The sequence below is a fragment of the Eubalaena glacialis genome, chromosome 5, assembly GCF_028564815.1.
Source record: "Eubalaena glacialis isolate mEubGla1 chromosome 5, mEubGla1.1.hap2.+ XY, whole genome shotgun sequence".
Classification (NCBI taxonomy): Eukaryota; Metazoa; Chordata; class Mammalia; order Artiodactyla; family Balaenidae; genus Eubalaena; species Eubalaena glacialis.
Genome location: NC_083720.1, coordinates 41507191 through 41651369, shown reverse-complemented (window position 1 = coordinate 41651369; position 144179 = coordinate 41507191). Strand labels below are relative to the sequence as shown.

General features: G+C 36.5%; 1 protein-coding gene across 1 annotated transcript; it reads left to right on the top strand.

The window, feature by feature from the left end:
• Nucleotides 1-25018: 25018 nt before the first annotated feature.
• Nucleotides 25019-118339, top strand: RAB28 (RAB28, member RAS oncogene family). The gene is made up of 7 exons (XM_061191245.1): nt 25019-25301; nt 30150-30246; nt 35378-35466; nt 46656-46785; nt 101379-101482; nt 106216-106293; nt 117392-118339. The coding sequence occupies exons 1-7, from the start codon at nt 25227-25229 to the stop codon at nt 117482-117484; spliced, it is 666 nt and encodes a 221-aa protein (XP_061047228.1). The 5' UTR covers nt 25019-25226; the 3' UTR covers nt 117485-118339.
• The last annotated feature ends 25840 nt before the right edge of the window (nt 118340-144179 follow it).

The window sequence follows — 144179 nt, the reverse complement described above, 5'->3', positions numbered from 1 at the left end:
ATTCCTGATAAACAGAATCCCTGAACATAATAAAACAGTGGTTGTTTTACACCCCTAGTTTGTGGTGATTTGTTATGCTGTGACAATAATTGGAATAGTGGGTCATAACTCATTAATGGTTTGTAAGATGAATTTAGTGGGGCACTAAAATTGAACTAAAAATTAAAATTTTTGTATTCTATATCTTGACATTTTTATTTAAAAATATAAACAACATAAATTTGCTATTAAAAGTGATCATTTTGTCACTGTGATTTGGAAGGCTGTGTTCGAAAGATATAGTTATTCAAATGCAATAGCCAGCAGAAAGATGTGCAGAGAAATCCACAAACTCAAGGATAAATGTGTGAAAGAGAACTTCTGACAGTGGAAAAAAGGGAAAGAAAAGTAAGTGTTTGTTATGGGAACAAACCCATAACTCTAGTTTGCATGGCCAGCTAGAGGATAAGAGGAATGATTTCTTTTTTCTTGTCAAAATTTTTATTGAAGTATAGTTGATTTACAGTATTGTATAAGTTTAGGTGTACAGCACAGTGATTCAGTTATACACACACACACACACACACACACACACTTCAGATTCTTTTCCTTTATAGGTTATTACATGATACTGAGTATAGTTCCCTGTGCTATACAGTAGGTCCTTGTTGGTTATCTATTTTTTACATAGTAGTGTGTATACATAGTCCTAGCCTCCTAATTTATCCCTTCCCCCACCCCCTTTCCCCTTTGGTAACCATAAATTTATTTTCTGTGTCTGTGAGTGAAGAGGACTGCTTTCTTGATAGACTACAAATATGAATACTGGCAAAAAGCGACAGTTTAGCACAGGTGTTAGAAAGGACTCTGACAGTAGACTGGGCGTCGTTTTTTTTTTTTTTTTTTTTAATTTTATTTATTTATTTATTTATTTTTGGCTGTGTTGGGTCTTCGTTTCTGTGCGAGGGCTTTCTCTAGTTGCGGCAAGCGGGGGCCACTCTTCACCGCGGTGCGCGGGCCTCTCAGTATCGCGGCCTCTCTTGTTGCGGAGCACAGGCTCCAGACGCGCAGGCTCAGTAATTGTGGCGCATGGGCTTAGTTGCTCCGCGGCGTGTGGGACCTTCCCAGACCAGGGCTCGAACCCGTGTGCCCTGCGTTGGCAGGCAGATTCTCAACCACTGCGCCACCAGGGAAGCCCTGGGCTTCGTTTTAATCTCTCCTCCACTATTTACATCTGGGTAACCCTAGATAAATTATATCATGAATCTAAAATTCAGTATTTTCGTCTTTAAAATGGCAATTATGATAGTACCTACTTCACAGAGTTGTTAAGAAATTACATAAGTTACTGTGCATTGCCTAGCAAAGGGTCTAGTCCATATAATGAGCTCAAGTAGATAAATAAGAAGTAGAAAACTCAATACATTAGCTTGGTTCTAAATAACTGAGGAAAGTTAGTTGGTATGGTGGGCAGAATTCTAAGATGGTCCTCAAGAACCCTACCCCTGATGGATACAGCCTGTATGTGACTACGATGGGAAAGTCACTCCCATGACTAGGTTAGGTTATGTGGCACAGATGACTTAAAGAATAGGAGATTATCGTGGGTAGGTCTGACCTAATCAGGTGAACCCTGACAAGGGCTCTTCCTAAAGCAAGAAATTTGAAGCAAGACGGATTTGATGCAGGGAAAGTTCTTGGTTGCTGGCTTTGGAGTGGAGGGAACCAAACAAGAAGGAATGCAGATGGGCTCTGGGAACTAACAACTTATCTGTGATTATATCAATGCCAGATAATGACAGTGTTGTTTCTTCATTTCTGATCGTTATAATTACTTCTTTTTCTTGAGTTATGGTGATAGCTAGGTTTGCCAGTACATCAATAAATAATATCAATGATAGTAGGAATCTTCTTCCCAAGCTCATATGGAAACTTTGAATTATTTAACACAAAGTGTAATATTTGCTATAGGCTTTCTGTAAATTTCTTTATCAAAATAAGGGAGTTCTTTTCTATTTCCAGTTTGTTAAAATGATTTTTTTAAATCAGGAAAGAATGTTGGATTCTATTGAATTATAATCTCTTCCTTTATCTACTGAGATGGTCATAATTATTATCCTTTAATCCTTAAATGTAGTGTATTACATTATTTAATTTTATAGTGTCAAACCAGCCTTGAATTCCTTGAATAAGCCCTACTTCATCATGACTTTAGACCATTTTACTCCATTTATGCCTTCCTCTTCCAGACCTATTTGCTATTATTGTCGTGTTTTTTAGTTCTACCCTTTTAAACACTATAGGATATTATTATTATTGTTATTAGTTTATAAACTCAGTGTTCCTTTGTTTACCCACATATTGATCACTTTCTTTGTTCTTCTTACATATTAATCCATATGGAATCATTTTCCTGCCTAAAGTGAATCCTTTAAAATTTTCTTTAGAGTGGCTCTAATGGTGGTAAATCATTTTTGTTAGCTTAATTTATCTCCTTCTTTGTACAATATTATTTCTGTGTATAGAAATCTAGCCTGACAGTTATTTTCTTGTAGGACATTGAAGAACCCAATTGCTAGTCTTTTGACTTCCACTATGGCTGTTGAGAAGTCAAGGGTCACTCTTTCAATGATAACCTAATTTTAAGACACTCTCTTTGCCTTCAAACTTCTGCATTTCCACAGGGTGTATCTGGATGTGGATTTATTTTTATTTAACTTGTTTGAGATTCGTTGCAATTCTTTTTTTTTTTTTTTTTTTTTTTTTAAATTTATTTATTTTTGGCTGCATTGGGTCTTCGTTGCTGCACGCAGGCTTTCTCTAGTTGCGGCGAGCAGGGGCCACTCTTCGTTGCGGTGCGCGGGCTTCTCATTGCAGTGGCTTCTCTTGTTGCGGAGCACGGGCTCTAGGCTCACGGGCTTCAGTAGTTGTGGCTCGCGGGCCCTAGAGCGCAGGCTCAGTAGTTGTGGCGCACGGGCTTAGTTGCTCCGCGGCATGTGGGATCTTCCTGGACCAGGGCTCGAACCCATGTCCCCTGCATTGGCAGGCAGATTCTTAACCACTGCGCCACCAGGGAAGCCCCTCGTTGCAATTCTTGAAGCAGTGGATGAGTGTCTTTCAAAAGTTTTTTGGAAAACTCTCACCCCTTACCAGTAAAAACATTGCACCTGCCCTGTTTTCTCTTTCATTGTGTTCTGGAGCTCAGATTAGATATTTGATAAACCATTTCACTTTATCCTATGTTTTTCAATGTTTAATTTATAATTTTCATCTTTTTTCTTTCTGTGCTGCATTCTGGATGCTGTCATCTGGACTATCTTATTCACAAATTCTTTTTTCAATTGTGTGAAATATGTTTGTTGTGTTTTTAATGTCAATTATTTTAATTTTCATGTTAAGCAATATTACTTGATTTCTTAGTGTCTGCTATGTTATTTTTAATAAATTCCTCTTCCCTGCAAAAATATTCAAGTTTTCAGACTTGCCTTTTATTTCTTTAAACATAGTAAGCATAATTTTTCATAATTTGTGTTAATAATTTCATTATATTAATTATTTTAGGTCTGTTTATGCTGTTATTTCAGCTGATTGTCATTTACAGTACCTTATTTCCTTGTGTTCTGAGTTACCTTTGTGAACTGCTCATTTTTTCATGGAAAATTAGTTGTGGGGATGCTTTGTAGCATAGGATAAGGGTGGCCTTCCTCCAGGGATGATTTGTTTTTGTTTCTTCCATGTGCCTAGGAGCACTAAGATTGCAGACTCATTTTAAACTAAATTCATAGTTTGAATTTTATCAATTATATAAGTTGTGTATGTTTTCCCTCATAGCTTGCCCTTTAACTTTGTTTACAGTTTTTTTAATTGAACTATAGTTTGGGGTTTTTTTTTAATCTTAAGGGGAGCATTACATTTTTTTGGTAATTTTGTTTTTATTCCTTAAGAGCCTCTTTCCTACTCCAAGTCATATGTTCTATATTTTCATCTAAAATATTACAAAGTTTTGATTTTCATAACTGTAAATTATTATTTATAGTATAATATAGAAAATTTATTTTTTTTAAAATGAATATCCAGTAGTCCAAGCACGATTTACTAAATAGTTCATCCTCTCCTCTCTGATTTGAAATACTATGTTTCCATGTATGTATGAGTCTGTTTCTGGGCTCTCCATTCTATTGCAGTAGTGCCTTTACCTCTACAATGTCTGCATGCCTCATTCTTCTTTTTCAAAATTCCTTGGAAATTTAGGATTATCTTGTCAAGTACCACATTAAAACCTGTTTGAAAATTAATTGAAATTGGGTAGTATTTATGTAGACTTGGAGCTATTTTACAGTAATAACTTTAAAAAATATTGTCTTTCATCTATGAACATAGCATATATATCTTCATTTATTTCTTTGAGATGTGTTATAATTTTCTCAACAAAATTTTTGAACATCTTCTATGTCTCATTACCTTATCATTTTTTGTGATTGTGAATGGTGTCTTTTTTTTTCTTTATAATTTCTAGTTGATTTAGCTGGTTTAGAAATATCATTTTTTTGTGTGTTAATTTTGTAACCAGCAATCTTAATGAACTCTTTTTAGTACTATGAGTTTATTAGAAGATTTACTTGGCTTTTCTATGCAGTAGATCATGTCATCTACAAAGATAGTTTTGTATTTACTTTTTAATATTTATTAAGATAGAAAGTGATAAAAACCCTCATCAAAGTGGGTACCGAGGGAACATATTTCAACATAATAAAGGCTTTGTGACAAACCCATAACTAACATCATACTCAATGGTGAAAAGCTGAAAGCCTTTTCTCTAAATTCAGGAAAAAGATGAGGATGCCCACTCTCACCACTTCTATTTAACATCATATTGGAAGTCCTAGCCACAGGAATCAGAAAAGAAAAAGAAATAAAAGGCATCCAAATTGGAAGAGAAGAAGTAAAACTGTCACTATCTGCAGATGACATGATACTTTAAATCAAAAACCCTAAAGTCTCTACCCAAAAACTATTAGAACTAATAAATGAATTCAGCAAAGTTGCAGAATACAGGATTAATATACAGAAATCTCGTGCTTTTCTATACACTATCAGAAAGAGAAAGTAAAAAAAAAAAAAAACCATTTAAAATTACATCTAGGGCTTCCCTGGTGGCACAGTGGTTGAGAATCTGCCTGCTAATGCAGGGGACACGGGTTTGAGCCCTGGTCTGGGAAGATCCCACATGCCGCAGAGCAACTAGGCCCGTGAGCCACAACTACTGAGCCTGCGCGTCTGGAGCCTGTGCTCTGCAACAAGAGAGGCCGCGATAGTGAGAGGCCCGCGCACTGCGATGAAGAGTGGCCCCCACTTGCCACAACTAGAGAAAGCCCTCGCACAGAAACGAAGACTCAACACAGCCAAAAATAAATAAATTAATTAATTAATTAAAAAAAAAACTGTAAGGTTCCATTAAAAAAAAAATTACATCTAAAAGAATGAAATACCTAGGAATAAACTTAACCAAGGGTGTGAAAGAACTATACTCTGAAAACTATAAAACATTGATGAAGGAAATTGAAGGTGATACAAAGAAATGGAAAGATACCTTGTGCTCTTGGATTGGAAGAATTAATATTGTTAAAATGGCCATACTGCCCAAAGCAATCTATAGATTTAATGCAACCCCTATCAAAGTACTCATAACATTTTTCACAGAACTGGAACAAATAATCCTAAAGTTCATATGGAACCACAAAATACCTCGAACTGCCAAAACAATCTTGAGAAAAAAGAACAAAGCTGGAAGTATCATGTTCCCAAACTTCAGACTATACTACAAAGTTACAGTTATCAAAACAGCATTGTACTGGCATAAAAACAGACATATAGACCAGTGGAACAGAACAGAGAGCCCAGAAATAAACCCACACACCTATAGTCATTTAATCTAAGACAAATGTGGCAAGAATATACAGTGGAGAAAAGACAGTCTCTTCAAAAAATGGTACTGGGAAAACCGGACTGCTACATGTAAAACAACGAGATTAGAACATTTCCTCACACCATACACAAAATAAACTCAAAGTGGATTAAAGACTTAAATGTAAGACCTGAAACCACAAAACTCCTATAAGGGAACATAGGCAAAACATTCTTTGACATAAATCATAGCAATATTTTTCTGGATCTGTCTCCTAAGGCAAAAGAAATAAAAGCAAAAATAACAGATGAGACCTAATTAAAAGCTCTTGCACAGCAAAGGAAACCAATGACAAAGTGAAAAGACAACCTTTAGAATGGGAGAAAGTATTTGCAAAGGATATAACCTATTGGGGTTAATATTCCAAAATATATAAAGAGCTCATACAACTCAATATCCAAAAAAAACCCAACCAATCAAAAATGAGTAGAAGACCTGTATAGACATTTTTCCAAAGAAGACATATGGATGGCTAACAAGCACATGAAAAGATGCTCAACAATGCAATTATCAGAGAAATACAAATCAAAACAACAGTAAAATATCACCGCACATCTGTCAGAATGGCTATCATCAAAAAGTCTACAAATAAATGTTGGAGAGGATGTGGAGAAAAGGGAACCCTTGTGCACTGTTGGTGGGAATGTAAATTGGTGCAGCCACCATGGAAAACAGTATGGAGCTTCCTCAAAAAACTAAAAATAGAACTACCATATGATCCAGCAATACCACTCCTGAGTATATATCCAGAAAAAAATGAAAACACTAATTTGAAAAAGATCTATAATACACAAGATACGGAAGCAACCCAAGTGCCCATCAACAGACAAATGGATAAAGAAGTTGTGGTATATGTATACAATGTAATATTACTCAGCCCTACAAAGAATAAAGTCCTGCCATTGCTGGTAGCATGGATGAACCTAGAGAATGCTTAGTGAAATAAGTCAGACAGAGAAAGACAAATACTATATGATATCATTATATATGGAATTTGAAAAATAATACAAATGAAATATATGCAAAACAGAAACAGACTCATAGATATAGGAAACAAACTAGTGGTTACCAAAGGGGAGAGAGAAAGGGGCAGGAACAAATAGGGGTTACGGGATTAAGAGATACAAACTACTATGTATAAAATAGATTAGCAGCAAGGATATATTGTACAGCACAGGGAATTATAGCCATTATCTTGTAATAACTTTTAATGGAGTACAATCTGTTAAAATACGGAATCACAATGCTGTATACCTGAAACTAATATAATATTATAAATCAACTACACTTCAATAAAAATGCTTTAATGTTTAGTGTAATGTTTATTGAAAGGTTTGAGAGTAATTTTGTATCAGATTAAGGAAGTTCCCTTCTACTCCTCATTTTCTAAGAGGGATTGTTTTCTTTTTTCTAAATCATAAATGAATATGGACTCGTTGAATGTGCTTTTGTTCTCTGTAATTTTGAAAAAGTTAAATTATTTTGTCTTTTCAAGACCTGAAGTCATTTATGCCCATAGTTTCATTTCTATCTACTGCTTTAACTTTCTGATTCGCCATGATTTGTATCTTGAATTCTATTTTATACTTTATTCAATCTTATATGTACATAGTAGAGGAAATTACCTCAAATCAAAAGTTTTAATTAATTTATTTTTAATTTTTTGGCTGCGTTGGGTCTTCGTTGCCGTGTGCGGGCTTTCTCTAGTTGGGCGAGCGGGGGCTACTCTTCATTGCGGTGCGCGGGCTTCTCATTGCAGTGGCTTCTCTTGTTGGGGAGCATGGGCTCTAGGCGTGTGGGCTTCAGTAGTTGCAGCACACGGGCGTGTGGGCTTCAGTAGTTGCAGCACACGGGCTCAGTAGTTGTGGTGCACAGGCTTATTTGCTCCGTGGCATGTGGGATCTTCCCGGACCAGGGCTCGAACCTGCGTCCCCTGCACTGGCAGGCAGATTCTCAACCACTGCACCACCAGGGAAGTCCCCAAAAGCTTTTAGAAGTATTTTAACTAGGAGTCTGATTGCTAGGTGTAGTGAGTTGAATGGTGGCCTCTAAAAAGATATGTCCACGTCCTAACCTGTGAATGTAACCTTATTTGAAAAGGTGTCTTTACACATGTAATTACGTTAAGGATCTCAAGACAAGATCATCCTAGATTATCTAGGTGAGCTCTCAATCCAATGACAATAGTCCTTCTAAGAGACATACAGAGGTCTTCTTCTTCTCCTCCAAGAAATGCATAGAGCTACCAGAAGCTAGAAGAAGCAGGGAAGGATTCTTCACTAGCGTCTTCAGAAAGAGTGTGGCTCTATGGACAACCTGATTTTGGACTTCTGACCTCCAGAACGGTGAGACAATACATTTCTGTTGGGGCAATTTTTTATGATACCCCTAGAAAATTAATACCGTTCTGGTTATTAAATCTTTTTCTATTTTATATGTTGCAAACGTCTTCTACGAGCCTGTCTCTTGTCTTTTAGTGGAATATGGGTGATCATCATCTTTTTTCACACATTGAGTTTCATTGTCTTCCAAAATGTCTCTGAGTTTTTTCCAGAAAGATTTGAAGAGTTTTTTCTGAAATTAAGGTAAAGGTGGAGTCATAGTAGTGGTGTGGAAAAGTATGTTTCTTATTAAAGGCACTGACAGTAGGGAAATTAACATTGTCTCTTGGCAAAAACACAAATCAGCTTCGTAGCTGATTGATATAACATTATTGACAAGTGTTAAAAGTGATGAAAGTGATGAAAGACTGTACTTTCACATGGTACACGTGGACACCTTTTTTTTTTTAATAAATTTATTTTATTTATTTCTTTTTGGCTGCGTTGGGTCTTCGTTGCTGCGCATGGGCTTTCTCTAGTTGTGGCGAGCGGGGGTTATTCTTCGTTGCGGTGCGCAGGCTTCTCATAGCGGTGGCTTCTCTTGTTGCAGAGCACGGGCTCTAGGCGTGCGGGCTTCAGTAGTTGTGGCACTTGGGCTCAGTAGTTGTGGCAACTAAGCACGGGCTTAGTTGCTCTGCGGCATGTGGTATCATCCCGGACCAGGGCTTGAACCCGTGTTCCCTACATTGGCAGGCGGATTCTTAACCACTATGCCACCAAGGAAGCCCATGGACAACGTTTTTATTATCCTAGAAGAATCAGAGAGGGAAAATAAATCTGTAAGAGTTAAAAGTAGCTGAAGTCTACAAATTTAGCATGTGCTCAGGTGAAAAATTCTGTGTGCATTCATGTGTGTGTGTTGTAAAGTGCCATTATTTACAGTATTCAAGAGGTAGCCTTTTGTAATTTCCTGTTTATTTTTCTTAGTCTGAGATATAACTTTTTTTCAATAAATATTTCCCTTTAGAATGACTTAAATATATCAGACAGATAATATGGTGCCACTATTAATACATGACTATTCAGTAGCTCAGAAATTAAGTGCATTATATATAAATAGAAAATTATTTTCAAGACTTCTAGGATGGTCCTACATTGTCATTACTCTCTGAAAGCATGGATCTTCCCCCACCTTGGGTCACCAGTAGAAGACCTTCACGTGGATTCCCATCAATAAGTATTTTTCTCATTGACTAAAAAAATTGATATTTTGGGTGGGAGCTTTGGAGAGGAGAAGCTGGAGTCTCTTAGCTTAGCGTATCAGAGACAGGTATGGTCCCATCAAGTACTTCAGCTTGACCTGAACTACTGGAGTTCAGCTTCAACATAATTACAGCACAGCAAGGAGTCCCTTCTGGAAACCAGCTGCTTGATCAGGGATTCATTTATCAGGAGGATTATGACTCCAAACATTTTTCTAAACTGTTGTGGCCATTTAAAAAGGAAAAAAAAAAGAGGAGTCTGGGGAACTAATTAGGAAGGAGTGGCTCCCCTCCGAGTCTTGACCTTAACCCCACTGAGAAAGTATGGAATTTACTTTACCTAAGTAAGGAAAGAACATAAATAGTTGGCAAAAATGCTCTGTGGTATGAGTTCCAGCAAGTCATGAATTGGCCTGTTAACAGACAGGGAGAGAAAGAGGAAACAAAACACAAGAGAAACTCCAAAAACTTTAAAAGTAACAATTAAATGTATCATTGTAACACATTATTATTTTGTACTTTCCTGATTACAAGAAAATAAACCAACATGAGTCTGTGATTAGTATATAAAATGTAACATGAAAAAAATGTTTTTGGTCTTTGTCAGGTTATGAAGTGTTACCACAATGAGTCTGGGTATCACTTTCTATTATTCCATTTAGTAGATTGTGTTTTCTCTATCTGCATTTTAATGTCTTTCATTAGTTTTGGAAAATCCTCAGGCTTAACCTTGTAGAATATTGTTTCTTCCACATTACTTGCTCCTCTTTCTCCAACTCTAGTTGTGTTACACCTTCTTATCTTATTTTCCATGTTTCTTAAACCCTCTTTCATTTAAAAAAAAATCTGATATATTTTTTGTTACATTCTGGGTAATGTCATTATTTCTATCTTCCAGTTACTGAGCTGTTTCAAATGTACTACTTAATCCATTCACTAAGAGTTTCATTTCAGTGATTGTAACTTTCACTTCTTAAAGTTCCATTAAAAAAAAAAAGTGCAATTTCTTGAAAGTCTTTAGTTTTATGTTGGGAGGACTTTAAATAGTTTGCAAAACTGCTAGAAGCAGAAATTTAGCCTCTTTTCAAGTCTGTCTCTGCTGTATTAAGTAAACTGTAGGATAAATGAAGATATAATAGCTAGGAAGTTCAAATGAACAAAAACAAGTACTTGTACCTCCTTGTATAGTCTACAGAGTTCTTTAAAATACTGGCACTTAATTTGATCTTCATAGTACTCTTGTGAGGTGCTTACTCTTATTTACATTGCTGAAGCTAAGAGACTTAACCGAGGCCTCCAAGCTAGTAATAAGTAGAGCTGAAATTAAACTCATGTTTTATGACTCATTTTATTCCATACTTTTCCAGTATATATTCTTAAACAATTTTTATGTTTATGCCATGGAGTAATAGAGTGTTGGGTAATTAGGGAAAGGTGTACTTTGTTCCATTATATCATAATTAAACTTTCTTTGAAAAAAGCTACTTAGGTTCAGCCCAAGATAACTCAAAATGTTTCCTGAGTAGGAGACAATGGATTTTCAGAATAACTTTTTTCCTGCCTTATTTTTTTCATTTCCATGTTTCCTTACTTTTTCTTTCTATATTTCTACCCCCGTTTTTAGGGTCTTATGTTCTGTAAAGCAATTAATAAATTGCAGTTTATAATAATTTAAGATCTACTACTTTTTAGTTTGTTGGATCACTATGACGATGAAATTAGATCATGTATATTCACGTTCCTCATAAAGTGTCTGGTTCCCAATGGGCACTCAAAAAAAGAGGAATTCTTTTAAATGCAAAGATAGCATAAATACTAATCCAATGAAGTCATAATTCCACTTTGTATCCCTCACAACCTGTATCAGTCAGGGTTCTGCAGAGAAACAGAACCATTAGCGTGTGTGTGTGTGTGTGTGTGTGTGTACGTGCGCATGTGCACGTGTGTGTGGAGAGAGAGACAGAGGGAGATTGACTTTATAGAATTGGTCCATGTGATTGTGGAAGACTGGCACGTCTGAAATTTTTAAGGTAGGCCAGCAGGCTGGAAACTCAGGCAGGATTTCTCTGTTGCAGTCTTGAGGTAGAGTCTCTGCACCAGGAAACCTCAGTGTTTCAAAATTAACCATCATACAGCATGTAGTATTAATCCATGGCTTTTCACATTCAGGGACTATATCAAATGTTTTTATTGAATTCAGTTATATTTTTAGAAAAATATTTCTCACATATCACACCAAAGTTTAATTTATCCATATTTAGTCAGAAAGCTTACTCTCTGTTTACTCACCTTCCAAAAAAGATATTTTTAAAATATTAGCATCACTGGTTTAACTGTATAGCTTGCCATGGTGACTTTGTTTTATAGGCAAAACTCATTTGAATATTTATATTCTAATGTGCTTATTTGATATCAAAATGAGACACTTTAATAATAGGCTCTAACATAGATTTGTTGTTGTACTAAGCATTGTATGCATACATATATTATTGATAAGCTTTATAACAACCCTATGAAGAAAGTATATTACTATAATCTCTATTTTATAGATGAGGAAACTGAAACTCATAGAATTTAAATTACTTTTTCAAGGTCATAAACATGACTACAAATAAAAATCAGATCTCTTTGAATCTAGGCCAGTGCTTTAACCACTCTGCTTGCATAGCTCTTAATGTTCTTATGATACCAATTTATTTTAGTTATAATGACAAAAGCACTGAGAAAACTTTAAATACATTCTGAATCAAAACATTTGTGTACCAATAGATTGGACTCTCCATATACGTAAGGAGAAATGTAAGTCTTTTTCATATGAACTTTGTATAATGAAGATTTAAGTGTTGAAAATCAGCTTAACTGCTTTTCAGATTTCGTTCTCTCCTGGAATTTTTTAAAGTAGAGTTTCTGAAATAATGTTTTATACAACATTAGTTCTATATGATATCAGTAAAATATTACTTTGGTCAAATAAGTTTGGGAAATTTTGAGTTAAAAAAGTCCAAAGAGAGTGCTTATTGCAATATTTCTCAGAGTATGTTATGCTCAAGTGCATTGTCACTTTCCAAAAGTGGGGTAGCTATAGCTGTTTCCAAACTTTATTTGAACAGCAGTTCATGGGACTAGTGTCCCAAAGAACTTGCTTTTGGGAAATGCTATCCCAAAGTTAAGATAATATTTTATAATATCATCTTACTTGTCTGAATGTCTGAAACCTAATTTTCAAAACATAGATAAACCGGAAACCCAGATGATCCAGCTAAGGGGCCATCACAGGTAAAGCAGTTATGCTATAGAGGAGAGCTGTGTAAAACAAGGTTTCTGAAGGGGTCAAAGTAAAGGATAGTATGTCTTGGAGAACATTTGTACCACCGCCAATCCATGGAATCTGGAAATGCAGAGTTTCCTTAAAACTCACTGAGTTCTCTATGCTAGTTCTTGATGGTCAGGGAAATTCACATCCCCAAAGCTTCCACAATCAAGTTTCAAATAATATTTTGCATTTATACCATAACTTCTAATTTTTCAAAACATTTTCACATGTATTACCTTATTTAACCATGCCAGACTCACTGGTAAGTTGTGATAGGTCTGGTTTTCACAGCTGTGGAGGTGATTTGAGAACTCTCCTGCTTTACAAATTTTGGGTTTTGTCTGGAGCTATGCTTTAGGAATCAATGAAGCACATCCCCAAGCAATGAGGCAGAACTGTGGACAGCTGGGAAATTGAAGCTCACACACCAGCCTGGGGTTCTTTTACAAACAAGAATTTTTTTTTTTCTTTTCAAACAAAGGCTCTTAGATGATTATGAAACTAACAGGTTTTCTAAATTAGTGGAATCTTCCTATTACACAATAAAGTTCTCATCTGCTCACTGTGAAAAGGACTGTAGGTAACTATTTAGTCTTTTGCTGTTATTCATGTATTTTTTCATGTTTTTTTTTTTCTGATTACAACACACATTCATGTGCACTGTAAAAAATTCTTAAAATACAGGGACTTCCCTGGTGGCGCAGTGGTTAAGAATCTGCCTGCCAATGCAGGGCACGGGTTCAAGCCCTGGTCCGGGAAGATGCCACATGCTGCAGAGCAACTAAGCCCGTGAGCCACACTACTGAGCCTGCGCTTTAGAGCCTGCAAGCCACAACTACTGAGCCTGCCTGTCACAACTACTGAAGCCCACGTGCCTAGAGCCCGTGCACCGCAACAAAGAGTAGCCCCCGCTCACCGCAACTAGAGAAAGACCGCACGCAGCAACGAAGACCCGATGCAGCCAAAAATAAATGAATGAATAAATAAATTTATTTTAAAAATTCATAAAATACAGAAGTATATAACATGCAAAGTGATAGTTCTCTATAATCTTGCTACTATTAATGGCTATAAATAACTTGGCTTATATTCTTCTAGATTTAATTTTACTATGCATTTACTATCAACCACATATGTGTATATTTATAATTTTAATTTAAGAATAACATATAGAAAATTGCACTAATTTTAAGGTTATACCTTAGTGAAGTATAAGAAAGTGGACAAACTCATATCTCCACCAGATAAGAAAGTGGACAAAGTCATATTTCCACCAGCCAAGTAAAAAAAAAATAGAGTGATTCCAGTACTCTGAAAGCTTCCCTTGTGCCCTGGTCTTCATCATTACCCACTTCTTGCTCCCCAGAGGTAACCATTGTTTTGACTTCTAATACCATAGGTTTTTTTTGTTTTTCAACTTTATATAAATGGAATCATGGAGGATGTACTCATTCATGTCTGAATTCTTTCATTCTACATTGTATTGATTAGACTTCTTCCATATTGTAACATGTAGCAATTTATTCAGTTTCATTGCTGCATGATACCCCATTGTGTGAATATACCACAGTTCAATGGTTGATGAATATTTGCATATGTTCCAGTTTTAGAGTATTATAAATAATGATGCTATGAACATTCTTGTGCATGTCTTTGTATGCCTCTTGCTTGGATAGATACTAAGAAATGAAATTATTGGACTATAGGACATATATATATCCAACTTTAGTAGATGATACCAAACAGGTTGCTGAAGGGGTTACAGAAATTTATACTCCGACCAACAGTGCATGGAATGTTAATGGCTCCACATCTTCGACACCTGGGCAATGTCAGTCTTTGTAATTTTATAGCCATTCTGGTGAGGGTGTAGTGGTAGCTCATTGTGGTTTTCCTTGGCATTTACCTGATTATTATTTCTTTCCCACTGTCTTTGTGCCCTTCCTTCCAGATATTATCTTCTGATTCATTTTCTGCCTTATTATTTCTCTCTTCAACTGTGTCTAACCTGCTATTAAACTTACTCATTGGGATAATTTCCGTTATTATGTTGCTAATTTCCACTTGGTTCTCTTTTACATTTTCAACTTCTTGACCAAATTCTCAGTCTTGTCGTATAAACCCTTACATATACCAGCTATTTAACGACCATGTTTTATATCTCCATTATCTGGATCTCTGTGGGTTACTTCTATTGTTCACAATTTCTCTTGATTTTCAGTCACCAAGTCTCGCTGCTCATATACCAAGTTTCTGATTGAGTGCTAGATATTGATGATGAAAAACTGTAGAGATAATTTGATACTCCTGCAGAGAGAATAGAGATTTGTTTCCGGTAGTTCACCCAGGAGCACTAGCAACCCAGATCATCTTAGTTCAATGAGGAATTGAGGTAGCACAAAAATTGCCTTCAATTTCTGTGGAGGTGATGAATTTCCAGTTCACCCGCCCTAAGTCCTAAGATGTAGCTTTTCAGGAACTTCTTAACCCAAAGAATGGGGGTTGGTTTATAAAGGTTCCTCCTTTGTAATGTGCCTTGACCTTCATTGTTTGCCCTTTCTTCTCCCAGCTCTATGAGACTGTGAAAAGTGCTACTTATCCTGTCTCTCAACTCTGCTCTTGAACCAGCAGATACCTCCTGGGGAGAGTGGTCCTCAACACTGGCTTCTGATCTCTGGGCTTCCTTCCTCTTAGCCCTATAATTACTCATGTCATAATTTGGTAATTCTCTGATCATTTCAAATAGATTAAAAAATACTATGTGTAGCTTTTCTAGTTTTCCTCATCTAATCTATCTTTTGTGGAAGCTTATATGATCCTAATGGTGCTTTTTGCCACATGAATGTTTAAAATTTTATGTACACATATTATAAGTATTTAATTTTTTGACTGAGCTTCATGCCGTGCTTACATGAGTCATTTCCACTCCAGGCTATAAATATTTACCTATTTTTTTTCTAGTTTGTTATGGCTTCAAAAATGTTTTAATTTCATGTGGAATTCACTTTGGAGTAAGGGATGAGGTAGACTTTAGTTTTAAAAATTAGCACCATGAGCATCACCGTGTTTTCCCCACTGATTAGAAATAAACTTCCCCCCTTACTATCCGCTTAATTTCTTGATACATTGGAGTATTTCTAAACTTTTCTGTTGAAGGAATCCAGCTATTTATTCCAGTACCTATTCTACATAATTTTAATTATGATAGTTTAATAATATTTTAAAAATCTGGAAGTTCTAACCTCTTTCCAATACTTAAAAATTAGGCAGTTACCACTTATTTTTCGTCTAGATTTAGCTTTGGACTGAATTGTGTACAAAATCTGTTTTAGTCAGCTTGCACTGACATAACAAAATACTGTGGACTGGGCGGCTTAAACAACAGAAATTTATTTTCTCACCATTTTGGAGGCTAGAAGTCCTAGATCAAGATTTAGCAGGGTCAGTTTCTGGTGAGGGCTTTTTTTCTGCCTTGCAGATGGCTGCCTTCTTGCTATGTTCTTACATGGCCTTTTCACAGTATGTGTACGTGTAAAGAGAGAGCGCTTTCTCTCTCTCTCTTCTTGTAAGGCCACCAGTTCTGTAGGATTAGGACTCACCCTTATGATCTCATTTAACCTTAATTATCTCCTGAAAGCCCTGTCTCCAGATACAGTCACATTGGGGGGTAAAGGCTTCAACATATGAATTTGGGGGAGGGAGATACAATTCATATGTTGAAGACTTAATCCCCAATGTGACGTTCTTCTCCTAGTCCATCCACATTCTTATTCCCATCTTGAGGTTACCATTAACTAGAATTTTAGGTTTACTATTATCTTTTTGGATAATTTTTGCTATATATGTTCATACATGGATGTATATACATTTAGTTTTGAGCTCTTGTTCTAGAGCTTTATAAATATGGTATCATGCTCTATGTAATCTTTTACAATTAGCTTTTTTCACTCCATATTATATTTCTAAGGTTAATCCAGGTAGCTGTAATTCATTTTTCCCTGCTGCATAATATCTCCATATGTGAATATTCCAAAATCTATTCATTTTGCTGTTGAAGGACCTTTGGATGATTTCTCAAATGAAATGAGCTTATGAAAATTCTTGTACATTTCTTCTGGTGCATTTATGTATGGGATTTTTCAGGGAATATATCTAGGAGTAGAATTGCTAGACCCCAGGTTAGGGAGATCTTTAACTTTACAAAATAATGACAAATTGTTTTCTAAAGTGGTTCCATGTACTCTCCACAAGAAACGTATGAGTTCCTGTTGGTCCACATCCTCCTCAACAATTGGTGTTGTGTTGGTTGTAAAAGTTTTGTCTTTAAGCTCCAAACCCACCTTCTGTACCGACTTAACTAGTACTCTGAAAACGACATTGCTTTTTTTCTAGCTTGCTTCCTTTTAGTTTTTGCTAATGGCAAGGGGCACTAGAGGGAGTTTGGAAAGTAGGAAGAGACAGAAGGGGCTTTCTTTTCTGTTTGTGTGATATTTTCCAATCGATGTTCTTCCAACAATGGCATTTCACCTCAGTAGCAGAAGTTGGTTATAAGGGTGGTTATTTCCAGTTTCCAGCTTTTTTCTACATTCCTAGAATCAGCCTCATTGTACTCACTTAGAGGCACCAAAAGCAGTGGGACAGTTTTCTCTCCTCAGAAGTGAGTTCCAGCTCTGTGTAGCCCCTCTACTGATCTTCAGAAGCACAGCCAGTAGCAGCTAGTGGAGCTCCTTCCTCAGAATTTTGACTCTTAGTTCCTTGAGTCCTTCCTCTACATTCCTGAAGGACAACAGCAGTGAGGCAAAAGTCTGAATCCCACCTCCTCAGGCCTTCTCCTTCAAGCTTTAATGTTAGGGTATCCCCTAACTTCTTCCCTTGGTTCTTCAGTGTTAGGGGTAGTAACTGCTTCCTATGGTAACTAACTTTGTGTTACTGCAGTGTTCCCTTTCTGCTTTTTATTTTTATTTTTATTTTTTTTTCAGGCTTTTAATACCATAGAACCAATTCCCTATGTTAAATTCTCTCTGATGACATAACTATGTGGTTTCTATTTTCTTGGCTGATAAAGATATTGTTGGACTTCTTAATTTTTGCTAATGTACTGGATATAAAATGGTATCTCATTAAGCTCTTTTTGTGTGTGTTTCTCCAGTTATATTAAGAAGGTTGAACTTTTTTTGGATAAGTTTACTGAACATACATGTTTCTTTTTCTGTGAAATGCCTTTCATGTTGTTTGTTCATTTTTCTATTGGATTTTTTCTTATTGATTTGTACTTCTCTGTATATTCAGAATATCAATTGGTTGTACATTTTATGTATTGAAAAAATCTCCTAGTTTGTGACTTACACTTTCACTTTCTTTATGGTATCTTTTGATGGGGGAGTTTTTTATTTTAATGTGAATTCCTTTATATTATTCTTTATTGTTAATTATTTGGGTCTTGTTCAAGAAATCCTCTATCCCAAGATAAGAAAGATAGCCACCTCAAATTATTTAACTTCTGTTTTTCACATTTAGATTCTTAATTCCACTGGAATTGTGTGTGTGTGTGTGTGTGTGATGAAATGTAGGAATTCCAATTTCAATTCTTTTCATATATGCTTTCCAACTATCTCCCCTTTTTATCTACTGTCATATATAATCTGTCATAGATCAAAGTTCCAAGTATGTGAGAGCCTATTTCATGGCTCTCCATTTTGTTATAATGGTCAGTTTGTCTATTCCTGAAACAATAAATACACTACATCTTAATTATTATAACTTTATGTGATGTCTTAATATCTGGTAAAGCAAGTTTTTTGTTCTTTTTCTAGAATATCTTTGCAATCTTGGATCTTTGCCTTCCAGATGCATCATTTCAAATTCCATGAAAAATTTTATTGGAACTGCATTGTCTCTGTAGATCATTTGGTAGAACTAATATATTTACAATATTGTATTTCTATGCATAGACATGCGATAGCTCTTCATGTATTTAGTATTTATTTAATTTCTTTCAATGTTTTGTAATTTCTTTCCATACAATATTTTAAGATGAATTCCTAGGTACTGCATGATACAGTTGCAATTGTAATTAGTATCTTTTAGAAAAATTATATTGTTTATTGATGATCTTTTCATTTCTTGCCCCTTCCCTTAATTTTCCTCACGTGTTTATTCTTTCAGATAAAATTTAACATTGTCTGTCAATGAAAAAAAGTTAGGGAGGTTTTGATTGAAAGTGAGTTTAATCTGTTTGTGTGGAACTGACATCTTTATAATGCTGAACAGAACACTACGTGAAAACTGAAGTTTCAGTAGAGACCACTAGATACAATAGGTGAAACACTCCATGAGCAAATCAACAAATGTAGATGTTAAAAATGTATATCCAAAAGTCAGCTTCATGATTATTAAATGCTCCAATCATCTCAAGACTATAAAATGTAGACAGAAGACTTTGTGTGTGTGAGGAGAGTGCTATTTGTGAACTGTGATTTCCTTTGGAGGAGGGGTGCTAAAGGGCATTATTCATAACATCCCCAAACCTGAAACAATCTCAATGTCCATCAGCAGCAGAGTAGATAACTAAGTTGTGGTTAATTCATATGATGGAATAGTGTACAGCAATGAAAAAGTACAAACTACTGCTATATATAATAACATGGATGACTCTCACAGACATAATATTTAGTGAAAAGAGCCACATACCAAAGAGTACATATTGTATGGAGTCTATTTCTATAAAGTTCAAAAACAGGTAAAACTAATTTATAGTGCTAGAGGTCACAGTTGTAGTTACCTTTGAGGAGGTAATGACTTGAGAGGTGGCACAAGGGAGCTTGCTGGATTCTGAATTGTTCTATATCTTGATCTAGGTCATGGTTACACACACACACACGTATATATGTGTGTGTATATATATATATATATATATATAAAATCAAGGGAGAAGAGAATTTCAGGAAGCGAGGCTTATTTTTGTCCTCCAGGAGTTTAATAAATCAATAAATTTTGGGGCTCATTTCTATATTCTTCTTAGGTTTTCAGCAGAAATACAGCAATATCAAGTGTACAAGCTGGGAACATGACCATTATTTTCCCTTACTCAATATTTTTTTTCTTTTTTGTTTTTTTCTTTTTCATTGAGGTGACATTGGTTTATAACATTATACAAGTTACATGTGTACATTATATTTTGACTTCTATATATACTACAGCGTGTTCACCACTAAAAATTTAGTTTCCATCCCTTACCATACACTTGATCCCCTTTAACCATTTCACCCTCCCCCTCCCCACCACCCCCCTCGCCCTGCCCCTTCCCATCTGGTAATCACCACTCTGTTCTCTGTATTTACGTGTTTGCTTTTGTTTGGTTTGTTCATTTATTTTGTTTTGTTTGTTTCTCATATTCCACATATGAGTGAAATCATATGGTATTTGTCTTTTTCCATCTGACTTATTTCACTTAGTGTAATACCCTTAAGGTCCATTCATGTTGTCAAAAATGGAGAGATTTCATCTTTTTTTAATGACTGAGTAATATTCCACTTGTGACATTTATCTCACATCATCTTCTTTATCGGTTCATCCATTGATGCGATGAACACAGGAGTGCATATATCTTTTCTTAGTGTTTTTGTTTTTTGCATTTTGCATTTTGCAGCAGAATTGCTGCGTGGGGGGTGGTGGTGGTGGTGGGATGAATTGGGAGATTGGGATTGGCATATATACACTAATATGTATAAAATAGATAACTAATAAGAACCTGCTGTATAAAAAAATAAAATTAAATTAAAAAAAAAAAGATTAAAAAAAAATACCCAGAACTGGGTACTTCTAGTCTTAATTTTTTGAGGAATCTCCAAACTGTTTTTCATAGTGGCCGCACCAATTTACATTTCCATCAAAAATGTATGAGGGGGACTTCCCTGGTGGCGCAGTGGTTGAGAGTCTGCCTGCAAATGCAGGGGACACGGGTTCGAGCCCTGGTCTGGGAGGATCCTGTGTGCCGCGGAGCAACTAGGCCCGTGAGCCACAACTACTGAGCCTGCGCTTTAGAGCCCACGTGCCACAACTGCTGAAGCCCGTGCGCCTAGAGCCCCGGCTCTGCAGCAGGAGAAGCCACCGCAGTGAGAGGCCCACGCACTGCAACGAAGAGTAGCCCCCACTCACTGCAACTAGAGAAAGCCCATGCACAGCAACGAACACCCAACAACGAAGACCCAATGCAGCCAAAAAACCCAAAAAGTTAACAACAAAACTATTACCGAAAAAAGTTTGAGGGTTTTCTTTTCTCCACATCCTTAACAACACCTTTTTTGATAATAGCCATTCTAACAGGTGTGAGGTGATATCTCATTGTGGTTTTGATTTGCATTTCCCTAATAATTAGTGATCTTAATCATATTTTATCTTTATTTCCAAATCCATATTTACTTAGAATTTTAGTCCTAAGCTCTGAATCTTCAAAATTATGAAATATTGGAAAAAAGTGAAAGAAAACTGATGGATGACTATTGGATTTGTTGAGATGATAGCAGAGATCCATGGTTTTTTAAATCAGTTTACTTGCTGATCCACTTAGTATTTTCTCATATTCATTAGTGATGAATAAAAATGTTTGGATATTTTTACTCTTTATCCCAACCATTGGCTGTTTTAGTACCTTTTTTACCTGAATCTGACATTTTCCTGTTGATTTATTAAATTTTTATGTTCCTCCTTGTGTTAGTTTCCTGTGGTCATTGTAATAAATGACCATAACCTTGGTGGTTAAGACAACATAAATTTATTCTCTCACAGTTTTGGAGGCTGGAAGCCCTAAATCAGTGTTCACTGGACTGAAGTCAAGGTGTTGTCAGGCCTGCACTCTCTCTGGAAGCTCCAGGGAGAGAATTAATTCCCAGCCTCTTCCAGCTGCTGGTGGTTGCCAGCATTCCTTGGCATGTGGCTCCATCACTCAAGTCTCTGCTTCTGTGGTCACACTGCCTTCTCTTTTCCTGTCTGGTCAAACAGAAAACAGGGACTGGGACCTGATATCTTTAGTCTACTATACCTCCCCACCAAATTGCAAGTTCCATGGGAGCAGAGCCCTTGTATGGGTGTGCTCATTGCTCAGAAGAGTTGGGAGCAAGAATGCCTGGCACACAGTAGGCATTCACTTAGTATTTGTCAAATCAATCATTAATTATAGGGAATCAATTTGAAGACCTTCCTTTAGAGTCGGGAATTTCTGTTTTATTCCAGAAGTCACATCCAATACCATTAGTTGGAATTTTTAGTGAAAGACTTCAGCTCATTTCAGAAAGAATATTCTAATAATGAGGCCTATCTGTCCATAGTCCAAGTTACTTCATGAGGGAATAAACTCCTTGAATCAGAATATATTCCAACAAAGTTTGTTTTGTCACCTGTTAGGGATACTAGAAAAGATATTTTAAAGTTAGGTGGGAAGGCGGTTTTACAGATAGCAGACAGGTTTATCAGACAGGTGTAACTAATCTTACTTCTTTCGATCTAAAGAACCCCAATTTTTTTTGGAAATTTCCAGAATTCTTATCTAACTTTTTTTTTTTCCCCCCGCATCTCGCAGCTTGTGGGATCTTAATTCCCCGACCAGGGATTGAACCCGGACTCTCGGCAGTGAGAATGCGAAGTCCTAACCACTGGACTGCCAGAGAATTCCTTCTAAGCACTTTGTTAAGGTATTAGCTTTAAGACCACTGAAAAAGATTCCCATTTCTCTTTAATTTATATATATATATATATATATATATATACACACACACATATATATATGGCTCCTAGTCTTCAAATCTAATTTTCAACCTGGAATCTTGTGATAGATGTGAAAATATGGTCATTAAAAGAATGCAATTGGCTTTTTGTTTCATGTAGCAATACTGTCTCAGGGATGAATCCATATCCAAATAAATGATGTCTCTCCATCAAAGCCGTTGTCCAGGAAATTGGTGATTACAAAATGCAAAGTTTGAAACCACACATGAAAGTCACTTAAATGACCTTAACTAAACCTAGTTTTTAGCCAAATATTTGTGCCAGTTGGGATGTTTTTGTCTGCAAGTAATGGAATACATCACTAAAGTACCTTAGATTTATTCCCCATAACAAGAAGCCTGGAGGTAGGGCGTTGAAGGCTGTAGCTGCTCCAAGAATTATGTCCTCACCCAAATAATCACAGCAAAGGAAGGAAGGGGGAGAGCCTTCCTTCTGAGTCTCTTTTATTCTTTCTTTTCTTCTTTTTTTAAATCAGAGAGGAAAATCTTTCCCAGATGTCTCCCAAAGGACATCCTCTTCTGTCTCATTGGTCAAACTGGGTCACATAACCATTTCCATTAAGAGTGGAAAAGCCAATTGCTGCCACATTAACTGACCTCGTGGACAAGAAGGGGTTAAATCTGTCCTCATTAGAAACAGATTCCTCAACTGTAACATTTACAATGGACTTTGTAAAGCTCTTTCACTTAACTTTTTCTTCTAATTCTCATTAACACATCCAGTGATGTAGAAAGTTGTTGTTGTTGTTGGTGGTGGTGGGGAGTAGGGAAAGAACTGGGAACTGGAAGAACTGGAAACAACTGGGTGTCAACTATTGTGGATAACCTTGTCTACAGATGAAGGGACTGAAGCTCTGCATAGGAACCCTGTTTAAGATAACCTGGGTAGAAAGCAGTGATGCTCCAATATGGACCATGTCTAATGGTGACGATGAGGGTGCTTATTATATGCCAGGCATTGTGCTATGTTACTTTACAGTGATTACTTCATTTAATTCTCAACCCTATGAAGGAGGTAGTGCCTCTATTTGATAGATAAGGAAATTGTGGCTCAAGGTCACACATCTAATAAGCGCAGGTCTGTGATTAGAACTTCAGTGCTGCTGCCAGGGATGGGTACTTCTTTAAACTGTACTGCTTTCCCATTTGAATTCCCATATTCTGCTTTCCCATTTGAATTCCCATATTCTTTCCAGGACTACTGCCTCTGAGCTAAGCTTTTTGTGACTTAAGCTTCCTTATCTGTAAAATGAGATAATTCTGCCTACTTTATAGGGTTCCCATGAGGAGTGAACGTGAATCCACGAAAAGTAATTAACAAGGAGACAAATATAGTAGGCCGGCATTAATATTGTGGAATTTATCTCATTATACTGAAATTTCCAATTATGTCTTTTACCTATGCTACTAGACTGAGATCATCCATCCAGGACAGCATTTCCCAAACTTTTGGGGCTCAAGGCCCCCTCTACACTCTTAAGAATTATTGTGTACCCCAAATAGTTTTTGTTTATGTAAGTTGTAGCTCTCATTACTGCATTGAAATGAATACTGAGAAATGTTTGCTCCCTTAGCTGTCAGAGTGATATACACATCATGCATCCTCTGGAAAACTTCTACGTACACTTGTGAGCGCATGAACGTGAGAAAGGAAAAAATAAATGAATTATTAGGAAAATACCTTTGACTTTATCGGGACCCTCAGGGTTCCCTGGATCACACTTTCAGAACTGCTGCTCTAGCTTAAGTGCTTCGTGAATGATCAGATTCCGCTGTTTGGACGAGGAAACCCAAGGTCTGAGGAGGAAACAAGGCAGCACCAGAGCTACGTTCCACGCCTCGCGCCGCCCGGCAGCCTCGCTGCGCAGCAGCTACGTCCTTAGCAACCGCCCCCTCCTCCACCACGCCGCCGCTCTTCCCGGGGCGCGAACCCCGGCGCCCACACTGCTCCACAGGCCCCTCCCCTGCGCGCTCCGCCTGGCAACCGGCATCCCCGGCGCCCTGAGGCAGGCCCTGCCCCGCCGCCTCTCCTCTGTGTCCTGGCTTCCATGGCAACCGCGGCGCGCGGCCATGGCGTCACCCCACCCTCCCTCCTCGTCGGGCTAAACCATTCGCTTCAGGAACCTTCACAGGGGGAGATGGAAACAAGGGAATTTAATAGAACGTCTGCGCGCTACTCTGCCCCCGTTTTTCTACCTAGCTTAAGTTATACACATCCTTTTTTTCTCTTGCCAACTGTCCCTGCGAGTGTGACGCCGTGTCTCGCCTGCTCGGTTCGAACGCCTCCTCTTCCCAGGCCTGCGGATGGGTCGGCCCGCCAGGAAGGCTAGCGGTCGGCGCGGGTTGGCATAGATGCGGGGAAGCGCGCCCGACGTCGCGCTCAGGGGGCGGGGCCGCGCGCAGTGGGAGGGGAGGTGGGCAAGATGGCTCCCGCCGAGTGATTCTGCCCGGATACCTTCGGCGGCCGCTGAGACACCGGGACGGGGGGTGCTGCCCCCACTGCCGCCCTTCTTCTTCTCCCCCGCCCCCAGAGACCCCCTCCTTCCCTTCCTCCTTCTACCTCGGTGGGGAGGGAGGGGAGGTGGGCCTGGTTCCTGGGACACCATGTCGGACTCTGAGGAGGAGAGCCAGGACCGGCAACTGAAAATCGTCGTGCTGGGGGACGGCACCTCCGGGAAGGTCAGTCCTCGAGCGGGCCCGCCGTGCCAGGCCTGCAGGAACCCCAGCGCGGCCCTGGCGCCCCCCAGCCTCCTCCCCGCCCCTCGGCGTCGCCTTATGTCCCCAGGCCCCGGGGCGTCTGGGCTTGGGCCCGCGAGGTCGTGGCCTGGGGTTCGACACTAATAGGCGCTTGGTGAAGTCCGTCGAGAGCTGTCCAGCTCCTCTTAAATTAAAAAAAAAAAAAAAAAAAAAAGTCATTGCCTAACCCCTGCCTGGATCGCGAACTCCTACTTCTTCAAGACACGAGCCAGTATCGCCTCCCTGGGAAGCTTTCCAGCTTCTCGCCTCTTGAGGACTGGCAAGGATCTGCCAAGGCATCTTACCTCTTTTTACTTTAGTCCAGGTCACACTTTGCTCCTTTCCCCCCGTTTACCGTTTCTGATGGCTCCACTGTACTGGGAGCTCGCAAGAACTTGACGCTGGAATCAGATTCCCTGGGTGAGAGGATTGGGGCTCCATCACTTACTGGTCAGATCATTGGAGGGCAAATTGCTATCCTGTTTGTACTTCATCTGTAAGATGGGTATATTGATAGGGGTCTCCTCGAAGGGTGAAGTGTGCAAATCCACATTAAATATGAAAATCTACATAAAGCTTTCATAACATGGTGTGCACTCAGTAAACGTTAATTGCTGTTTTAGAGCATCGTATCTGTTCATCTCTGTTCCCAGCACAGCACCTGTCAACACAAACATTCATTCAACAAATATCTATTGAACTCCTATTCTGGGCTGGATGCTGAGGGCAGAGCTGCTAGCATGACAGAGGGGATCATTGCCTTAAAGTCTGTCTTTCAGTGATAGTTGGTTGAATGAATGAGAGTGAGTGTGTGAGAGTATCTGGCAGCCAGTCCCCTTACCTCGTAGGCAGAGGTCTTTAACCCAGGGTTGTGGAGCTCCTGAGATGGAGTAAACATTGCCCGGTGCTTGCTCTTTGGAGATGGTCCATAAGATCTTAAAGGGTTCTTGATCCACGCCCCCAAATAAGGTGAAGAGCCTCTGCCCGGCCAACCTTCACACCTGTCGCTCCTATCAATGGCGCCAACACTGTTTCTGGGAATATTGTTAGAGTTTGTCTCCTTTCTTCTTCCATCCGCTTTCCCAACTAGAGGCTTCAGAAACGCTCGTTATTATTGTTACCAGTTTCCCGTTTTCGGCTTCACGTTTTCGTGTTCCTGGTGTAGTTTGGACCCTGGTTCCTATGGTGACGACTGCTCGATACATCTTCCCTGGCGGTTGGCACTGCACAGCTGCTCCTGTCTTTCGTTCTGAGATTTGAGTTCCTAGGGCCCTAGGGAAAGGTGTCATTCATATGCAGGATTTGGAGGATTCTTGTTAATTTCTTTCTTGCCATCCCTGATATTTTGTTATTGATTTTTATTATTGAGGAAAAACAACTTAATATGCTTTGATTACTTTTAAACATTTTGAGGAAGAAAAGAACTTGGGATCACTTTTCTTTATAAAGTATTAATTATATGACTTTTTGTACACTTGTAACCACTTTTTGAATGGATGAGTTGTTTTAAATGAATCAGCATTGTTTCTAACACCCTTATTCAGTAAAAATTTTAAGTTCTATTTTTATAGTTTTTTCATCATTCGTATTTTCTTTTGAATGTCTTCTAATTTTTCATTTCCTAAATTTTATGGTCAACTCATAACTGAATTTATTTCCTGTTTAAAACTATAATGACTGTCTATAACACTAATACACTTATAAAAAGACACAAAAATTGTCCATTATCCTACATTCTATCGTAATTCTTTAAATTTTTGTTAATTTTTTTCCCAGTATTCATCCATTATAATACATGTATTTCTCTGTTGAAATTTGTTCATAATTTCTATCTAGGTTTTTCATCTAGCCTGTCATACATTTTCCTCTTGTTACTAATTTAGTGTGAATAATTATGATTTTTCATCTCTGTCAAAAATTTTATCTAGTGTACAACAAAGCATATGTTTTTCCTTCTATATTATTGAATTAGGATTATCATTCTGCTTCAAAGGATAACAGTGATACTGTTTATGGCGTTCTGATTTAGTCTTTGTCATCTTGACTAATCTATTTTAAAATTGTAAAGATTTTTTTCTGCCAGAAATTTCTGGATACCAGCATCAGAAATCTAACCTTTTTTCATTATTCATATATCAGCTTTTGTTTTTTTCCATACCCTATTGAGTTTTCAGATTATTGCCATATTATTGGCAGCTACCAACATTCCCATTCTATTTCTTTTATTGTCCTTTTCTATTATGAATTCAGCCTCTCTTTCATTCTTACTTGTAGCCTGATTTAACTCCTGGCCATTTTTTCTGGTATCAGTTTTTCTTGCTAGTTCTAACTCAGGGCATTTTTATACACCCTTACAAAAGCAAGAGAATATTGAGATGACCACTAACAGTTTATTCAAGAGAAATTTAGCTCCTCCTGCTATTAAGACGTGTTTCTATTTCTTTCCTGTTTTGAGTCATACTTAGGATTTTATTATATACTTCTTAAGGTTTTTTTTGAGGCAAAATATTCTTTTATGGTGTCTTTTCAGTATTAGTAAATGTAGTATGGTTAAAAATTGTTAGCAAAAGTTCACCAAACAAAAAAACTATAAAGAATCAGAAAAAAAAGTTACAGATATGAAAGATGGTTGTTCTCTTCATAATTGTTTAAAAAGGGTATTTATACAATGACTTCTGAGAAATTATTGAATGAGAAAGATAGCGTAATATCTAGATAATTGAAGAGGATGTGCCTCCTTCCCACTGATTCAGTTGATTCTCTGTTTAATTTTTATCGTGAGATGTCTGGAGATGGTATAAGAACCCATTTTAATATTCTTTGTTCACAATGACCTATACTTTTGACAGATTGTACTCTATTCCAATTGAAAATTCTAGCTTTATGTTTGCCTCAAAAGTGTGAGGCTTTCAAATTCTAGAAGTCCGATTTTTAGGAAAAGAAACACTAAGCTGAAGTTACATGTGCCATGAGTTTCTCTTAGACTTATAAAAGTGTTTCAGCCATCCATATATTAAACATTTTGAAATATCTGTAATAGTATAAGTAGTGTTAATTATTTTTCTCTAGAGCTCTGAGCCTCTTCACAGATGATTTTGTGCTCTAAGTTAAATAAGCTCAATGGCATAAACAAGGCTAAATGAAAAAAGATTTAAAAAGGAATGCTTACTTTTTTTTTTCTAATCTCTTAGTTTTTATATTATCAAGGAAGCCAAATGAATTTTCATTTTGGTGTAGTGAGTTTATTTCTCGGAGTCTAGCAGAACATCTTTCTTATGGTGCTCAATAAATATTTGACCAAATATTTTAGTGGTTTCTTACAAATGCTGAGTATTTAAATATTAAAAGAATTGGAGTTAGTGTGTGCAAATTGCCATTTATATGAAAAATATGGTTCTTATGTCAAAGGAATTTTAGGTCTTTTTGTTTAAAGGAATTGAAGTTTGGCCAAGTTTTCTTTTGCACTACTGTACTTATGTTGTAATTAATTATAGTAAGCGATCTTGGAAATTTTATCTTAGTTTTCATTATTTAGGAGTTGACATCTAATTTTAACTTTTAAAATAAGAAAGAGCTATTTTTCCTTAACTTTAGGAATATGTCTTGAAGAGCATAAAAGCTTCATGAAACTCCCTTTCTCTTCTTTTTGGGGACGTTTACAAATAAATAAATAATGCATTTAAAATGTTTAAGAAGCTTTTGAGTTATTGAGTTATTTCAGTTGTTACTAGATTATTCTTTTGCTTTGGTAAGAAATGGTACTCTAAAGAAACTCTAGAGTTTTGAATGTAACTTAGAGTTGTTATTTAAAAAATGTAGATATATATTTGTTCTGGTTATAGTATTCTTTTGACTTTTAAGCTTTATGGTTCTTGGATGGAATATATTTATTTTTGGCTGCTTAATATTAATCTTAAAAATATCAACTTCTTAATTTAAAAGATAAATATTATCAGTCATTTTATAGAATCATTTTCATTTAACATTTTAAAAAAATAAATTTATTTATTTATTTATATTTTATTTTTGGCTGTGTTGGGTCTTTGTTGTGGTGCGGTGGCTTCTCTTGTTGCGGAGCACGGACTCTAGGCACGTGGGCTCAGTAGTTGTGGCACGCAGGCTCTAGAGAGCAGGCTCAGTAGTTGTGGTGCACGGGCTTAGTTGCTCCATGGCATGTGGGATCTTCCCGGACCAGGGCTCGAACCCGTGTCCCCTGCACTGGCAGGCGGATTCCCAACCACTGCGCCACCAGGGAAGTACAGCATTTTTAATGTAGAGAAAAATTAGACATGTTTCTTGGGGGGAAAAAAGAAAAGAAATTCTATAAACAGGCTTTCCTCTCCTTAATTAGTTCTACTTCTTATTGGCTGAGGGCACAAACTACTCAGATGTTTAACCTCAGAAATGAAACATCTCTGAAAGTTGTATTGAACTGATATATAGGGACATATAAGATTCAGATCTTTGATCATGTTGTTTTAGTTTTCTCTGTTGATAATTCTCAAATTCTAATTTCCAGCGAGGAGTAGGGAGCTTGGCAATCAGGGGATTTAAAGAGATTTAGCCGATTAGTCTGTTGTTGCCACTGATTGCTGGTTGGCAAGTGAAATTTACCTGGTGGAATGTTAAGTTCCTCTTCCCCTTGTAACTGATTAGTACTGCTTAAAGTTGCTTGATGGATTAATGGGAGTATAAATATTAAGATTACTTAATAAGATTTAGTAGTGATTTTATGTTTACATTTCTAAAACAAAGACATTAATTTTGATATTCTGTGCATCAATTTTTTAGACCTCCTTAGCTACGTGTTTTGCTCAAGAAACTTTTGGGAAACAGTACAAACAAACTATAGGACTGGATTTCTTTTTGAGAAGAATAATGTTGCCAGGTAAGAGACTAAAACGTCTTAACATAGAAAATTGTCCATATCTGACAATAAGAGACATAAGCAGAAATGTGTAAAATAAATTTTGGGGCTGTTTGTATGTGAAAATATATGTAATCAGTAAATCTATCTTAGGGAGGTTAACTTTCATCAGCATCTACCATGAAGACATACTGTCCATGTGTGTAAGGAAAAAGTTTATATCCTCCCCACTCTCCCACTGTTTTTGACCACTGCACATTTTTTGAGGATAAACAATAGTTGCTTATAAAATTCTAAAGTTAAAAACGAAATCAAATGCCATATAATTATCAACAGGTATTGTATGAACTAAATGTGAGAAGACTGGAAAGGATTATTTTTTTAAATATTATTTTGATTAACCTCTGCTTCAGTTTTTTGTTTGAGAGAAAGTTGGAACAGAAGTATAATGTAGCTATGGAACTTCTGTGCTCTAATATGTGAATGCTGTTTTATGCAAGGCAGCATGAAATTGCTGGCATTTAATAGACCACTAAAATTTAGGGTCCCTAGGCACTCATAAAAATACAGTTTGAGCATTCAAGATGTTTCAGTTCACCATGCAAAGAAACTATTTAGATGCCAGTTGCAGCACATTTTGTGGGAAATACAGGGAAATAATAACAAAAAAAGAGTGGTTTCTGTTTTAAGTTAGTTTCTGAACAATTGGGGCTTTAAAATGCTCTGTCTATTCACTTGTGCTTATATTATATGTTTAAAGTATTTTATTAAAAGCAGTTTATCTTGATTGACTTCATAAACTAGTCCATCTTTCTCCTCTCTGAGGAAACACATTTGAATAAAAACAGTTGCAAGTGTAGTGTCAGATTCACATACTGGAACGTGAGTGATATAGTGGGAAGCGGTTTAATAAATTATAATATTTTTGAAATACGTTAACCTCTCAAATACTCCATCTATCAGACAACTCTCTATGACTGTTTTAGAACAGCTAATAAAAACTCTTGGTAATTGAAGGTATTCTGTATACCTCACTAGTAATATACTCTCTTATATTTTGTGATGGTTGGTATTCGGCTACCAATGAAAAATAAATTAGAAGATATAGCTTAAGAAAAGAATTCCAATTTGCCATTACTAAGTTATTATTCAGAAAGAGGTTTAATGAGAAACGTGTATTTTGTTTCATTTGTATTTTCTTTTAATGTATTCAAAACTGAAAATCTCATTTTTATTATTCTCACTCTTATGGATAGATTAATACTGCTTTCAGAATATTTACAGCAGTCACTAGTAGAATACATGTACAAATCACATAATATACATACTGAAAACTTATTTTGCAACAGTTTTTTCAGAGATGCCAGTTGTACACAGAGAGCCTCAAAGTGTATTTAATTACTGACTGTTTTGTTTTCGATGCTAATTAGCAAAAGCACTAACTTTCTATATTATTAATATTGTTTAATTTTTCTGATTTTTCAGTTCAAAGACTTAAATAAAGGAGCAAGCACCTACTCAAACATTAGAAACATTTTAAGACTGGTTTTAGACATTTTATATATGTAATATATATGATGATTTCTGATTTTTTGCACAGTACTACCGATTGTTAAATTTTGATGACTTTGTAAAAAATATTTGGTATTTTTGAAATCCAAATTTATAATATGATATTTTAGAGTTAGAAAGTACTTAGGTTAAAAATGACATTAGGAAATATATACTCTTAATGAATATATATTTTAATTTTCCTGATTAAGGTTTTATTTTGATGGGCAGAGTTCCAGAAAAAAATCTTTTTTTATAAAACGGCAGTTGGTTTTATTCTATTTAATGGACTCAAAATTGTGGTAGAAGTTACAGTAAGAAAAAATTGTTTTAATGTAACTTGGTTTTATATTAATAGGTACATTAAGAAATGAGGTTAATAAATTAAAAGGTTTATAGTATACCCTTTATATACTTTAACTTTAATTTTAATTCACTGTGTCCAAGGATTAATATTTGTATCATTTGCTAAAACATTACAGGCAGCATTAATTGAATTTATGGTACAGCAGCATAGGAGGCAAATCTAATATTTGTTAGTATTCTAGTAAGTCTTCTGTCCATTCAGATTGTTAGAGGTGTAATACCTCCTGTTCATCTATTGACATTCTCTTCATGCAAGTTTTCAAGGTCATTACTCTGCAAATACTCATCCATGTTAGTATATTTCATGATCTGGTATGCTGTATAGTCTGGATGCAACCACTGTGCAGATTTTACTGCTTAAAATAGTGTATCTGTTAGTCAGAGATTCTGCTGATAGAGCTTCTTAAGAGCCTTAGTCAAAATACTTTCAGGAAGCTTGTGGGTACAGTCAGTAAACAGCGTTCTACTGTGAAAAGGATTTCTAAGTCTTTAGTACAAGAAGTGGGCAGACTTGTGTTTTTAGTTCCATCTTGACTATGCAGCACTTTAAGTAAGGTTAACCAAGGCACCAAGTGTACTTTTACAAGGTCACTGTTGAATCCTCTTGGTGGCTTTGATTCATACCAAAAGCAACTTACCTGTATTTTGTCACCTCATTTATTTATTTTTTTCCCTAGTTAAATGTCATTGCTTACAGAAGAGCAGGAATTTTCTAGTATTTTGCATTTGGGATTAGATTGCTGACAGTTTCCTCCTTAACATTCTTTATTAGTTAGAAATTTATATTAGATGGATTCTTGGTTTTAAAAAATTTTTCAATGTTGATTATTTGAAAATTCTTATATAGCTTTATAGGCATGTCATTTTGAAAATATACTGGAAGCCTTCATATGTTTTTGCTTACAAAAACTAAAAGGAATATTAATTTGAATTCTATATTATTTTGTTTCCCAAATAGGGAACTCCCATTTATTTTTATTTTTATGTGTTAATAAGCCTAAAATTCAAATGTGGAAGTTAAAAATACTTTTCTAGATACATGAAATAACTATGAAGTTAATATCATTTGTTGAAGCTATAACGATAGCAAAAGTTTGTTTATTTTTTGGCTAGCATTGTGTATTAGTGGGTTATTAGTATTGCATAGCTATTTTTATCTGAGGCACTAGAATATGTGTATTAAAGAAAAACAAGCCAAGAACAACAAACAGTGTTTATTTGGAAAAGTATGGATTTAAAAAATATCCTCAACACACAAATATAAACCTCTCAGGTGGGAGATAGTTATAAACGATTTAGAGTCAGTCTTGAAATGATGTAGTCAGAATTTGAAAACATGTAATGAAGATCATGTTTCTAAAGTTACAGATAGGCTAGGATCTAAATATCATAACTAAATATCAGAACTTAAAGGAAAAAAGCTTCATATTTCTTGATATGAAGTTAAGTGATAGGATTTATTGAACTTGAAGAAAATGGGATTAAATGCCCTTTATTAAGAGTTGCCTAAAATCTTACTTAAAAAAGTTAATATTGTTGAGTACTGTTTTTTGAAGTAAACAAATAACTAAAGAATTTTGAGAGTAAAATGAACAGAGTACTGCCTGTTTATCTAGGGGCTTCTGAAACTATTTGATATACTTATAGTGTCGACTAGCCCTTTCTCACCTGCTTAATTTGAGACAGCATTGTAGAAGAATGAATTTTGAGTATCGAAAAATTTAGATTTTTAAGATATTGGGTTTACACAAGTTGTTGGGTAAGTCTTAGTGTGTGACATTTTGGTTTTTTTATTCATAGACCTTTAAGAACATTTCTGTCATTACTCTGTGAGCGTTGAAAGTGTGTATATTTGGGAATGATGACGGGTGATGAACTTTAGTAGCTCTCATTAATGCTAATGAAAGTTGCTCATGTAAATCCTCTGCAGGTTGGCAGATGGAACAGACCTACATCCAAATAATGGAAAGATTGTAATACAGACCCAACAAGACTTAGAGTTAAGGGTAAAACTTGGCTGGTTAATCCAGTGTCGTCCTTTCTTTTCAGTTGCAACATTGAATGGTGTGACTAACATTCTCCAGTTTTAGTGTTTTGCACTGGCATAAAAATTCATATCTATATAATCCTTTTCTGGTTTGTATTTGAAGTGAGACTAGTTTCTTAGTGTCTAAGTTTTTGAGTTTTCCTGATTTGCAAATCATTCAGAAAGATACATTTTTGGTGTGGGAGCTCATTTTGAAGGTACTAGTTGAGATTTTGTCTACCTTTGGAGAAAGCTGCATAATTTTATTAGGAGAAATAGTTTGAAATGTTAAACTGTAAAGCATATCGAACTTGATCTTTAAATTTTGTAATTGCATTGATAATAGAGAATAACTTATAATTTTTTTAACAAGTAAATATTTGGCAAAATGGACAAAAGAATTTTAAAGATTGCCCTTTAGTATTTTAGAATGCTTTTATAATGTTTATATGGGGAAGAGATTTGTTAGACTATTTTATGAGGGCTTTGAAGCACGTATTATAATTTGTTTCAGTGGAACGCTTTGAACAGATATAAATGCATCATAATATTTAGTGATATACTGGGTATGTAACCTACATCAGTTCTGAAGAGGGCTGTCAAAATGTTTATATTTTATAGGTTAAATTTCAAAACATATAATTTTAAGATTATGTTCACTATTGTATACAGTAGCTGACATTCAAATTTAAAAATTCATTGAAGTTGGAACTGTGGGACCATTTTTGTAGTCTATTAGTAATCTGTGAGTTTTAGAACCTATGGAGTTTAGAACTTACAGGAAAATTCATTATGTGCAATAAGGTACATTAGTATATAAAGTTCACTTTTAATTTTTAAATTATATGTCTTACTCCACACATAAGTGCTTTATTGTTTTATGCTCTGTTTAAGAAAAAAAATTCTTTAAGGTTAAAGAAGTTTGTGAATTAAAGCTTTCTTTATTTTCTTTTGTTTTGAAGGTGATTATAAATGTGGTTTCATGGAAATGGGGTAAAGTGTAAATCTAAATTTCCCACTGTTATCTCTTTTGACAACATTATTTCACAATTCCAAATATGTGACCATGTGAACGTGCAGAATAAAAGACAAATTAGGTTCAGAGTTTATCACTGTGACTTAATGTTCTGTGAAACTGTATTCAATTGTTATATTGTTCCTTAACTTTTTTTGTATTCTTATTTTTATATTCATTGTTTTATATTCTAGGAAACTTGAATGTTACTCTTCAAGTTTGGGACATAGGAGGGCAGACAATAGGAGGCAAGATGTTGGATAAATATATCTATGGAGCACAGGTATGAAACGAATTGTATGATTATTCCAGTACTGAAGATACTGTCCTTACAAACACACAAGCAGGTACACACACACATACATGCTCTTTCTACCTTGATTTTTATCTGGTATGTAGGGAGACTGATTTTACATTTGTGCTAATCCTTTGATTTCATCCTCCCCCAAAATCATGTTTGGAATGATTTGGGTCAGGGAACTGGATGACTCTAATAGCTTTCATATGCTACTTATATTACTAATACTATTGTCAGCAGTTGAATACATGCAGTGATAAATGATATTTTGATATTTAGTAACTGATTTGGTTCTGTGGACTACTTACAGAATACATAAATTGAATGATAAATATTAGAGAGGAAAATTTAATTTCATTTTTAGTTGCAAGGACAAAAAGCATACATATATGCCTATATATTTTTGTGCCGTGAATTAGTCTATTAAATATTTATAGTTCTTCAGATTTAACAAATATATCAATATATTGTATCAGAAAACTAAATATGACTAATTATATATATGAAGCACATACAGCATTTTAACATGATAGTCATGTGTGGTGTCTTTTCAGAAGAAAATCTGTGTAGAGTAAGAAAAACCACTTGAATGATTATATAACAAAAATTCTTCGGTACATTAGCTTATATAGACATAATTTATAAGTTTTAAAATTAAATTATACAAATAGAAAATATGCATAGTAGTAATTAATGTACTTAACAAATTAATTATTGACATGCTGTTTATTTTTGCTTTTTCTTCTACTTTGAGTTAGTGTGTATCTTTCATATGATCATGAGGTATTGGGGGGATAATATGCATAATCCTCATTTAGTTTTTTATTGGAGTTCGATATTTTAAGTCGAGAATCATAACTTGGTTATGTGGAGCTGGGTTGCTCATAAGAAATGAATCTAGAAGATGAAGACAGAATATTAAGCACTCTGCTGTATGAAGTTTGATACTTAACAAATACCATTGCCTTAATTTTGGATGGAAAATAGATTCTGAATTATAAAATATTCAGAGAAGGATGAGGCTCATATGGTTCTTAATCACGTATAAAGGCCCTAGGGTTTTGTTTTTTGCGTTATCGATATATAGATTTGGCTCTGAGACCCTTCTTTGCCTCTTCTTCTACGTTGTTCTTTTGTCTCCTGGAAAATATTTCTGCTCACTTAACATTTTCACTTGTGACCATATGACTTAATATTTTATGACTGTTCGTTTTTCTCTTAAAAAATATGTCTCAGATTTTTGTGTCTGGCTTTTTCATTGTTGTGTGTTTCTGTTTTAAACTGATTATGTTTAAAGTAGATATTAAGCTAAAGAGAAATTGCTGGACAGAGATTTGTGGGAAGCCACAGTCCTTGTTTCATTCACCTAGTTGGTAAAATGGGATTTGAAAATAACAATCTCTTTCCTCTTTGCTCCATTGAAATCTATCTTCATGGACACATATTGGATTTTAAAAAAATGAAAACTAGATTAGTCAAGCTTCTAATGATATTTGAGTCTGAATGTCAAATAGAATAGCTTTTTATGGTTTATAGATATACCTAAAGTTAGTGGAGAACGGGAAGTTTTTATGCATTTCAGAGTAAATAATAATATAACATTCAATTAATACATTTTTTTCACTTAAAAATTAGGGGAATGTAATGTTTATGGGTTAGACTCTTAATTTTACCTTACTTCAAATCATTAAAAAATTTTATTATTTTATTTATAGAAAATTTAAATTTATTAATATTATAAAATTATTATATAAAAATTAATGTTGATATGACATTCACATAATATAAAATTAACAATTTTTAAAGTATATGACCAGTGGTATATAGTACATTCACAGTGTTGTGTGACCATCCCCTCAAATCATTTCTTTACAGTGTATGTTTTATGCTATTACATAGCTGCTTAAAGTCAGCAGACATTAATGGGCAAATTTGTAGAAATTTAAAAAATTTCCATCATTTTTGAGGATACTTGAGTTTAGTGAAATGTCTGTGTTCTTTTCTAATGTACTTCACATCTTGGGAGAAAGAATGTCACATGAGATTTCTATTTCGAAGGTACATGTTGATTTTTTTCTGTTTTGACAGTGTCTTACATTGTTTATACTTTACAATCTCTGTAAATCATATACCCTGTTTTATTAAAAAGCAATGTAATAAAGTGTTTGTAGGAATTTCATGAACATTTTCATGAAATCGCCCCAGGAAAGTAGGAATTTTGAGATGATAAAATGAGTTGTCATAAATTTTCTCTGCTTTCCAGAGATTCTAAATTAAATGCTATGTAAAATATAATTAAGTAAATTTGCCAGTAGTTTCTTTTGTTAAAATACATGTAAATTTTTTACCCAGGCCAGAGAAGCTCAGACTACAGTTCACTAACATAAATTGGGAGAAACGTTACTTTTAAAAAAACAATGCTTTCATAAACATTTTAATAGCATTTAATAATTTTATATAATTACATAACTTTTCTTCAAGGTAGATCCATACTGTTTCTAGAGTTGTTGTAGATGCTGTACATTGCCCATCTCATGAATACTTTGGATTTTTGTGCACATGCTACATGACAGAAATCTTTCAGAAAGGTTTTGACAAGCTGTTTTGAGGACATCAGTATAATGTCTTATTTAGGATTTTGTTTTAGGTTCTCTAACTTATGTAATGTGTATGGAAAGAATTATCTTACACGTATCTGGGCTGTTAAGCTCTGTGAATCCATTTTTCTAAAGCATTTCTTATCCAGGAAGAAGCTTATTTGTAGGCTGGAATTAACTTAGATTCAGATAAAACTGATTATTTTACCCTCTTCACTTTTTCCCCACCAGTAGCATTAAATTTTAGTGATAGTGTATTGAATAGTGTTGGTTGAAACAAAATTGAATAGACACCGAAGAAAGAATTAGTGAGGTATTTTGTCAAAAACTAGTTCTAAGAATTGAAGTATGTCCCAGTTAAATTCCCAGATTTTAAATTAACTTAAAATTTTCTAGGAGTCTTCAGAAAGATGTTATAGGCTATTTTTCATAGTGGTTACAAGCAAACACACAGTACATAGTGTTTAGTGCCCTGTAACCTGTGGCTAACAGAGGCTAATAACAAACCTCAGAGAAGGACTGGATGTTTCATTTTTGTAGCTCTTTCCGTCCTGGAATCTAAGTGGTTTGCAAACACTGCCCTACTGAGTATAAACTCAATGAAGTGTACTCATTTGTGAGGTAGAACATAACTACTATTGTGTACCAGTGCCCCACACAGATGAGCCACCCTGTTAACCACCAACAAAAGGATATGGTGCCAGTATGACAACTGGGGAGAGAGCATATCTCAAAGTTGGACTCCCTGAGACTCTCTGCTGTCTTTTACCATGAATTTTTTAGTTGGATATTTGTCAACTTATAACTTATTATATTTACAGACCTCTCTTGCATTAGTGTTCCTTCTTACAGGTAGTACTTATACAGCAAAGTACAGTATATGTTGTTACGACTATTGTATAATCTATATGATTTAATTCATTTCTATATATAATTAAAAACTAAAGTAGATTATTTGTTGTACAAATCAGGGAGAAAAAAATACCTGTATTTTGGAAATGGGTAACTTTCACTAAATTGTATGTACTGTATCTGTTAAATTTTAGAACTAAATTCTGAAATTCCTTATAATACTGTTAAGTGTTGCCACAGTGTTTGTTCCTTCAAGACTGCTGTCAGTTATTCCTTTGAAAATGGTATCCATTTGGTTTACTGACTCATCATGCTTACTAGATATGGTGATAAGTGAAATAGATGAAAACAAAGTACTATATAATATTATGTAATATTTACTAAAAGTCTTAAGGTTTGTAAAGAGAAGGGGTGGTAATATCTTTTGGCAATTGCGGGGGCGGTGAGGAAAGTGAAGTTAAGGCATAGAAGATGGAGGAAATTTTTGTGAAGAATTCGAAGATGTAGAAGGATTTATTAAACTTGAAGTCTCATTTCCAAAAGTCATGGCAGAAAGATTTAGAAAGAGGAGCAGGTGGAGGGTAAATTAGGAAGAGGAAGCACAGGAAAGTATGGGGATGAAGACATAGCAGAAGGATAAATGGTGGATAGGTGATAAAAGAGGGTATCAGGGACATGAGATATGGTGGTGGGTTTAGATGGCCACAAGATTGCCAAGAAACAGTTATTTCCAGCAGTTCCCCGTAGATTCTTCTTAGACTTGAGTTGTTGCCAAGATGTGTTGCATTTCCAAGGGAGTTGTACTTTCTGATAGTTTTTTGAAAGGAATCAGAAGAGAACTAGATTGATTGATGGGGTGAGAGACTCAGGGCTTTGAGGGTACTTATATTATAGGCTCCCAAAGAGATGAGTACTTAGAGGTCTGGCTTTGGTGTGCTGAAGCTGGTGGGTAGAGGCCCTGGGAGTCTGTGGCAGCTTGTATGAGTTTTGGTAGTTTGTGTGTTTCAAAGAAGTGGTTCATTTCACCTGTGTTTTCAAATTTTGGGCTATGGAGTTGTTCATATTATTCCTTCATTATTTTTTTAATGTCTGTGGGAACCAGTAGTCATGACCCCTCGTTAATTTGTGCCTTCTCTTTCTTTATCTTTCTGTCTCTCTGACTCTGTCTCTGTCTTTCTTTTTGGTTAATCTGGCTAGAGGTTACCAACTTTTGGTTTTTATTAATTTTCTCTGTTGTTTTCCTCTTTCCAGTTTCATTGATCTCTGCTCTAATTTTTATTATTACTATTTTTTCTGCTTGCACTAAGTTTAAATTGCTCTTCTTCTTCAGTTTTCTAAAGTGGAAGCTTAGATTTTTGATGTTTCTTCTCTTCTGATATATACATTCAGTGCTCTACATTTTCCTCGAAGTACTGTTTTTGCTGTATCTTCAAGTTTTGATAGGTTGTATTTTATTTAAGATATTTTAAACTTCTCTTGAGGCTTCTTTTTCGACCCAGGTGTTATTTAGAAGTATTTTGTTTAATTTCAAAATATTTTGAGTTTTTCCAGCTCTTTCTATTATTCTAATAATTCCATTGTAATCTAAGAACATGCTTGGTATGATTTCTATTCTTATAAATTTGTCAAGGTGTGTTTTATGGTCCAGAATGTAGTCTGTCTGGTGAATGTTTCATATGAGATTGAGAAGAGGGTACATTTTAATGTTGTTGGATGGACTGTTTTATAAATGTCAATTAGATGAAGCTGATTGTTACTGCTGTTCAGGTCAACTTACTGATTTTCTGCTTGCTTGATATATCAATTAATGGAAAAGGGGTGTTGAAATCTCTAACTATGTTAGTGGATCTGTGGATTTTGAATTCCTTACAGTTCTATCAGTTTTGGGCTCCATATTTTGATACTCTGTTATTAAGTGTATATACACAAAGGATTGTTATGTTTTCTTGGAGAATTAACCCCTTTACTATTATGCCAATCCTTATACCTCATTATTTCCCTTATTCTGAAGTCTGCTTTGTCTGAAATTAATATAGCTACTCCAGCTTTCTTTTCACTTCTTTTAGCATGGTATTTCTTTATCCCTTAACTTTTAACCTGTGTCTTTATATTTAAAGCGTGTTTCCTGTAGGCAACATATAGTTGAGTCTTGGTTTTTCATCTACTCTGACAATGTTTTTTAATTGGTGTATTTGGACCATTCACATTTAAGTGATTATTGATACAGTTGGATTCATATCTTTCATGTTTGTTTTCTGATCCTTGTGCTTGCTTCCCTCCCTCCCCCTCCTTTTCTCTTTCTTTCTTTTCTGGTTTTATTTGAGCATTTTATCTCTTAGTCTGTCAATTATACTAAAACTTTGTTTTTTAAGCAATTGCCCTAGAGTTTGCAGTATACATCTTATACTAATCGAAGTCCACCTTCATATGATACTACATTGCTTCCTGTGTAGTTCATAAAATATTTCATAAAAGAATATTCTCAGTTCATCCCTCCTGTCCCTGATGGCATCACTGTCATTCATTTCTCTTTTCCATATGCTATAATCACTCAATACCTTGTTACTGTTATTAAATATTTATATTTTAGGTTAATTAAGAATAAGAAAAGTTAATGATTTTCTTTTACCTTTTCTTGTTCCTTCTCTGATATGCTTCCTTTCTTTATGTAGAACTGAGTTTCTGACCTGTATCATTTCCTTCTTCTTGAAGAACTTCTTTTAACGTTTCTTCCAGAGAAGGTCTTCTGGCTGTGAATTCCCTCAGTTTTTGTTTATCTGAGAAAGTCTTTATTCCTCCTTACTTAGAAAAGGATTTTTTATGTCTAGAATTTTAGATTGGTCCTTTTTTTCAACACCTTAAAAATTTCACTCCATTCTTTTCTTAATTGCTTGGTTTCTGATGAGAAATTCTCTATAATTCTTATCCTTGTTGGTCTATAGATAGAGTATTCCCTCCCTCCCCTTGGCTTCCACCCCCTACCTTTTCTCAAGATTTTCTCTTTGTGTTTTGTTTTATGGAGTTTAAGTATATGATGCCTAGGTGTAGATGTTTTGGTATTTATCCTACTTGATGTTCTCTGAGATTCCTGGATCTGTGGATGGTGTCTTTAATTAATTTTGGCAATTTCTTGGCCATTATTACTTCAAATATTTCTTAAGTTCCATTTTCTCTTCTCCTTCTGGTATTCCAGTTCCATGTGTCATATACATTCAGAATTGTCCCATAGTTCTTTGATATTCTATTTTATTCATTCTTTTTTCTCTTTACATTTCAGTTTTGAAAGTTTCTATTATCTTATCCTAAAGCTGGCTGTTTCTTTCTTAGGTTGTGTCCAGTCTACTGATGAGCTCATCAATGGCCTTATTTCTGTTATAGTATTTTTGATATCTAGCATTTCCTTTTTATTATTCATTAATGTTTCCATCTCTTTGTGTATATTACCCACCGTTCTTTCATGTTTTCTACCTTTTCCATTAGAATCTTTAAAATGTTAATTACATTTATTTTAAATTCCTGTTCTGATCATTCCAAAATCTGTCTCAATTTTGAATCTGATTCTAATGTTTGCTTTTTCTCTTCAAACTTCCTTCTAGTGTGCCTTTTAATTTTGTGTTGAAAACTAGACATGATGTATCGAGTAATAAGAACTCAAATAAATAGGCTTTTAGTGTGAGGTTTTATGTTAATTTGACCAGGAGTTGGTCTGTGTTTAATGTTTGCTGAATCTTTAGATGGCAGAGCCATCAAATTCCTCTAATGTCCTTGTGTTTTTCCTCCCCTGTCTTTTTGGGCATCTCAAAGAACTCTTCCTTTGTTGGAGTTTGTGTCTTGCAGCTCTTTCAAATGTAATCTACTATTATACTGGAGCCCTATTGGTGTGTGTTAAAGTGTGGAAGAGGGGAAACATTCTATACTCTTATGATTAAGTCACAGCCTTGTGTGACTTAAGCATCTGTTTCCCTGGGCTGTGACCTTCATAGATATTTCTTAGCTTTTCTCATTTAGGTGAGACAGGATGACTAGAAGGGGCGGGAGTTGGAAAATGCCATTCTCTCATGTGGTAGAAGACTCTGAGCTTTTTTCCTGGAGAGGATGCCATTTTACAGATAATGCTCTGGGCATATTTTACAATGGTTACTTTCTCTCTTCTCATGCCAGAACCATGAGGGGATTTTTCTTGACTCTTCACCATGAGGATCTTGTGGGGTTCCTAGAGGTAAAACACATGAAAGTATGGGGGTATCCCAAAGACTGTGTCCCCCAGGAGTTTCTCATCCTCAAGCTAGCCCACACTCAGCCTCCAACAATTCATCAAAATTACCATTTAAATGTTTCTACTATTTACTGGCTCTAGTGGCTTTTGTTCCAGGTAAGCAGATTTTGGCTGTGACTCTCTGGATTCACCCATCACTCTGATTTCAGGGTGGCAATTTGCCCTGCAAATTCAGCTCTCTGTTGTGTCCAAGAAAAGTCATGGATTTTCAGTTTGTCCAGCTTTTTTCTTATTGTAAGAACAGTGATGACTTCCAAGCTCTTTACATGTCTGAGCTGAAACTGAAAGTCCTAGAACTTCTTTTCTATGTTAATGTCTTTGGTTTTCTCATTTCTCCTTCTCAGTTTTTAACCACATGGGTGTTGGTCAAAACTGGTACAAAATTGTCATATTAGGAGCAAAGATAAAAATCATAATTTTTGCATTAAATGGTATTGAGAAATGGATATATGAGCCGATAGATGTTTGGGTTGGTAGATAGTTAGATTAATGAAAAGGTGTTTATCCTTCTATCTTTCTTGTGAGTCCTGGACAATTCATAGGTATTGCTGACTGAAGAATATTGGGATATATTGGTTTAGATGAGAAATTGGCAAACTTCCTTGAAAAGCCAGATAGAAAATATTTCAGGTTTTGCAGGTCAGACTGTCTCTGCTGCAGCTACTCAACTCTGCCATTATAGTGCAAAAGCAGCCATTGATAATACTTAAGTGAGTGTGACTATGTTTCAATAAAAGTTTATTTACAAATATAGGCTATGAGCTGGATTTGACCTGGGGGCCATAGTTTACCAACTCCTGGTCTAGATCAGTGATAGTTAATTTTTATTCTATAGCTCTGGTCTAGTACTGATTATCAAGAGATGCTGGCCATGTTTTATTTGCATATATTCTATTATGTTCAGATATTGAGCCATGTTGCGATGAATATTTTAATATATTAGTTAGAAGGGTTCTAAAAATTTTAAGGTTTAAGAGGCACCATAGGTCAAGGCTCAGTTTATGAGAGTGAAAACAGTCTCACATTTGCCCTGAAAATGTGATTCATATTCATTCAGAATAATAATAAAAAAGTTCCCAGTAAGTGTGTAGTTTGTTGGTTTTAAATTGTCTACTTTTATTACTTTACATAATCAGTTAGGCATGACAGGTATTATGAAGGTGGATGACAGAAGCATTGCCCAAGATCAATAGATGGTAGGGCCAGGACTACAATCCAAAGGCAATCTGACTTCTAGGGCAGAGCTCTTTCAACATAATATATTGTATCACTCATGTCAACTGGAGGTGGAGTCAATAGATTGAATATTAGCTTTGTTCAGAGGCTAATTCTGGGGCATTATTCTTAATAAGAAAAGTAGGATGTTCATTATTTCAAATAATTCTGTGCTGGGCATTATTTCAAAGCATTTGGGAAGGCAGAAATAGATTTATAAGTTACTAAAATAAATCAGACAAACAATTTTGCATAAAAATTATGGAATAATTAAGTTGAAAGGGATATAGAGTGTTTAATTCAATGATCTAACTTTAGAGGCAAATAACTTGAGACCCAGAGAAGCTAAGTGACTTGGGGGCCAGTGTAGTTTAATAAAAGAGCATGCAATATGTGTAAATTAAGCCATCATGCTGTATACCTTAAACTTGTACAGTGATGCATGTCAACTATTTCTTAATAAAACTGGAAAAAAAGAGCATCGTACTGGAAGTTCATAATAGTAGTGAGCTAGAGCCACATTGGGAGAGTCAGTTGTTAAATTTTCAGGAATTTTTGTGAGCCGGTTATTGAGTATATTCATGATTAAAAATATATAAAAACTCATAAATTATATTAAAAACAAAGATTTATATGATCAAAATGCATCACTTACTGATTATTTTACTGTATATTTCTGTTGTCTACGTTCTTGAGGTTATTTATATCTAGTGTATCTGTATGGTGGAAGTGCTGTGTAGTGGTGTCCTACCCAACTCTGTTCAGTGAAGTGACATTGATAGCTTTAAAATGACCACAGGGGAGTATTTACACTACAGAAATTGGCAGATGCTATAAATAACACTCTCTCATCCCTTCCCCACTGCTGCCATGCCTCAAGCTGGTTAATTAATATTTACCAGCATAACATTGGCCATGACTTGTGTGTTATATACTTGTCTGCTTACGTGCCTGGCTTTGCTGCAAGACTGTGAGTTCCTTGAGGTTGGAATTTATATCCCTGGTACCCAGCACAATGCTTAGCATATAGTTGGCAGACAAATTTTTGTAGACTGAATGGGTGGACTTTATATTCATTCAGTCCTCGATTCAAATCCTGGCTCCATGTGACTTTGTGTTTATTAGTAAAATGAGGATAATAATACCAGTCTTGCATGATTTTTGTGAGGATTAATGAAAAGATCCAGATATCTGTCTGGTACATAGTAGGTGTAAAAAAGTAGTCAACATTTATGATTATAACTTAAGAAGAAGGAGACATAAATGCCATTAGGGTCCAGACTTAAATATGCAGAGAGCTTTGTATTAAGTATTTGACCACAAATTGGATGAGAATCAAGAATGTGGCAGTGTTATTTTTGTGAGTGTACATACTTCTTCTCCTTCCCACACAAAATAATGGGATATATTAAAAGGAATATGATATATAAGAGGCAGGAAGCAATCCCTCTGTTGTATTTGGCTTTGTTCAGGCTCTTATTACAGTATCATGTCCAGTTTTACATTGCTCATTTTAAAGAGGATGTCAAAAAACTATATGTAGCATGTCCTGGGAAGAACCAACAACTATGATTAAAGGGATAGAAAATAGGTCCTTTGAGGCAAGTTTAAGGAATTGAGTTTGTTTATTCTGGAAAGGAGATGGTGAAGGAGTTACTTAACTATCTTCAAGTACATGAAGGGTTATTATAAGGAGGACACTCTCATGTTGTTCTCCAAATGCACACAGGACCGAAAGAGGAAATTGACTTATTTCATTTAAAGAAAATTGTGTTAAACACTGAAATTGACTGTCAGGGGATGTCATGGAATCTCAATTTTTGAAAATATTTAAAAAGAGCAGCAGCAGATGGTTATTTATTGAAAGGTTTAAATGTTTGACCTCATGAAAGTGACAGGCAGAATTGTAGACCTTGAAGCTTTTTTCACCTCTATGATATGATTTTCTTATATTTTATTGAAACTTACCAAGCATATCCCAGATATCTCATTGGAAAACCACTTACAGTTTGATAAAATTATTCTTTAGCTTGCATTGTATCTTAATTGCTGGATTTATCTTGAATGAAGACATTCAGTATTATCTGTCTGCTAACACCTAAATTGAAGTCAGATACAAACAGTCCACGTTTGTACTTGTCTACTCTATTCAACATATCTATTACTTAACAGTGTTCAGTATTAATATTTTTAAAGTAGCATATTATAAATATTCTGTAACTCTTTTGCGACAGGGAATCCTCTTGGTATATGATATTACAAATTATCAAAGCTTTGAGAATTTAGAAGATTGGTATTCTGTGGTGAAGAAAGTGAGTGAGGAGTCTGAAACTCAGCCACTGGTTGCCTTGGTGGGCAATAAAAGTAAGTTATTAATGTTTATTTATATATAGTAAACTTTATTTGTCTATCCTGTAGTTTTTATTCCTAAAAAAAATTGATGTTTGGAAACATAAATAGATACTGTTTTCCTGGAGTGAGCAAGTTGAGGAGAAAATTCCTGAAGATGTGTACAGTCTTTTCAATAACAGTTTGATGCTTGATCTATCGTAACTGCTCTGCCGCTTTGGCCAATTCCTTGTTAAGGTAAGTTCTGTTCTGCAGTGTGTGTGTGTTTTGGCTTCCTGTTGTCTAAGGAAGCAGAGTGGACTATTAAGAACAGCAACACAGCTGCAGATTTTATGATATTACACTGCAGCTTCAGCTCTGCCCCAGAGATTTTGAGAGATACATTTCATTAAATGATACCCTGTTCTAGGGAAGGAAGCAGTGTCTGCATGGAATTTTGTGTGCATTGTTCCTTGCTCTCATCGCTCATAAACTTCCTTTTCTAAATTTTTGAGGTTTGTTCTTAAATATAGATTTTTTTTTTTTGAGAAAGAGTATATTGGGAGAGGAGTGGTGCTTGGTAAAAATGATGGATAAGTAATTTTTGAGATCTGTCTCTTGGGCTATGATATACAGCATATAAAAATTATAAGACTGAATTCAGTACAGGATTATTATTTGGTTCATAGTCCTGCAATGCATTTATCCTGGTAAAGGGGACCTTAATAAGAGTTTTCAAATATATAAGATATGGTATTACCTAATCTTCTACAACTTATTTGAGGTCAGAAAAAGAGAAAATGAATTTAAATTATACCATGGAGGATTCAGGTCAGGAACTGTTCCCTGACTATAAGCTTTGTTAAATCAATACCCAAGTATACTACCAAGAGAATTATCTTCTCCAAAAGTCTTTAAAAATACAGTGCATTTTTTTTGTCTATAATTGTTTAGGAAATAGTACTTCCTGAAGGACCAAACCACAATTTCTTCATTATGTGGTTTTGCACACTTAGATGAACATTTAATAAATCCAAGCCTTACTTTAAAACCATTACAAAACAGGTGTGAATATCATTTCTCTGAAGAGTTAAAAATATAAATTTTATAATACTTTCTAGAAAACAGTATCACATATCACAAAATGGATGGCTTGGGTAAAAGAAACATTTTTTTTTTAAAGCTTTAGTTAAATTTTGCTCATCTATTTTTTAGATCTAATTGAGTGAATCAGATGCTTTTCAATTCATTGAAATCCCCCTTTATAAATCATAAGTTTTGATGAGCTTAGGTTCTGTTTCTGAGTGCAGCTTTTCATTTTAGGAGATCATTTGTTAGTCATTCGTCATGTCACCAAAGCATTGGTTTATATTATAGTTAAATTTGTGCTTTATTGGAGGTTTCCCGTCACCTTTTGGGAAATTATAAAGTAAGGGAGTGATGGGGGTTGGGATTTGTTTTCATTTCTTTCAGGATATAATCTAACTACATCTGGAGTAATGGTGTAGTGGTGCACAATTATATACATTATGTTATGTGTTTATGCTATCCTGTGAGGCCTCCGCCATTGGTCACTGTCTAAGACAGGATGTCAGACTAGATGGGCTATTGGACTGTGCTGGTGATGCCATTCCTGGGTTTCAAAAATAAACATTTATATAATTATATGAATTTATGCAAAAAACTGTTACAGTGTTATGTTTGAGATTTAACTGCATGAAAGTCAAAAGAATTTTTTCACTTTTGGTTTAGCTCTAACCCCTTTCTTGTATTTATAATACTCTCTTTCAGAATGCGATCATATAATAGAGTATGCAGTCACACAGAATGTTACATGTGTAAAATTAAGTGATTAGAGACAAACATTTTCCTGGATATTATTTACTGCTATCTGTCACCAGCCCAGTTTCATATGATCAATATGATCATGTAGTGAATGATCTTACAATTTGTGTTTACAAGTTGATGTTACATTATAGTAGTATGCACTCATTTTCTTTTTTGGGGGATATAATTATATTAAAAAGCAAAGACTTTTTTTTTTGAGCAACACCAAACTAATTAAGGAGATTTTATTAAGAGTTTCTATATCAAGGGCCTCATGAAACATTGGAACGTTTTCCAAGTCAAGGAAGCAGCTCCCAGATTCAGAGAATGTTCCAGATGGCAAGGCTTTCACAGTTGTTTCATCTGACTTTTTTCATTCATCAGATGAGTGTTATATTTGTTCAATCTGTTGTTTTCTTTTTTTCCTCTTTTTCTGCTTTCTCTTGAGTTAATTGATCATTTATTATTACATTTTATTTCACTTATTAACTTATACATATTATATATTTATATGTTATATTTTTAGTTGTTTCCTTAAGATGTTCACTATACATCCTTAATTAGTCTACCTTCAAATGATAGTATGTCTCTTCATGTGTAGTATAAGGAGCTTAAACATTAGTGTTTAATTCCCTCCCGCCCCAATCCTTTGTGTTATTATTGTCAGATATATTTTTACATATTCTATAAATAATTTTTGCTTTAAACAGTCATTTAGCTTTTAAGAGCAATTAAAAATAAGAAAAAAGGTACATTTTATTTTACATTTACTTATTACATTGCCAGCACTCTTTATTTATCTGTTTAGATCCAAGAGTCTGTTTGATAGCAGATTCTGTTTGAAGAACTTCCTTTAACATTTCTTTTAGAGTAGATCTATTGACAATGAATTTCCTCAGTTAAAAGCAAAGACTTTAGATACTAGTTAAAGGCAAAGCAAAAGAAGCATGATGGGAAGACGTTTGAATTATTATGATCATTATCTACACAGTCATCGTCTGCCTAAATGTGCTTTTAAAAATTCGTTATTCTGTCCTATTATTTGCTTGAATAGAAAGCATATGTTGAAAAGAAGTATGTGTAGGCTATGAAAATATTGGCAGCAGTAGCCAACTTTTAGCCAAAGTTTAGCAAAAGGATGGGATACAGAGAAAATTTCCATACAGAGAGTGTGTGTGTGTGTGTGAATTTGTTCCATAGTAAGAGCTTATAATTAGTAAGTTATAAAATCATGTGCTTTTTATTAAAATATGGTAAACTCTCAGAAATTTGGGCTGAGGATTGAGAATAGTTTTAGGTAAAGATGAATTACAGGTTTATTTTTGTAAAAATTGCATTTTATTATGGTTTAACTAGTGTCGGTTAATGATATAGCCAGCAGAGGAAGGGACTTGCTTTAATGAAATAGAATTGATAATTAGTAAGTTAATTATTTCAGTATATAATACTTAAAAGTATATAATATATTTGACCCTTGAACAACACAGGGGTTAGGGGCATAGTTCCTTCCTGCAGTCAAAAATCCACGTTTAACTTATAGTCAGCCCTCTGTAAACTCTGTTCCTCCTTATTCACGGTTCTGCATCCATGGATTGAACCAACTTCGGATCATGTAGTACTGTAGTATTTACTATTGAAAAAAAAATCTGCATGTAAGTGGACCTGCACAGTTCAAACCAGTGTTGTTCAAGGGTCAACTGTACTTAAAACAAATTAATTAATTTTATTTTATATTCAATTCTAAAAGGTTATAAAACAGTAGTGTTATTTCTTTGTACCGTTTAAGATTTTAAATGAAGTATTGAGTCGTGGTTAAGATCAGAGGGTTTTAAGTTTAGACAGACTTTGCTTACAAGCCCAGTTTCTTCACTTATCAGCAGTGTAACATCAGACAAGTTACTTTATGTCTTTAAGTCTCAATTTCTTCATCTGGAAATAAGGATAATGGTTTCTGTCAGATAAAGTCGGTTTAAGGGTTAAATGAGCTATTACATAAAAACACTTAGAACACACTTCCTGTACACTGTAAGTGCTCAATAACTATTAGTTATTATTATTAATCATAATAGCCTTTTAAAAGCATGGACTATAGCTTCAGTTAGAAAGATCACAAGTTACAAATTAGTACAGCTGACATAGATATTTTACAAAAGTAGCCTGAAGAAAATGGTTCCTAGAGAATTCCTTTGTCACCATCTTATTCCTTGTTTTTTACCATGATAGTTCTCATGCTGTGTGTTGGGTAGGGCAGTTCATTCAGCAAACATTCTCGAGTGCTAGCAATGTGTATTCAGCTAGCCATTGTTAATTCGTGCAAAGGTTGAACCACAGAGAGTGCTTAAGGAGTGATTGGGACCTACTAATCTGGGTCTTAATTTTATTCTTTTTCTCTACCATCTTCAAGTTTTCTAGGAATTTGACTTTCTTTTGCTTTGTCTGGTTGTTGGGATTAATAAATAAAATTATGTTCAAATTTCCATGGAAGGCCCTACTTTTCCCTAGTGAGGTAAAAAGATATTCCTGGTAGTAACTTTCAAAATGGGAAAGAGGGAGGACTTCCCTGGTGGCGCAGTGGTTAAGAATCCGCCTGCCAATGCAGGGGACACGGGTTCGAGCCCTGGTCCGGGAAGATCCCACATGCCGCGGAGCAGCTAAGCCCGTGTTCCACAACTACTGAGCCTGCGCTCTAGAGCCTGTGAGCCACAACTACTGAGCCCGCCTGCCACAGCTACTGAAGCCCATGCACCTAGAGCCCATGCTCCACAACAAAGAGAAGCCACCGCAATGAGAAGCCTGCGCACCACAACGAAGAGTAGCCCCCGCTCACCGCAACTAGAGAAAGCCTGTGCGCAGCAACAAAGACCCAATGCGGCCAAAAAATTAAAAATAAATAAATAAATAAATAAATTTATTAAAAAAAAATGGGAAAGGGGTAAGTCATCTACTTATTCTGTGTGTTTTGTGGAAGTTCCATTGGAGTTTGATGATGTCTGTGGCTCCAAGTACAGTGCGTTGTCTGATCGGCTATGAATATAGCCACATAAGCACCTGGAAACAATTATATTACCATCTAAGGCAACTTCTGCACCAGGCTTAATACCTGATTTCCTGGCCTTGAAGGTCTTGCTCTCCCAGCATCGGGGCACTCTCACTTGATCAGAGCCTGCACTGCAGAACCTAGGGATTTTCGATATATGACCACTTATTACAGGCTTATTACAGGTGGACCTGACCATGGCCCAACACACAATCATCAACTCTCATGTGAACTATGGCACTAGCTTCCTAACTCTTCCTCCTGCTCTTAGCTTTGATCTCCTAAATCCAGTTCCCAAATGGCAAATCATACTGTATGACTTCTCTCCTTAAAACCCTCTAGTGCTTTCTCATCACACTAGAATGAAATCCAAACTCCTTATCCAATTTCATCAAGCACAGGGTTATCTGGCTCCTACCTACATCTCAGACCTAATTTTCTACTAAATGCTCCCTTGTCCACTATATGTGTAAGGCACATTTGTCTTGGCTGGCTCCATTTTGTCATTTGGATCTCATCTTAAATGTCATCTCCTCAGAGTTGCCTTCTTTGACCACTCAAATCTAAATGAGTCATCAAGTCCCTTTTTGTCAGGACGTTCTGTTTCAGTTATTTGCGTAGTCTCATTGTCATCTGATATCATTTCTTGTTTGTTTCTTGTCTGTCTAAGCTCTGTGAAAGCTAGGGACCTCATCACTTAGAACAATGAATGAATGAATGAATACCAAATGAATGAATAAAAGCCTTTTCAGGAAGACTCTGTTGAAATTAAGAGTGTATATGCCCTGGGATATGTTATTCAGGGAAAATGGTTTTCTTAATAAGGAAAAATACATAGTAGGTAACAGGGAGCTTATTAGATGGCCTTCAGGCCCAACTGGCCTAGTGAATTCCACTCTGGTGAATAATGTCAGAGTTTCTTAAGAAACACATTGAAGTTATATTATGCTGGATCATGTTAGAGATAAAATGTCATAGATTTTACATCATGATTTTAGGTTAAATAAATCTAAAAAAAATTAAGAATTGTGCTTCATTTTCTTGTGACTTTTACATACTTGTAGAAACTTACACTTTCAACTTTTTATTTACAAATTTTAAATTTTTGTGTTTAATTTAAAAATCAGAGTCTACATTCAAATACACTTTTGGTTTTTCTTTTAATGTTTCAGGCAAAGTTCAAATTAAAATGAAATGAACACTCAGGAATATTAATTTTTTAAAGATTAATTTTATATTCAATCCATGTTTTATAACCACATGGCATTTTAATTTGTCATTTTGTTATTTTCTATCTTTAAGCTGTTATGTTTTCCTACTATCTGATCCATCACCTAGTTTCTCCCCTGACTAGCTAACATTCTCAGTTGGATAGATTGTAAACAGAAATTAACAGGGTTGCATAGGAGCTGCCCTCTTCCTGATTTATAGCTTCTTAGTTAGTGGAGGGGTGGTGGTTATCAGTAACTTGTATTGGGAGTAGGAATTATCATGCTCCAGTATAGAGTGGATGGATGAATGATTTCTGCTCTTAAAGATATTAAACAGATCCTTTCCCAAATAAAGACTAATAACTCAGATTTTTAAACAATCTTCATGACAGATGAGGGCATAGAGAAGAGTGCATCAACACTAATTAACAATGTTGAGTGTATATTCTTCTTAACAGTGATTGATTGTTCTTGGAGTACTATCTCTGCCCAGGAAGTGATGTTTTACACTGTGAGGTTCAAAGGTTACATTTTAATGTACCCTGTAAGTTGTGTTCCCTGAACTCCATGGAAATGTATTAGTAAAACAAGTAAATTTTAAGTTGAAAATTTTACTGTTGCTCTCAGTAAAGTTATCACAAGGCTTTTAAAGACTATTCTTTATTCTTAGTAATAGATGAGTATAAGAGATGGCTTTATGTCCAACTTTAAGAACTTCATGGGAATTTACATGAAAGTACTTGCCTATACTGCGACTCTTTTGAGTTTTCAAAAATTCTTATTGTATCTGGAGAGTGGAAATGTGAAACTATGAAGTAAGTAACATTTACTTTGATTCCTGTTTTGAAGGATTCATATCAACTTCTATAAAATTTATCATCTACAATATTTTAACAAAGTGAACAAGTGAGTCATTATTACCAGTTTGTTTAAAAGAGTTTACAATTTATAAAGCATAAACAAAAACTCTTTTGAGGATTTGAAAAGTTCATTCTGTTTATACAGTCTAAATTATAACATTCTGCCCCTTACCCATTTACTTTAATATGGTTCTTTTTGTTCTGGTGATAGTAATCCCAAAAGTATCAGATCCAAGTGTCTTTTTCAGATGGACCTAATGTTTCTGTTGCTTCATTTTTTTTTTTTTCTTTTTGCTCTTTCCTCTCTTTACATGTAAATTTGTCAAATAGAGCTATGATTATTTACATACAGGAGGATGCTGGTAGCATCTTATTCTGATACTGATAGCATCAGTGTTCTGTATACTGAGTGAGAGAGTATTTTAATACATACACTTACAGCTGTTCTCTTATGTGGTATTTCACACTCCTACTGTACTTTAAGAACACTTTGATAGTATTTCAAGTTTAATTGGTTGAGTAGTTTTATCAAATTAAACGCATAAGCTTGCATTCACACTGGTGTTGTGACTGATAAATTGGGGAAGAAAATGTCAAATAAATGCTTTTTCATAATACTAATCAGAAACCATTTTTCACCTGACAGTTGTTGCAGTGATGTTATTATGTCATTTCATAGTTACTTTTTTTTAGTTGGCCTACTTTAAACCATTTTGACAGTATTACAGTTTACTTAGCTTGAGAAGTTTAAGGATTTTGTGGTTTTGTTTTGTTTGGGGGAATTGTGTAAGCATTTTGGTCATAGCAATCTGTTTATATGATTTCTGTCTGTCTCATTGTCATGATAGAGAAAGTTTATTAAATGCTAAAGAAAGCATAATCCACCTGTTGTTTCTTTTATGATGACTCTCTGATTTTAAATTTTAGAAGAAATTAATTATTAAATATTAAATTAATACTAAATAAAATATTAAAAAAGAATACAGCTATAAAAACTTTTTGTGAAAAGATTTGAGATTTTTATTAATGTAATTTAAGCCCCTTTAATGATTTATTTTACTTTATATTTGCTGTGATTGTTTAATAAATCCAATATAGATTAAAAGAACACTAGAGTGGGGATCAGAAAACTTTGTCCTGCTACTGTCATTTTATCTAGCTACATTACCTTGGCAATTTATTTAATCACTTAAGATGATCCTCATGTATAAAATGAGGGGATTGTACTAGGCAATCATGAGCACCTTCTATTCCTAAAATATGATGACCCAAACTATGTTTAGTTGTAAGTCTGATTAATTGAACATATTTGTTGCCATACAATTTTAAGAGAGTTTAACTTTTCATGTGATTGAAATCCTGTCTTCTTATCTTTGCAGAGATGATTTCTTAGGCTCATTTTATCATTCAGTTATTAGATTATTAAGTATCCATTTTCTATATACATGAATAGGTGCATATACCTAATAACAATAAATATAACCAAGATTTATGGAATTCTTAGTATTTGCCAGGCACATCCTGGAAACATGACCAACTTTCAAGTGCTTTTTGGGGCTCTAAAAATAGCATTTCTTCTTTTTCTTTGAAGTATAGTTGATTTACAATATTATTTTAGTTTAGGGTAAACAACATCATGATTCAATAGTTTTATAGATTATACTCCATTTAAAGTTATAAAGTATTGGCTATATTCCCTGTGCTGTACAGTATATCCTTGTAGCTTATTTCTTTTATACATAGTAGTTTGTACCTCTTAAGCCCCTACCCTATCTTGCCCCTCTTCCCTTCCTTCTCTCTACTGGTAGTGACTAGTTGGATCTCTATAATGTTCTGAAAAAGTCACCTTTTTTAGAGCAGAGTTTTTAATTTTATTTTTTTACCGTTTGGAATTATGTAGGTGTTCTGTAACTAAAGCTCCATGAAGGCAGAGACTGTCTACCTTGTTCACTGCTGTGTCTCTACTATCAAGCTCAGTCCCTGGCACACACAAAATGCTCAATAAATACTCAAAATGCTCAATAAATACTTATGAATGACTAGAAAATTATTAATTCTCTACCTTAGTAAAAGATGGAACTATGGAAATTTTGAGATGATAAAGAGAAAATAATACTGTTTTTTTTCCTAGCTTTTATAAAACTCTGAGGCTAGGTTTTTCATCTGGAAGAGGCATATAATAACAGCCTCACTTGGTGCTTATGAGTTAATACTACATAAGATCATGCAAAATGCCTCTTACATTACACACATAGTTCTTTTGAAAACTAAACTCTTAGCCCTCATCGCTTAATTTTCATTCAAAATTTTAATTTTAAAAAGATGAGAAGTGGTATTTTCCCTTATGGATATTTATTTTATAGTGTGTTCTAGCACCTTAATATCTTTAATATAGAGACAGTATAGAGTAGTGGTCAAGGACACAGACTTCTAAGTAAGACCACTTAGGTTCAGATATGGGCTCACTTATTTAAATGTGTGACCATGGTAAGGTACTCACCCTCTTTGTACCTTAGTTTTGTCATCTGTAGAATGGAAATAACAATAGCACCTACCTTATAAGGAGGTCGTTATAAAAATTAAATATATATAAAGCTCCTAAAACCATGCCTGGTATATGTAGGTGCTATATGTGTTAGTTGTTACTATTGTATTTCCCACTCTTTCTCCAAATCTTCTCTTCTAGTTATGGGTAATGGGAGGAGGTATTGCTAAGTCTCATATTTTTTTAATTTAAGGATTTAAAAATCAAAAACATTAAAAATTTTGTGAAATGTCTTTGAAATACATAAAAAATGATTAAAATTTTGGTTATAATTATTGTTTTGAAGCCACCCTTCACTTGTAGTTTAGAAGGATATTTTTCTGAAAAAATATTTAAATTCAGTTAATGGAGGTGATATAATTTTGATATTCAATCTGAATGGTGAAAGCTGGTGTACAGTTGCCATGAATTTTTATCTCAAGTTTATTTTGCTTTGTAGACATGTGTCTAATAAAAAAAAAGATGCTGCATAAACCATCGTTGGAGTTTGAATGTACTTCTGTTTTTGGTTGAGGTATAAATGTTATTTCTGGCTGTGTCCTTCATACTTAGCTCTTCTTACAACAAATGGAAAGGCCTTAATTGTACCTAAGGGAATAGTTAATCCACAGTGGACATATGGTGGACAAAAGCCGAGTCTAGTAAATGAAATAAAATTATAAATGGTAAAGATTTGAGTGCTTACAAAGTCTGGCAGCTATAAAAGATAGTATATTGTTTGAGATTAGCAAATTTTCTCTGAAGCATGATAGTAATAATTCTTTTCTTGGTGTGTTTTTGTTGTATATTTATATGTAAATTCGACTGAAAGATGCTGAAAGATACATACTCTCAACTTATGTATAAAGCATATTTTTCTTTTTTTTATTGTTCATTAAGCTTTGTGATGTGACTTTGACGTCAATAATAAAGGCTGATGATATCACATTTTTGGAAAGTTACTGCTCTTTTGATTGGAGACAGTTAATTAGCATTAACCCAGAACAGCTCTTGGGCTTTATGGATTTGAGCATTATATGTGGTTGCACTGCTCCAGCAAAAGGTTAAGTATTAATGGAAAATGGTCACAGCCCTTTTACTTAAAGAAAACATGTTACTTGTAAGTTTTCTTTTGATTTTACTTTTACAGTTACATTGAATGTCTTCATTCATTTAGCCATCCATAAAGCAAATATTGTTTCACATGCGGTGGATAATAAGTCTTTTTAGGACTACTTGTGTGGCATGTCACAGATCATTAACTGCAAGTAACCACCTGACTTGAGGGAAGCCTGGAAGCATCATTATAGTGAAATAAGCTTTTATTTAGGTATCACTGCAGCACATTGATTTATTGAAATGTCACCAGTTGCTACTGTGAAAATATATTCTCATTATCATTCAGGGAATGGTAAAGATTAACCACTGTATACTGTAAAAGATATATATTGCTAACAGTGGAAAAAATAAGAATAAATATTATGGTCTGTATTTTTCTAATAATTAAAGAATTAATTAGATGATTAATTAGGCTAAATTAGGTAATTCTTGTAGGATGTTTTCAAATCTATGTGTGATTCTATACATGTGTTAAAGGCATGTTCTCAGTTCTTTCTCATTTGAAATACCTTAAAATTAAGCAGCATAGAAAGATAATAGCAAACTTAATATAACTATTATATTTAAGACAGTCAATCCATAAAGTAATAAGTTCTTTCTGTGAGCACATGGCTGCTTCCTAGGCACATATATCATGAATCCAGCCTTCAGGAAACTTGTCTTTTTGTGGAAGTAAGATTAACATAATGGACAAAAAGTACAAAAGAAAAACAACATATAGTTTAGCACTACTGTATCAATGAGAGGGAAAGGATTAAGAGGAATGTAGACCTCAAACTGAGTTTTTGCAAAACTGGTAGGGTTTGGATACATCATGTTATAGGTAAGTCTTGAGCCAGTTCAAGGGTATCTCTGCATTTGGAATTTAATGTTGGCTTTAAAAATTTTTTTTTTAATTTATTTTTTGTTGGAATATAGTTGATGTACATTGTTGTGTTAGTTTCAGGTGTATAGCAAAGTGAATCAGTTTTACATATATCCACTTTTTTTAAGATTCTTTTCCCATATAGGTCATTACAGGGATTGAGTAGAGTTCCCTGTGCTACACAGTAGCTCCTTATTAGTTATCTATTTTATATATAGTAGTGTGTATATGTCAATCCCAATCTCCCAATTTATCCCTACCCTCCTTTCCCCCCTGGTAACCGTAGGTTTGTTTTTTACATCTGTGACTCTATTTCTGTTTTGTAAATAAGTTCATTTGTCCCATTTTTTTTGGATTCCACATATAAGTGATATCATATGATAGTTGTCTTTCTCTGTCTGCCTTCACTCAGTGTGACAATCTCTAGGTCCATCTGTGTTGCTGCAAATGGCATTATTTTGCTCTTTTTTTATGGCTGAGTAATATTCCATAGTATATATGTACCACATGTTTATCCATTCCTCTGTCGATGGACATGTAGGTTGCTTCCATGTCTCGGCTATTGTAAATAGTGCTGCAATGAAAATTGGGGTGCATGTATCTTTTCAAATTATGGTTTTCTCCAGATGTATGCCCAGGAATGGGATTGCTAGATCATATGGTAGTTCTATTTTTAGTTTTTAAGGAACTTCCGTACTGTTCTCCATAGTGGCTGTATCAATTTACATTCCCACCAACAGTATAGGAGGGTTCCCTTTTCTCCACACCATCTCCAGCATTTGTTGTTTAGATTTTTTGATGATGCATTGCTCTAATAATTAGTGATGTTGAGCATCTTTTCATGTGCTTTTAGGCCAACTGTGTATCTTTTTTGGAGACCTCCTAGAGTAATGAAAATAAAAACAAAAATAAACGGGACCTAATTAAACTTAAAAGCGTTTGCACAGCAAAGGAAATCATAAACAAAACTAAAAGACAACCCACAGAATGGGAGGAAATATTTGCAAACGAAGTGACCAACAAGGGATTAATCTCCAAAAAGAGCTCATGCAGTTCAGTATCAAAAAACAAACAACCCAATCAGAAAATGGGCGGAAGGAGCAATCCCACTACTGAGGATATAACCTGAGAAAACCATAACTCAAAAAGATACATGTACCACAATGTTCATTTCAGCTCTGTTTACAATAGCCAGAACATGGAAGCAACCTAAATGTCCATCGACAGATGAATGGATAAAGAAGATGTGGCACATATATACAATGGAATATTACTCAAACATAAAAAGGAACGAAATTGAGTTATTTGTAATGAGGTGGATGGACCTAGAGTCTGTCATACAGAGTGAAGTAAGTCAGAAAGAGAAAAACAAATACCGTATGTTAACGCATATGTATGGAATCTAAACAAATGGTACTGATGAACCTGGTGGCAGGGTAGGAATAGAGACACAGACATAGAGAACAGATTTGAGGACATGGGGGAAAGGGGAAGCTGGGACGAAGTGAGAGAGGAGCATTGACATATATACACTACCAAATGTAAAATGGATGGCTAGTGGGAAGCTGCTGCATAGCACAGGGAGATCAGCTCGATGCTTTGTGACAACCTAGAGGGGTGGGATACGGAGGGTGGGAGGGAGGCTCGGGAGGGAGGCTCAAGAGGGAGGGGATATGGGGATGTATGTATACATGTAGCTGATTCACTTTGTTGTACAGTGGAAACTAACACAACATTGTAATGCAATTATACTCCAATAAAGATGTAAAAAAGAAAAAAAAGAAAAAAAGAAAATGGGCAGAAGATCTGAATGTTGGCTTTTTTACCGAAAAAAAATCTCCTAAGAACTCATTTTAGAGTTTCTTAAAATATGAGTTCCACTTCCATATTTTGGTGTTTGTTTCCATGCTAGGAGGATCTAAATAACAAAAAATATTAGAGCCTGTATTAGTTTGCCAGGGCTGCCATAACAAAGTACCTCAAACCGGGTGGTTTAAACAACAGAAATTTATTTTCTAACAATTCTAGAGGCTAGAAGTCTGAGATCAAGGTGTCTGCAGGGTTGATTTGTAGATGACTGTCTTCTCCCTTTATCTTCACATGGTCTTTCCTTCATGCATGTCTATGTACGAATCTCCTCTTTTAAGGACCGCAGGCATGCTGGATTAGGGCCCATCCATATGACCTCAATTTTACCTTAATTACTTCTTTAAAGGCCCTATATTGAAATAAAGTCACATTCTGAGGGTCTGGGGGTTAGAACTTCAACATATGAATTTGAGGGAGGGCAGGGTTGACATAGTTCAGCCCAAAGCAGAGCCATTATGGTTTCATATGTTAGAAGTAAATCTCAAAGAATCATAGAAGTTGAAGCTAGAATAATACAGAAATCTTCTGATTTTATTATTTTATTTACAAATGAGGAAACCAAAATAAGAGCTCTTTTGAAAATGTTATGGAAATCAATGGACGTTAAATTTGTAGACCACCTTTGAATATTTAATATATGAAACTGTGGATTAGTCAGATTATTTGAATAACTTTTTGTTTGTTATCAGAATCAAATGCACATACTATGCAAATTATTGGAAGAATGCTTCTAAAAGCAAATGGTGCCCTCCTCCTTTTTGTTCTGTTCCGGTACTTCTAAAATTATAATGGAAGCCAAAGGAAGGGAAAGTGAGTTGATTTACAGAAATAGAATATCACATATGACTTTTAGAACCACGTAGGCATACGTTGAAGATACTGTGGGTTCAGGTCCAGACTACCGTAGTAAAGCGAATATCACAACAAAGTGAGTCACACAAATTTTTTGGTTTCCCAGGGCATAATGTTATATTTACACTATACTGTAGTCTGTTAAGTAGCATTATGTCTAAAAAAACAACGTACATACCTTAATTAAAAATACTTTATTGCTAAAAAAATACTAATCATCATCTGAGCCTTTAGCAAGTTGTCGTCTTTTTGCTGGTGTAGGGCCTTGCCTCATTGTTGATGGCTGCTAAATGATCAGGGTGGTAATTGCCGAAGGTTGGGCTGGCTGTGGCAATTTCTTAAAATAAGACAATGAAGTTTGCCTCATTGATTGATTCTTCCCTTCACAAACGCTTTCTCTTCTGCATGCAATGCTGTTTGATAGCATTTTATCCACAGTAGAACTTCTTTCCTCAGACATAAAAAAGAATGAAATACTGTTATTTGCAGCAACGTGGGTGGACCTAGATAATATTATGTTTAGTGAAATAAGCCTGACAGAGAAAGATAAATACTATATGATATCACTTATATATGGAATGTAAAAAATAACACAAAGGAATGTATATGTATACATGAAACAATCACAGATACAGAAAACTTGTGGTTACCAAAGAGGAGAGGGAAGGGAGGAGGGACAAATTAGAAGTATGGAATCAATAGATACAAAATACTATATATAAAATAGATAAGCAATAAGGATTTACTGTATAGCAGAGGGAATTATACCAGTTATCTTGTAATAACCTATAATGGGATATAATCTGCAAAAATACTGAATTACTATGCTGTAAACCTAAAACTAACACAATATTGTAAATCAACTATACTTCAATAAAAGATCAACAACAAAAAAGTCACCTGACAAAGAAAAAAAAATTGGAGTCAATCCCCTTAAACCCTGCCGCTGCTTTATCAACTCAGTTTATGTAATATTCTAAATCCTTTGTTGTCATTTCAACAGTCTTCACATCATCTTTACCAGAAGTTGATTACCTCTCAAGCAACCGCTTTTTTTAGTTATCTGTAAAAAGCAACTCCTCATTCATTAAAGTTTTATCATAAGATTGCAGCAATTCAGTCACATCTTCAGGCTCCACTTCTAATTCTAGTTCTGTTGCTGTTTCTGCTACATCTGCAGTTACTTCCTCTAATGAAGTTTTAAACCCTTCAAAGTCATCCAAGAGGGTTGGAATTAACTTCCATACTTCTGTTAATATTGATATTTTGACTTCTTCCCAAGAATCACTAATGTTATTTAATGGCATCTAGAATGGTGAATCTTTCCAGAATGTTTTCAATTACTTTGCTCTGATCCATCAGAGGAATCACTATCTTTGGCAATTATAGCCTTACAAAATTTATTTCTTAGATAATAAGACTTGAAACTTAAAATTACTCCTTGATCTATGGGCTATGGAAAGGATGTTGTATTAGTAGGCATGAAAACATTGATCTCATTGTGCATCTCCATCAGAGCTCTTCGGTGACCAGGTGCATTGTCAGTGAGCAATAATATTTTGAAAGGAATCCTTTTTTTCTGAGCAGTAGCTCTCAACTGTGGGCTTAAAATATTCAGTAAACCATGTTATAAATAGATGTACTGTCATCTAGACTTTGTTGTTCCATCTAGGAGCACAGGCACAGAAGATATAGCATAATTCTTAAGGGCCCTAGGATTTTCAGAATGGTAAATGAGCATTGGCTTCAACTTAAAGTCATGAGCTGCATTAGCCCCTAACAAGGGAGTCAACCTGTCCTTTGAAGGCAGGCATTGACTTCTCCTCTCCAGTTGTGAAAGTCCTAGATGGCATCTTCTTCCAATATAAGGCGGTTTTATCTACATTGAAAATCTGTTGTTTAGTATAGCCACCTTCATCAGTTAACTTAGCTAGATCTTCTGGATAACTTGCTGCAGCTTCTCTATGAGCACTTGCTGCTTCACCTTGCACATTTATGTTATGGAGATGGCTTCTTTCCCTAGACCTCATTAATCAACTTCTGTTAGCTGCAAAGTTTTCTTCTGCAGCTTCCTTACCTCTCTAAGCCTTCGTTAGTTAAAGAGAGTGCTTTGCTTTGGATTAGGCTTTGACTTATGGGAATGTTTTGGCTGGATCATCTTCTATCCAGACCACTAAAACTTTCTCCATATCAAGAAAAAGTTTGCAAATGATGCAACCAACAAGGGCTTAATTTCCAAAATACACAAACAGCTCCTACAATTCAGTAACAATAAAACAAACAACCCAATCAAAAAATGGGCAGAAGACCTAAATAGACATTTTTCCAAAGAAGGCATACAGATGGCCAATAGGCACACGAAAAGATGCTCATCATTGCTAATTACTAGAGAAATGCAAATCAAAACTACAATGAGATACATATATACAATGGAATATTACTCAGCCATAAAAAAAGAATGAAATAATGCCATTTGCAGCAACATGGATGGACCTAGAGATTATACTAAGTGAAGTAAGACAGAGAAAGACAAATATCATATGATATCACTTATATATGGAATCTAAAAAAATGATACAAATGAACTTATTTAGAAAACAGAAATAGACTCACAGACTTAGGAAACAAACTTATGGTTACCAAAGAAGAAAGGTGGGGGGGAGTGATAAATTAGGAGTTTGGGGTTAACATATACACACTACTATATATAAAATAGGTAAACAACAAGGACATACTGTATAGCACAGGGAACTCTGCTCAGTATTCTGTAATAACCTAAGTGGGAAAAGAATCTGAAAAAGAATAGATACATGTATATGTATAACTGAATCACTTTGCTGTACACCGGAGGCTAACACAACATTGTAAATCAACTGTACTCCAATATAAAATAAAAATTTAGAAAGTAGTAGAAAAGTTATTAAAAAAAAACTACAATGAGTTACCACCTCTCACCAGTTAGAATGACCATCATTGAAAAGTCTACAAATAATAAATGCTGGAGAGGGTGTGGAGAAAAGGGAACCCTCTTACACTGTTGGTGGGAATGTAAATTGATACAGCCACTATGGAGAACAGTATGGAGCTTCCTTAAAAAACTAAATATAGAACTACCATATGACCCAGCAATCCCACTACTGGGCATATACCTAGACAAAACTATAGTTTGAAAAGATACATGCACCGCTATGTTCATAGCAGCACTGTTTACAGTAGCCAAGACATGGAAACAGTCTAAATGTCCATTGACAGATGAATAGATAAAGAAGATGTGGTGCATATATACAATGGAATATTACTCAGCCATTAAAAAGAATGAAATAACGCTGTTTGCAGCAACATGGTTGGACCTAGAGATTATCATACTAACTGAAGTAAGTCAGAAAGAGAAAGACAAATACCATATGATATCACTTATATGTGGAATCTAAAATATGGCACAGATGAACATATCTGTGAAACAAAAACAGACTTACAGATATGGAGAACAGACTTGTGGTTGCCAAGGGGGAGAGGGGGTGGGGGAGGGAAGGACGGGGAGTTTTGGATTAACAGATGCAAACTATTATATATAGGGTAGATAAACAACAAGCTCCTACTGTATAGCACAGGGAACTATATTCAATATCCTATGATAAACCATAATGGAAAAGAATATGAAAGAGAATATATTTATATATATATATATATGTATGTATAATTGAGTCACTTTGCTGTACAGCAGAAATGAAACACAACATTGTAAATCAACTATAATAAAAACTTCTCTCCATATCAGCAGTAAGGCTGTTTTGCTTTCTTATCATTTGTGTGTTCACTGGAGTAGCACTTTTAATTTCCTTTAAGAACTTTTCCTTTGCGTTCACAGCTTGGCTAACTGTTTGGCACCAGAGGCCTAGCTTTTGGCCTGTCTCAGCTATTGACATGCCTTCCTCACTAAGCTTAATCATTCTAGATTTGCATTTAAAGTGAGAGACGTGTGACTCTTTCGTTCACTTGAACACTTAGAGGTCATTGTAGGGTTACTAATTGGCCTAATTTGAATATTGTTGTGTCTCAGGGAATAGGGAGGCATGAAGAGAGAAAGAGAGATGGTGGAATGGCCAGTCGATGGAGCAGTTAGAACACACACAATATTTATCGATTAAGTTTGCAGTCTTATATGGGTTCAGTTTGTGACGCCCCCAAACAATTACAACAGTAACATCAAAGGTCGCTGATGATAAATCATCTTAACAAATATAATAATAATGGAAAAGTTTGAAACATCATGAAAATTGCCAAAATGTGACACAAAAACACAGAGTGAGCAAATGCTGTTGGAAAAATGGTACCAATAGACTTGCTCAATGCAGTGTCACCACAAACCTTCAATTTTTAGAAAATGCAATACCTGCGAAGCACAATAAAGTGAAATGCAATGAAATGAGGTATGCCTGTATCTAACATTCAAATGAACTCTCTTTTTTTACTGAATATGCTAGGCTTAATTCCAGAAGATGGTCTATTTTATCTCTTTTTGAACTGATGGTTTTCTGTTGACTTTTTTCAAATTTAAAAAATATGATGCATATGGAAATATAAACTTTAAAATTTTTGGAAGATGTTGAGCAAATGAACTATCCAAGAATCTGTTGGACATGGGACTTCCCTGGTGGTCCAGTGGTTAAGAATCCACCTTCCAATGCAGGGACGTGGGTTCGATCCCTGGTAGGGGAACTAAGATCCCACATGCCATGGGGCAACTAAGCCCGTGCGCCACAACTACTGAGCCCGCGAGCTCTAGAGCCCGCGCTCCACAACAAAAAAAAGATTAAATAAATAAATATTTAAAATATAATAAATAAAAAGATTTAAAAAAAAAAGAATCTGTTGGACACATATAAAAAGTAACTGAGTTTTAATAAGAAGCTCTACCTAGTATTGTTATAATCTATCATATAGTCTCCATATAATCAAAGATTTGTTATTCATAGTTTTTCAAGTGGATCGTTGCAGAAAATTTTCAGGTGCAACAAGGCAGTCATGACGCACTTGATGTGACCAGTTGGGCTCTGTATTATAAATACTATATATATAATAATGTGATAAATATATATGATTACAGCTTATATTCTGATATGCTTTCTAAAGAGCGAGGAATGGGTGGAGATATAGTTAGTGCTTTGGGAATTGTATATATGTAATTGTGTTTGAGGGCATTATTCATTGTGTATCATATTGGAGCAAAATTTAGGGATTAAGAGAGACTTTAGGAGTTTTGTATGCATGATCTAAAGTTTTATTGGCTTTATTAATTCGGAGTGGTGAAATAGGAACAAAACACTTTTATCACCTCAAGAGACTATTGACCATATTATACTTAAAAAATTTTGTCATAGTTACGGGATGCTATAGTTATGGGATTTTTAAAGAAAATTTAGATATAATTCACCTACCATAAAATTCACCATTTTGAAGTATACCGTTTTTAGTATATTCACTGGGTTGTGCAGCCATCACCACTATCTAGTTCTAGAACGTTTTCTTTACCCCAAAAAGAAACCTTGTACCCATTAGCAGTCACTGTTGCCCTTTCTCCTTCTTCCCTCCATTTCCCCTCCCTAACTTCTGGCGAGGTACTAAACTACTTTCTGTTCCTATGGGTTTGCTTATTCTAGACATTTCATATAAATGGAATCATGAAATATGTGACCTTTTGTGTTTGGATTCTTTCACTTATAATAATGTCTTCAAGGTTCATTTATGTTATAACATGTATCAGTACTTCATTTCTTTTTATGGCTAAATAATATTCCATTGTATGGATATAACTTACCACATTTTGTTTATCCATTCATCAGTTGATGGCCATTTGGGTTGTTTTCCAGTTTTTGGCTATTATGAATAATGCTTTTACGAACATTTATGTATAAGTTTTTGCATGGACATAGGTTTTTATTTCTCTTGGGAAGATACCTAGGAATGGAATTGCTGTGTCATATGGTAACTTACTTTTTGAGGAACTACCAAGCTGTTTTCCACAGCAGTTGCACCATTTCACATTCCTACCAGTGATGTATGAGGGCTGCAGTTTCTCTAGATCCTCACCAACACTTGTTATTTTACTTTTTAAAAAAAAAATTATAGCCATCCTAGTGTGTGTGAAGTGATATCTCATTGTGATTTTGATCTTCATTTCCCTAACAATCATGTTGAGTATCTTTTCAGGTTCTTAATGTCTATTTGTATATCTTCTTTGGAGAAATACATATTCAAATCATTTGCCCGTTTTTAAGTTTTGTTGTCTTTAATTGTTGTGTTGTGTTCTTTAGAGGATATTATACCCTTATCAGATATACAATTTATAAATATTTTATTTGATTCTGCAGGTTGGCTTTTCATTTTCTTAGGTCATTTGATACACAAAAGTTTTTTACTTTGATGAAATCCAATTTATTTTTTTTCTTTGGTTGCTTATGCTTTAGGTGTTATATCTAAGAAACTATTGCCTTATCCAAGGTCATGAAGTTTTAATTTAATTTAATGTAATTTAATTTTATTTTATTTTTGGCTGCATTGGGTCTTCATTGTTACATGAGGGCTTTCTCTAGTTGCGGAGAGCAGGGGCTGCCCTTTTTTTTAACATCTTTATTGGAGTATAATTGCTTTACAACGGTGTGTTAGTTTCTGCTTTATAACAAAGTGAATCAGTTATGCATATACATATATCCCCATATCTCTTCCCTCTTGCGTCTCCCTCCCTCGCACTCTCCCTATTCCACCCCTCTAGGTGATCACAAAGCACGGAGCTGATCTCCCTGTGCTGTGCGGCTGCTTCCCACTAGCTATCTATTTTACATTTGGTAGTGTATATATGTCCATGCCACTCTCTCACTTTGTCCCAGCTTACCCTTCTCTTCGTTGCGGTGTGCGTGCTTCTCATTGCGGTGGCTTCTCGTTGCAGAGCACGGGCTCTAGGCGTGTGGGCTTCAGTAGTTGTGGCACATGGGCTCAGTAGTTGTGGTGCACGGGCTTCGTTGCTCTGTGGCATGTGGGATATTCCCAGACCAGGGATTGAACCCATGTCCCCTGCCTTGGCAGGCGGATTCTTAACCACTGCACCACCAGGGAAGTCCCAAGGTCATGAAGATTTATACTAATGTATTTTTTTAAGAGTTTTTGGTTTTAGCTCTTAAGTTTAGGTCTTCAATTCATTTTGAGTAAATTTTTTTTTAATATATTTATTTATTCATTTGGCTGCGCCGGGTCTCAGTTGTGACACACAGAATCTTCGTTGCCGCATGTGGGATCTTTGCTGCGGCATGTGAACTCTTAGTTGCGGCATGTAGGATCTAGTTCCCTGACCAGGGCTGGAACCTGGGCCCCCTGTATTGGGAGTGCAGCATCTTAGCCACTGGACCACTAGGGAAGTCCCTTGAGTAAATTTTTAAATGGTGTGAGTAGGAGTCCAAATTCATTTTGCATGTGGATATCCTGTTGTCTCAGCATAATTTGTTGAAAAGACTGTTCTTTTCCCATTGAATGGTTTTGGCACTCTTGTCAAAAATCAATTGACTATAGATATATGGATTTATTTCTGGATTCTCGCTTGTATTTCATTGATATGTATTTCTATCCTTATGCCATTACCACACTGTCTTATTACTGTAGCTTTGTGGTAAGTTTTGAAATAAGGAAGTGTCTAATACTCCTGCTTTATTCTTCTTTTTCCAGATTGTTTTGACTATTCTGTGTCCCTTGCATTTCTGTATCAATTTTAAGATCAGCTTGTCATTTCTGCAAAGACATCAGCTGGGAATTTGTATTGAATCTCTAGATCAATTTGGGGAGTATTGCCATCTTAACAATATTAAGTCTTCCAATCCAGGAACATGGGAAGTCTGTTCATTTATTTACTTTTTCTTTAATTTAACAACGTTGTAGCTTTCAGGGTATAAAATTCACCCGTCTATAAAGTATTTTGTACTTTTCATGCTGTTATACTATTATAAATGGAAATGTTTTTCTGATTTCATTTTCATATTGTTCATTGCTAGTGTATAGAAATGCATGTGTTTCTGTATATATATTCTACAACCTTGCTGAAAAAGTTTATTAGCTCTAATAGTTTCTTTTTTTTTTGCGTGAGTAGATTCCTTAAGACTTTCAACATACAAGATTATGCCATCTGCAAGTAGAGATGATTTTTTCCTTTTCAGTATGGATACTTTTTAATTCATTTTCTTGCCTAATTGCCCCAGCTTGAACTTACATTGAACAGAAGTGATGAGAACAGATATCTTTATCATGTTTTTATCGTGAAGAGTGTTGGATTTTGTCAAATGCTTTTTCAGTATCTATTGAGATAATCATTTGCTTTTTTCCCTCTACTCCAGTTTGATTGTGAGTAATCTCAATTGACCTACCTTCAGGTTCACTGATTATTTCTTTTGTCTGCTTGGATCTGCTACTGAGCCCCTCTAGTGAATTTTTCATTTAAAAAGTGCTTGATAAATTCCATGATTTTTGTTATTTCTAAATCTGTTTCTCTGATTGATTTTTTATCCTGGTTATTACTTGTATTTTAGTTTCTTCATATATCTAATACTCTTTTATTGGGCTTTGGATATTTTACATTCTTGAGTCCTGGATTTTGTTATCTTATTTTGTACTTTGGTAGGCACTTAAATTATTTGTAACTTGATAGTTTATAAGCTTTGTTAGAGTGACCATACTCTAGGGCTAGTTTAGCCCTATTCCTAAGGTGTTACCCTTTTGTGTTCTTCCACTGAATGCCCTGGTATTTAATGAGTTCTTTCCTCTTTAGTGGTTGGAAGTTGAGTATCTCCCAGTTCTGTTTGCATTCTGGGAATTTTTCTAGTTGCAGCTTTCTCATTCTTCTTTGCCCAGTCTCATGGAGTTTTGCCTGTACATGTGTAGTTTAGTAGTCAAGAACAGACTCAAGGATACTCATAAAGATTTCTGGACCTTTTCCTCTTTGTAGCTGTCTTCTTTCTGGTACTCCACTTCACAAAATCCCAAATGCTTCAGTTTCCTCTAGTCTACAGGCTGATTGTTTTCAATACTTTCCTTGTGTTCTTCTTCTCCTTTATATAGTTTAGAAAGTTCTTCCAGGTAGAAAGTCACAGTGATTATAAAGCTCATTTTATTTGTTTTATTTGTTTCTCATCTCTCAGGGATCATCCTCCCTGATATTCAGTGTCTGCTTTATATGTTTTGTTTGGTTTTCTAGTTATTTATGGCAGGAGGAAAATCCTGTTCCAGCTGTTCTGACAGAGCTTGAAGCAGTAGTAGTTTACGAAGGTTTTTAGTCTTCAGATATTTTATATCTCCAAAGTGTTTTGTATCTTCATATTTGTATACTAAATAAAATAAAGATTATACTTACCAGTGTTTTAGGTAGCTGTTTTTATGAAGAGAGTTTTAAAATTTAGAAATAATCAGAAAAACTCAGTAGTGGATCAGTTCATTTCAGAATATCAGATCTATGGGGAATTCTGATTGTTTGGATCATGAGACTGAACCATTTTCTTACACCGTACATATCTTGATTCATGCAAAGCAAGGAGGAAAAGGACAATGTTGATGATTAAAAAACACATAAACTGAAATTTTCTTTTTAGGGATTGGTCTTGAAAATCCAAATGTCTAAAATACGTGTTGTGCCCATAGGGTGAAAATATTCTCCTTAGTCATAATCTTGAGAGTAAAGGTTACCAAGACTAAAACTAATACTAAAATATTTTAAAATATTTTGATTAATGCTGTTGAGTAGCATGAGAATAATCTCATCAATACAAGTAAGGTAATATGTGTATTTAGTGAACATCTGTTAAGGGCCTGTTTTGCCCAGGAATCATGCTAAATACTGGGAATACAAAAAGAATAAGATATGGTCCCTACCCTTAAAGACCTGATAGTTTTCAAGATATAGCCATAAAATTATGAGGAAGGTTGGATTATAAGATTAAAAATGGATAGTGACCAGTTTATGCACAGTCATGGGAAGGTGGGATATTAAATGCAGATCAAGGTAAAGGATCAGTACCATGTGCAGATTGTGGAATAAAAGTCAAAGTCATAGATGTGGATGAAGCATCATTTAGGATCTTATAAAAGCATTTCATTTTCTTCCTCATGGTTCTCATTGTATCAAGGTCTCAATTCTTGTTCTTCTCCTCAGAGATTCTTTTTCAAAGTTGCATCCTCTTTTGTGCACAAATCTTATCAGGTTGGATGAAGCTAGGTGATAACCTGAGGTTACGAAGAAGATGATTTCTTTTCTGCCCTCTCTTTCCCAATAAGGCTTTTTTCATTGAATCTTTATGAAAGTCTCACAGGAAATTTTTTTCCCAAAAGATGAGAATGTCAAAAGGGATTCTTTAGGTTGAACTAAGCAATCAGGTACGCTTTTTGTACTCTTCAGTTTGAACATTATCTCAAGTTTAAAACACCAGAGATAATAAATTTGATAATATGATAGTCATAAAACTTAAAGTTGTCAATGTGACATTTTAAATCACATCTTGCCTTTAACCTAAGCTTTTATTTTTTTTATATTTCACTGCTATAATACAAGCAGGTGTTGAGAGGGAATGGAAAGGGAGAGTAGTACCTCAAAGTGATAATCCTACGAGGATAATCACTTTTGTGTTGTTTAGAATTGATGCTGCTCCAAAGTATGACTACTATACTGTCAAATTTTTCTTACCACAGAACTTTGTGCACATGTATTAAGTTAAAAAAAAAAAATTAAACAAAATCCCCCAAACTGCCACAACCTATAAAAGCCAAGAACTTTGTCAGATGTTAAAAGTTTCTATTAATTCTCCTGTGATGCCAAATTCATCAAGATCTTAAAAAAAATGTATATGGACCAAATTTGGCTTTCTCTAAGAATTTCTCCTGCTCATTTGTATACACATACACACACACACACACACACACACACAGAGCGCTCTAAAGTAGGATCTTGAGTGCTTTTCATGATGCTAGAGATTTGCTAATGTTAGAGTTTCTGAAGTAGAAAACTCTTTGCTAAATTACTGTGAAGGATTGAAGGATTTGAGGAAAACAATATTTCTTGACATAGTTTTATACGGGATTCAGTCCTTAATTTTAGTAATAGCCAAGGGAGCTTAATTCCAGAACCAATCAGCCTGCTTACTGATATTCTTTAAAAAAATTTTTTTTATTAGGACTTTTATTTTTTGGAGCAGTTGAAGGTTCACAACAAAATTGAGGGGAGGGTACAGAGATTTCCCATATTCCACCTGCCCCGACATATGCATAGCCCTACCCCCATTATTAATAACCCCCGGGAGTGGTACTTTTGTTACAATTGATGAACTTACAGTGGTACATCGTAATCACCCAGAGTCTATAGTTTACATTATGATTCATTCTTGTTGTTATACATTCTGAAGGTTTGAGCAAATATGTGATGGAATGTATCCATCATTATGATATCATACAGAGTATCTTTACTGCCCTAGAAACCCTGTGTGCTCCCCACCTATCCCCTCCTCCCGACTCCTGGCAACCACTGGTCTTTTTACTGTCTCCATAGTTTGCCTTTTCCATAGTGTCACATAGTTTGAATCATGTAGTATGTAGCCTTTTCAGATTGTCTTCTTCCACTTAGTATGTGCATTTACAGCTCCTCCATGGCTTTTCATGGTTTGATAGCTCATTTCTTTTTAGTGCAGTTTATTTGTCCATTCACCTACTGAAGGACATCTTGGTTGCATCTAAGTTTTGGCAGTTATAAATAAAGCTGCTGTAAACATCGGTGTGCAGGTTTTTGTGTGGTCACGTTTTCAAATCATTTAGGTAATTACCAAGGAGTGCGATTGCTGGATCGAATGGTAAGCGTATATTTAGTTTTGTAAGAGACTGCCAAACTGTCTTCTAAAAGGGCTGTACCAGATTGCACTTTCACCAACATTGTGTGAGAGTTCCTTGTACTCTTCATCCTCACCAGCATTTGGTGTTGTCAGTGTTCCGGATTTTGGCCATTCCAGTAGGTTATAGTGCTATGTCATTGGCGTTTTCATTTCCATTTCCCTCATTGACAGTATGATGTGAAACATCTTTTCATATGTTATTTGCCATTTGTGTGTCTTCTTTGGTGAGGTCTGGCTTGTCTTCTCATTCTCTTGACGTTGTCTTTCCCAGAGTAGTTCTTAATTTTAATAACAAAGTCCAGCTTATCAATTTTTTCTCTCATGGATTGTGCCTTTGCTGTTGTATCTAAAAAGGTATTGTCATATCCAAAGTCATCTAGGTTTTCTGCTATGTTATCTTCTAGGAGTTTTATAGTTTTACATTTTACAGATATTTCCGTGATCCGTTTTGGGTTAATTTTTGTGAAAGGTGTAAGGTCTATGTCTAGATTCATTTTTTTTTCTTTTTTTTTGCACATGTGTGTCCAGTTTTTCTAGCACCAATTGAAAAACTATCTTTGCTCCATTGTATTATCTTTACTTCTTTGTCAAAGATCAGTTGACTATATGTATTTGGGTCTATTTCTGGTCTCTCTGTTTTGTTCCATTGATCTATTTGTCTGTTCTTTTGCAGTACCACATGGTCTTGATTATTGAAGCTTTTTAGTAAGTCTTGAGGTTGGGTAGTGTCAGTACTCTGTTTTTCTCTTTCAATACTGTTTTGGCTACTCGGGTCTCTTGCCTCTCCATATAAAGTTTAGAATGAGTTTGTCAGTATCCATAAAATAACTTGTTGGGATTTTGATTGGGATTGCATTGAATCTATAGATCAAGTTGGATAGAACTGAAATCCTAACAATATTGAGTCTTCCTACCCATGAACATGGAATATATCACCATTTCTTTAGTTCTCTCCATTTATTTAGTTCTTCTTTGCTTTTGTTTATCAGAGTTTTGTAGTTTTTCTCTATATGTACATTTCCTTTACAAGATATAGATCTTGTACATATTTTGTTAGATTTACACCAAGGTATTTTATTTTGGGGGGGTATTAACGTAAATGGCATAATGTTTTTAATTTCACATTTTACTTGTTCATTGCTGGTATATAAGCATGTGGTTGCCTTTTATATATTAATCTTGTATCCTGCAGTCTTGCTGATATTCTTGATGAAATTGATATAATTTCAAAGAATGCGTTAAAAGTCCTATATCTCAATGTACCTATAGGACATTTCATGGAATGTTACTTGTCTGTGTTTAGTATTGAGTATGATATTCTGGAAGCTAGTTGAAAAGAATGTTCCAAGGAAGGAGGAATCAACTATGTCAGATGCTGCTGATAGGTAAGTAAGAAGAGGATCAATAATTGACTATTGGCTTTAGCAACCATTCATTGTTTATTTTTATAAGATCAATTTTGGTGAAGTGGTGAGGACAAAAGTGAGATTAGAATTAATAAGTATAGATGATTCTTCTGAGGAGTATGCTGTAAAGAAAGCAGAGAAATGGAAGGGGGGAGTGGGGTCAGGAGTTTTAGAATTGTTTTTGCTTTCGTTTTTTAGGATGGGAAAAATATGTTTGTATGCTGATAGAAATGAAATAGAGTGAGTAAAATTGATGATATAGGAGAGGGATGTTAGAATTGCTGGGGTGATGTCATTAAGTAGTTGAGGGGGGTAGGATTTAGTGTACAAATAAATGGTTTGACTTTGGGTAGGAGCATGGATCATTTATTGATTCATGCTAACAGGAGTATAAACGACTGCCTTTACTATATTAGATGTGTAGATCTGGTGACATGTAGGAGGACTCTTGACTGTTTCTAGTTTCTCAGTGAAATGGGAAGCACAGTCCTTGCTGTGGGTTAAATTGTTTTCCCCTAAAACAGCGGTCTCCAACCTTTTTCGCACCAGGGACCGGTTTCTTGGAAGACAGTTTTTCCACGGACGGGGGCTGTGGGGGGAGATGGTTCAGACAGTAATGCGAGCAATGGGGGGGGATGGTTCAGGCGGTAATGTGAGTGCTGGGGAGCAGCAGATGAAGCTTCGCTCGCTCGCCTGCCCGCCGCTCACCAGCTGCTGTGTGGCCCGGTTCCTAACAGGCCATGGACCAGTAGTGGTCCACGGCCCGGCAGATTGGGGACCCCTGCCCTAAAAGATATGTTGAAATCCTGACCTCCAGTACCTGTGAGTGTGACCTTATTTGGAAATATGGTCTTCGTGGATGTAAGCAAGTTAAGATGAGTTGTAGTTGATTAGGGTTATCTGTAAATCCAATGACTGGTTTCCTTTTAAGGGCAGAGAAATTTGGACAGAGATACAGACACTTAAGGAGGAAAGCCATGTAAAGATGGAGGCAGAGATTGGAGTGATGGAGCTACAAGCCAAGGAATGCCAAGGTTTGCTAGTAACCACAAGAAGCTAAGGAGAGGCAAGAAAGGATTCTTCCCAAAAGCCTTCAGAGGGAGCATGGCTCTGCCAACAATTTGATTTCTGACTTCTAGCTTCCAGAACTCTGAGAAAATACATTACTACTGTTTTAAGCCACCTATTTTATGGTACTTTGTTTCAGAACCCTTGGAAACTGATACCAGTCTTCAACTGAGAGTGAGAATGGGGGAAGGTTTGATGTTTTGATTTCTCATGGATGTTTTTAAAATTTTTCTTTCTTTGACCTAAGACTTCATATAACATCAAGCTTCCTTGACACTTTCATTGGCTGGTGGGTAGAATGTTACTAGGCTGATTTTTAAGGGACAGAGCATCTCTTCAAGACTACAAACTTGGTTGTAGTTTTCTCATCTTTTTCAATTCCAAGCACATGGCTTCTTGCAGGTAGGATTTAGAAAAGCTGGTTCCAGCACTCAGGACTGATGGACCCTCTCTTCCTCTCCTCATGAGCCACTGTAGAGTCAGTTTATGATTATTGTTCTGTTGTTTTTTTTTTTTTTAACATTCTTATAAAAATTTTAACATTCAGGAAAGTTGAAAGAATTTTACAGTAAATACCTGTATACTCACTGTCTAGAGCAGAAGTTTGGCAAACTTTTTCTGAAAAGAGCCAGATAGTAAATATTTTAGGCTTGGCAAGACATACAGCATCTGTTGTAACTATTCAACTGTCCCATTGTAGTACCAATCCAGGCATGGACAATATGTAAATGAATGGGTGTGGCTGTGTTCCAATAAAATGTTATTTATAGACACTAAAATTTGAATTTCATATTTCTTATGTCATGAATTATTCTTTTCATTTATTTTCAACTTTGTAACAATGTAAAAACTGTTCTTAGCTCATGAGCCATAAGAACAGGTGGCAGACCAGGTTGGCCTACATGCTATATAATTTGCTGACCCCTGATCTAGAATTTACAATGAACATTCTGTTCTGTTTGCTTTATCACATATCTATCCATCCCTCTATCAGTCTAAGCAGTTCATCTATATTTTGATATATTTCAAAATTAGTTGTAGGCAGTACACTTTACACCTAAACACTTCATTGTACATTACTTAGAGATCTTTTTTTTTTCGGTGTGGTAAAATTTACTTACAGTGAAATGAAAAAATTTTAAGTGTACCATTTGTTGATTTTGACAAATTATGTACCTATATAACCTTTATCCTCATCAAAATATTGAACATTACCATCCCAGATGTGCCCCAGCCTTCCTCATTGCCCTCCAGTTCCTGCTGAAGCCATTGCTACAACCACAAAGCTGAAATGAAAGAAACAGAATCAGCAGCATCTGTTGCCACTGCTGTAGCCTCCACTGCCAGAGTGGGAAGAGATTGGAGATGACAAGAATGGGATGCTTGCTTTGTTTTTTTCATTGTCCTTCATTTTCTTTATTGACTGTTTTCTTGAGGGTTAATAGCTCTGTGTCCTCCCATTCATGTTTTTGATTTCTTAAGCTCTGTAGACTCTTGCTTATTCCTATTTAAATATGAAGATATAATTGAGTAGTATTAGTAGCTGATCTGGGTTTTAAAATTTATGATGCAGGTCATTATTGGATTTTCTTAGTAGTTCTTACCTTGAATGTGAGGACAATCTTCAGGGTTTGCAATATATTTCACCCTTACTATAGAGTATATATATTGACAGTCAGGCTTCTAACATGGGTATATAGACAGGCAATAACTGAGACCCCTGTCCATTGTAGAAGTTAGAAAGGAATTACTTTGGACTGATTTAGAGTTTACCACTCTGTACAGCTGTCGTTCCTTTCTCTCTTTATACCTTTGTGACAGCTTGAGGTTATGTGGGTGCACTGCTGTTTCTCTGTGTGGTGACAGTGTACTAGGTTAGCTTGGCTAAACTGGAAATACGTTTCCCAAAATTTCCCTCCCTGTATTTGTCAGTTAGCATTGGTTACAAAAGACATTTTGTGGAAGATTTGTAAGAGGGAAGCGAAGCGGCAGGCATGCTTTTTGACTCTCTGAGGGTCAGTGCCGAGTACTAGGCACTGCGGCAGCTCTCACACTGTATCACTGATTTGCTGGCTCACCTTGTATGTGTGGGATAGCATGTGGACCTGCAGTTCCTTCAGCTCCTGTCAGATTTCCCCCTCCAGCATCTCTGAATACTTGCCCTGCATGTACAGCTCTCTAGTGAAGGGTGCATGCTTCTCCTATAGTCACCCTTGGCGTCAGGGTTGGGTTGGTGAGAGACAGATGCGAGTTTCAGTTTGTCATTGCCGGTTCCTGTCATCCCCTCAGGTTCCAGTTTGTTCTTGCAGATTTCATTTGTCTTTATCAGTTCCAGCTTATCCTTACAGGTTCCAATTTGTCCTTGCTCTTCTTATCCAGTTCCCTTCCTGACTGTTGGTCTGGCTGACCTATAGTGACTTCAGGCTGAAGATTAGATGCAGTGGCATCTAATGTAGGTAGCCTACATCTACTGCTTCAATAGCTCCCACAGTTATGTAAAGTCTAACCATTGTAATAAATCTTTCTTCTTTATCACCCATACTGGTTCTGCCTCATTGATTGAACCCTAATTGAGACACCCTACCTATTCCAAGGTTCATAGTAGAAATTTTAATATTAGATCTCGTATTTAGAGAGTTATTTCTACCAGCTATTTTATCTTCCAGAAATTTTTCTTTCTTTTCTACTCTTGGCACCTTTTCCTTAGTTTTTTTTTTTTTCCTAGTGCTGCTGTGTATTCTCATTTTTAATATTTCTTCAGCATATCAATTGTATTTTAAACCTTTAATAGTTTGGATTAAAAAATCCTTATTGTGGTTAAATATTAGTTTTAAAAACATTTAAACAAATGTTACAATCTCTTAAAAACAGTTGAAGTCGGGCTTCCCTGGTGGCGCAGTGGTTAAGGATCTGCCTGCCAATGCAGGAGACACGGGTTTGAGCCCTGGTCTGGGAAGATCCCACATGCCGCGAAGCAACTAAGCCCGTGTGTCACAACTACTGAGCCTGCGCTCTGGGGCCCGTGAGCCACAACTACTGAGCCTGTGTGCCACAACTGCTGAAGCCCGCGTGCCTAGAGCCCGTGCTCCACAACAAGAGAAGCCACCGCAATGAGAAGCCTGCGCACTGCAATGAAGAGTAGCCCCCGCTCACCGCAACTAGAGAAAGCCCGCGCGCAGCAACAAAGACCCAATGCAGCCAAAAATAAATAAAAATAAAAATAAATAGATTAAAAAGAAAACAACAGTTGAAGTCTTTTTACCATAAAGACCCACTTAGTTTTTACATTTAAATGGCCTAGATTGAGACAGAAGTGTCGTTTTAAATCAGCACTATGGCAAAGGCATAGTGAGAGGTGTTTGACAACCAACGTTGAGACATATTTTTGTTCTCAGTGAAGTTGATATTCTTGATGTCTCATCGCAAAAAAAATTCAGTGAGAGACAAAGTGATAGGTAAGAAGTGGATTTATTTAGAGAGAAACACACTCCACAGACAGAGTGTGGGCCATCTCAGAAGGCAAGAGAGCTTTGAAATATGGTGTGGTTAGTTTTTATGGGCTGAGTAATTTCATAGGCTAATGAGCGGGAGGATTATTCCAACTATTTCAGGGGCAAAAGGCGGGAATTTCCATGAATTGGGCCACCGCCCACTTTTTGGCCTTTTATGGTTAGCCTCAGAGCTGTCATGGTGCTGGTGTGTCTGTCATTTAGCAAGCTAATGTATTACAATGAGCATATAATGAGGCTCAAGGTCCACTGGAAGTTGAATATTCTGCCATCGTGGACCCAGTTGGTTCTAACCAGTCTTTGTCATGTCTTATGGCTATATCATTCTTTTAAAGGTTGTGCCCTACCCCCTTCCCTCCTCTTTCATTTTCATATTATGCTCTAGATGTGTAATGTAATATGATGTGATGAATTAAGAAGTAAGGTCTTAAACTTTTCTTTTTGGCAGCTTTAAAGTTTGATCACCTGTTTCAGTGACATGTGATTCTTCATTGGAATTGGATTGTGGATCTTTTGTTTTCAACATGTTTATTTAATATCAGAGACAGTATATTTTTGATTTTTGAGGTTGACTTTTTTTGTTGGCAATAGACAGAATTATTTAACCATTCAGGTTAATTGACCCACTTTTGGCCCCAAATGAGGTTTTATTATAATGCTTTATTTTCTTCCAAGACACTTATATATAAAAGACAATGAAATAAATAATTGTTGAATGAGTTATGCCAAATGGAGAGGTCCAAAAGTATTATTACATTTTAATAAAATATATTATTAAATATTGGTAAAATAATTTTATAACTTTTTAAAGTAAAATTACCATTGATACGGTTTTTAAAAACCACTTTTATTTCCATGTATTTATATCACATATTGAAGTATTAGCATAGTGAGTTATTTAAAATATATCACTTGTGTAATGCAGTGTAAGACATTGGTTTAAAACTGAATACCAAAGATGGGTGTATAATTTTGTTTCTTTCTTTATTCCATCTTCTTCCCTACCCCTGCCATTTATATATAGAGTTTTAATTTGATATGCTAATATATTGAAACTATGAATTGAATTCTTTATCAGTGGAGATGAATGTTTTCAGGTTTGCAGTTAAGCTCACAATTAAGCTCACTCTTTCCTTAGGATCTCTTTTTGAACCATTAAAGATTACTGGTTGGTATTCTATACTTTAATAAGAATTGGTGAAAATTGATTAAATTTTATGTTTAGTCTTAGGTTCAGGAATGAAGTTTTCCTCTTTCAGAAAAAGGTTTTTGTTAGGAATTATCTGTACTCGTGCCTTTTCCTTAAGTAGTTCCATTATTTTTTTTAGATGAAGCTTTTTTTTTGGTCAGTTGTCTTATTTATTTATTTCTTGGCTTATTGACATATTGGGCTAGCACCATCTTCTGAGAGTTTGTTACATTACATTTAATATTAAAATCTAATAGATATTTTATAATTAAGAAAATGCTTTCAGTTTTTATGAGAATTTAAAAAATTTTTTCTATAATCAATTTAGTTAAAATGTTTCGATGACCATAAAAACATAGCTACCTCTTAGAATTTGACTTTGTTCTTACTATTGTAAACATTTGCACACATTCAGTTTCCTCTTATATTTTAAAGCATTCATTCAGTCACTCCTTCATGAGTGCCTTTGATGTACTAAGCACAATGGTAGGGGAGATGGTATGATAGTGTTGTCCTAGAGTAAAGTACTTGGTGTACTGGAGGACTTTACAGCAGAAGTACATACTTAACAGGAATCTTAAGGGATATGCAGGAATGTGCCATACAGAGAAGGACAAGAAATAACAGTTCAGGAAGAAGTAAAGGAATGAATAAAGCCTCAGGAGCTAGGAAATAGTCTGAAATGTAAGGGAAATTTATAGCATTTTGTCATGCTAGAGCATAGGGTGTAAGGCAGGAAGAGTTGAGAAGCAGAGACAATATTTTAAGGAGTTTGGATTTTCTCCTAAGAGCTATAGAAAGTCACTAAGGGATTGTAAGCTGAAGAATGATTTGAGCAGTGGTGTAGAGCAAGGGTCAGCAAACTACAGCCCATGCTGCTTTTTTGTATGTCCAACTACCTGAGAATGGTTTTTACATTTTTAAATGGTTGGAAGAAAATCAAAAGAAGGATAACATTTTATGACACCTGAAAATTACATGAAACTCAAATTTTAGTGTCTATAAATAGTTTTATTGGAACAGAGCCACACTCATCTGTTTACATCTTGTCTATGCCTGCTTTTTCACCATAACAGCAGAGTTGAGTAGCTGCTATGAAGAACATAGGACCTGTAAAGCCTGAAATATTTACTGTCTGGCCCTTTACAGAGAATGTTTGCTAACACCTGGTCTAAATACACCAATTAAAATATAGAGATAGAATGGATAGAAAAGCAACACCCAACTATATACTGTCTATAAGAAATCCACTTTAAATATGAAGATACAGTTAGGTTAAAAGTAAAAGGATGGGAAAAGATAAATTCTGTAAACACTAATCAAAAGAAAGTTGAAGTAGCTACATTAATACCAGGAACAAGGAATTTAGCAGGGATAAAGAAGGACATTACATAATGATCAAAGGGTCAGTTTACAAAAAAGACATCACAATCCTAAATGTACATAAATCTGCCAACAGAACTTCAAAATACTTAAAGCAGAAACTGACAGAACAGAGGAGAGAAATAGACAAATCCACCATTGCAGTTGAGATTTCAGCACTCCTCTCAATACTGATAGGACAGGTAGAAAATAATTAGTAAGGATATAGAGACATGAACAGCATCAACCAGCTGGACCTAACTGACATTTACAGTACATTTAATCTGACAAGGGCAGAATACACATTGCTTTCAGGTGCACATGGAACAAGAGAGACCATATTCTGGCCTATAAAAACAAATTTAAAAGAATTGAATATGTTCTCTGACAGTAGTGGAATTAAACTAGAAATCAATAGCATAAAGATATTTGTAATATCCCTATTATTTGGAAATTAAACAACCCACTTTTAAATAACCTACAAGTCAATGAGGAAGTCACAAAAAATTAAATATTTTGAATTGAATAAAAATGAAAGCACTGCATATCAAAGTTTGTGGGATGCAGCTAAAATAGTTGTTTAGAGAGAAATGTTTAGCATTACTAAATGCTTATATTTGAAAAGAAAAAAATTCCCAAACTCAGTGACATAAGTCTTCACCCCAAGAAAATAGAAGATGAAGAGCAAATTAAACCTAATGCAAGCAGAAGAAAGGAAAAAGTAAAGCTAAAAGTAGAAATAAAAGGTAATAGAGAAATCAATGAAATCAGAAGCTGGTTCTTTGAAAAGATCAATAAAATTGATAAACTTCTAGCCAAACTGACCATGAAAAAAGAGAGAAGATACAAATTACAATATCAGGAATAAAAGAGGGGAATTTACCACAAATCCTGTGGGTAGTTAAAAGGAGAATGGGGAATATAATGAAAAGTTTTACTTCCATAAGTTTGACAATTTAGATTAAATGAACAAATTCCTTTAAAAATACAAACTACCAGAGTTTACTCAAGAAGAAATAGATAACCTAAATATTGCTGTATTTATGAAAAAGACCCCCTAAATCCATAATTTAAAATGTTCCCACAAAGAAAACTACAGGCCCAGATGGTTTTATTGGTGAATTCTACCAAACACATATGGAAGAAATAATACCAATTGTATGTAAACTCTTTCAGAATACCAAAGAGGATGGAACACTTATGAATTCATTTTATAACAGCAGCATTAATCTGATACTAAACCCAGGAAAAGACAATGTAAGAAAACTACAGACTAATATCCCTCATGAACATAGTCACAAAAAAATCCTTAACAAAATATTAACAAATTGAATTTAGCAATATATAAAAAGGATACTATGTCATGACCGAGTGAGGTTTATCCTAGAAATGCAAGGCTGGTTCAAGTATTCAAAATCAGTTAATATAATTTAGTATATAAATAGGCTAAAGAAGAAAAGCTATATGATGATCTCAATAAATGTATAAAAAGCATTTGATAAAATTTAACATCCATTCATGGTATTAAAAAAACAAACAAACTCTGTACAAACTAGGAATAAGAAGTAACTTCTTCAACCTGATAAATGGCATCTATGAAAAACCTACAGTTAACATCATACTTGATAGCAAATGAGTGAATGCTTTCCTCCTGAGATCAGGTACAAGGCAAGAATGTCCACTCTAACCACTCCTATTCAACAGCATTCTTGAAGTCCTAGCTGTTGTAAAACAGTAAGAAAAAAGATATATAAGACATACAAATTAAAAAGGAAGAGATAAAACTACCAAATTCTCAGATGATATGAATAGCTATATCAAAAATCCCCATGTTGAGAAAAGTATACAATTCCAATATAAGACCCAAATAAAAGAAGACAACTCCGATGTTCTAGGATGCAGAGTCAATATTATAAAGAGCAGTTCATCTCAAATTGATTTATTGTTTCAGCATAATTTCAAAACGCAGTGCTATCTGTGTGTGGTATTTAAGCAAACTGAGTCTAATATGTATATGGATAGATAAAAGGGCCAAGGATAGTTAATATGTTCCTGAATTACAAGGTCAGGAGCATTTGCTATGCCAGGGATCAAAAGTTTTTATAAATAGCTTGTAATAAAGACAATGAGGAATTCACTCAAGGAAATAGAATAGAGATGCTAGAAACAAACCCTCACATAAAGGGAGCTCTGTTGTTATAATGGCAGTGGTATTGAAGATCTTCAAGAAAGAAGGGAATGTTTAATAAGTAGTCCTGGAATAGTTGTTTATTTTTATGGAGAAAAAGAAAATGGTGCCGATAATACTCCCATACACAGAAATCAGTTCCAAACGGATTAAAGACTGAAATGTAAATGGCACAACTTTTTTAGAAGAAAAAAAATGAAAGAATATCTTTCCTACCTTGGGATATGGAAGGATGTAATTGCTAAATTTAAATGTTGAATATATCAACCACGTAAGATAAACACATTTGTTTCTATCAAGTGACACATTAAATAATTCAAAAAGATAAACCACAAACTGGGAGAAGGTGTGTGTAACCCAAATAGCTGACAAAAGATTAGTATACTTTTACAAATCTACAAGAAAGACAACTTAGTAGAAAAAGGGACATAAAACATGAACAGAAATTTCACAGAAGAAGGACAGACTCCCCAAAGACGTATGAAAGTAAGTGCAGTCTCATCACTAATCAAGGAAATGCAAAATAAGACCACAGGTAAGTAGCAGGATACAAAATTAATGCACAGAAATATCTTGCATTCCTATACACTAATGACAAAAAATCTGAAAGAGAAATTAAGGAAACACTCCCATTTACCATTGCAACAAAAAGAATAAAATACCTAGGAATAAACCTACCCAAGGAGACAAAAGACCTGTATGCAGAAAACTATAAGACACTGATGAAAGAAAACAAAGATGACAAAACCAGATGGAGAGATACACCATGTTCTTGGATTGGAAGAATCAATATTGTGAAAATGACTATACTACCCAAAGCAATCTGCAGATTCAGTGCAATCCCTATCAAATTACCAATGGCATTTTTCACAGAACTAGAACAAAAAATTTTACAATTTGTATGGAAACACAAAGGACCCCAAATAGCCAAAGCAATCTTGAGAAAGAAAAATGGAGCTGGAGGAATCAGGCTCCTGGACTTCCTGCTATACTACAAAGCTACAGTAATCAAGACAATATGGTACTGGCACAAAAACAGAAATATAGATCAGTGGAACAGGATAGAAAGCCCAGAGATAAACCCACGCACCTATGGTCACCTTATCTTTGATAAAGGAGGGGAGAATATACAATGGAGAAAAGACAGCCTCTTCAATAAGTGGTGCTGGAAAAACTGGACAGCTACATGTAAAAGAATGAAATTAGACCACTCCCTAACACCATACACAAAAATAAACTCAAAATGGATTAAAGCCCTAAATTGTAAGGCCAGACACTATAGAACTCTTAGAGGAAAACATGGGCAGAACACTCTGTGGCATAAATCACAGCAAGATCCTTTTTGACCCACCTCTTAGAGAAATGGAAATAAAAACAAAAATAAACAAATGGGACCCAATGAAACTTAAAAGCTTTTGCACTGCAAAGGAAACCATAACCAAGACGAAAAGACAACCCTCAGAATGGGAGAAAAGATTTGCAAAGGAAGCAACTGACAAAGGATTAATCTGCAGAATACACAAGCAGCTCATGCAGCTCAATATCAGAAAAAAAAAACAAACAAAAAACAACCCAATGCAGAAATGGGCAGAAGAACTAATTAGACATTTCTTCAAAGAAGATATACAGTCACCAACAGACATATGAAAGGATGCTCAGCATCACTAATCATTAGAGAAATGAAAATCAAAACCACAGTGAGGTATCACCTCACACAGGTCAGAGTGGCCATCATCAAAAAATCTACAAACAGTAATTGCTGGAGAGAGTGTGGAGAAAAGGGAACCCTCTTGTACTTTTGGTGGGAATGTAAATTAATACAACCACTATGGAGAACAGTATGGAGGTTCCTTAAAAAACTAAAAATAGAACTACCATACGACCAGCAATCCCACTACTGGGCATATACCCTGAGAAAACTATACTTCAAAAAGAGACATGTACCACAGTGTTCATTGCAGCACTGTTTACAATAGCCAGTACATGGAAGCAACCTAAGTGTCCATCAACAGATGAATGGATAAGGAAGATGTGGCACATATATACAATGGAATATTACTCAGCCATAAAAAGAAACGAAATCGAGTTATTTATAGTGAGGTGGATGGACCTAGATTCTGTCATACAGCGTGAAGTTAAGTCAGAAAGAGAAAAACATGCGCTTCCCTGGTGGTACAGTAGTTGAGAATCCGCCTGCCAACACAGGACACGGGTTTGAGCCCTGGCCCGGGAAGATCCCACATGCTGCAGAGCAACTAAGCCCGCGCGCCACAGCTACTGAGCCTGCGCCTGCAAGCCACAACTACTGAGCCCGCATGCCACAACTACTGAAGCCTGCGCGCCTAGAGCCCATGCTCTGCAACAAGAGAAGCCACCGCAATGAGAAGCCCGCACACCGCAACGAAGAGTAACCCCTGCTTGCTGCAACTAGAAAAGCCTGTGCACAGTAACGGAGACCCAACGCAGCCAAAAATAAATAAATAAAAGAAATAAATTTTAAAAAAACCAAATACTGTTTGCTAACACATATATATGGAATCTAGGGAAAAAAATGGTTCTGATGAACCTAGGGGCAGGACAGGAATAAAGATGCAGACGTAGAGAATGGACTTGAGGACATTGGGAGGGAGAACAGGAAGCGGGGAGGGAGAACAGGAAGCTGGGACGAAGTGAGAGAGTAGCATTGACATATATACACTACCAAATGTAAAATGCATAGCTAGTGGGAAGCAGCCGCGTAGCACAGGGGGATCAGCTCGGTGCTTTGTGACCACCTAGACGGGTGGGGTAGGGAGGATGGGAGGGAGGCATAAGAGGGAGGGGATATGTGGATATATGTATACATATAGCTGATTCACTTTTTTATACAGCAGAAACTAACACACCATTGTAAAGCAATTATACTCCAATAAAGATGTTTAAAAAAAAATAGACCACAGGTAAGTAATAAGGTATAAATCAAAAAAGCTAAGAAGTTACAGAGACATAATGTGAATCTACAGGAATTTATATTCACTGCTGGATGGATTATAAATTGATAAACTACTTTGAAAATAATTTGGCATTCTGTAAGGTTGAACATTCATAGACCCTACAATTCAACAGTTTTATATCTTAAACAGATTGCTATACATATGTATCAGGTGGCATATACTAAGAGTAGTCATGGTGCTTCATTGTTGATAATAACAATTGGAAACAATTTGAGCGTCTGGCAGTTGGAGAAAAGTTGTATGAATTGCGGTGTGTTCATACAAAGATATTTTATATGGCAGTGAAAGTGAATGATATTTTCCATTTGGGATGACATGATTGAAACAATGTCATGTGTGTCAGAGTTGAGAATGCAGACTCTGGAGCTGGACTGCCTGGGGTTTGAGTTCTGGCTCCACCCCTTGCTAGATGTGTATCCTTACAAAAGTCATTTATCCTCTCTACGCTTTAGTTTTTTCATCTGTCAAATGATGGTTGTTGTGAGGATTAAACGATTTAATATGTGTAAAGTGCCTATAAAACAGTGTGGTGCTGTATAAATGTTAGCTATTCTTGTTACTCTGAATTCTATTGTTATTGGGCAGTTTTGTCTTTATTATTTACTTTTTGTTGTTATTTAAAATCATGTTTTATCATTCCGCCTCTCCCAATGGATCTAGTGTATGGTCATTGAGGGCAATTAGAAAAGAGAGGAAAATATAAAAAATAATAAATAACCATAATATAATTGCCAATTGAAGCCATTCTTACTATAGCTTCTGTTCCTCCTACAATCCCAGGGTATACTGGTGTCTAGGGAAGACAAATACACTTCTTTTTTTCATACAAATCTTTGTATGAAAGGCATAAGTGAACTGGGACCTTATTATACTATTTACTCATCTATCGTGCAGACTTTGCAAATAAACCTATGTTGTACTGAGCCAGTATGAAATTCTCTAGTAAGAATTCCTGTGGAGACTGCCCAAAACATGAATCAAAATAAGAAACATCAGTAAGCAATAAAAGTTACAGATAGTCACAAATATAGAAAGGTTTACCTACCCCATGGTGTTATGTCCTCATTTAGATCTATTATTACATTTTATCCTGAAGTTCGAGGAGAGGTTGTTAGTCATTTTCTACCACCAGAGGGAATTTACGTAATCAATGGTACTAAATAAGTTGAAATAATATGAATTTTTACATACTCTTCTTCTTGCCCTTTTGACACTGGCTGCTGTTGGTGTTGTTCTGGTGACTCTACAGAGTTAACGGTACTCATCATTATCCCCTAAGAATCCTTATAGGTCTGTTTGTAGATATGTATATAACTATACAATAGAAATACAATGAAAAGTGATTAGGTAAATCTTATAGCAATATAGAGAATATAATAGTGTTGGAGAATTACTAGAAGCAAAAGTAATTAACAAATGAGGATCTGTTAGAGTCAGGTGATAAATAATTAAAGAGAAAATCCGCAAGATTCATGACATATATAGGTAGGTCGAAGGAGTATGATTTGATAATAAGGGGTTATTAGAGGTCCTTGGGAAAGATTATGAAAACCATGAATATTTTTGTAACAGTGACCCTTCTTTATGATTATATGAAAAATTTGGTTTAAAGAGAAGATTGTCGTATTATTATTATTATTTTATTAGTAATTTTTAATATACTGAGATATACACACAGAAAAGTATGTAAAATTTATGTATAAAGAATAGCTATTTCTAGGTCAGGAAATAGAGCATTGGTAAGCACGCCAGAGGCCAACCAGGCACCTTTATCAACCCTCTCTCTACCTTTAGAGTTAACTACTATCCTTTGTCCTGATCTTTTCCTTGCTGTTCTTTTTAGTTTATCATCTGTGTATGCTTTACTGAGTAATAGTAAATTTTGTCATTTTAAAATTTCCTATGGGGACTTCCCTGGTGGCACAGTGGTTAAGAATCTGCCTGCCAATGCAGGGGACATGGGTTTGATCCCTAGTCCGGGAAGATCCCACATGCCACAGAACAACTAAGCCCGTGCACCACAACTACTGAGCCTGTGCTCTAGAGCCCGCGAGCCACAACTACTGAGCCTGTGTGCCACAACTACTGAAGCCTGCATGCCCTAGAGCCCGTGAGCCTCAGCTGCTGAGCCCACACACTGCAACTACTGAGCCCACATTCTGCAACTACTGAAGCCTGTGCACCTAGAGCCCGTGCTCTGCAACAAGAGAAGCCGCCACAATGAGAAGCCCACATGCCACAACTAGAGAAACGCTGTGTGCAGCAACGAAGACCCAATGCAGCCAAAAATTAAAAATAAATAAACAAACAAAATTTCCTATGAATGCTATCATTTATGTGTATTCCTTAACGTCTTTCTTCGTTTGCTCAAAACATTTGTGATATTCATTCTTATTGTGGTGTGAGACTCTAACTCATTAATTTTTCAGTCCTGTATAGTGTTCCTGTAAAATGAAGGATGTATATTATTTTAGACACCTTTGATATTTTGTATTTCTTTTAAGAGCCTAAAAATGTTTTTCTTTATTCAACAAGTACTTTCGAGTGGCTATTGTGTTATGTGCTTTTTCGTTTATTTGTTTTTGTTTTTAGCTGCCTATAACAGAAGAACCAAGTAAGTGCAGCTTAAATAATAATGAGCTTATTTTCTCAGTGTATTTGATTTCATAAAATCTTAATTTCTGTGTAAAGCATCATGAAAAGGAAAATCCTAACCTGAGGGAAACAAATGTTGGAACAAATATGGCAAATGACCTTCTTATAGAAAACACTTAAACACATTAACAAGATAAACACTAAAAACAGAAAATGGGAAAAGGAGGGAAGAAGCATTTCACAAAGAAATATAAAAAGTAGTATATAGGAAAAATGTTAAACTGCATTGAGGTTTTTAGATTTATAATAGAAATTAGTTTCTTTGATGACACCTTTTTTCTTTATGTGTTTGTGGAACCCAGTGATTTTCAGGCAGTTGTATTTTTTTAAGAAGTTTGGTTTAAGAATCTACAAAGTCGAAGTCAAGTTCTGGTAATTTTTTATTTTCTTGCATTAGCAATTCTTCTAATACAGTATGATTTACTATGTCATCATAGAAAGACAGCATTAGAGAGTGTACATGGCAGGGTAAAATTAAACATATGCTCACAATCAAATTAATGTATTTCATCTGTCTTCAACTAATAACAATCTGTCATGTTATCTATCTGAGTAGGGGCATAAACAGTTTATTTTGTGTTTGGAGTAACTTCCTGGAGGTAGTTAATGTGACAAGTAGTTTGTTTGAATTGAGTATAACCAGATCAACACTCTAGATGTTTCCTTGATAACCTAAAAATTACTGTGAAAATCTGTACAAGTGCTGTATTTGTATTTTGCTTCTTTAAGTTAGGCAGCAACGTATTTTACAGTAATTTCACAGAGAATATTCTGTTTTTGCCATATATGGACTAAGAAGCCTAAATAGTTTATACTTTTAATGCTTTCCATTGACAGGGTATAGACAATAATATAATAAGTTAGCATCATAGAATACTTTCCTTTTTTTAAAAAACATGAAGTAATACATTCCAGTTTGAATGAAAAAGTCATATTCATTATAGAATATGTTCTTATAGCATGTTGAAAAGTGAATATTTAGGAAAACAGGAATATTGTAAACTCTTAGGCCAATATAAAAATAATATAGAAACTATCATAATGTTTTTCAGAATTTAAAAATTTTACTTAATTTAAAATTTTCTATTTAGTTTGATCAGTAGCTCTGATTATTATACATTTGATATATAGTTTTTAAGCTATTTATTACATTTGGTACTGTATATTGGAAGACTATTCTGTTCATTATACCAGTAATCCTATAAGTAGATAGAGTGGAGATCCTGAATACGGATGCCTGGATGCCAGTAAACAAATAGGACTTATAAAAAAATAGGACTTGAAAAGAGATGTTGTCATGTACTTGGCTTATTAGCATTAGTGTGTGTATTTTAGAAGTCAAAATATATACATAATTTTAAGCACATGTAAATCAAATTTAATAAATTATTAAGGGTATTTTACTTGTCATGTGTGGGCTAATCATGATGGATCATTTTTAAACATTATGTAATTTCACAATTTGTACAGCTGCAAGTGCTTTGTAAAGGACTTTATGTAATCAAGTGCTAAGGCAGAGTATCTTATTTTATAATGCTGATGGGCTCAGTTTTATGATTTACTGTTATTAATAAATACTTTTAAAGTACCAGTAAGCAATAACCAGGTATATAATAGTTCACTCTTTTATAATAATGAGCTTTTAAAGTTTGTATGTCTTTATTCTTTTAATTAAAACTCTAAATAAAAGACCGTTAAATGGTCATCCCCAAAGCTGATGTTCCTTCTTCTTTGTGAGACACTAACTGGATTTGGAACCAGATGGCTTCGTTCTAATTCCGGTGCTACAGGTGACTAGCAATGGGACTTCGATTAAGTCACTCTGAGCCTCAGGTTTTTTGTGTGTGAAGTTAGATTAATGCTTTACCTATTTGTCAAGATTGTTATGAGGACCCAAAGTGTTATGTAAATTTTGAAACAGACTTTAAGTTGCTTCAGAAGTCTCTTAAAGTGGTTTCTTTGCATCTGTTTTACCCTTCTGGATTCTTTCTCCTCGTAGTAGCCAGAGTAATTTTTTTCAAAATGCAAAGATCACATTGTGCCCTTGCTTACAAGCCTCCAATGGCTTTGCATTGCTGTGTTTCAGTGATATCCTCATGTTATTCTGCACGTCCCCACTCTTGCTCATTATGTTTCTTTGTTTTCCTCAATTGCACTCAGTCATTTTCCTCTTCTAGATTGCATCCTAGTTGTTCCAGTGACAGAAACATTTTTCTCTTCCAAATTCCTCTTAACTTGGTTGGCTTATTCTCATCTTTCAGATCTCAGATCAAAGAGGTCTTTCAGAGCTACTGTATAAAATTGTCATAATTTCTATCTTGCTTCCTGTCACTCTCTTACTCTCTGTCTGCTCAACAACAACCCCCCTAACCCCCCGGCAATTTCTGATTATGATTGTTACATTGACTTGTTTATTTATGTGTTCACTTGTTTGTCAGTCTTTCTCCCTCATGAATGTGACAGTAAGGATAGTGTCTGTTCTCTAATTAATTGCTTATGCTTAGCACAATACTTGACACATAGTAAGTGTTTATATTTATTTAATAAATGAATTTTAAGGTGTTATTTGACTTCTTTTAAAGAAGTACATGAACTTTTTCCTTTTTTTTTGGGAGGCTGTGATTTTTGCAACTACACAGTTAATCTGAATCATTTTTAGGTTGATTAATATGCAATGTAATGACTGTAATGACTTTTGGGAGGAAGAATAATCAGCTGCATGTGTATAAGTATAAAACTTGCCATCTTCTGTTTTTAAAGTTATGATATAGATAATGGCAACTATTTATGTATACAAGATGCCTGAACAGAAAAAAAAAAAAGTCATATTCCTGAAATCTATAGGAGTGCAACATTTTTTAACATTTGTAATTTTCTTTTGACTAGTCTCTGAATTTAGAAACAAAAGTTGTCACTGTGTAGTTAATGGAAGTGCTTTCAATCCAGCAGGGGAAAGTTGAAACCTTTCCAGTATATATCACCTGTAGGATTTCCTTCTTGTGCTTATATTTTTGCTCAGGTGGACTGAAATATGTGGTAAGATGGGTGAAAACTGTATTGGTGTATAAGTTATCTACATGCATATGAACTTCTCAACGTCCCATACAAGACCCTCATGCACATCCCTGCTGATTTCACCATCTCTTGGAAGCCAGGTTCTTTCAGATGCTTTTGCACACGTTCCTTTGGCAAAGAATGTCCGTCCACCCTGTCTCCAAGGTTGTCTGCCTAATTTTTCCTCATCCTTCAGGAGTTAGCTGAAACATCGTCTTCTCTGTGAGATCTTTCTTGTCCCCCTATGCAGTTCTATAAATTTCCTTTCTCTATTACTCCTGTTGTACCTTGTCTTATACAGACCATTGTTGTTCTCTTGGTCTTAGAATTTCACTGTATAATATTTTTCTACATGTGCTCCTCTCAGCCTTCCTAGCAGTTAGCACTTAGAAGGCCCTGGGTAAATAGTTCATGAATGAATAAATGGATAGACAAATGACAATAACACTAATACTTGTTGAGTATGTGCCAGTCACATACTATGTACCTTACTATGTACCAGTCATTGTTCTGTGTGCTTTATATGTATTTAGTTATTTTATCTATTACAATAACATTATGAGGTACTATTATTGTCCCCATTTTATAGATGAGAAAACTGAGACAGAGAGATTGATTGCTCAGGGTTCCGCAAACAGTAACAAGGCATCAAGCCCAGGCAGTTTGGCTCTGGAGATTGCATTCTTTACTACCATGTCCTACTTCCTTTCCAAATAAATCAGTGAATTATTGAGGAACCAGTGTTTCTTCTACATTTGCCATAATGCAGACAACTGAGAAATTCAGAAAAGTTATTTCTTGTATAAGACTAGTGTTTGTATATAAGCTACCACTCTAGATAGTAAAATAGTAACAAAGATCATTTATTGGGATATGAAAAAATTGCTGTAATGACACTTTCTTTATGATATTTGACATAGTGTCATTTTTATCAGAATTGTGTACTGTTTATTAAACATCATTTACTTTCTGTTACTCATCAAAATCTGTTTCTGTGTCCTAATATACAGGCCACTTTATCCTGAAAGTTATCCAAGTAAGTAAATTTTGAACCATCACATCAATTTAGGGAATTAATGTTCCATTGGAATCAGCAGGGCCAAATGAAGGATGAAAGTGACAGCTTTAGATTCAGAATTCTAATTTGTTGCTTCTAAATCAAAGTTTTGTACCTCAATAAAACCAAAACAAAGTGTTTTAAGAGTATATCATACTAAAATATTTATGGATGAAATGGTGTTTGATTTGCTTTAAAATAATCTAAGAGTGGGGCTATGGATAGAACAAGATTGGTCATGACTTGATTATTGTTCAGGCATTTTATATTTTCCAGCAAAATGTATTAACAAAGGAGAATGCATTTTTGTTTTCATACTGTTTTCCATGTATTACTTGAGCCATTTAATGGCAGAAGAAAGAAAATTTCTCCAGTGGTTTGTGTTTTGTTTATTTTTGTCTCCCTGGTAACTAAAAATGCAAATGCCTCTCAATTTATAATTGTTTAATGTAATTTTTAACTACTTAATTGAATATGACATAACCAAAATCTCAGAGACAATTGTAATGCTTAGATTTTATTATCTTGCTAGTTACAACTTCATGTTGTCATTTTTAATAACTCAAGACCCAATATATACTCAGGGAGAGGTTTATTGTTAACAAGAAAGATGAAAATCTATATTATTTTATATTAGTTAAGGCAATCTATATTAGTTAAGGTAATGCTAGATGCTATAAACAGACAGTCCCTAAAGTTTCAATATCTTAGCACAATAGAAATTTATTTCTTATTTACATAAAGACCAAAACCAGGAACTGCTTATCAGTGGCTCATCTCCCTTTCAGGAACCCAAACTCCTTCCATTTTCTGGAACTGCCATTTTCAACAGTTGGCTTCATGGGTTACCATGAAAAAGGAGAGTAAGGACTACCACACATGGAAGGTTTTTATGGGTCAAGCCTAGTAGTGTTGCATATCATTTATTCATTACTTTGGTCAGAAGTTAGTCTTATGGCCACAGCTAACTGCAAGTCATGCTGGAAAATGTAGTATAGGTTATGAACAGCTATCCAGTCTGCTCATCTTATAATTATGTGTCTGTTCTACTCTTCTTTTTGTCAAAAACAGTGAAGGATCTTAGATTTTACCCTACTTAGAAGCTAACAAGTTAGCCTGCTACTGCCATGGTTACTGGCAGAAGGCATGAGGCTCCTGGATCAGAGATAAGGGAGTTTATTACTCCCAGCATAGCAAGTAGGATGAGCTCCATGTTTGTGTTGGTTCCACTAGGACAGTGTGAGGGGACCCACACAGATGATCTATATCTAGTGGTTTGTCTCACAGCCGAGGAATCCTGAACTTAGGAAACCTATCTCTTTTATAATGGTCTCCAAGTAAATCTCTGAACTTTGCTCTGGAGAGAGATATTATCTTTATTATACCAGATGACGAACAAACTTACACTTTATTCCTGAGGGAGACACTCTCTCTTTGTAAGTTGCCATACAAACATCCTTGAAAGAATAGTCCAAAACAAAAGCTGTCATTCAAAAATTTTATTTTTCTCAACTTTAATTTTTACAAATTTATTAAAAATTTGAGTGTATTTTTCTTGCCATCTATTAATGCACATATATACATATATAGTATGTTTACAGAGTAGGAGTTTTATTATATGCAATTTTATACTCTCTAATTTAACATCCTGTACTATTGTGTATTTCACTTGATAGCCTTTTTCCGAGCTTTACTGAGATATAACTTGCATATAACATGATGTAAGTTTAAGGTATACAGTGCATTGATTTGATACACATATATTGCATAATGATTACTGCCATCATCACCTCATATAATTAACATTTTTGTGGTGAGAACATTTAAGATGTACTCTCTTAGCAACTTTCAAGTATATAATACAGTATTGTTAACTATAATCACTATGTGTACATTAGAATCGTAGAACTTATTCATCCTATAATTGGAAGTTTGTACCCTTTGACTCACATCTCATTTCCCCTAACCCTCAGCCCCTGGTAACCACCATTCTACTCTCTGTTTTTTTGAGTTTGGCTTTTTTAGATTCCACATGTAAGTGATAGCATACAGTACTTGTCTTTCTCTATCTGACTTAACATAATGCCCTTAGGTTTCATGCATGTTGTCACAAATGGAAGGATTTCCTTCTTTCTCATGGCTGAATAATATTCCATTGTTAGATATGTGTACGTATCACATCTTCTTTATTCATTCATCTGTTGACAGACACTTAGGTTGCTTCCATGTCTTGGCTATTGTGAATAATGATGCAATAAACATGGGAGTGCAGATATCTCATTGAGATTCTGTTTTTATTTCCTTTGGTTATATACCTAGAAGTAAGAGTGCTAGATCATACGGTAGTTCTGTTTTTAATTTTTTGAGGAACCTTCATACTGATTTCCATAGTGGCTATACCAATTTACATTCCCACCCACAGTGCAAAAGAGTTCCCTTTTCTCCACATCCTTACCAACATTTGGTATCTCTTGTATTTTTCATGATAGTCATTCTAACAGGTGTGAGGTGGTAGTTCATTGTGGTTTTGATTTGCATTTCCCTGATGATTAGTGATGTTGAGCATCTCTTCATGTACCTGTAGGCCATTTGTATGTCTTCTTTTGAAAAATATCTATTCAGTTCCTCTGCCCATTTTTAATCGGGTTGTTTGTTTCATACAACTATTGAGTTGTATGAATTCTTTATATATTTTGGATATTAATCTCTTATCAGGTATATGATTTGCAAATATTTTCTCCCATTCCATAGGTTGCCTTTTCATTTTGTTGATGGTTTTCTTCATTGAAAGCTTTTTAATTTGGTGTGGTCCCACTGTTTATTTTTGATTATTTGCCTTTGTCTTTGGTATCAAATACAAAAACATCATCCCCAAGACCTCACTTACTAGTCATGATTTGTTTGTTTGTTTGTTTGTTTTTTGGCCAGACCGCACGGCTTGCAGGATCTTAGTTCTACAACCAGGGATTGAACCCGGGCCATGGCAGTGAAAGTGCCGATTCCTAACCACTGGACCGCCAGGGAATTCCCTTTAAGTTCATAATTTTTAATGGCCAAAGAGTATTGTATTGTGGGGTTATATCATAATTTAACTGTATTTCTATTCTGGAACATTTACATTGCTTCCAATATTTTTTATATTACAAATGACTGTGGTGAAGATCTTAATTTATCATTCTTATTATACATCCCTAATGTGTTCCTCAAGGTAAACTCTTCCAAATTGTATTACTTGGTCATAGAGTAGAAATGTTTGTAAGGCTCAACACACATTTTTGAGTCACTTTTCAGAAAGCCAGTAGTACCAGCTCTCATCAGCACCGGGTGTCTTCTCTCTCTCTCTCTTTCTCTTTCTCTCTCTCTCTCTTTCTCTTTCTCTCTCTCTCTCTTTCATTTTGAAAGGTGAACTCAGTACTTCAATTTTTTTCAGTTGCATTTCTTTACATACTGAGATTGAATAATGGTTTCACAGGTTTATGTGAAACATTATAAAAGGCCTTTTAAGGTGGTCTAACATTCTGTAAAATATCATTATTAGTTACATTTCTGAGAAAATGTTACTTCTTAGTGGATTGTTAATATTCCATGAATCCCTGAAATGCGCTTTTGTTAGTATCTCTTTCTTGCTGTAAACCTAAATTATAAAATATGAAATACTGTAATTTGTATTTTTTAAATTTATTAAACTAAAAATTGTACATATTACTCTTTCAAACATCTTTCCAAGTTGTTATCAAAATTATTCTTGTTAGCCAAAGTTAATTGGATTCTCTTAAGACTTCTATTTCACGTACCATGTGATTTTAAGAACATGGCAGATAGACTTAGTATCTTGATAACTTATTTTCTTTCTTTCCATTTTAATTTCCAGGTCAGGGTAAGTGAGCTAAGTGATTTTTTTTTTTTTTTGCACAGTTGGTTTTGACAGTGAAATATTTGGATTTTCTTGTCTGTCTAACACAGTCTTAGAATTTTTTCATCTTCATGGTTTTTTATCCCCATTTATGTCAGCTACACAAGAAAGCCTTTGACATTGATGTAGTTGATTTACCTCCTGCATTCTTATCCTATACAGTTCTGTCCTTCACTTTTCAGACCCCAGTTTCTGTTCTTTCTTAACTTCTGAGATCCTTCCATTGGGCCTTCAGGAACTTACAAATAAGGTATCAATAAAATTCTTGTACGTATTCTCAACATCTTTCTTGACAAAAGTTTTAAAACTACTTCTGTCATTTAGCTCTCCCATAACGACAGTGCTGCTGTCCCCTGAAGCTCTTTCAAATGTTGACGTCCCCTTCTATATCTACTTTATCACTACTACTGGAGTAGTGGTAACTGGTAGTTACCTTCTTGTTACATATTGCTCTTTCCAGAACATTCTCCTTCATCTTCCCTAAAAACCCTTAGATTTGAATATCAAGCCATATGATTATACCTCCTGCTACTTATATTTGTTGGAGTTATCAGCCAACCCCTGAATCACTGCCTTGAATTTCTTGAAGATTTTGGCTTTGGGTCACAGTCACTCCACTACTATTGCTGTCATGATTCTTGGTAATTTTAGTACACATACAGATTATCCTTATAATACTTTGGTCTCTCAGTTCCTTGAATTCTTCGTCCGCCATAATCTTGCCACCCACCTACACTAACATAGTTGTTCTGAAGACCTAGTCAATATTAGTTTCAATACCCTCTCCATAATATCAATTATCAGTTTTATGTATCCCAGTCTATTATTTCCTGTCTTTCCACCTCACATCCTTTGGTAACCCAATTCCAGTAATTTTTAAACCCACATAAGACCTTAACATCAGTTGATCTTACCAATTTTTCATTTTCCTGAACCCCCCTCCTACCAACTTAAATTCCATGGTCTATCAATATAATCACTACCTTACATTTATTATCTTCAATTACTTGCCCTTCTTTTCAGTAATTGTACATGATTGAGAAAACCCCAACTCTACTTAAATGCAAATCTTCATCTGCTCAGTACCACCATCCGTTGCAACTGAGTGTACCTGGAACAAAACCTACAATATACTGTCTCATTTAAAATTCAAGTTAACTATCTTCAAGTGATTTCTCTTTACCTTGTTCATCCCATGTCAAATCCATTAGCATTTCTTATTCACTTTTTATTCCAAAAATATATTGAGAATTTGCCCCACTTTTTACCATCTCTCTTGCTCCTACTCTTGTCCAAACTACCATCTTCTCTTTCCTAGATTTTTATTATAGCCTTCTCGATGGCTTCTCTGCTTTACATTTGACTACAGTTTATTCTCAGCACAGCAGCCCGAACCTTTTAAAATGTAAGTCAGATTACATCTTTTTTTTTCTTTTTCCTTACAACCCCCCAATAGCTTCCCATCTCTCTTACAGTGACCTGTATGGTTCCTGGCTTTTTAAACTTCATTTCCTGCTGTTTCCCTCTCTTGCTAACTCTTTTCAGCCACTCTGACCTCCTGGCTTTTCTTTGAATCTACTAAGTGTAATCTTCCTTTAGGGCCTTTTTCACTGCAGTTCCCTCTGCTTGGAAGACTTTTCCCCGGATTTCCTTGTTCTTAGCTTTCTTAAGGTCTTTGACCTACCTGTTTGAAATAGTAATTCCTCTCATGTACCCTTTATTTATTTTTTTCATAAGATATATCAGCATTTGCTATACACAGTAATTTACTTGTTTGTCTCTTTTCTCTTCATTAAAATGTCAGTTCATTGTATCTGCAGCCCCTAGGACAGTGCCTGGCCATAGTAGGCACTCAAATATTTGTTGAATGAATGAATGAATGATCAATAAAGTGGTTATCCATTGAAATTGTTAAGCATACTTTAAGCAGGGTGTAGTATGGTTGAGCTAAAAGAAGTTGCATGTTACAATGTTAATGCCTTTGTCCTTCAGTTGCTTAGATATTGGAAGTATATACACCAAAATGTTAACAGTAGTTGTCTCTAGCCAGTGGCATTTTTTATATCGTTTTCATAATTGTCTTTCAGAATATTTGGGAAATGTTTGGGAAATGTTCACGTCTTAATGCTATTAGGAGATTTTAATTCCATTTTCAAAAATAAAATACGAGAACTAGCAAAGAAAATAAAGAAATTAAAGAAGAAATTAAAGAAATTTACCAGCATCTCACTGTAATTTCATCTTCAGAATTTACATTTCTGGATTATTTAGAGTGAAGTACTCTAGTAACTAAGTCCTCTTAAATGTTGCTCACTAAATTCTAACACAATAGAGGAAAACTTTATACTCAAGCTCTGTGAGGACTTTTTCTATATCTGCTGTCTAATTCTCAGAGTCTTGGTTATTTAAAATAACTTTTATGATCCTTAATGGTCTTTTATGTTCATAATACTGGTGGTGATTTTTTTAGGACCTGGATTGTATCTTTTTCATCTTTGGGTTCTCACTGCCTACCACAGTGCTTGGTATATAATAGGTACTCAATAAATGTTTATTGAATAATTTTTTATCAATTGATCAGTGATCGTATTAGTCTCTCATGGTTCTCTTTGTTAGGAGAAAAACTTTTGCTTGGCTAGTAAATCCCCCAATGCTTATAGTAGTTTATCTATATAAGTAGTTGAGGAGTTGTGGGGCGGGGCTGAGGGGAGGGGAGAGAAGAAAAAAGGAAGAAAAGACACAATGATAGACTCTTCCATTAGAAAAGACAAATGCGCATACATGTTGAATGACAGACTTTATTTTTTTTAACTGGACAGTAATTTCATTGGGGAATTTTCCTAGTGACATGATTTGTTCTTACTCTTGTTGAATTAGGAAAGTATTTTAACTTCAATATTATGATAAACTAGATGTATAAATGTAGAGCTAATAGCTTAGTATTTTAGTCTTCTACAGATTGATGCCTGTGGTATCTGGACATTTTTTGGCCTCTTCTTGTAAATAATGTCTCAGTGATGTTTAAGGAATAGCAACTTGTGGCCAGAAAAGAAAAAAGCTGCATATTATCCAAGCTAAGCAATATAAATGGGGCTAAGGAATCCCCCACTAGATCAAAAATTTCCTAGAGAAAGATCTCTTGAGCTTACAAACTAAAGACCTTCAATATAATTTTAAATAAAGCCTTTTACGTAGTATGAGAGCATTTTTTACTTGATAATCAATTGCCACTATTATGTAGGCTTACTAGATTTGCAGATTTACAAGTTTTTACAAGTTGGTTGGGTCCCTTCCTAAGGAAACCAGTTTAAGTTTTTTTTTCCTATATTGACTCAAAGAGCCTAGTTGTCCTTAAATCCTGTGAATATATTTGCCTTATAATTTGACAGCATTGAGTGAACACCCTTATAGGGTCTGTAGTGTTGTAAAAAGAGAAACTGTTCAATAAAAGATCACATTTGAAAAAATTAGACTGTGCTGGATAAAACCAGTATTGGATATGAGTACTGTGCTTTGCTTTAAAGCACCTACAACTATTCAAGAAAATATATCCTGGCCCATTACTACTTTCAAAATGGATACGTTTAGTTTTGGACAGCAAATGAGCTGTATCTTTGTGAAATTAAACGATGGCTGTAAATAAAGTAAATATACAATGAAATATTGGTATCTTTTAGCAGAAAATTAGTAATGCATTTGTGTTAACATTAACGTTTATAGAGATTACAGAACTATTGTAATTATTAAAGTAATTAAACTATCAAACCAGATATGCTTGAGTAAGTGCATGTTGCAATTAATCACTATGTTTAAACACGTTATACTAAGTAGATCTTTTTTGAGTATCATCGATGTGCCTGAAGCTATATAGATAATAGGAATGATAGCCTTCAGTTTTTTGAGCACTTATCATGTGCTGGTCCTTATGCAGTAAACATGGATTAATTCTCAAAGAACTCTATATATGATAGATACATTTGTTATTCCCAGCTTTTAGATTTAGAGACTGAGGCATAAAGAGGTTGAATAAATTGCCCAAAATTACACAGCTCATATCTAAGCTGCGATACAGTACTGGAAAATAAGTCAAATTTAAACATGTTAAAAATGTATTGATTAACTAATATTGAATTTTGTTCTCTGTTTTTGTTCACTTTTCTAGTTGATTTGGAGCATATGCGAACAGTAAAACCTGAAAAACACTTAAGGTTTTGCCAGGAAAATGGTTTTAGTAGCCACTTTGTCTCAGCAAAGACAGGAGACTCTGTAAGTAAAATAATGAATACTGAATATTACAAGTGATGTTTTACTTTTATTTTCATAGGAAGTATACTTCCATTACTTAACTTTTGGAACAAATTAATTCCTGTTGAAGACATAAAATATCAGGTTAGATATAACATGTTTATTCTATTTATGTTCCTCTTATAATTCATTTAACGTAATTTCATGGTTATTTTAGGGAATTAAAGAATACAAAAGTTAAAAAGAATATAAATCACTCATAATCTCAGCATCCAGAGATGACCATTCATAACCTCATATGATTCCTTCTAGTCTTATTTTTCTGTTGCTCACAAATATTAGTGCTTCTGCCACTAGTGCTAGTGGATTGCATTTACTGAGCGCCTACTTTGTGATGGGCACTGTACTACTCTGATTAACTCTATTTAATTAAATTAATTTATTTTTTCATATTTGACTGGATGTTTATTGTGTAAATCACCATAACCATTTAAACAAGAAACTTAGAATGATGTTAAAATATTTTTGAAAAAGTCCAAAATATCTTCACATATAATTCAGATTTATTTTCCAGCAATCCTAAGTGATTATCTCTATTTTATAGAATAGTCTTAGAGAGGTTATGTAGTGGGGGTCTAGGGTACACAGAATAAGTGGTGGAGATAGGATTTGTAAACCTAAGGATTGACATTCCAGGGTTCACCATATTAATCATGCTAAATGTTTATTAAAAAGAAAATTGAGATCATAATATAGAAATAATTTTGTTTTTTTTTAATTTAATATATTTATCTGTAGAAAATTTTATGTCACTTAATATTACTAAATAGATTTAATAATCCATTAGAGTTAATAATCCATTAAATAAATGTTCAAAAATTTATCCAACCACATCCCTATTGTTGGGCGTATAGATTATTTCTAAGTTCAGTACATTGTAAAATTTTGCAAAATTTCTAATGTAAAATTTTGTCCATAAGCTGTGATGTTTTGATTATTTCCTTGGTAGGTAATTGAGACCTATTGCCAAATTACCACCAGGAAGACTACATTAATTTATACTACCACCAGCATTGTATGAGTGCCATATCACTGTACTCTTTTTTAACATTCAGAATTTATTTAATTTTAAATCTTTGTCAATTTGGTAGACAAGGAAAAAAAGGTATTTTGCTATTTAAATTTGAATTTCTTTGCTGTTGAGGTTGAAATTTTAAAAATTTCATTACTTATTAACTTTATGCTTATTAACTGTTTATAATTTTCTATTGCTTTTTAAAATTTCCTATGACCATTTTTATGTTAGGGATAACAGCCATTTGTCATAATTTTTGCAAATATTTTCCACTGCCCAGATTTTTGTTTGAGCGTTAATTTTCTTGACATTTTCAACCAAAGGAAGTTTGAATTTTTTTCTGTGGTTTAATCTTTTTGATCTTCTTCCTGTATGATTTCACTGATGGTTTTTATGCTTAGGGTAAATATTAAATATTATAAAGCGTATTTAATCTTTTAGGGGGGGTCAGACTCATCTAAAAATGTGACATTTTGGAACCCTTTCCCCAGGATAATGCAAACTTGGGCACATACCCACATGTGTCATTTAAAAAATATATAATATCAATATTCCTTGATAAATCCATCCATGGATTAGGCTTTTACCCTCATGTATCTTCCTGGGGGTCTTTTGTCATTTTAGAATTATTTTAACTTCCAGTATTTTAGCTTGTGTTTAACCGCTTAGTATCTTTTGTGTACTTATGTTGAACCACCTGTAAAAATCCTCGTTGTTTTCTTTTTAAATGCAACTTTGAAATAGTTTGTTCTTGTGAAGTCACTTTAAGACTTGGAGTCATCTCCAATCCCAGGTTACTTCCCTTCATTGCTTAGGGAGTTGAGCTCCTGGCTTAGTACTTTCTCTAATAGTACCTTTGTCATAATTCTTAGTGATTTCAGTATCTTTGTTTTCCACCCCACCTCAGCCACAAACTCCCATGCATTGTCATTACAAATTACTGCAGCCCTTCTGTTATCTCATATTGCAATATCAGGCATCCTAATCACTGACCATCTTGTCTTTCTGGCTCACACCCTTGAATGCCCTAATCCAATCAGTCTGCAACCCCAGCAGGACCTATAAGACATTGATCCTAACACTTTTTCAATGTCCTCCTTTCATGTCCTTATTTTCCTTTCTTTGGAACTTAATCTCATGGCCAATCAAATCATTACCATGCAAATACTGTCAAGTCCCTTTCTGCTCATTCACTTTATCTGACTCATTTGGATAAACCTTAACCAAGCCCCTGCCTTTATATGGTTACACTCTTGTATTTGAACGTGGTCAGAGAAAAAAACCCAGAGGCATGCTGGAGGTTTCACTTACATTTCACAATAGCTAACCTCAAGTGGGCCCTTAATGCTGCTCAGTAATTATGCATGTCCTTAGGCCATTATCTCTCCCCCTCACCTATACCACTGTTTCATAGCTTCTCTTCTCTCCTCAAATCTTCAAAACTTCCTTGTCCATTCTCTCAGCTGATGCCCTTGTTTCTTATTTTATAAAATATTTGAAACAAACAGAAGACAACTTTCACATAACTCCTGCCACCACATCTACCCCAACTCTCCTTCCCACCCCGTATCCCTTCCCATATCTTCTGTCTCCTCCAAGGTTACTATGGATGAATAATCTATGCTCCTAGCTAGGGTCAACTCCTCCACTGTGCATTATTCCCATTTCTCTTTGCCTAGTAACAAACATTGCTTAGCAATTCTCACTCCTGCATCATTTTTTGTTCTATCTACTGGATTATTCTATCAGCACACAAAATATTATGACTTATCTTAAATACAAGAAAACTCTTGATCCCACATCTTTAGCTATTGCTTACTTCCCCCCAGTTACCAGTGGAATGTTTTGAAAGAGTTTTCTCCAGTTCTCTCCTCCCAGTTTGTCTTGAGCAGTTCCAGTCAGACTTTTGCCCCCAATATTTCACCCCAAAATGCTCTTATTAAGGTCTACCAGTGACCTCCTTTTTGCTAAATTCAGTGGTCAGTTCTTAGTCCTTATCTTACTTGATTTAGTTGCAGCATATAAAATAGTTGATCACTCTCTGCTCTTTGAAATACCTTCTTCACTTAGCTTCTAGAGTACTACACCTCCTGGTTTCCCTCCTACCTTGCTAACTACTCTCTTAGTTGCCTTTGCTAATTTCTCTCTCCAACTTCTAAATATTGAAGTGCCCTAGGCTCAATCCTTGGATATCTCTCTTTTTTAAACTTATTCTCTTAGTAACCTCATCTAGTCTCATGGCTTTGGCCAGACCTCTTCCCTGAACTCCAGACTCATATACCCCAGCACTCCTGCTTAGGTGTCTAACAGCCAGTCCCAATTTAATTCAGGTCCAGAACTGAGCTCTTGATATTCACTCTTCAGATCTCTCACAGTCTACCCCACTTAAATAAATGGCAGATCTTCTACCAGTTGCTAAGACCAAGAAAATTTTGGAGTCATCTTTGACTCCTGTCTTTCTTTGACATACCACATCTATCACCAAGTCCTGTTGGTTCTACTTTCAAAATATATCCATAATCTGGTGACTGCTTCTTACCATCTCCACTGCTACCACTTAGTTTCAAGCCTCCATCATCTCTTACATTAGTGTCCTAGATGATTTCTCTTTTTTACCCTTGATCTTCTTCTATAGTGAATACTCAATACAACAACCAGGTTGACCTTGTTAAATAGAAGTCACATCAGTCCACCCTCCATTTCACTCAGAGTGAAAGCCAAAGTTCTTCCCATAGTTTACCAGATTTTACATGATTTGTACACTCTTAATCTCTCTGCTAGTTTTCTTTTACAATCCCCTTTTTCTCTCCATTCCACCACACTAGCTTTCTTATTTCTCCTTGAACATTGACCATCAGTGAACTATAATATATAATAGTCTTTGGGGTACAAATGACATAAACCTTTTGGGGATATGTATCTCTTTTTGATTAGGGATTGAAGTTAAATTAGTAAAGTTGTGATAAATATTCAGTAAGTAATCATGAGATAAGTAGGGATAAGAATATGATAGGTCACTTACAGAACAAAGACAAGTTATGCATTAAAGTCGGTGACTGGATTCGTGTCTGTAGATTTTTGTTTAATGATAATGGAGTATACAGCTCATTTTCTGTTTGATAAAATACAGTAAAGATTATAAGTATTTTGCTCAAGAGATATGGAGAATTTATTAAAATTGATGAGAACCACAAAGATTATTAAAGAGTTGTAAAGTAAGACCTTTGAAGATAGGCTAACGCCAGATCAAAAGACCATTGTAGAACTGGCAGCGAGAAACTTTACCCAGGTAGTAAAGTATGGACTAATTTATTTTCATTTTCTTCAGGACTTACAGGAATTTGTTATTATGCTAGTAGTTTTTTTTTTTTTTTTAAATTTGGTAGCTGTAATTAATTGTCTTATGTTAAATCTTTAAAAGCATAAGTTTTTAGGGATAAACGCATATTTAGACCAGTTTAGTGAAGTGTATGGCTTTTCAAATTATGGTTTAATCATTTAAAAAATTATTATACTTAAAATGTTGTGTATTTGACAAATAAAGCTATTTTTGGGATAACCTGGTTCATCATATTTTTTGCAGTTTTTGCTGTTTATCACTTTTTAGAAAGTTCAATTTATTTGAAGGTAACTTAAGCACACCTGTTTTAAATCATTTAAACCTGTTTTTGTTATGTAGGTCTTCCTGTGTTTTCAGAAAGTTGCTGCTGAAATCCTTGGAATCAAGTTAAACAAAGCAGAAATAGAACAGTCACAGGTGATTATATTGAACTGTATATTTTAAAAAATAATTTATTTCTTAAAAGACATTAATTTTCACCCTGAATCCTTTTACATTCATGCATTCTATGTACATATCCCTAAAAGCCTTAAAAATAGATTGTGTGTATGAATCAGTGTTTATTGCAGAAGGTGGAGGATGTTAACTTTTTGCCAAATGATGGAACCTCATTGAAACCTCATTTTGTCCTTTTTGTTGGAAAAATGAGATTAATACAATAAAAATTTCATCAGTGGTTAAATAATGGGTTAAGGAACTGACTGTATTATTTTGTACTTCTTTATTCAAGTTCTTCTTCCATGATTACTGTACAATATCCTTTTTATATTTTATACAAAATCCCAACTATAATATTTATCAAAGTTTAGTCTTAACTAGTAAGAGTTTACCCCATTTGGCATCTTCCATGTTTGCTTTGGTAAAACATTATTTTTTCTAAAGTCTTGCTCTCTGTTCTTCTCTAAAAGGTCCTGCCTTGTAATGATATTAATTCTTCATGTTATTTTATTGTTAATTTAATAATGGTATTAATTATTGAGGATTTCTGAATTCTTTCACTGTTCGTAGACTGTTCTCTTAGACTAAGAAATAAACATGAATACCAATAGTCAAGCATTTAAAAATACCACTACAATAGCATACCAATTCACATGTTTGAGTGAATGAAAAATCAGAGCAAGAGTCTGTAGTTTAAAGTCAGGCTTCGGAAGTGATTTGCTTAGAAGCAACATATAAATTGCACTTTCCCTCAATCCGCTCCACTCTGTCCCTGCTCTGTGAAGCTAAAAAGGTATAACAGTCTTTCCCCATCGTTAAATTTTTCTTGAATTCTTTTAGAGTTAGTTCTGTCATGGTCGCTCTTTGTGTGTGCATGTGTGTGTGTGTTTAAACAATTTGAGCAGATATCAGTTGAAAATTGTTATGCTGATATGGCTGTTTCTAGAACTTCATTAAAATATTTGGAACTCTGGAAATCTGCTACTTTTATTTCTCATTATTCAAAAGACATTTCAGCACTTACTGTGGCCAGGCACAGTGTTCTGATATTTGTGCCATATAAATTGCTCCCAGACACAAAAATAGCTACTTCGTTTTGGCCTAGGAGGATGGATACAAGAAAGAGAAATTACCATGATTTGCTTGATAGTACTGACCTTGGCAGACCCCAGAGGTCAAGTGATTCCTCTGCTTTTTAGCTTCACTCCCTAAATGATGTTTCTCCCTGGTTAGATAGTCTATGAATGATTATCAACCAATCATAAATGATTTATTGGTCATATATTATAAGTGTGGTTTAGTGGTGGATTCAGAGGAGATTTAAAAGAGTTTAAGATGCAGTCCTTGCTTTCAGTGAAGAAAATTAATATATTATGTGCTAGGCACTGTGTTATCTCATTTTACCTAATTATAATAACTCTGTGGGGCAGGTGGCACTTCATCATTTTATGGGTAGAGCACTGAGACTGTGGAGAGGTTAAGTAACTTGATCTACTAATCTACAACTAGGCAGTGGTGGAGCCAGGATTTGAACTCAGGCCTGTCTGATAGCACTGCCCCTAATGTTTCCATTCTGCCATATTGGGGGAAGATTTACTGGGTAGTTTGGAGTAGGGAGTTGAAAAAGAAGCTGGCATGAACAAGTTGAAAAGCTTAGGTTGTATTTTGGAAACAGAAGAGTAGTTTGGTTAAAATAAATGACCATTTGTGTTGGAGTGTGAAGGGAATTTGAGAAAAAGATTATGGAGATTTATGAATGCCAAGTTGATAAATTTTATCTCATGTATTGACAGTGGAAAATAATTTTAAGCAAGGAAATAAATGAAAGCAGTTTTTAGATAGGATTAATCTAATGGGATTTGTGTGTGTGTGTATGGATGTGAAAGAGATTGAAAGCAAGGAGACTGGGTTACTGTCCTCATGTGATAAGGACCAGAATCGGGGTGGAAGGGAAAGAATGGATGTAAGAGACATTTCACAGAAGAATCAATAGGACTTGTGGAATGACTGGATAAAAGGGAGAAGAAGTCCAAGATCACGTTGAGGTTTCTCACCTGAGGAATGGAGAAAAGGGGAGACCCAGCGATGAGCCCCCCCAAGAGGAGAAGCTGTACTGGTGTGGCACAGGAGGCTGCACTGAGAAGGGAGTGTACATCGCTTGAGCCCCAGAGCAGTGCTCAGGTTCAGTGACAACTCCAGGGAGACGGAGTAACTGGGATACTTTTGAAAGACAGAGTTCTAGGGAAGCTTTATTAATATTTGTAGCTCACTCTTAGTCACAAGAGCCAAAGAGTTACTGTTTGGACTTTAGAGATGGACTTAACATCTAGGCATATTTTAACTAAAGCAGCATCAGATGTGTTAACTACATAGTTCCCCAGCCTCCCTATACACCCCACCTTGTTTGTTAGTGTACCCCATCTTCTTCATTATGCTCTGAAGTTTAATTCTATCTTCAGTTTGTTGGTGTTGACTTTGAATTCATTCATTTGAAGATGCATCCAAGCTGCTAGAGGCCTCCTTTATTGTGTTTGTCAGAATCCTTCGTATAGGGAAACCTCATTCTCCATTCCTGAGATCAATGAATTTGGTGCCTTTGCCAGTTAAATTATTTATTTCACAGTGGAAACATTTTTGAAAGTTCATTATTTTTAAAAGATGTTTCTAAGAGCATACTTGCAAGCTGTGTTAAGCACAGTGTTTTTTTTTATTGAAATGTATTTGACACAACATTTGACAGGACAACATCTTTCTTGTCCCCCCATCTCCTGGAAACCACCATTTTATTCTTTGTTTTTACAAGTTTGGCTTTTTAAAATTCCACATATGAGTAATATCATACAGTACTTGTCTTTCTCTGTCTGACTTACCTCATTTTGCACAGTATGCTCAAAGTCTCTTCATGTTTTTACAAATGAGAGGATGTCCTCCTTTCTCCTGGCTGAATAATATTACATTGTATATATATATATATATATATATATATATATATATATATATACATACCACATTTTCTTTATTCACCTATCAATGGACATTTAGGTTGTTTCCATAGTTTGCTTATTATAAATAACACTATAATGAACATGGGGGTGCATATACCTTTTTGAGTTATTGTTTCATTTTCTTCGGATAAATACCCAGAGGTGGAACTGCTGGATGGTATGGTAGTTCTATTCTTAACTTTTTGAGGAAGCTCCATATTGTTTTCCAGTGGCTGCACCAATTTACATTCCCACCCACAGTGCATAAGGGTTTCCTTTTCTCCACATCCTCACTAGCACTTCTCTCTTATATTCTTGATGACAGCCATTCTAATAGGTGTGAGGTGCTATCTCATTGTAGTTTTAATTTGATGATTAGTGATATTGAGCATCTTTTCATGTACCTGTTGGCCATTTGATGTCTTCTGAAAGTTCATTTAAAACCAAAGAAGTTCAGATTTTATATCTATAGAGAGTGGGGGAGTAGGGAGGAAAGGGAGGGGGAGAGAGAGAGAGCTTATGCACCTGTTTTCTGTAGTTTTTATGTCATTTGAAAGATTCCTGAGGGAATTCGGTGTCACAAAGTGATAAAGTGTTTTGTATTATTTTATACAGAAGGAGCTAGACTATAGACTCACCAGTTACACGCAAGTTGACGCTATAGTAATTTCATTTGTGACAAATATTTATAATAAGGTTTTAGTCTTAGTTCCATTCACTGATTATTTAAAGAGATTCTGCTATTTTAATTCTAACCGAGATTATTCCTGTTTGGGAGTCATATAAAATGAGTTATCAACACACTTTACAAGCTTTTCAAGGAAGGGAAGAGGGAGAAAAGAAAGGGAATGCAGCTTATTAATACAGCAAACATTTTTTGAGAGTCTACTTTGTGCCAGAACACTAGAATCTGGGATACAAAGGTGAATAAGTTAAAGTCCTTGTCCTCAACGACTCCCAGAATACATGAAGGCAGACAAATATGTTAAGTATGCTCTAGATACATTTTTTACAATTCCCAATTAGTGACATTTTCACTGGCCAGTTAATAAACTATGACTTTGTTTGGTTTGAACTAGGTATGCATTAGTTTCTTTTCTTTTTTATTGAATTATAGTTGACTTAAAATATTATATTGATTTCAGGTGTACAACATACTGATTTGATATTTTTACAGATTACACTCCATATAAAGTTATTTAAAAATATTGGCTATATTCCCTGTACTGTACATTACATCCTTGTATTTTATTTATTTTATACCTAGGAGTTTGTACCTCTTAGTCCCCTTCCCCTATCCTGCCCCTTCCCTCTTCTCTCTCCCCACTGGTAACCACTAGTTTATTCTCCATATCTGTGAGTCTATTTCCATTTTGTTATATTAGTTTGTTTGTTTTATTTTTTAGATTCCACAAATAAGTGAAAGCACATAATATTTGTTTTTCTCTCTCTGACTTATTTCACCAAACATAATAACCTCCAAGTCCATCCATGTTGTTGCAGATGGCAAAATTTCATTCTTTTTATGGCTGAGTAATATTCCATTGTGTGTCTGTATGTGTGTGTGTTTGTGTATGGCACATCTTCTTTATCCATTCATGTGCTGATGGACACTTACATGACTTCCATATCTTGCTTATTGTAAATAATGCTGCTATGAACATTGGGGTGCATATATCTTTTCAAATAGTGTCTTCATTTTCTACAGATATATACCCAAGAATGGAATTACTGGATCATATGGTATTTCTATTTTTAGTTTTTTGGGGAACCTCCATAGTGTTTTCCGTCGTGGCTGCACCCATTTACATTCCCACCAACAGTATACTAGGGTTCTCTTTTTTACACATTCTTGCCAACTTGTTATTTCTTGTCCTTTTGACAGTAGTCATTCTGACAGGTGTGAGATGATAATCTCATTGACGTTCTGATTTGCATTTCCTTGATGATTAGCATTGTTGAGCATATTTTCATGTGTCTTGGCCATCTGTATGTTTTGTGTAGAAGAATGCCTATTAAGGTCCTCTTAACATTTTTAAATCTGTTTTTTGTTTTGTTTTGTTTTTGTTTTTTTATATTGAGTTGTATGAGTTTTTTTTCTGTATTTTGGATATCAACTCTTTATCAAATATATCATTTGCAAATATTTTCTCCCATTCATTAGGCGGCCTTTTCATTATTTAATGCTTATTTAATGTGGCCTTTTGTTGATGCTTTCCTTCTCTCTGCATAAGCTTTTTTTTTCTTTTTTTAACATCTTTATTGGAGTATAATTGCTTTACAATGTAGTGTTAGTTTCTGCTGTACAACAAAGTGAATCAGCTATACGTATACATATATCCGCATTTCCCCTCCCTCTTGCGTCTCCCTCCCACCCTCCCTATCCCACCCCTCTAGGTGGTCACAAAGCACCGAGCTGATCTCCCTGTGCTTCTCTGCATAAGCTTTTAAGTTTGATTAGGTTCCATTTATTTATTTTGCTTTTACTTCCCTTGCCTGAGGAGACAGTTCCAAAAAAATATTACTAAGACCTACAGATCATATTCCATTTTTTTCTTTTTCTATTCACTTTTAAAATTTATTTCTTTCATATAGTTTCAAAACCAGATGGGATAAAACCATGTAGATAAACCTTGCGTTTTATAGATTAGGAGATGGTGAAGACCAAAGAGGTGAAGTAACTTGCCCAAAGTTGTGAATGTTACTGGCAGCCTATAATGGCACATGATACAGAAGAAAAAGCTCCCACTGTGTGTAAAGTGTCATGCTTTTCAAAATGTTATATCCATGCTTTAAATGGTAACCTATAATCTTTGCACTTTGAATTTGTATCAAGCATAGTATTCTTTAATTTATTTAATATTCTTTAATAGTTTACACATCTGTTTTCCATGCTAGACTTTTTTTTTGTTTTTTTTAACATCTTTATTGGAGTATAATTGCTTTACAACGGTGTGTTAGTTTCTGCTTTATAACAAAGTGAATCAGTTATACATATACATATGTTCCCATATCTCTTCCCTCTTGCATCTCCCTCCCTCCCACCCTCCCTATACCACCCCTCTAGGTGGTCACAAAGCACCGAGCTGATCTCCCTGTGCTATGCAGCTGCTTCCCACTAGCTATCTATTTTACGTTTGGTAGTGTATATATGTCCATGCCACTCTCTCACTTTGTCACAGCTTACCCTTCCCCCTCCCCATATCCTCAAGTCCATTCTCTAGTAGGTCTGTGTCTTTATTCCCGTCTTGCCACTAGGTTCTTCATGACATTTTTTTTTCCTTAGATTCCATATATATGTGTTAGCATACTGTATTTGTTTTTCTCTTTCTGCCTTACTTCACTCTGTATGACAGACTCTAACTCCATCCACTTCACTACAAATAACCCAATTTCGTTTCTTTTTATGGCTGAGTAATATTCCATTGTATATATGTGCCACATCTTCTTTTTCCATTCATCTGATGATGGACACTTAGGTTGCTTCCATGTCCTGGCTATTGTAAATAGAGCTGCAATGGACATTTTGGTACATGACTCTTTTTGAATTATGGTTTTCTCAGGGTATATGCCCAGTAGTGGGATTGCTGGGTCGTATGGTAGTTCTATTTTTAGTTTTTTAAGGAACCTCCATACTGTTCTCCATAGTGGCTGTATCAATTTACATTCCCACCAACAGTGCAAGAGGGTTCCCTTTTCTCCACACCCTCTCCAGCATTTACTGTTTCTAGATTTTTTGATGATGGCCATTCTGACCGGTGTGAGATGATATCTCAGTGTAGTTTTGATTTGCATTTCTCTAATGATTAATGATGTTGAGCATTCTTTCATGTGTTTGTTGGCAATCTGTATATCTTCTTTGGAGAAATGTCTATTTAGGTCTTCTGCCCATTTTTGGATTAGGTTGTTTGTTTTTTTGTTATTGAGCTGCATGAGCTGCTTGTGTATTCTGCAGATTAATCCTTTGTCAGTTGCTTCCTTTGCAAATCTTTTCTCCCATTCTGAGGGTTGTCTTTTGGTCTTGTTTATGGTTTCCTTTGCTGTGCAAAAGCTTTTAAGTTTCATTAGGTCCCATTTGTTTTTATTTCCATTTCTCTAGGAGCTGGGTCAAAAAGGATCTTGCTGTGATTTATGCCACAGAGTGTTCTGCCCATGTTTTCCTCTAAGAGTTCTATAGTGTCTGGCCTTACATTTAGGTCTTTAATCCATTTTGAGTTTATTTTTGTGTATGGTGTTAGGGAGTGTTCTAATTTCATACTTTTACATGTACCTGTCCAGTTTTCCCAGCACCATTTATTGAAGAGGCTGTCTTTTCTCCACTGTATATGCTTGCCTCCTTTATCAAAGATAAGGTGACCATATGTGCGTGGGTTTATCTCTGGGCTTTCTATCCTGTTCCATTGATTTATATTTCTGTTTTTGTGCCAGTACCATATTGTCTTGATTACTGTAGCTTTGTAGTATAGTCCATGCTAAACTCTTATGCGTCTCAGAAAACAGAGATCATGTATTATTTATATGAATGTTTCCAATACCTAGAATAGTGGTTTGCTTTGAATGAGTGATAGTGACAGGTGTTTCAGCTGTCAAAGTATGTTTACTCCCTATCCTGAGCATGATAAACTATGACTTTTGCAAAGGTAAATTTGTTACTAACTATCTGGACTAAAACACAGTAGTAGAATTGACCAAATTTATCTTTAGTGTCTTCCAAAGAGTCAGTCTCTACTGCTTATACCTTACCTCAACTCCTAGGTTGCTTTCTTTCTTACCCTTATGGAGAGTTACCATTTCCAGTATCTGCTCACAACTCTTTGACAAAACAAGGGTTAAGCTGGTGTTCAACCACACAGCTCCCTTCCTCTTAGGGCCACTGCATTATTTTCACTCAACTGACTAATAGCAGAGAGTAATTGAGTGTACTTTGTGGCTCCAAAAATAAAGGTGGGTGTTTTGTAGGAAACATTTTCTCTGAAAATGTCAATGAATGAATGACTTGTAAACAAGCCGACTACTGTGAAATCACCTATCATGAAGTTTATGACATGGAAATTATGCTTTTGTTACTCATAGAAAGCAAAGCTCTGAATATGCAGAGCTTTGGTTCTGGCTTCCAGTTCAGGAACTTTGTGCAAAGCTTTATGTCAGACAGCCAAGGCCCCCAAGAAAGATGTTGCCTTGTTAGTTCTGTATTAATTTGATGAGAACTAATGGTGAAAATCCAAGTCATTTATGTTAGTCAATAACTTTGACCAGAATGTCTTGACCACAGGTCAGTAACCTGGTTGTGTTTATAGGATAGGGTTTAAACCATCATTTTGGAGGATTAATGAGTTGCTTACTGATTATGAAAATCCCTTCTCTTTATTGTAACCCATAGTTTGGTGTGAAACAATTAGTTTTGGGGAGGCCAGATGATGGTGTTCAACGTTTCACTGATGTAGCCCCCTCATACGTCATGTGGCAGTTGGTAATGCTTCTGTTGATAGCATCAGGCTGAGTGCCTAGTAAATCATGAGTCTTATCCAGAAGTTAATACTGCCTGCTAGAGAACTGAAGCAGAGCCCATCCAAGGCTATTATACCGTAGTGTCCTGTTCATTCACTCTCAGTTGTTTATCCTATCTTTATAAACATTATCACAAGCAGCAACCTGATTAACATGTTTTTTTCTGTATGTGCTAATTAATAGATGCTATTATGAAGGAAGATATTTCTGAAATAAAATATTTGAACTCATTAAAAGTGAGGATAGTTTCAAGTCCAAAAAATTGGGGGAGCGTGTCATCTCTCTCATATTTGTCATATGTGGTCTTTTCATCATAAGGGTTATAGCAATCAAAAAACCTAACTAGTTTTGATTCTTTATTTAGCAAAACTCTTAGATATTTGAAAACAACAGCTGTTGTGCTTAAATATTGTATGTCAGAATTTTTTTTTTAATGATAGAAAAGTGTGTTTTGAACTTACTTATTTCTGTATGGAATTTGGAAACATGTAGGTTAGGGTTGTGTGAGGGGTGGGGGAATGAGCTTCAAAAGAAAGTCTTTGAAAAGTAATAAATATTATTAAATGTAAAAATTGTAAATAACATATAGCTTCCTCTGATTTATGCATCCTCTCCCCACCTTCAAAGAAAATGAATCACTCCTTCTTCTTTGTTCCCACAACATATTTTTAAGTCTACTAGTAAAGCACTTATCTGGTATGACAGTTAGCTGTGTACATGTTCTCTTTCCATTAGGTCCATAGCAACTTATGAACAAATCCTGTGTAATTCATCATTTGTTCCTAGTGTAGAGCAACTGGCACATAGTAGATCCTCAGTAATGTTTGTAAAAAGAAATTGAATTGGGACCTTGGCTGCACTTTAGCATAGAAAAGCCCCCAAATGCTTTGTTGCCCTCTGAAATATTGGGCATTATATATATTATGTGTAATTGTGATATCAAAAATAGAACCCACAGCTTCTCTGAGAGGTTCAGCAGACATGTCTGTTTCAGTAATTAAATAGAATTGTAGAGAATAATGTTTCTTGGATCTTTGTTCATTTTCTTTACTTTTATATGCATATATTTTGCTATTTCTTTTGTGACATGTTTAAATTTATGTGTGTATTTCTTTTTCTACTTTGGTGTTTGGTCCCTTCTATTTTCAGTCATTGAACAAACTTTCTGTTTTTTCTTTCTTTTTTTCCTCTTTCTTCTGCATCTTGTTTATGTTGTACGGAATTGACAGCATATTGTCAGGGCAGAAATAGTGAAGTACCCGGAAGAAGATAATCAACATACCAACTCTGCTCAGAGTAGAATCTGTTCAGTACAGTAGTGCAGGTATTAATTGATAAACTGTTGCAATTTGGGGGAGGAGGGTGGGGAGAACTAGTGAATGCTGTCTTGTTCTTTATTCTTTATGAATAGAGAAGTTCAAATGATTATTGTACATTATTGGGAATTAATATTGAATAAGTCCTGGTTTAGAACTTTGAAAAATTGATCCTTTGCTGGGAGACTTATGACTTACACAAGGAATCGGGAAAAAATTAAAGTAATATTTCAGTTACTTTCAAACGTATTTGTCTTTATGGTTGTGTTTATTACACGTGCAGTGAAGTGGAGAATTGAGGCAGTTATTTCATTATTCATTACTTACCATTTTTTCCTGAACTAGCCTGGTAATTGAAAGAGTATTTTTAAAATTTGCCTTGAGTTACCCTTCTTTGTCTGCTTGTGTGTGCAGTTAGTAAAAGAGTTGAAAACAGTAAAGGATTTGTTTTACTTTAAATAATTACTTAGAGATGAACGTTAGGGCATATTGCTAAATTCATTGTTTAAGATATTCCTTGAAGTGTGTGTTAGAGGGAAGGAATGAAGAGTTAAAAGTGTCTTTTGGTTTAAATTATTTTAGAAACATGAATATGAGGTAATTTTCTAACTTTCTCATTATTCTATATTTTGTTAGAGTCATTATTCATAACCAATAGTGAGCTATTTGGAAGTAAGTTAGGGATTTGGGAGAACACTTTTAAAAATTGGGTTGCTTAAAACATTTCTTCTTTATATGTAACTTCTCTTTGACATTTATATCTCTTTTCACTAACTCACAAATTGATAAACATTCTTTAAAAAGTTATGACTGGATATAATGATTTATGGAAATATTAATAAATAATGATATTCTTTGAAATGGTGAGGTCTTATCTATGAATTAAGATATATAAATGATTAATTTTAATTCCTTTGCTTTAAATTATAACCAGGGCTTAATTTTTCATATTGATTTGCCAATTTTTTATTAGACTTGTGGTAACCTCAAGTTATTATTGTCATAAAACCAGAGAAGACTCAGTAAAAGAAATGCTATTACATCCTTAACAGAGTTACCCCTGCCCCGCTGCTCCCTCACCCTCCACCAAAATATATCCCAGCTTGACCTTAGTTGGTCCTGGCTGGTTCTTTTAATATCAGCTCCTGCTTCATTTATGATGTCTATCATCAGGAGTTCACCAAAGTTCAGAAAATAAAAATATACTTTAAGGAGCTCTTTCTAAATGTTCTGATGTCCTGATAATAACTTTGTTTTCTTTTATGACAGAGGGTGGTGAAGGCAGATATTGTAAACTACAACCAGGAACCTATGTCAAGAACTGTTAACCCTCCTAGAAGCTCTATGTGTGCAGTTCAGTGAGCGCATTTTTCTTCTGTATTGATAGTTCTGGCTGCCCTTCGCCTCTGTGTGGGCTCGAGGACCTCTAGGAACTTGTTTTATCAGTGACCATCTCTGTAGTTCAGTTAACGCTTTCCTCTCAACTCGCTTCATCATTGCGTGTTGCCTCAGCCGCAGGCAGCTCCTTGGACTGGAAAGAATTCAACTTTGGGACCACACACTTTGAATTCAAAATGGAAAGCCCGTTCTCTGGAATGAGACTGCTTCATTGAAAAAGAATAATGTTGGTTCTCTTTATGTCCTCACTTCTTTTTTCCCTGATGTAAGTTGTTTTAAACAAATATGAAAACTATCTAAGTCTTGATCATCAGCCAGGATTTTGCCACAGCACAGTTTCATACTCTTATCTGAACTCATACCTGGCAAAGTATGCTTCAGAGTGCAAACATTTAAACGAGTAATATATTTTATCTACAGATACTTAAGAAGGCATTCTTCTGCTCTCTATTGTGAGTGAAAATATATAAAGCTGTATCTAACTGAAAATGCTTGAAATAAAGCTATAATAGAAATATTTTTTTCATTTTTTAAAAAAGAGCCTAAATTCTTTATATTTTAGCTGTAGCTCACAAAGTAGTGAGTATTGGATATTGTATTTTTATTGTTGTATCATGATCATTATGTGTTGTGTAAAACTCAGGTTAGATGGCTTTGTGAATTCTGATAAACGTTCAGCTGATGCTCCATGTGGACTTTCTCCTGCCAACTCTGTAAGAGTACTTCCAGAATGAATTATGACGATTGTTGGATCATTGTGGATCAGACTGTACCTGATGTTCAGATGTTTTTCTCCTGCAAATAAATTTATTTAAATTACTTTGGGGGGAGAATTTTCTTTCAGCCATCTTCCCTTTAGTTACAGAAAAACAAGGTGTTTTTGGATACAAATCAGCGATCGTGTGAAGTTTAATAAACATTCAGTCACTTAGAGTTGTTAGGGTATTTGTTGGACTGGTTAAAATCCAGACCCCACAGCCTGGCATTTCACGAGCTCCATATCAGCTGCATCCTACCCCCCTACCTTTTCTCATGCTGCTCTTCTGTGTACTGCCTGCCTCTGTGCCAGTGGAGCCACGGCTCACTCCTGTGTGACTGATGCTTTCTGATGCTCTGCCTTCCTGTCTTTGCTGCATAGGTCCCTCTGCCTGGAATTCCTTCCCCCTCTCCAAATGTCTGCCTTCTGTCAGTCAGCCTTTTGACACCATGAGGGCAGGGCTCTCTCTGTCTTGGTAACAGTTGTGTTGCGTTGTTTGTGCGCAGGCGCAGTGCCTGGCTGGCATATGGGTGTTCTGTATTGGCCACATCGAAACGGGATGAATGCTGCTCCTCTGCAAAACCCCTCCTGTCTCCACAGCTGCAAATTCCACGTGAGCACCTCTTGGATGGCCATTACACCTTCCAGCCTTGGATCACAGTTATTTGTGTCCTTGTGTTATATTGTTCATAGACCATGAGCTTACTGAAGGACAGTCCTGGGTCTCTTTTTTCTCACGTCCTTCAGGAGTGCCTGTCAGGGTGCGTTCCTCATAGGAGACTTGCCAGAGGTGTGTGTAGAAATTTTGGACATTTAATTTTACAGCTGTAAGGGATTTTAGAAAACTTGTTATTTCACATCTTGTGTGGCTAAGGAAACCGAAGTCTGGAGAGAAAAAGGAACTTGCCAGAGGTGGGGAAGCCCCTGGTGGTTCTGGCGCTCCCTGCTGTCCCAGGACCTGGGCAGGGGCAGGCGGGGCCGTGAGCTGCTCTGGTATAATCATATTTTAAAAAAAAAGAAAAAAAAAGGAACTTGCAAGAGGTCATGGAATCACAGAGGTAGACCCCATAGGAGATCTTCTGTCTCTTGGCCAGGGTGACACTTTTTCAAGAGTGGTTTGAAATTTAAGAAATTTAAAAATTGTGACTGCTGTACTTGTTAGACATTGAGTCCAGTCTTTCATTACTTTGATTTCTGTATTTTTCATTTTATAGCAACTAAGCAGCCTTTTTAAGCCTTTCAAGGTGGCATGCCCTTCAAGATGGTTCAGTTTATCCTTCCTTTCAACATCTTTCTAATATATGCTGGTCAGTCTGCTAGGGCCTTTAGCAGAATATAAAGTTGAGTAAAAGATTTCAACCCTCAAGGACGCTACAGTCTAGTGGGAGAGATGTTTGTTATTGTTGCTGCTGTTTCAAAGCTGTGACTGACTGAAGTCTACTACTGAACTAAACTTACCCAAGGCTTTACATTCAGTAAGGGGTTAGGCCATGCCCTTTTGATCATTTCATGTCATTTATATATGTATGTGAAAATTTGAAGAGTTTTCAAAAGTTCTTTTTTTTCAGTCCCAATTATTGCAGTACTAAAAGGTATAACTTAACACATATATATGATTATACAGGCATCTGGAGAAGGCTGAGAGAAATTATATAAGGTCTATGATCAGGCCAAAATACTTTAGTTATGTGTTTATAAAGTCAGAGCACCGAATGGGCCTGAACGGGGCAGGCAAGAGAATGGCCTTTGTGGGCTTGCTCCGTCCGGGACATTTCCAGGCACTTATCACATGAGCTATTATATTTTCACGCCGATCTATGAGAAGGTTATCACTGTTCCTGTCATGCACATGAGGACATCGAAGTGGGAAGTGAGTGATTACACCAAGTCCCTCTTCGAGTAAGTGGTAAAGCCAGGATCCACACAAACCATTTCTGAGATGGGATGGACTAGGCTGGGTACCGAATTAGGTTGCCTTCCATTTGTGAAGATCACAATTGACCTTCCTGGGGGTTGACCAGGCCTGGGTGTTATGTTGTTCTTTTGAGAAGTGGTGATGGCCAGCGCTGGCCATCACCACTTTCTCACACCGACCATCTAGACCAGCAAGCTGTGTGTCCAGAGAGGCTAGTGGTTGTAAATTTGCCCTCTGATCACTGAGGTAAGGACAGAAAAATGCCTCCCCTGCCTTTGGTCTCATTGGTTTTATGTCTCTCCCCTCTAAGCTTGACCAGTCATGGAGAGCCTTTTGGCTCAAGGAAAGCAAGCACAGTGAACATGCAATAGAGCATATGGCCAAAGCAGATTTCTGAATTCCATATTACAATTTTCCCCATACCTCGGGTTTTATTTTTGAAACAAAAACGTAGGATTCATGCTTATTTTACTTTGACTGTTACCTCTCCTGTCTACAGTTTTTAATTTAAAAAATTACAAGTCTTTCCATCTAGTTTTAGGCACTTTGTCTCCTGAAGACGCATGCTATAAAGTTTCAAACACATTGTGGTCACTTCTGCTTATTGAACTTTTGAAAACACAAAAGTTTTCAGCCAGAACTGGTCATTGGATGCTGCCTTTCAAATGCACCCTCTATTATGTGTGGCAAACCACTCTGGAGTGGTTTTTGGAGTGGCCCAAAGAACTCCTCCTGTGACTGCTTTATTATTCCAGGAGGAGGTAAGCCAGGGCGCTTTAAAGTCGATCACTGAAACAATGTGATGGGGCATAATAATTTGTGTGTCGTTTAAAAATAGAAAAGTTTTCTGGCCATAACCCATTCTGGTGATTGCTATAATGTTGGACATCCTGAAAAACAGTCGCAAGATTCAGAGGAAATGGAAATGCAGACCTATTGAGCATTGTGGCAGACATCTGTCGGCCTCCTCTCCAACATCATGTCACCACTTCTCCCAACAACAGTTTCCTGATTTCCTGATGGAGCCCTCCTCCATTTTCAGCCACTCACGGCTCTAGGGGTAGATTCTCATTGGCTTAAACCTATTAGGATATTAATTCCTCTTGGCCTCAGTGATTGGCTCAGAAATGAGTGGTTAATTCCATCCGAGCTAATGAAACTGGAGGGTACATTTGCTGAGGTTTCTGAAAAAGAAAAGAGGAAAGAAGAAAGCTCCCACCCCCTCAAGTTTCCAAATGACTCTTTGCCCGCTGAACTAGGATGAGAAGGCTGTAGCTCTGAGCAGCACTGGCAGCCGTCTTGAGGGCACAAAGGGCGGCCCTGCCCAAGTACATAGCTGACCCCGAGGGAGCAGAGGTGAGAAGTGGGGAGAATCCCAGTCTCTGACACTGAGCCCCAGATCACACCATGCCACGAATCATTTAACAGCGTGACTCAGTTTCCTTTATCATTTTGGCAAGTGTTAGTTTATTTTTTTGTTACTTCTTACATAAGCATCTGTCATGTATCAGGGCCTTTGCTTGGCATCAAAGAGATGAACATGATCTGTGTTTTATCCTTAAAATCTTAGTCTAGGTACATGTATAACTCATCAAACAGAGTTACCAGACTCTGTAATCAGACTGTTAAATGCTTCAATAAAACCCTAATATCGTATAGGAAGATGTGGCTTAGCAGTGAGTGAAAAAACAGGGATTTCAGATAACAGGAATCAGGGTCAACAATATAATTGCCTCTTAAAAGACTGACTCATGTACTCTTAGGCTATGTTAATACCAAAAGAGTCTCTGTTCTCTGAGTTGGTTTGTGTATACGAATCACCTGGAGAATCTTGATTTAGTAGATCTAGGATGGGGTTTGAGGCTCTGCATTTATAACAAGCTACCAAGTGATACTAATGCTGCTGGCTTTTGGATTACACTTTGAATTAGAAGAGATTAGACCATGCCTGCATTATTTTTCCTCTTATGGGTGCCCCTCTTTAAGAGGGCACGTTCTGATTATGGTGAGGGGATCCAGCGCCATAAGAAATAGTTGAAGGAAGACAGTATGCTTAATATGGAAAAGGGAAGGCCTGAGAGATACTCTGATGGTCATCTCCAAATAGGTGAAAGACCACGCTTTAGAAAAAGGTTAAACTTCCAATATAGAACCTATAGGACTCCAGAAATAGGAGGGGTGGATAGAAGCTATAGAAAGAAGATTTTGATCCAGCCCAAGAAAGAACCTTGCAAACCCCTGCTTTATGCTTTATGAAGTGTTGGGTCATGTTGCAGGGTTGCAAACTCCTATGGCATCAGGGGCTAGGTAGGTAAATGAATGAATACAAAGCAGTTAAAGAGCATAAGACAGTAGGGAGTGGGCAGTGATTTGGAGAGCATGTGCCTGTCTAAAGCCATTCCAATCCAATCTTTAAAGTTATATTGGCCAAATAAAATCCGTATGGATAAGGCTACTGCTAAGCCATATATTGGAATCATTGTGCCAATTAGAAGAAAAAAGTTCCTTTCTCACATTGCTTTATTTCCCTCTTCTAGAAAATTGTCACACTGTTTTGTTAGAGCCGGTCACTTAATTATCCTGGAAAATGGGTAATTAAATCTACAAGACCTGTGATATGAATGGCAACCCTATTGATGGGATGAATTCAGCCCTTTGGATCACAACCTCAGTGTCTGGATGTAAAGCTGATGAAATTAGGAGAGAAAATTATTTGTCAAACTCTTCTGGAGAGCGGAATCATAGTGTTCAGGCTAAGCCCTCGGGACATGATGTGCCTAGGGACACAGTCTCTGCCCTCAAGTTAGCAGGGCATCCTGGCATCCTAGGTATCAGGAGAGAATCCATCCTGGTAAAATGGTGGGCAGGGTGCTGAGAGCAGCTCAGTGCCTCCAGACAGGGGTGAAGGAGTGGTCAGAACCGATTTGACAGGGGAAGTGAGGCTTGGCCTGACAGCCTTGAGTGAGACAACCCTCCCAGCACCTTCATGCCCAGGAAGTGAGCCTTTCAGTAGAGCAGGGCCTTTGGGCTGAGCTCAGACCACATACATTCCATTCTGTCTCGCCCTTCATTTCATCAGTTTTCCACACTGGAGAGCTGGAAGTGAGAGGAAAGGCAGACTATTTGTTTTAAAGCTCTGCTTCCAAGTCATATTGAATGTTCTTAGGTCTCTTACACTGTAGATTGAAAGAGACTCAGGGCTGGTGTTCGGGCCGAGGGAGGCAAGTATCGTCAGCGCTGTACACGTACCAGCTCAGCTAGCCATTCTCATGTAAGCCTTGTGACCCGGCCTTCTTAATCCTTAGTTAACCTAGATCTGCAGGTTGCACACGGATAAGACTCCTAGCCACCGTGTCTCACGGGCCCCTCCTCCTTTTCCACTGCTGCTGCCTTCATCCCCTGATGCCTGGGGATGCTCCAACAGCCTGCTGAATTTGAAGCACAGGTTTGAATTAAGTCACTCTTGTTCCAAACCCCCCATGGCTCCTCATGCCCTTTTCCTTCAAAGGAAAATGACTTCCTCAGCCTGACATTCAGAATCCTCTGACAGCTTCCCCATCCTTCCTTCTGAAACATCTGTTTATCTTCAACTCTGGTGACTACTTTGTCCTAGCAAGTGGTCCCTCACCTCTGTGTCTCCACTGGGATTTCCCGTAGGGAAAGAGGGACCCTGTAGAGACAAGTTAGGAAATGTGCTTCTTCTCCTGGCTCAAAAATCAATTGACTGTATGACTGGTCAAACCACTTAACGTCTCTGGGCTGTTTCCTGAGGCTCATTTGTGAGTAAGGTTATATGTGCTCTTTATCATCACCATGGCTTACAATGGATGCAGTGCAGATATACTGAGCCCTTTATAAACCTCTTCTCATTTGATATACGTGTTAGCCTTTAAGATGGCCCCTATGATCCTTGCCATCAATTTGCCAGCCCTCTGATGCAGCCAGCTTGGAAGCGAACCCTCTGGCTTTTCATCTGACTGCAACTTCACCAGAGACCTCCAGGTAGAAGAACCCAGGCGAGGTGCCCCCAAATTCCTGATCCACAGAAACTATGAGAGATAATAAATCATTATTATTGTTTTAAGCCACTAAATCTTGGGGTAATTTGCTTCATAGCAATAGGTGATTAATACAATGGGTACTTGTATTATCTCTGATAGGGAAACTGAGGCTCAGAGCAGTTTGATAACCTGTCTGAGGCTGTATAATTGGAGAGTGATGGAACAGGGATCCAAACCCAGGTCTGCCTGGCTCAGAAGCCTGACCTCTTTAGCTATCATGTTATACTTACTTATTACCATTCCTGTGACTCATTCACAGTAGGTGCTTATTAAACAATTTCAAATGAATGAACAACTGTTTTCATGACTGAATATATAAATGAATTACATGAATATATATTTACAAGGGGAGCCTGTAAAAATAAAGAATGAATGAATATTTGCAATCTCTATTAAATCAGGTTGGAATTAGCCTAGTTTCTTTAAACATTTTAATCTCCAAATGAAAGTAACTCTGTCATTTGTTCTGACTGTAGAAGTACTATAAAATACTTAATACAGAGAAAAATAAAGACATTAAAATCACCCCTCCCCTGCTCATTATTGTTGGCATTTTGGTGAAAAACCATCTTCCAAATATGCATAAATGCATATTTCCAGAAGCTATACTTATAATAAATTGCATTATATTAAATAACTCATTTTGAAATTTGCTTTTGTCAATAAAAGTGATGTTATAGACATTTTCCAAATCCATAAACATAAATACACATCATCATTTTTAATGGTTTCATGGTTTTCAAGTGTGTAACAGGATAATTTAGTCATTCTGCAATCTATGGACATTTGTTTTCCCCTCAAGTTTTCACTATTATTATAAAGTATGCTTTGTTGAACATCCTATGTATCTCTTTCTATGTTTTCCTTTATATATTTATCCTTGAGATAAATTCCTAAAAGTAGAATTGCTGGGTTCAAAGGGTATTTTGAAAATGTTTTATATTTTTATAAAATTTGCCAAACTGCACTTCAGAAATGTTGTGCAACTTATCCTCCTCATGGCAAATGAAGGTGTCCACCTCCCCATGACCTTGGCAGCATTAGAGATGATAAATTCCTCATGCAAACATAGTGTGTTCCGTGACCTGTATAGTCCTCTACCTGGCACTGGTGTCGACTGACTTGCACCAGCAACCGTGAGCAAAGGCAGATATGATCTCTCTGTGGTAGTGAAGACTCGTGCCTACAGGGATGTTTTCCTGGTGCCTCTATTTTGGTCTTAACATATTTCAGTAATGTCAAATTGTTTCTTATACCCAGTAAATATCCTTAGAAAGCTTTAGTTCAGAATTGTTTATTCTAACTTGAATTGTAGAAAGTCACAGCACACAAGTGGCTTATTAAAACAAAAGTTACCCACCTTCCATATAAGGAGGCTTTGTTTTCCTTATTTTTCTCTCCCTTCCTCTGAAGCCTCAGTCCTCCCTATAAGTCCCCCTGCCCACCCTCCACCCCCCCAAACAGAAGTTACCAAGCTTTCTCGTGCCCTTTGCTTGTACAAGGAAGTGAATCCTCCAGCTTTTCATCTCACCACAGCCTCACCAGAGGCCCTGAGCTAGAAGCACTAGCCCTGAGCTTATGGCACCACCAGGCCACCCAGGGTTCTAAGGCCAACAACCCTATTGTTTGTATCTCCCTGGCGCCTGGAACTGAAGAAGCACTCAATAAAGGTTTATTGAATGAATCAAACCTATCTGTATTGTAGGTTGTCATGAGCAACTAAACAGCCCAGTGGGTGAGCTGGGAGGAGCTCTGTCCTGGAGACTCTCGGCTAAGAGACTGACCTTGTCTTAGCCACTAACCAACTATGTGAATGTGGGCAAATTCCTCCACTTCTGTCAGGCTCCATTTCTTTATCTGCAGTGAGTTTGTTAGATGCTATCAGTGGTTCCCAAACATGGTTATGATAAGAATCACCTGGGAAGCTTAAAAAAATACTGATTCTGGGGCTCCACCCCAGATGTAGGGTCCTGGATTCTGTTTGGGAACCACCGGACAAGCTCATTTCTCTGTGTATCTACTTCTCCCTTATATGACAAAGAACATATTGCCAGCTTTGAAGCTTCAGTTTACAAATCTGTAAAATGGGGATGATAACCATGGTGACTGCCCTGAGAACTCCATGGGGCTGAACTGAGACTCTAATCATGGTTGGGGAGGACCTTAAAAACTTATAACAATTCTAAACATGTACATGAACTATTGGCCTTTTCTGTCTGCTTTTCTCAGTGTGATTTGGAGTCCAGTTTTGGCTAACCAACCCTTACAGAGCAGCAATAGAGCCCCCCATGTTAGGTAATGCCCTGCTGAGGCCGCATGTTTTGCTTGTCCCACTAGCAGTCCAGATTCTCTTGAAATCCCCTCATTTGTTTCTAACTTGAGAGTGGGGGACCGTCTCTTTCCAGCTTCCCCAAAACCCTTGGCTCTTGAGCCAACTTAACCATTCCCTCTCACCCCACCTCTACCCCCTGTTCTGTCCCTTATCCCAATCCTCTGACACTTTCTCAAATTTGTCTTCCAAGTTGGCAGGTGGCCCACTCACAGATTGGCTGGCTGCCCTGTGTTTGGGTGAGGTGTAGGGATGATGCTGTAAAAGCTGACAAGCTGAGTGAACCAAGATGTGGGTGCTGTCTCATGACTCCTCCCACAACCAGGAACAGAGGGGACCTGGTCTAGTTTGTTTTCGGTGCTCTCTTTGAAGGCCCACTCCTGAAGACTGTTGACGATGAGGAACAAGAGAGGGAAGAGAGAGGGAAGGCATCAAAGATTTCTTGAGGAACTACTCTGCACCAGGTCCCATTCTAGGCACTTTGTACATATTTTTCATAATAGCCAAGCTTTATAGCACATCTCCTTTGCCACGCAGTTTACGTAGGGCATCTAGTTTAACCCTCATCCCAGGCCTGCCTGCAGTGGGAGCTGTGATTCTCATCTTCCAGATCAGGACGCTGAGACGGAGAAGTGAAACGTCTTGTCCAATGTCACCTGGTCAGCAGGAGGCAGGACTGGGATTTGAACCCTGCTTTGATTGACTCAGGAGTCTACCCTGCCTGACGGGAACGGTGTTTATTCACGCTCCATATTTAGCATTTAAATTTCCAGGTAAACGCTTGAACCTAGAATGGGATTTCTTCTACGTTTTTGGAGCCAAAATTATTTTAATTTTATGGCTAGGAAAAATGTAAACTTACGTTTTCAGCAGACCAGAGATGATAAAGTGTACATTTGTCAAATAAAATTCTTTGCTGTGATAAAGTAAATTATTCCTTGGCCTTGGAAAAATTAGGCCTCATTTGAACTGTTTTCACTTCAGCCTTTGCTAATATTTCTGTTATCTCCATTAGGGATTACAATGATGAATGCCTTTTATTCGCATCGTTAAGCACTTCAGTGAATGTGTGAGCACACAGAACATCATAAGTCACAGGGAAATGAAACAACATGGTCTCCTGGAACTAAGAAAAATCTTGAGAGTTTGACAGATTGGGGTTAGTATCCTGTCTCTGCCACTCTCTAGCTATGCACACTTGGTCAAATTCCTTAGCTTCTCTGGGTCTCTGTTTCCTAATGTGTAAAACATAGATAACAATACTTATCTCACTGGGTAATTATAAGGATGGAATGAGATGACATACTTATAGCACTTTGCTTCACGCAGTTCCTGGCATGAAGTAAGTGCATAATAAATGTCATGGTTATTATTGGAATGGCTCTCATGGTAACTAGCTGTTTAATGACACGCCCAGGGCTCACTTTAGTTATTAGTCCTTTGGGCAGCAAGACTGAGTTTAGGACTTACTGTCTGGTGGGCCCCAGCTGCTGATGTACTTCTGCCCCTGTTAGAAATAGCCCAGGCAGTAGGCAGGTGAAGCTCATTAGTGGGTGTTATCTGTTGAGATCTCTGGCTGCAAGCAACAGAATATCCAACTTAAAGTGTCTTAAAAATTAATATTGGTCACCTCTCACAACAGGTATTCTCAGGGTAAGGTGATTCTGGGGTTAAGCTGCTCAAAAATGCCACCAAGTTCCCAGATTCTTACCTTTCTTCTTTGCCATCCTCTGCCTATATGCTGTTAGGTTGGCTCTCTCGTGGTCTCAAGATGGCTGCAATAACACCAGGCGTCACATATTTGCAGCACGAAATCCAAAGGTCAGAAAGAGAAAAGGGGGCCCATTCCATCCTCATGCCGCTTTTAAATAAAGAAGAATAATTTCCTCAAAGCCCAGAGTTCCAGAAGACTTCTCACCCCTTTGTTGGCCAGAATTTTTATCAGATGCTCATCCCAGACCAGTGGTAAGGGAAATGATTAGGCCCAGTGATTCTCAACTCTGGCTGAGATTGAACTGGGGAGTCTTTAAAAAACATACAGATGTCTAGGTTCTACCCTTAGAGATTGATTTAACTGGGCTCAGTTGGGGCCCTGTTGTGCACACACGTACACACGTGTGTGTGTGTGTGTGTGTGTGATGTGTGTGTACACTCCAAAGAGCTCTGATGAGCCTCTAGGGTTGAGAATCATTGGCTTAGACTCTCCAAGTTTCCCTCCTTGGGGTGGGGAGCAACCTAGTCTTCAGTGAAAAACATGGCCATAGGACATCTGAGTCAATTGAAGTTCTAGAAAGGGCAGTGTAGTAGTTATCCAAATGCATCTGCCAATACAGGTACAGGAAGGGTATCTGGATTAGGCCACATGGTATTATGAAAAAAAATACGTTAAAATCTGACAGACCTGAGTGGGAACTCCAGTTCTACCACCTGTAAATTGCATCAGTTTGGTTAACCTAATCTCTCTGAGTCTTAGTTTTCTTACCCAAACAATGAAGAGAATACTACCTACCTCTTGGAGTAGTTTTGAGGTTAAATGAGATCAAGGCAGTGACAACAGCTGACACGGATTAGGGCTCAGTACATGCAAATTAATGTCCCTAGAGGTCAGATTTTCCTGTTCCAGACCAGAAAATATAATTGGACCTGTCCTGAGGCCTTTTGCCTGTGGTTGCAACCTGATTAATTGACTAAAGCAACAACAGCAATGTTCCTCTGTGTTGTTTGGAGCAGAGGCTTGGCACAGAGTTGGTCAGAACGTTGCCCTAGGCAGGGTTGGGTGGAAGGTTTCAGTGACCATGTAGGAAAGAGTGAGGTGTGAGTTCTGGCTGGATCCTAGGGTGTATCAGAGCCTGCAGAGCCCATGCTTAATTGCTTAATGGAAGCTCTGGGCATGGCCAACCTCTTCCCTGTCAACCTGCTGGCCTCTTTATCCACCTACTAGCCAGGAAAAAAGTCAAATGTAAACCAGCAGTTCATGGAAATGGGTTGTCAGGTCACTGAATCAATATGTTACAGTTAATCTGTTAAAAACAGCGAGGCTCCCCATTTGTAAACATCTCCTTGATAAGCTCTTTATAGCATATACAATGTAGGAAAATGAATGGCTTCCCACCAGCCGCCCTAGAATCACTGTGCCCCTGTGCTTGTCCAGATGACCTCCCAATTCAGCTTGGCCCAGCCCAGCCCAGCCTAGCCCAACCCAATCCTACACATGTGGACCCACCTAAGCAGAACTCTGTGCTGCTCCATCCTCGGGGCCAGGGATTTCCAAGGAGGAGAAGGTGGGGACCTCCATCTTTAAAAGGCTCAGAGAATGGGGCATGAAGTAATTCTAGCAGCCTTCCCAGTGTAAGGGTGTGATCATGGACTGAAAAGTCAGGCAACCCTGGACTTGGATCCTGGTTCTCAAACTTGGTGCTGTGTGGCTTTGGTAAGTTAATGAGTCACATCCTATGTGTGTTTAACTTCCATAGATTTAACTCCGCAAGCTTGGTAAAAGAACACGATAAGAAGAGAGATGATTATTGACAGTGTGGGTGATTTTGCCTGCCCATCTATTCAGTGAGCACGTACCCTGGAGTGAGAGGTGGGAGATGTGGACCTGAGTTGTCTAAGTCAGTGTTGGTTCTGCTTGTCTCTCGTGCGACGAACATCTTGTGTGGGGTGTGATTCAAGTATTTAGGGCAAATGCCTTTGACTATAGACCTCTTTTGTTTTGCTTGTTAATTTCAGAATCCAAGCCCTGTGTAAGATGGAATTCCATTCTGTCTACCCAACATGGTGGGGGCAGTGCCTAGGCTGTATAACATCATTTTCTCTTCCAGGGTGGGAGGATCCTTGAGGGGGAATCTGATTCTTCTCCAACTTTTTGTTGCCCTTGCTTCCTGTTTCCTAGAACCTAGTATAGAGCCCTACACTTAGTAAATACTAAAATTAACACTTGGTGCCTATCTATTCCCACCTCATTCTTACATGGAAGCTGAGACAGAGACACTATTGTGACTCACCTTCTCTAGCCAAGTTGATCTGATCAGCGGTGAGTTCCTGACCCAAACAGGCCAGTGAGTTCCTTCTTTAGGATTCCTCAATTTAGGAAGGACACAGTGGCTCAGGAATGAAAGATGGAGACAGATTTTTTGATGGCATTCAAACCCCTGGTTCCAACATGTCCTGGAGTCCAAATACTGTCCTTGAGTGAGACCCAGCATCCTTATAAGAAACTTACACACTTATCTAAGTTAGTTCAAAGCAGGTTTCAGTCACCTGCAGCCAAAGGAGTCTTATGCAACACAATAATTTAGATTAGAAAATGACCCCATGTCACTTGGATCAGTTCAAGATAGGCTCATTGACAGAGATTCTCACAGGCAATCTGAACTTAAGAATGTACCCTGTTGAAAGATTTTGGAGTGGCCACAGAGCTGAAGCAACTAGTTGATAGTCATCAGCCTGGGCCATCACGGCTTGAGCCAAACCTGATATAAGTGTACTATATAGATGAAAATCTCTCAAGCCAACCAGTTAGGATGCACTGGTTATGTGTCATCAGACATAACTCAGGAATCAGATGAAATGTAGAGACTTGGTTTTGCCTTTCCCATGAAGACTCTTCCCTCGAGCAATTGCACTTTGGGAAAATGGCTCAGCTTCAGTGCTTTGGTTCATTCTAACCCAGAGCATGGTCGCATGGCCTTCCTATTCCGTGTTAGTTTTTTTTTTTTTTTTTTTTTTTTTTGGTAAAACCATAACAAAACTATTTTGGGAGGCAGCATGGGTCTGAGAGCCAGAAGACCTGAGTTCTAGTTTGCTATGAACAATTTGTTTCATCTCTCTGGGCCTCCGTTGACTGGTTTGTAAAATGAGATTATTAGACCAGGAATGGAACAGAAGGTTTGTCTTGTTATCTCCTTCCACATTTGCCAGCTATCTCCACTACTACCTTTTCACCCAAATTACCAGGTAATGTTCACTGCACAAACTGAGGGCTGCAAGAAATATACCTTTGTTTTTCTACAATGAACTTAATTTTTGTCTCAAGTCCCATTTACTCTTGAGTGGTCTGTCCCATCTCTCCCCAGGGTCATGAGCAAATTCTGTAAGCTTTTTAGTGGATGATCCATTTGACCTTTACTACCATCCTCCTCCTCCATTATCCTGTCTTATTCTCAATCACTGGTAGTTAAGTAACCTGCTCACATAGTTTGTAAGTGACCACACTGAAATACAAACCCAAGCTAAGAAATTCCAAAGTTAATATAGATTTAAATATAGATACATAGATATAGATATTGTCCTATATAGATATAATAAGACATATACATACACACACATATGTGATGCCTTTTTTATGATTCTCAAAAGTCTGTGAAGTAGGTTTCATTACCCCCATTTTACAAATGCAGAGACTGAAGCTCCATTTCCATAATTGTTTTGCCCTAATAGGAAGAAGGCATGGAGATTCTAACCCAGTTCTGTCTCATTCCAACCCCTGAGTTCTCCCCCTAAATTCCCTGTCTCAATTACATTTTCAGAATTAGGTGAGACCTTAAGCAAAGTGTCAAATGAAACATATGCTAACTTCAGGGCTGGCTGGTACCCTGGCCACCTGCCCTGCGGTGAGGACAGATGCTGTCCTGTGGATTGGACATAGTTCTTTGGACATTCCAACTGAAAACCTACGTCCATGACAGTGGTATTCTTCAGATTCTCCAGGGTAAGGGCTGTGAAGGAAAAGATGAAGAATAAATTATGAGGCAGCTGAGATGGAGGAAAGGTTTCTAGCAGAGGGAAATGCTATCTGGAGCTCTGATTCTTGGATTAACGCAGAAGAATGAGAATTATTGCTAATGGAAAAACTTGGCTATCATCAAGTAAGTCCTACTTTAACTCTATTTTTTTAATTTTCAAAATAAATTAAATAAATTTGTAGAAAATCAAACACAAAGTACTAAGAAGCACCCTCAAAATCTTTATAACATGATCATAGGTGGTGTTAATATTCCAGAAGTTTTTCTGAAGTTTCTTTTAAAAATAATTGTAACTCTTGAATTGGCAATCTTCCATCCTTTTCATTTAGCATCATTTATGACTCCTTTTTTCATATGACCACATGGTTTCATAACTATTGCTTTTTATAAATGTAAAATATTTCATTGGGTAGGTATATCATAATTATACAACCGTTTCCCTTTTTTTGGACACAGAGGGTTTCCCCAACGTTTTAGCTACAGTAAATGATGCACTTTGCATCCTCTGTAAATGATGTAAGTAAATGATGCACTTTCAAAGGAATCTCCATGCCTAGCCTGTATCTTCTCAGTCTCAGACAAATCCACATCTCCCTTTCTCTCCACTTTTATTGCCAGTCTCCTACCTGGGCACCTCCTATGGGATCTTATAATGTAGATAATCCCATCTCTTTTTTATATTTTCAACCCTTTAACACTTCCAGCATGTGTAAGGCTCTCCTGTCCTAAAACATCACCCCCTTGACCTTGAGTCCTGCTATTACCCTATCTAATATTCCTTTCCTCACCCCTGTGTTACATCTCAGGGTATTCTGGCTTCCACCTCCTCCATTCCACTGGAATTGCTCTTGCAAAGACTCCCACAGAACTCCCATGGACCTTTCTCAGGGTGTATCTTGCTTCTCCACCTGACTCCCTTGGCTTCTGGGATGTCTGTCTCTGTCCCCCTCCAATCTCTCTGTGCCCCCAGTCTCCATCTCCTTGCATGGTCTGTCTTGCCCATCCCTTGCTTGTTGGTGCTCCCAAGGATCTCATTCTTGGCCCTCTTCTCACTTTAGAGACTCTCTCTTTCTCTGGAGTTTCATTCTTTCTCAGTTTAAACCACACTCAGTAAGTTTCTAACCTCACTCCATCAAACCTCTGTTCCTACCTTGAACCCTTCTCCTAAGTTTTATTCAGGCTTCCATCCTTCCAATTTACAAATACATGTCAAGAGCTTTGTGTGTGCCAGGACTTGCTCTAGATTGGATTCAGACATGAATAAAGTACGCTGTTCTCTGAAGACTCATATGTCCATTTGCTGTTGGACATCTCCACTTGTACGACACATGCACCACTCATATTGAACTCATTCTATAACTCTCTCTCACCCAGACCTGTTCCAGTGCCCATGCTTAGTTCATGGTATTACCATCCAGCTAGTTACTCCAGTCAGAAACTCAGCATTACATTAGGTTAGCTCTAACCTCAATCTGTACGTCTTATGATTCTTCCAATGAATATTTCTGAATGTGTATGTTGACCTTCTACCTTCTAACCACAGTTCCATCCTTGATGCTCATCTCCTACCTATTCTTTTGCAAGAACTTTTTCATGGATCTCGGGGCCTTCAGGATAGTTTCTAAACACAAACAGGGCTGTGTCAACCCCTGGTTAAAACTTCTGATGGCTTCTCATTGCATAACGGATAAACCGCAGGTACTCTACTGTAACATCCATGTTCCCTATGTGTCCGTACCTTTGCTTACTCCTGTAACTATTTCTCTGCCATTCTGTGTGTTGCTTTATAACACTGAGCTGCTTGTACTTTAGCCATCTTAATTGCTTCGTTGGTTCATGACTCCCTTTGCTTGTAATCCCCACCCCAATTTCTCACTTATCTAGTTCCATTTTTTCTTTAAACCTAACCTCAGGCATCATCATCTCAAAAAGCCTTTCCTGATCTCTCCCTCCCCACCTCACTGGACTTAGTCACCCTGAAGTTCTGTGCAATCATAGCAGCCTGTCCATGTCTTTTTCACTACACACATCACGTTAACTGTTCACACGCCTGTCTTCCTTAGGAATGCAAACAAATGTTGAAAAAATTAAGTTAAAAATTCCATGTATGTGCCTAGCAATTCTATTAGTTACTAGATCACTCTAGTTCAGAATAATTTGTGGGGCTTTCTGTCATAAAACCAGGGGAGAAGTGTGTCCACAGGATTGTCCAAAGTCCCCAGTTGGGCCAAGAATTGGGATTTCACCTTTGACCTCCTGACTTTCCATCCCAGGCACTGACTTGGAGACCACAGCAAAGCTCCCAGAGTTTCAAGGCACTGGACAAACTCTCTGCCCCACAGATTAATTTTAGAGTCATTGAAATTCTGCCAGCTCTGGGGGGAATGATTGGGAGCCAGGCTGACAACCAGCAAAGGAGGAAATTACTCTGTGTCTATTTCAAGATGAGAGAGTTGTAACCACGGTGCCTCCCCCAGTGATGCTTTTCAAAAAAACATAAATTTAATACTTTCATGAAACTCAATCTTCTAACCATAAGTGTTTCAGGGCTTTCTTTGATGTTCAGGAAAAGTTGCTTGGTGCCAATGTCTTTTGCACATATGGTGTGAAAGCCGCCTTGCACATGAGTCCAGCATCTTGGGTCCCCAGCTATCTGGAAAGAAGAGTTAATATTTGTTTCAATAACTCAACAAATATCTATTCAGTGCCTGCTATGTTCAAAGCCCGTTGTGCTGTGGAAGGATGAACGCAGATTCAGTCGAAAGGGTGTTCAAATCCTCTCTTGGCCTCTAACGGGCCACAGATCATTGGCAAATCCCTTCTTCCCTTGAGGTTTGGTCTCCTCGTGTGTGAAATGGGGTTATAATATCTACCTTTTGGGGATACGGGAAGGATTATATAAAGTAGAATATGAAAGAGCCTGCCTAGCACAATGCCTGGTACCTAAATCTTTATTTAAGAGAAACAAGGAGAATCCAGTTCCCTACAAATATAATTTGAACTGACAAGTTGTGGCTCTTCTCTTACTATAAGAAGAATTAAAAACCATTAGGGATGCATCAATTAGAAATGTATTTGGCTGCAGAAATACAAAACCAATGTCGGATAAGTAAATGATTAACAGTTAACGCTGGGAAAAAATAAAACCCTGACTTGTAGTGTTTGCTGATTTCCATAGTGGAAATACTCCCATCATGGCTGGTTTTAAGCTATGAGTGTGATGGAACTGGATATGGAATTGTGAAGATATATAGTATTTAGTATAGTATATACTATGTACATAATATAGAATTGGGAAATAAAAAACATCATTCAGATACAATAGAGGTACATAGTCTCAAGAGCATAGGTAATAGTAAAATTTGTAAAATATTTTAGAAATTGAAGAGTATGAGTATGTATTACCTTTATTTTTAACATAATTTATTTGATTGTAAGACTATATAACAAGTTTTAATAATGTTTGTACTTAATAACTGGCTCACAAAATTCCTGAAAATTCAATAATTCCCTCTCAGGGGCTGGTTGAGTCAGCTCCAGCACACCACTGCACAAAGTCCCACAATAGTGACTTAAACATATCACATTTTATTTGTCTCATGTGACATGAAGTTCAGGGATGGGTAGCCCAGGGCTGGTGGCTTGGTGAAGCCTTTGGAGACCCAGACTCTGCTCTGCTACCCTGAGCATGAGTTCTTCATCCTCATGGGTATTGCTGCAAGATTGCAAGAAAGCTGCTATCCCTCCAGACCCTGTATCTACATCCTACTCAGCAAGAAGGGGGAAGGAGAAAAAGAGTGAAGCATGTTTATTTGGGAAGAGACACTGTATAGTTCCTAATTACTGCTGTAACAAACTGCCACAAACTTAACACCAAAGCAGCAGTGGCTAAAAACAACACAAATTTAGAGGACAAAAGTCCAAAAGGATTCGCAGTGAGCTAAGGTTAAAGTGTGGGCAGGACTGCGGTTTTTTGTTGTTGTTGTTTGCTTGTTTGTTTGTTTCTGGAAACTCTCAGGAGAGAATCCATTTCCTGGATTTTTCCAGTTTCTAGAGGCTACCCGCATTCCTTGGCTTGTGAACCCCTCCTAGCTTCAAAGCCAGCGGTAGCCGGTTGACTCTCTCATCACATCACTCTCACTCTGCTCTGTGTCACATCTCCTTCTCTGACTCTCCTGCCTCACTCTTTCACGTATAAGGACCCTTGAGGTAACATTAGGCCCACCTGAATAATCCAGAATAATCTCCCCACCTCAAGATCCTTGCCTTAATCCCATCTACAAAGTTTTTTTTTTTTTTTTTTTTTTTTTGCCAGAGAAGGAAATATTCACAAGTTCCAGTGTTTAGGACACGAACAACTTTGGGGACCATTATTCTGCCTACCACAGACACCTTCCCCAAGGGGCTATTTCCTGTCTTTCACTGGCCACCACTGGACTCTCACAAGGCCATCCCTAGTTCAGGGCAGGCCAGGAGATCAAGTTTTAGCTTTTAGAACAATATAGAAAATACGGATAATGTAGTAGGGTCTGGAAATGGCCACTGAGACATGACAGCCAACCAACAGTGTCTGCCACACTGGGAAATAATTAACAAATAGCCAAGCAGTTCTATCCAGGGGGTAATACACCTTACAGTCTCACTTGACTCAATGGAATTACTTTTTTTAAAAATAGACTACTGTCCTAAATTAGTAATTGGTGCGTTTACCATATTAAAGGTCATTGTTCAAGCATGCTTCTTGCTTGCCCTCTCCTCTCCTCTCTCTCTTCCTCTGTGGGTTAATCTCAGGTGTCCTGGCCTGTTTTCTGGCCTGTAGTAGGTAAAGGAGATGAGTTTGGATGCTTGCTTTTTTGTCTTACACAGGGTGGATGAGAGGTTGACCCCTATTCCCTTCACATCAAGGAGGAGGGGATAAGATGCAGCATTGTGACCAGTTGCTGTCACTGATCCACCATTAATCATGTTGGAAAATTTACACCACAAAGCTCTTCTGTCCACTTTTCAACTGTTTAGACACAGTAATGGGACGGGGCAGTGGGTAAGGGGTTAGGTAGTCAAAGGCATCTGATGGTCAGATACGCTGACTTAGAGAGTAATCTATAGGGGAGGAAGGACTTCCTGGTGCAGGCTGACACCATAGCTCCTCACTGGCTTTGCCATAGGACCTGAGTTTTCCCACATAATAGGAAATATGGCATAGAAAAGTTTGTAACTTGAAGAACTCTTGATCTCCAAGTTGGCCACTGAAAAGAGAATAGAACCCAAGAGAAAACGGTCTAACCAATCCGGAAGCAGTAAAAATGGGAACACGACAAAGCCATAGGAAATTTTCCATATCCCATGAAAGTGTTGACAATGTCTCCCTGTCAATGTCCCTTTTATAAAGTAAGACATTTCAGAATTTACTATCCTCAAAAGCACTGTTTCCCTTAGAAACTTCTAGGCATCTTCGTTTTGGCACGGAGAGCTGGTGTAACAATGCATCTCTCTGAAGCTACAGTAGCTACGCTGAATTTTACAGCTTAAGTATTTTCTTTCTCCTTTTCTTCTTCAATCCTGATTGTGTCATTTTGCTAATCTTTACGTATATACATGCTTCACCAGTCCTTTGCGCAAGAAAGTGAAGTAAAAATCAATTTGAAAACCAGAAGAATGGGTGAGCAAGAGGAAAGCTAGAAAATCAGCTACGGGAATCCAAGGGGAGCCAGAATATTCAGAGGGGCAGGGAACAGAGAAGCCACATTCTTTCTGAATAGGCTGAGCCACAGAAAGCAGGAGGCGACTTGGATAAACACTTGACATCTCTATATAGTGCTGAGGTCGGAGGAGGCCCGGAAGGAATTTTCAGGGAAGAGATATTATAGACTAAGAACTTCCCTTTTGAGCCTCTCTAAACAAGGGCTTCATATGCATATGGAGTGGTGTGGTTTTGGTGCTGATGCTTCTCTTTTCTGTAAACCACATGCGCTGCATAAATGAAGCCAGCCTCTCTGAGATGGGGCTGAGCGGACTGAGGACACACGGCCCCCCTGCAGTGGGCTTGGTGCCTCTAAGGGCTCCTCCAGACACTTGAGACAGCAGGAGCTTGACATTCTGACACTGATGTCCAATTTTTCTTTGTCCCTTCTTGTTCTCTGCCACACGGTGGTAGCCTGGCTTGCACAGGATCTTGTGAAATCACTTAGTCACATCAGCAAATGGGAGTGTTCGGAGTGTAAACTTCGTTCATCAGAGTACTTGAAGCCACCTCTTGGGGACAGGGCATCCAACTTAGCAAATGATGTGGTGCCAGCGAGAGCCAGAGACACTCAACCTGAACACGTGATCATTGCTCAAAGGCATGTGGAAAGGGTGGCAAGTACAGATTCTTTTTTAAAAATTGTGGTAAAACATACATAACATAAAATTGACCGTTTTAATCATTTTTTAAGTGTACAGTTCATTGGCATTGAGTATATTCATATTGTTGTTCAGCCATCACCACCATCCATCTTCAGAGCTTTCCCAGCTTCCCAAATGCAAACTCTGTTCCCATTAAACAATAGTTCTCTATTTTCCTGCCCTCCTAGCCTCTGGCAACCACCTCTCTACTTTGCTCTTTATGAATTTGACTACTCTAGGGACCTCATAGAAGTGGAATCATGCAATATTTGTCCTTCTGTATCTGATTTATTTCACTAAGCATAATGTCTTCAAGGTTCATCCTGTTACGTGTCAGAATTTCATTCCTTTTTCTGGCCAAATGATATTCCCTTGATATACCCTATTTTGTTTATCCATCCATCTGTTATAAAGTGGTATCTCATTGCAGTTTTGATTTGCATTTCCATAATGATTAATGATGTTAAACATCTTTTCATGTGCTTTTTGGCCATTTGTGTGTCTTCTTTGGAGAAATATCAATTCATATCCTTTGCCCCTTTTTAAACCATGTTGTTTGGATTTTGTTGTTGAGTTGTATACAGTATAGATTCTTGGATAAAGACCAGGGAACAATGAACTGTGACTTTTAGAGTCAGTCACCATTAAACAGGCCTGCCCACTCTTTCCTCATTTCAGGCCCAAGATTTCCAAGTGTCATTTATACAGATTTGTTTCTGGAATATTCCAATCTCATTTCGTCACCTTGACAATCACTGGATATTTCCATTCAAAGGTATCCAAATGGTGTAGCATTGTTTTACAAATAGGGAGTCCAGAGAAAGGAGAACTGGAAATCTGGCAGCTGGTCTCAGTTTGAATCTATAATATCGACTTGGGCAGAGGGCCTGAAATGGTAGAACCCAGCCCAGAATTTCCATGTTCTAATTATCTTCTGACCACTGTAGGGCAAAGCTCCATTTGGCCTACCTCATTGGTACTTCTGCTGCCCAGGCCATATCATCTTGAGGGGAGATAGGGTGGTTTTCTGCATAGAATGCAGAACATAAAAAATAAAGAAACTCTGCCTTACTGCAGGGGTCAGGGGGGAAGGTGGGAGTGGAATGGGGAGAAACTCCAGCCTCCAAGTATCCTCCAAAGCCTTCCATATGGTTCTGAGAATCCCAAGAAGTGGGTCCATCTTCTCTCCTCTAGGAACCTGTCCTTTTTGAGTTGTGTGGCTTTAGCTTCGTTCCTCTCCCAGTCTTGATTTCTAACGCAATATGTTTTCTGGACAATGATTGTCAAAACTTTCAGCAGGACTGCTGGTGCCTACCAGTGCCTGCTCAAGGCCACTGAAACTGGCCTCAAACACACCTTGTCCAACTGGTGCCTCAGCTGCTGGCTTCAAGGTTGCGGGTACCTTACACGTAACTTGTCCCATTCTTCTAACCTGTATTTGCTTTTGTATGGCAGTCCCCTTATCACAAATCAGGCTCGGATCCTGTGTAGAGGACCTCAGGGATCTCTAACTGACAGTGTGAGCTGTACCCAGAGTCACCCCACAGGTGCAGACACATTGCTCTCTGGTCAAACTTGTATAAAGGCACTCATAAGCTTTTCCCTACCAGGGTACTCTTCTCTCTCTCCCTTATTGAAATAAATCTCATTGGGGCCTCACTGTGCGTCCATCATTGCAGGCTGTGAATAAACCTCAGGGTGGGCACAGATGAGGCTCAGACTGGGACCCCCATTACATTATTTCAAAAAGAAAAACACTATATTTCGGCTATAGTTATTCGTTCACACATTCTCCTCTGGAGATGATTCTAGCACAAAGGTGTTTCCATGTTGCAAATTGCAAGATCTAAATTTTATTCCTCCAATGAGAACAGTCCCATGTATTTGGGCATTGTATCTCAAAATGTTTTGCTCTGTTCATATATGTATGTATATATATATATATATATATGAACTTATTTTTAAATATATATTTATATATAATATGTATATAATTACAATATATATTAATTATACATATATATCTGTTTTAAAATATTATGAATAAATATAACTATTAACACATTCATTTCACAGCCTTCCCAATGGGATTGCGAACATAGAGAATTTAATTGAGTTTGGAGTCTTTCTGGAATAACTAAAAGAACAGACATTAAAGGGTAATGGGATGTCTTTATTAATCTGTAGCCTCCTCTGCATACTATTCTAATAAACAACTCTGGTAGAGAGGAAACCAAAGCTAGTCTGTATAACATCAGGACTCACAGATAGGGGAAAGCAAAGTGCTGTGCTCACTGAAGAAATATTTCCTTTTTTGACTTGGCTTTAGATGATATTATAATCGAAAATGGAAGAAGCACTTGTGGTTAATTTAACAGATCCGGTAGTGAAAGGACCTTTGGAAACATGTCCAAAGTTTTCATTATACAAATAGGAAAACTGCACAAATGGGGAAAATGAGTTGCTTGAACTCAAATCCTAAGAGTAAAATGTCACTTGTCTGTCATCTGTGGCCAAGTAAGTCTATGCAGGTAGTTCTGAATTATAGTTATGACCCTTGGACTGTTTGCTAATGGTTGTTACAACTGGTAATGGCTCGTGGTATTTACCTTTCCAGGGGCTAACATTTTAATGTGTAACAGAACATTGATGCGTAGGAAGAAGATGGTTTTGACTGTAAAATCAGCTCTACTCCAAGACCATCTAGAAAACTGGATGGGCAAGGCCTCTTTACCTAGGGTCCTTGGAAGGAATTCAGCCTCTGATATTATATGAATTATTTTATGCACACAGGTTGTAGGTATGTGTGTTTTTCTTTAGGCAGAGGATCTGTTTATCCTGAACTCTTAGTTGGATAAGAGAGAAATTTTGAGCATCAAGGTAATTTATTGGCTTATTTTCCATGGGCTCATACCCAGGACAATAATAGCTTCCAGAATGGCTGAATATGGTAGTTCTGTTTCTCACTTACTCCACCCCTCAACTCAGCTTGCCTCTCACTTCATTCTGATTCAAGGTTCTTTGCACTTGGTGAACAAAAAGGCTGCCAGCAACCCTGCGCTCACACCTCCCAGATTAGTACTACCGAGTAGAAAGAGAATGACTCTCAGTCCCCTGCCTGGGCCACTCAGACATGCCTTCACCATTCACTGAGTTTAGAGCACTGAGCCACTCTTGTTGATCCACCTGGGTCACATCTGCGCCCTGTGGCCCCACAGTGATATTGACAGTCTTACAGAACCACGTGGAGTGGGGGAGGAGTCCTGCACAGTCCCCAGAAGAAGGGAGATGAGAAAGCACACGGAGCAGGTAAAACTATAGCAAACATACGCCACCATTCACCAGACTTTAAAAGGGTCTGTGATAGAAAAGATTAAGAACCTTAGGTATTCTTAGGGCCAAAGGCCATATCATGGACTTCGTACTAGGTCACATTAAACACTCTCCTGGCCTAACTTAAGAAGATGAAACATTTGGTTTTTATACAGGAATACATTTTTGCTTCAGCCACACAAGTGTGCTTTGAGTACTTGTTCTGCAAACTAAGTGTGTTTGCGATTTCAGTTTCTTTTTAGGGGACATATTGCGTTTGGATTTACTTCATCTGCACAGTCTACTGATAGAGTCATTCCAAGTTACTTGGAACAAATAAAAACAATTCTGTGCTCTGTAAAATGTGAATTTCACACCATATGATTTTATCACGGTCTGACTGTCTTTGACTGTGCATCTCTGAAAATTCGCCGTAATTTCCAACAGTCAGAACTCAGGAGAGTCCTAATCTGGGGAGTTGTCAAATGCACAGTTGTTGCATCCCTCACTCTCAGTGCCTGGGAACCCTATTGTAGTGCACGTACCAGGGGCTCAACACCTTTACAAAATTACATGGACACTCAACTTGTTTTGTCTTCCTTTTTGGAACTGAAAGAAGTGATATTTTAGGTCATTCTACAGAGGCGGGTAATCTCTCCCGGGATTGATAGAAAACACCTCCCCAGAAGAATGGAAATAGACAATGTTTTGTGTAGATGGGGCCCTCGAGGAGAGGGGAATGAGCTTTAATTTCTACTAATTAGAGGATCTGTTTTAATGCTCCATTGAACCTCTTTCTGATGACCCATCAGGGTCCATGGAGAGGGATCTTAAACTCCAGGGCTTTCTGTGTGGGATGTCAAGTGGGATGGGATGGGGTGATGGAGCTACAAGGAGGAGGGGAAAAAGAGGGAGAGAACCTGAATGTAGGGTGTCCTGTTTCCGGTGCTGGTCAACTCTCCTGTCTGAGTGAGAACAGTGCTGGGTCAATAGCCCACCAGCTGACCACTCCCGCAGGGAGCTAAGTTCTGCCACTGGGAGAATTCTATCTGTTGTCTTCCCTCAGGACAACTGAAAGACTCAGGAGACCTAGGAGATAAAAGTGCTGTCACTCTACTTGAGATGCTAAACTGAGCCTCTCGGAGTGCTTAGCTGGGATAATGGGGGAGGGATACCACTGTTGCACAAGTTACATTTATCAGTTGAAAATCACAGTGAGTTGACTGGGCAGGAGAGTCTGCTGTCAATGTAGGCACCATTCTCACCCATCTAGGGTGAAGATATCATGCTCTCCCCTAAATCACAGAGGCTGGAGCCTGGGAATGACATTTCCCAGAATTCCTTGCAGCAAGGTTCCAGATTAGATTTCATCAATGACCACAGGCACTAAGATGTGATTCACCAGGTGAACAGAGGCCAAATCAATATTATTCCTTCTCCGGCAGTGGTGGGCAGATGCATGAGTTTTGGCAAATGGGAGGCTTTGCGATGGCCTCCAGATGTTATCCTCGGATTACCTGTCTCTTTGCTGCCTGTGGTTGTCATCAGTGGTTGTTCTGTGACTGCAACTTGCTAATCCTCTAAAAACTAGTGGTGAATCTGAGATCTGGTGGAAGCTTTCCCTAACTCTCTCTTCTTCTGCTCTTCCAATGATTTTGTTAGAACCTATTTCCCTTCCTGTTTGAAATACCTACAGTGTATTTTTCTGACTAATTCTTAACTGCTACTAATAAGGTATAATATGCACAAATGTCTCCAAGTAAGAGAAAATGTGAAAAATCAGATTTTTCAGAAAGACGAAAGCCCAAAGTGGGTTTTGGAAGAATGCCACCTGCTGTAAGTATTGCTTTCCATAAGGCAGTTATCTGGGGACAGAGCGTCCATCAGAATTTCTGGGCAATGGCTGTTTCATTTAAAAGAACATATTTAATATTAGAACATAATTTTATATTTGGAGTGCTTAAAAAAAACCCCAAACAACCCAGGGTATTGTTTTGTTAATGCAAATTCCTGGAAGTTCAACAAAACTGGGTTGGTGGTACTTGGAAGACAGAAGTGATTCATGAGGATTTGAAGGAGAGAGGGCTGAGGCCCCACAAGGAGGAATTTCAGAATCTGCACTGGGCTTGGGTTACTCCCTTCCCTTTTTCTATG

Bases quoted from the DNA above. Each gene is read 5' to 3' on its own strand.
- RAB28 (XM_061191245.1), top strand. From the start codon at position 25,227: ATGTCGGACTCTGAGGAGGAGAGCCAGGACCGGCAACTGAAAATCGTC. The intron at 46,786-101,378 runs GTAAGTTATTAA...TCACTTTTCTAG, and splicing joins TGCCTTGGTGGGCAATAAAA to TTGATTTGGAGCATATGCGA. The intron at 101,483-106,215 runs GTAAGTAAAATA...TTTGTTATGTAG, and splicing joins CAGCAAAGACAGGAGACTCT to GTCTTCCTGTGTTTTCAGAA.